Source organism: Coregonus lavaretus, assembly GCF_964263955.1.
Source record: "Coregonus lavaretus genome assembly, chromosome: 16".
Classification (NCBI taxonomy): domain Eukaryota; kingdom Metazoa; phylum Chordata; class Actinopteri; order Salmoniformes; family Salmonidae; genus Coregonus; species Coregonus lavaretus.
Genome location: NC_140003.1, coordinates 14,727,147 through 14,861,189, shown reverse-complemented (window position 1 = coordinate 14,861,189; position 134,043 = coordinate 14,727,147). Strand labels below are relative to the sequence as shown.

The 134,043-nt window shown below is 41.5% G+C and overlaps 4 protein-coding genes and 1 pseudogene across 5 annotated transcripts; 1 reads left to right on the top strand and 4 right to left on the bottom strand.

Moving 5' to 3' along the window:
- Positions 1–1,613: 1,613 nt before the first annotated feature.
- LOC311143690 (glucose-6-phosphatase 2-like) lies at positions 1,614–4,117 on the bottom strand (the record flags this gene model as incomplete). The annotated part of the gene is made up of 5 exons (XM_084179562.1): positions 1,614–2,554; positions 2,653–2,774; positions 2,883–2,994; positions 3,184–3,293; positions 3,825–4,117. 5 exons carry the CDS (start codon positions 4,115–4,117, stop codon positions 2,043–2,045), a joined length of 1,149 nt encoding a protein of 382 aa, XP_084035688.1. The 3' UTR covers positions 1,614–2,042.
- Positions 4,118–29,959: 25,842 nt separating this feature from the next.
- Positions 29,960–40,080, bottom strand: LOC311144165 (nostrin-like; annotated as a pseudogene). Its single transcript, XR_014615550.1, has 14 exons — positions 40,042–40,080; positions 39,763–39,918; positions 39,399–39,482; positions 39,220–39,282; positions 39,015–39,096; positions 38,822–38,884; positions 35,272–35,371; positions 35,041–35,166; positions 34,725–34,823; positions 34,516–34,641; positions 34,283–34,393; positions 32,302–32,550; positions 32,157–32,227; positions 29,960–30,475 (listed from the first exon to the last, which is right to left on the bottom strand). The product of XR_014615550.1 is annotated as a nostrin-like (transcript).
- Positions 40,081–41,348: 1,268 nt separating this feature from the next.
- LOC311143641 (ceramide synthase 6-like) lies at positions 41,349–65,298 on the bottom strand. Its single transcript, XM_084179509.1, has 11 exons — positions 64,960–65,298; positions 61,482–61,587; positions 60,784–60,914; positions 53,656–53,713; positions 50,800–50,850; positions 50,550–50,642; positions 47,374–47,502; positions 46,856–46,962; positions 44,474–44,630; positions 42,719–42,742; positions 41,349–42,463 (listed from the first exon to the last, which is right to left on the bottom strand). Exons 1-11 carry the CDS (start codon positions 65,127–65,129, stop codon positions 42,296–42,298), a joined length of 1,194 nt encoding a protein of 397 aa, XP_084035635.1. The 5' UTR covers positions 65,130–65,298; the 3' UTR covers positions 41,349–42,295.
- A 1,259-nt stretch (positions 65,299–66,557) lies between these two features.
- On the top strand, positions 66,558–93,351 carry LOC311143640 (STE20/SPS1-related proline-alanine-rich protein kinase-like; the record flags this gene model as incomplete). Its single annotated transcript, XM_084179508.1, has 18 exons — positions 66,558–66,667; positions 68,380–68,488; positions 68,845–68,953; positions 69,339–69,480; positions 70,022–70,077; positions 70,637–70,746; positions 70,839–70,940; positions 71,111–71,244; positions 71,544–71,592; positions 71,693–71,758; positions 75,046–75,168; positions 75,941–75,982; positions 76,536–76,592; positions 78,284–78,351; positions 90,272–90,324; positions 90,469–90,537; positions 90,932–90,996; positions 93,117–93,351. The coding sequence occupies 18 exons, from the start codon at positions 66,558–66,560 to the stop codon at positions 93,189–93,191; spliced, it is 1,539 nt and encodes a 512-aa protein (XP_084035634.1). The 3' UTR covers positions 93,192–93,351.
- A 4,637-nt stretch (positions 93,352–97,988) lies between these two features.
- On the bottom strand, positions 97,989–98,981 carry LOC311143689 (beta-1,3-galactosyltransferase 1-like; the record flags this gene model as incomplete). The annotated part of the gene is made up of 1 exon (XM_084179561.1): positions 97,989–98,981. The coding sequence occupies exon 1, from the start codon at positions 98,976–98,978 to the stop codon at positions 97,989–97,991; it is 990 nt and encodes a 329-aa protein (XP_084035687.1). The 5' UTR covers positions 98,979–98,981.
- Between the last annotated feature and the right edge of the window lie 35,062 nt (positions 98,982–134,043).

Here is a 134,043-nt window from a genome sequence, read left to right as displayed (position 1 = left end):
TGGGAGTAAGCTAAGGAGAGTACCCTGTTAGAAAATGTACATCATCTTGAAGAGTTACATGTAATATATAATATATGCCATTTAGCAGACGCTTTTATCCAAAACGACTTACAGTAATGCTGCATACATTTTACATATGGGTGGTCCTGGGATTTGAACCCATTACCCTGGTGTTACATGCTCTATCAACTGAGCTACAAAGGACCATGTGTACATCAGAGAATGTGTTATGCAGTACATTTTGGTATAGGCCTACATCCAAATTGGCTTGTATAGAGTGACTTTTAGATACATTCAAGTCATTACAGTAACAGACAATGACAATTTGTGATAAGGATGGGTATCAACTACAGTAGTAAAAAGCAGGGCTGTTCATAAATACAAGGTCACTTCTTTTGCTACATTATCATTAGTAGTAAAGTACATGCCAGAATAATATGGGTATGATGATAAGGTAAATTGTTATTGTCATGAATTCTATATTTTGGTCAAATGGCTCATGTTGCACAAAAAAAAAAACACTGATAGAACAATTCAAAACTTCTCAAGGGATTGGCTGTTATTTTTAAAGTTCAAATGCAGCTGTTTTTATCTCAACATCAAATCATTTCTGGGTAACAATTAAGTACCTTACTGTGTTTGTTTTCAATTAAAATTGTCAAAAATAAACAAAAATTTAGCAAAGAGGAATTTCTCAAGCAAGAATTTTGCTAGGACTGTCTGGGAGTGGTCTGAGTGGGAAGAACTGAAGATTATTGGTAGAGAGATTTGGAACTCTCTTTCTTATTAGTCTATTAACTAATTTAACGCCTGGTGATGTCACCAGGCTGGCCAAAACTCCACCCCACCTAATGCTGAGCGATTGAGTGCTTTTTGAGGTTGTTTCAGCTCCATTATTAAAAAATAATCACGGTTTTAGATTTCGGTTTAGATTATTTTTTTGACATTAAATGCACTATGCATTATGTGGGCAGAATGCTGTAACAACACAGCTTTCTTAATTTTTTATAAAAGTCCCATGATGCGATTTCAGTTGTTGTGTATATTACATTTGTTTTATTTGATGAGTTTATTATTTCATTCCAAGTCATCATCCCATCTCTATAGAGCTGCTGCCTATGCTGTCTGACAAAATCACTATTTTGTAGTTCTTCAAATTAAATAAGGCATACTTTTATGACTGCTGAATATCAACAAGTGTAGAGATACCTCACAACGCAACAGCTGCTCCGTATATCACCTCACGATCTCACCTTCTTCTCTCTTCCATTGCAGTCGTAAAATAAACACAGACTGGACAAGTAGCTGCGCAATGGATTATGGTCATGGTAGTTAAATACCACTTTATGCGCTAAACTAGGTCGAATATTGGCCTGTTGAAAACTACAAATCACTACTACATCACACAGTTCAGCCTGGCTCTGATTTATCTGTAGAGAAACGGTGTGATGTGTGCATTGAGCTCACAGAGAGAAAAACATAAGAAATGTAATTCAAATAATTGAATTGACTTCAGTCAATTAGTTGTTTAAAAAACGAAAAATAGCCGACATTTCGGTTAATCACACAGCAATAACCACCAAAACAGGCAGACATTTCAGGTCATCTTTTAAAACAGCTCTTACACTAAAATGGCATCATCATTTTCACAATTTCACAGTATTATTCCAATCTCATAGTATGGAAATATATATATAAAACACAGGAAAATCACGTTTTTAATAGTAACTCTTTCTCAAGGAAAAACATTAATCTACAGTAGAATCACAGTAGAATGAGAATATTTACAGTAAACTAAATTGATAAAAATCCACTTTATTTACAATTTACTTTAATTTCTTTGTCTTAAAAACACCAGCTCACTCTTGTTTCACACTGTACATGTAACATACAATTTAACATTGCAAAAACGATAATCCACAGCTAAATAGCTTAGCAAAATGCATCTACACTACAACATAAACAAATTGTCATATGAGTCAGGCAATCTATGTTCATTATAATGCAATTCATCATTGCGACAAGTGATCAAGTACAAACATTTAGTCTAATTTCCTCTCCTTGTCTCCTATCAACAAGTGAACACAGTAGGGGATGAGTGCCACCACACTGAGGGGGACTGCAGCACTCTTACAGAATGAGAGTGTGTAGAACAGGATCTCTGTGTGAGTGGGAATTTTGATGAAATCGTACAGCTGCAGAGAGGTCAGATTGGCTGCTACACACATGAGTTTAAACCTAGTCTTGTATCCGTTCTTCCCCTTGCAGCTCTGGATGAACATCTGAGAATTAATGGCCAGGCCAAGTCCAAACAATGCTCCCAGGTTCCTCACTAAACCAGCAAAAGGTGTAGTGTCCAGGTGGATCCAGTCTGGATTGGCACACCACTTCTTTGCTTTAGGTATCGACCACAATAGGTCAATGTCTATCATTTTAAGGAGGAAGTAAAGGCTGACGGCAAAGGAGAACAGAAAGAAGCTAGTTTGAAGGTAGACTTTTAAACTGGCTGTGTGGATCGAGGGAACATGCTCAAATGCTTCAGCAACTAGTATACCTGTTGAGAATTAAAAAATGTATATACTGTAGTGAAAATGTCTACCAAGTGATAACACACACCATGTAAACATTAATTGGTCATAATAGAAGTCTTACCAGCTAGAACACCAAGGATAACCTGGTGAGGGAAGTGTGTGGCGATGAAGATCCTAGAGATGCCAACACTAATCTGAATGATCCAAAATGCTGTCCACAAAAAGGACCACACAAGCCCAAACCTGAGAAGATTGAGGATAATTTAGGCCCTAATAGAGGCACACGTTATACAGGCACAAACGTTCTTTCACAAAGCAATATAGTAATAGCATGCTCATGGATGTGCCTACCTCTGGCACCCCTGAGTTGAGCTGTCACAAAGGCGTCTGGTAAAGTTGAGTGCTGATGTGATCATTACATACCAGACACACGAAGAGCCCATGGCATGACCGGATGGACTGCCTATACAAATTAACAGTGTTTATCTATTATACAAGCATGATGCACAATCAGATCTTCACAAAGATATATTTCAGTTCACACAACAATACATCAGACAGTTTTGCCATTTTGCAATAAATTACATGGAATAATCCTTCAATCTCCAGAATTTATGATCATAATGATTGTCAGACAGGAAATGACACTGACCTGGTCCTGTTTCACAGGTAATGTGGAACTGCTCAAGCTGGGGGAGTGAATTATTCTGGTAAAAGAGAGTTTCGTGCACCCACCAGTATGGCCGTTGACCAAACAGAATCCTAAAAACAAGAGAGAGTCAGACTTCAGCAATAATGCATGAGGGGGTGTGGTATATGGCCAATATACCACGGCTAAGGGCTGTTCTTACACACAACGCAACGCGGAGTGCCTGGATACAGCCCTTAGCTGTGGTATATTGGCCATATACCACACACCCCCGGGGTGCCTTATTGCTATTATAAACTGGTTACCAATGTAATTAGAGCAGTAAAAATAAATGTTTTGTCATACCCGTGGTATACGGTCTGATATACCACGGCTGTCAGCCAATCAGCATTCAGGGCTCGAACCAACCAGTTTATAATAACATTTATATAACAAGATGTGTTTCAATGACATTCAAATTCCGAATACTATGCCAAACAAACTATATCTGTCAAAATATGTATGCAATGTCGTACCGATCCCCTAAACAGCAAAAAGCATAATGTTACATAATTTTCACTCACTATCTCTCCCTGCCTTTACTAGTTATGGCAGCACAAGTGTAAATATTATTTTTTTAACACAGTGAGCAGATGGTGTCTTACCATTTGAAAATTAGGTTGAACCAGTCTCCGATAACTGCCACCCATATCATCTTGGTGCCAACAATTTGGCTAAGCTGAAACCACAGAGGGAAATAGAGAGAAAATATGTTACGAGGGTCGCCCACAGAGGACATGAAGTCAAGGATGTCATGGTAGTCCTTGTAGTTGCTCTGGAGGTGCTGGATCACCAGCACCCCACTGCTGTGGATGAGGTCCATCTGGGGTTCAGTCTGTCTGGCACGACTGGGACAGCTACTCCCTCGGCCACAACTACAACGCTGCACCAAGGACATCAGTCTCTCCCTTTTTAATAGAGAGAGAGAGAGAGAGAGAGAGAGAGAGAGAGAGAGAGAGAGAGAGAGAGAGAGAGAGAGAGAGAGAGAGAGAGAGAGAGAGAGAGAGAGAGAGAGAGAGAGAGAGAGAGAGAGAGAGAGAGAGAGAGAGAGAGAGAGAGAGAGAGAGAGAGAGAGAGAGAGAGAGAGAGAGAGAGAGAGAGAGAGAGAGAGAGAGAGAGAGAGAGAGAGAGAGAGGGGGGGAGAGAGAGAGGGAGAGGGAGAGGGAGAGGGAGAGCGAGAGCGAGAGGGAGAGCGAGAGCGAGAGAGAATGAGAGCTGTCTTCTTTATATGTAAATGTGCCATCATAAATCATTCAACAGCTATGGCAACAAGTGTATGGGTTGACATTGTTTGATTGTGTTGGTATAATGTGAAATCAGCATTTTAAGGCATGTTACACAAAGTTGTTTACAGGATGATAGTGTGGACATTAGATTTTCCACAGGCCATTACTTTTATTGGTTAAATATTAGCCATTCTATCCACCTCTGAGGACAGTGTTCTCACGCATATGCTCTGTTCAACCCCCGGGATCATTTACATAATTACATACTTTTCCCATTCAGTGATTCGCTGGTGGGTTGATTGGACATTGCAACAACAATTGGTTTCTAACTGTAAAGTAAAACATCACGATATGTATTATTATTATTATATTGTTTATTATTAAAAGTAATTTTGGATTCTAACCATTACCCTAAGATAAGTGAACATCCCCTACTGCAGTGGTTCTCAAACCTCTCCTCTGGGACACCCAGATATTTTACAATTTTGTTGTAGCTCTGAGCTACCACACCTGATTCACTTGTCAAGGGCTTTATGATTAGTTGACCAGTTGAATCAGGTGTGCTGTCTGGAATAGTTCAAATACATGGAATGGCTAAGGGCCCCAAGGGAGAAGTTTTGCTCTTATTTTTCACAACTGAAAAAATGTCAACCAGATGCTCCAGTAAGACCAATGGGATACCTAATGAAAATGAAGAAGAACAGTTAACGGACCCCTTTTCCAGACAACCTCCAGGGACTAAGCTGGTACTAAACCATGTTTTCTGAACATTCTGTATGTTGATGCAGATATAAACTTGACTAAAATGTTAACTTTTTTTTTCTTTCTAATGTTGATACAGGCTTTGCCTAGAGACATGTTTTATATCGCCACAGGGTGGCGCAAATTCACGAGCACAGACAAACACACTAAAAACTTTGCATTGTGAGAAACCAGGAAAAAACGTGTCTCATTCCCTTCTTATTCTAATATCTGCTTTTAGACGAGACATAAAGGATAAACATCGACTTTGATAAATACTGTGCATCATCAGTTGCAGGTGTTTATTCTTAAAGGACCAGCTACTTTGACTTTTGATAAAGGTAGTAGGAATCATGGGAACAACATGGCGGAATGTTTGAATGTCTGATGTTGTTCCAAAACAATTTGTCGACATCCCGAGAGGTTCGTGCTGATTGTACGGAGATTGTGACAGCCGGTTAAATGGCGTCCCTAGACAAGGCAAGAACTAGATGTATGTCAGGTGAAGTGCAGTACTATAATAAGGAGAGTTATACTTGGAATACGGAGGAGGAATGGAGGGAAAAAGAGAGGCAGAGGAGGTCTAAGAGAGAGAGGGAGGAAGAAGGTGAGCTTGAGTCAGTTAAAAATTGTGGAAAAAAGAGAGATGGTTTGCTAAAGAAGAATGGTAGAAAGTGTAAGCAGAGTGAGCTGAAGACAGGAGGAGAAATGGAAGTGAATGAGGGAGAAGTATCGGACGTGGTAGGTGTGGTGAAGTTCTCGGAGCCCGAGGTTTGCACCGAGGGTCAGGATAAAGATGAGTCTGTGACAGTAGGAGTGACGTTTTTGGAAAAAGTGGACCCTTGCCTTTTGGCTGATCCATTTGTGGTTTCAGGGTGGGTGAAAACAGAGTTGGGTGCTGTGGAATCGGTGAGTTAACCAGAAGTGGTCTAGTGATAATTGTTTGTGTTTCTGCTGGTCAGAGGGAGCAGGCGCTCCGTGTTAAACGAATGGGGATAAGAGATGTGAAGTGTTTTGCTCTCAAGAAAAGGGCGCCATTGAAAGGCGTGATTACTGGGGTAGCGGTAAATGTGAAAGCTGACCAACTGAAGGGGAAGATTCCCAGTGTGTGTGATGCTCGTCGTTTGGTGCGATGCAGACAGGGTGGCGTGAGTGGAGAAACAGAAGAGTCATTGTCTGTTCTTTTGAGTTTTGATGTTGAGTCTTTGCCTGACAAAGTGATATTAGGATATACAGTGGGGAGAACAAGTATTTGATACACTGCCGATTTTGCAGGTTTTCCTACTTACAAAGCATGTAGAGGTCTGTAATTTTTCTCATAGGTACACTTCAACTGTGAGAGACGGAATCTAAAACAAAAATCCAGAAAATCACATTGTATGATTTTTAAGTAATTAATTTGCTTTTTATTGCATGACATAAGTATTTGATACATCAGAAAAGCAGAACTTAATATTTGGTACAGAAACCTTTGTTTGCAATTACAGAGATCATACGTTTCCTGTAGGTCTTGACCAGGTTTACACACACTGCAGCAGGGATTTTGGCCCAGTCCTCCATACAGACCTTCTCCAGATCCTTCAGGTTTCGGGGCTGTCGTTGGGAAATACGGACTTTCAGCTCCCTCCAAAGATGTTCTATTGGGTTCAGGTCTGGAGACTGGCTAGGCCACTCCAGGACCTTGAGATGCTTCTTACGGAGCCACTCCTTAGTTGCCCTGGCTGTGTGTTTTCGGGTCGTTGTCATGCTGGAAGACCCAGCCACGACCCATCTTCAATGCTCTTACTGAGGGAAGGAGGTTGTTGGCCAAGATCTCACGATACATAGGGCGGCAGGTAGCTTAGTGGGTAAGAGCATTGTGCCAGTAACCGAAAGGTCGCTGGTTCTAATCCCCGAGCCGACTAGGTGAAAAATCTGTCGATGTGCCCTTGAGCAAGGCACTTAACCCTAATTGCTCCTGTAAGTCGCTCTGGATAAGAGCGTCTGCTAAATGACGTAAATGTGTTCTAAAATACATGGCCCCATCCTCCCCTCAATACGGTGCAGTCGTCCTGTCCCCTTTGCAGAAAAGCATCCCCAAAGAATGATGTTTCCACCTCCATGCTTCACGGTTGGGATGGTGTTCTTGGGGTTGTACTCATCCTTCTTCTTCCTCCAAACACGGCGAGTGGAGTTTAGACCAAAAAGCTCTATTTTTGTCTCATCAGACCACATGACCTTCTCCCATTCCTCCTCTGGATCATCCAGATGGTCATTGGCCTGGACATATGCTGGCTTGAGCAGGGGGACCTTGCGTGCGCTGCAGGATTTTAATCCATGACGGCGTAGTGTGTTACTAATGGTTTTCTTTGAGACTGTGGTCCCAGCTCTCCTCAGGTCATTGACCAGGTCCTGCCGTGTAGTGCTGGGCTGATCCCTCACCTTCCTCATGATCATTGATGCCCCACGAGGTGAGATCTTGCATGGAGCCCCAGACCGAGGGTGATTGACCGTCAATTTTATCCCTGATGTCCTTACACAGCGCTCTGGTCTTGGCCATTGTGGAGAGGTTGGAGTCTGTTTGATTGAGTGTGTGGACAGGTGTCTTTTATACAGGTAACGAGTTCAAACAGGTGCAGTTAATACAGGTAATGAGTGGAGAACAGGAGGGCTTCTTAAAGAAAAACTAACAGGTCTGTGAGAGCCGGAATTCTTACTGGTTGGTAGGTGATCAAATACTTATGTCATGCAATAAAATGCAAATTATTTACTTAAAAATCATACAATGTGATTTTCTGGATTTTTGTTTTAGATTCCGTCTCTCACAGTTGAAGTGTACCTATGATAAAAATTACAGACCTCTACATGCTTTGTAAGTAGGAAAACCTGTAAAATCTGCAGTGTATCAAATACTTGTTCTCCCCACTGTATAAGTTATCCGGTACGAGCTTTTGTGCCGAATACATTACGTTGCTACAGGTGTCAAGCTTATGGGCATGTGGCAGCAGTGTGTAGGAGGGAGGTTCCTAGGTGTGAGAAGTGTGCAGAAGGGCATGAGACAAAGGAATGTGTAGCATTGGGGAAAGTAGTGGTATGTGTTAATTGTAGGGATGCCCATGGGGCTGGTGATCCGAAATGTCCGGTGCGAGAGAGGCAGGTTGAGGTTTCCAGGGTTAGAGTAGTGCAGAAGTTGTCATATGCTAAGACAGTGAAGAAAGTAGAGGAAGATGGGTCAAGGGGGAGGGATCCTGAGAGTAATGGTGTGAGTAGTAGATCTGTACAAGTACAGAGGGATAAACCAACAAGTGATATACAGTTGACGTCGGAAGTTTACATACACCTTTGCCAAATACATTTAATCTCCGTTTTTCACAATTCCTGACATTTAATCCTAGTAAACATTCCCTGTCTCAGGTCAGTTAGGATCACCACTTTATTTTAAGAATGTGAAATGTCAGAATAATAGTAGAGAGTTTTATTTCAGCTTTTATTTCTTTCATCACATTCCCAGTGGGTCAGAAGTTTACATACACTCAATTAGTATTTGGTAGCGTTGCCTTTAAATTGTTTAACTTGGATCAAACGTTCCAGGTAGCCTTCCACAAGCTTCCCACAATAAATTGGGTGAATTTTGGCCCATTCCTCCTGACAGAGCTGGTGTAACTGAGTCAGGTTTGTAGGCCTCCTTGCTCACACACGCTTTTTCAGTTCTGCCCACACATTTTCCATAGGATTGAGGTCAGGGCTTTGTGATGGCCACTCCAATACCTTGACTTTGTTGTCCTTAAGTCATTTTGCCACAACTTTGGAAGTATGCCTGGGGTCAATGTCCATTTGGAAGACCCATTTCCGACCAAGCTTTAACTTCCTGACTGATGTCTTGAGATGTTGCTTCAATATATCCACATAATTTTCCTTCCTCATGATGCCATCTATTTTGTGAAGTGCACCAGTCCCTCCTGCAGCAAAGCACCCCCACAGCATGATGCTGCCACCCCTGTGCTTCACGGTTGGGATGGTGTTCTTCGACTTGCAACCCTTCCCCTTTTTTCTCCAAACATAACGATGGCCATTATGGCCAAACAGTTCTATTTTTGTTTCATCAGACCAGAGGACATTTCTCCAAAAAGTACGATCTTTGTCCCCATGTGCAGTTGTAAACCGTAGTCTGGCTTTTTTATGGCAGTTTTGGCGCAGTGGCTTCTTCCTTGCTGAGCGGCCTTTCAGGTTATGTTGATATAGGCTTGTTTTACTGTGGATATAGATACTTTGTACCTGTTTCTCCAGCATCTTCACAAGGTCCTTTGCTGTTGTTCTGGGATTGATTTGCACTTTTCGCACCAAAGTACGTTCATCTCAAGGAGACAGAACGCGTCTCCTTCCTGAGCGGTATGATGGCTGCGTGGTCCCATGGTGTTTATACTTGCGTACTATTGTTTGTACAGATGAACGTGGTACCTTCAGGCGTTTGGAAATTTCTCCCAAGGATGAACCAGACTTTTCTGAGGTCTTGGCTGATTTCTTTTGATTTTCCCATGATGTCGAGCAAAGAGGCACTGAGTTTGAAGGTAGGCCTTGAAATACATCCACAGGTACACCTCCAATTGACTCAAATGATGTCAATTAGCCTATCAGAAGCTTCTAAAGCCATGACATAATTTTCTGGAATTTTCCAAGCTGTTAAAAGGCACAGTCAATTTAGTGTATGTAAACTTCTGACCCACTGGAATTGTGATACAGGGAATTATAAGTGAAATAATCTGTCTGTAAACAATTGTTGGAAAAATGACTTGTGTCATGCACAAAGTAGATGTCCTAACCGACTTGCCAAAACTATAGTTTGTTAACAAGAAATGTGTGAAGTGGTTGAAAAATGAGTTTTAACGACTCCAACCTAAGTGTATGTAAACTTCCGACTTCAACTGTATGTTTCAGTAACATTGGATCTTTGGCATTTATAGCAATGGTTATCAACTGTACTGCAGGGATGGTACGTAAGTTGCAGAAAATAGTGGTTGTGGTGGCAGCTGCAGAGAGGTATTTGGATGTGTGAGAGTTGACATTTGAAGAGTTACAGGGTGTGTTACGTGGTTGTGTCCCATCCTTTCAGGCTGTTGGCCTGAAGTAGGAATACATATATTTCAATAGTGGAGTATGGTAGTTATTATTATTATTTTGTATTTTGTATTTTTTTGTGAGTGTAGTGTTTTATGGTAGGGTATTTGTTGTATTTTTTATTTTTAAAGCAAAGTATAAGGGAGTTATACTCCAGTCTAGTAGGTGGCGGTAATGCAACATTTATTAGATGCCAACTGCCATTAAACCTCATCGAAGAAGAAGAAGAAGAAGAAGAAGAAGAAGAAGAAGAAAAGAAAAAAAATAAGAAGACTTTTGATAAAAACTCAATTTCCGGTGTGCAGTCACAGTCAGTGTTGCCAACTTAGCGACTTTGTCGCTATATTTAGCGAGTATTCAGACCCCTCTAGCGACACATTTTCAAAAAATCGACTTGCGACAAATCCAGCAACTTTTTCTGGTGTTATTGGAGACTTTTGGAGACTCTGACGTGAAAGCACGTATCGTTCTTACTCTTATCAACGAGCAGCGGGTGCTGCCATGGGCCCCACCCCCGTCCCAAAGCACTCACAGGCGGCCCAGTTCTCGTGCAGCAGTCCCTCCCAGCTGCAGTCAGAGCAGGAGCTGTTCACCCCTCCGCGTCCAGACTGCAAATGAATTGTGCATGCGGGAAGCCGCCGCTGGCTGATCCCGCCCTGGCTTACATTCAGGGCGGGATGTAAATGTAAAATGTTCTTTGTCTAAAATAAATCACTGCACAAAAATAAATCACTGCATTTGACTCACACAGCCTCAGTCACTTACTCACCTTGTCCACTGTGTGTGTGCCTCTCTGTGACATAAGCTTAACATCTAGCTGGCTAGCTCATCATGTCTCAGTCTAAACTGTACACTCAAAAATACAGAAATGAGTGGGAATTGATAAGTTGCGTCAATTCAAATCTGGTATTGGAACAAAAGAGGTCAATACACGTCTTCTAAAATAGACTAGTATTTTAATTAATGGTAAATATGATGTTCGTATATACGGGTCCACTGAAATACCATGCAGGGCAGACAGAGAACTGGTCCATTGTTATAAGTTCTTCTTTAAATACTCTGACAGAGATAGTTCCCGCTCCCTGCTGGCCTATCAGAGTAGAGACTGAGCGTGGTTTAGACTTACTCAGCCTATCGTTAGCGCACAGGCTGGTCCCAGACCCTTGGCGCTTCACTGTTGCCAGGTGTTTAGTTGTTTTGCAACTTGTCCAGAGTGTCAGCACTTTTGCAGTACACATGTCCTTGGGCGTTCTAACAAAGAGGCTGTGTTTGTGTCTGTGAGACACAAGTTTTATCTCATCCTACTCCCTAATAGTTCCCCACATTAATCACAGCTTGTTATGTTAAACAGTCTATGTCAGTACAGCACAAACATATTATGTTTAATCATTAATGTATTATTTCTAAGCTAACAGCACATCTAAAATATAAGAGAATAATTTCCCACAATCCCCCTTTTCACACCCACTGGGTGTGAACCCAAAATAAGAATACCCAAAATAAGACATTTCAGGGAAATTTAGGATTCCCCCTTTTGACACCCTCTAGGGTGTCACTCATTAAAATACAATACAAACAAAAAGAATCACACTTTTATTAATAGGCAATAATGATAATAAAAAAGGCCTTCAGTCCTTCCATCTACACCCAACTTGTACTAGGTTGGCTACCAGCCACCCAGGAACGTTAAACCTTCACATAAGGAAAGACAAACATTCACAATGGTTAACTTGATTAATAAAGCATAAAACATAAACAGGGAAGTAAACTTTGGCCCCCTTTAGACACCCTCTAGGGTGTCACTCCACCACCTCACCAATAGCAAACCAAGGGTCATCCTTTGTCAACCCCATCTCAGTGTCTGCATCTCCTTCTTGAGCACCTAGGAGGGGAATCATACCAGCCGTATGCACGACATCTGTAACAGACTTTCTCAGACAAGGAATTACACAGGCAGTACAGCACATTAATATTAGAAACATAACTACTAGGGTCAGAAATCCAGTAACCACCAATGATGCGAACTTACCAAACCACTCCCCCAACCAGGAGAACAGTCCGTTTCCCTCAATTCCAGCCATGCTCTTCATTTCAGCTGATAGTTTATCTAAACCAACTAGGGCTTTAGAGATACTCCCGTCAGGACTGGTATTGTTAGGGATAAACGTACAACAATGGCTTACCATTCTATAGACACCACCCCTTTCTGCCTGATCTAGAGCCAACCTCTTTTTACTAAGTCATAAGAGTGAGATGGCGGATAATTGTTCAAAGATCCCTTCCGTTGCATCCCTAGTCCAGCCAACAAATCGTTGTTGGTCGTAACAGATATAATTAATCCAATCCACAATTTTGCCTGTCACCCACCAAAAGAACGTGGTAGTAAACCCTTCCCCTAATTGTTTCATAGCTCGGTATCCATCCGATACCCCCCTTGGTATCCCAATCGCATCCATCTAAATAGGGCTATTCTCTTTCTTGTTAAAACTCCTCCTACATCTGTTTAATCCTTGGTTCCTGGGGACTAATTCTAACTAGTTGAACCAGTATAACCAGGGCGCACGTATCTAGCCACCCTTTTGGAATTCTCTGCCTTACGCTGCCTTTACTGGCACATGCCCACCACACATCGGTTACAGGGGCTGTAAGGTTCAGAATTCTCTCCTGTGCTTCCGAACTTAAGTCTCCAATTAATAATTGGTGATGTCTTTATTTCTCTTTACCCCCCATCTGGATGTTCAGTCCCCCTCGGTCTCATATCCCCATCCCCAAGTGTGTTTAAACACTTGAGTCTAGGAACAATCCGCCGTGGGGGCCGAACACAAATATAATAGGATTTTACAATCCCAATTTGCTTATTGACATGTACCCCACCCATTGGCTACGTCCCTAACCCTTATTTTGAATCTGACAGTCTTCCCTTCTCTGACTCCCATTTTGTAGGCCACTCGTCCTTGACGGTCAGTATGTCGGGTCGCTTCTCTTCTCTTTTACTTCTTAACAATGGTAAGGGCATAGCATAATTGGTGGTGGATCTTGACATATCAAGACCATTACCGAGACTATGATGCAACTCAAGTTATCCATATTCCCAAAAACCGCCAACCCTCTCCTGTCCTCAGTCTTTCTGCTTGGTACTACCCCATACTCACACCCTGAGAACACACTACAGTGATGATAGGTCGGGGTAGGTGTCACGACTGTCTGTGAGATGCGGTAAACGAAGTCAGGCGCAGGACACAGAACTCTCAGATACGTACTTTTAATACGAAAAGGATCCAAAAGGACACAGAAAATAACTCCACGCAGGGAGGAAATAACCCGCTCACAAAATAGACAACCGTGAAGGGGAAAACAATCACACACAAAGTACAGATGAGAGACAGGGGTAATTATAAGGGAAACAATTAACATAATGACGAACAGGTGTAAACAATACAGACAAAACTAAACAAACACTGATAACATCGAACGGCAGTAGCTAGTACTCCGGGGATGACGAACGCCGAAGCCTGCCCGAGCAAGGAGGAGGAGCAGCCTCGGCAGAATCCGTGACAGTAGGAGATCTTCGCTAACAGAGTTTACCCCCGAACCCTAATGGGTCAGTTCTTCTCTTTAACTCTGTGTGTGTTCAACGGTGTTGGTATGTGGGCCTACCTTTTTGCAGTGGGTAACGTTGACCCAAGTGGCTCTCTCAGCTATTCTAATGGAAAAGGCAGTGACCAATATAACCTGATAGGGCCCTTCCCAACAGGCCTGCTTCCAGTTTTTCTTCTTTAGGGACTGGATGCTCACCAGTCACCTGGTTAGATAAGAGTGGGTCACCTTCTCCTTTAGTTCACCTGTGGGGCACAAAACCTCTGACATACGGGTGTGGTTAATAAACTATCTTCACACATGTTCAGCTCTCAATTTCTATTTCTGACTTTTTTTTAAAAAGTATTTTGTCCTCTCCTTCGTATATTTATTATTTAATCCTACCATCCCCCTTTTGACACATGTTTTGCCCATGTGTCAATATTACCACCTACCTAAACAATCACTTAGGTAATATTGGTAATTTATCATCCAATTGCTCCCCCTAGCCCTGGGCAACATACCAATGAGATAAGCTAATCACTTTCTCCTGGTTATACATTTTGTTAACCTTCAATTACCATCAGTAACCTAAAGATGGTAGTACACACAAAACATGATACAAATATCCCCAGTCCTAACCCATCAATAATTGTTTGTATCAATCCAATTCCTCATAACTAATCCATAAAACCACTCAAAATTCCTCGAGTATACAATGATTATTTAATTGATTACTCTAAATCTGCTACATGTGATCTCATCTCAAATGATCCATTATCAATTATTTGTTCAACCCCCTAGGAAAATTTGTCTCCCCTTCTATTGTTCCTGTCCCCCCTGTAAATGTCATATTTCAGTTTTTAGCCAATACAATCACGGTCACATCAAAAGTAATGCAATGTCTATATTAGGGTGTAAGGTAAATTATTCCTGCTGTCTTTTTCAGCTAAACGTTTTATATCCCTCAGTTAATGGTATTTTCTCCCTAATATATCTTCATACTCTTCTTCTTTCCCTAAATGAGATTTAATCCCTTGCCTTTCCTCTACTATCCTTCTATCATTACTGGATCAATGATAATAACTGTAATAACTATTAATAATAATTGTAATAACTATTTCACATTAAATTGTACCTTTTTCTGATAATGTTATAATTGTAGCCTATTGCATTACTTTAGTTTAAAATATAAGTTTGTTTATTTAACAAATCTAGAACCCACTATAGGTTGGTGCTATTCCCTCAGCATAATAGCTAAAGCTCCTTGCATCCCCTGGTCCCCGTAACGAAAATAAATTATTGTTCTAGAATTCACCAACTATTTGCATTCACCACTGTTCACTGGTGTTAAGAAACCTATCGAATAAAGTAATAACAATTAGAATTCATCAAAGCACTGCCTTTCAGTCAAGTATTCAGACCTCCACTTGAAATATTACAGCTCAATCTAACTCGCTTGACTGTCTCTATTTTTCCGCTAACCAGAGCCATAAATTATTCTCCTTTGTCCTCAACTCAATTTTCACAGCTCTATCGCCATTTCAGTTCGCTATTCAATTTCTTTAACTGTTCTCTCTGATTAGGCCCTAATTAATAAAACAAATACTTGCTATCGTTGATAAGCATACATTTAATTCATATCCCTATCACTTTTGAACTATGTACTGTCTCTCACCCGTCCCCTTGCTCCTTCCTACACAACGGGGGAGGCGCGAGGACATTGTAACATATTTTCATAGACCTTTCTAGAATACTTCTACTTAAGCTATCTAATTCAACCTTTCACATTTCTCAATCCACGTAGTAATCTAGGTCTATAGCCCCAATGCGAAAGCTTTACCCCCTGTCCCTACCTGGGTTCGAACCCGGGACCGTCTACATACATCGCCAGTCACTCCACACATTCCGCAATGTTTTCAAAGCACGCCAAACAACCACTTCCATGTCGCACAACCAGCCACGTCATCACTCCCGACTAGCCAGCCCTTTCATCTCAAACACTAAATCCCCTAGTAGCAAAAATAAAACACACTCTCAAACAGCGTTCTGCATTTACCTCTATCATCGGGTTTAAAAACTAACGTAACAACATTAACCATCCTCTATTGCTGTAGTAACGTCTTGTTTGGTTCAGTTTATTTATTACGGAGTGTCCATAATACTTCTCTATTCTCAGTAGTTTAACTCTCACCTCATTCAGTAACACAAAAACTCTCTCCCCGCACCTATTTCGGTTGAATAAGTGAGTCTTTCTATTTAACCCCAACCATGCTACAAATCTTCCATTCAACATCAACAAAGCAAATACTCAGTAGTATCCGGTCACCACCCATACCAGCCGTCGAATTCCACTCATACACACAGACTTCACCGAAATGCCACCGAAATGCCCAACAAAACATAATAGTTCAATGGAGCCCCCTATTGGCTCTCCACTGTTTATACATTACTTCCATACCCACATTAGTTATGGTCCGATTACCCATTAAACCTTATCACATGATCAAACAACGGCACAACCTTAAACTCATATTCTCTACTTTCTCACCCATTACGTACGTCTTCGTTCGGGTTAGCAAGTTCATACGTATATATCGTTAGAAATGTATAGGTACCTCTCAAATAATCGCTTCGTGGTGTTTTTAGCCAATTCTTAATCGACACAAATCACTTCTTAGTCTTTCCTGACTCTCCAAAAGCCATATTCTCGCTGTCTCTAGCCCCTCCCTCCTTTTGTTTCAAGGTTGGACTTCAGTACTTTCAGCACTCGTTCCGCCTTTGTGTGTCCTGCCATATTAATGTACACGACGCTTCCTTCTTTTGATTTATATTCTAAAAGTTTTAAAATTTTAGGTTCAAGTTTCTATTTCTCACTTTTAATACGTTTTATTTTAATTTCTCTACCTTAGTATATCTATTCCCAATTATCATTCACAAATTATACGGTTTAAACAACCACAAACCCAATAGTTATTCACAAATTATACAGTTTGGACAGCCACAGACGTCTTTAATTCCTAATTAGTTTTCTATCAAGGTATACAGGTTTATTAATTTTAGTAACCTGCATTCACTTACATTGATAGAAGATACAATCTATCTGCAATATTAAACTGATCCTTCCCCCCGAAGAAAAAAAAAAAAAAAAAAAAAAAAAAAAAAAAAAAAAAACCTGCATTCACTTTTTTATTTCGTCTGCAAACACTCTTTTATTACACTGGGATCATTCGCACTCTCATGCATACGACACCCTATACTTTAAAGTGCTCCTCCGATCTGGGTGTACCCCCAAGTACAACTCCCTGCCGAAGCGCAACACTATAGTGTACTTTAAAGTGCTCCTACGATCATAGCCGTACTAGTTACGGACCTTGCCGATAGCGCAACACTATCTAAAATTGTAAGTGTCCCTCTGATCCTAGCCGTACCCTCATAGATACGATCCTTGCCAGTAGCGCAACACTTTTAGACCAATAATTCCCTATATCCCACAGTTCCCACTTCTGGTGGTCCTAGCCTGGGGATTTCAGCATTTTCCCCGATCCTAGCCATACCTAGCCCTCTGGTACATGCCGGTGGAACAATACTCTATAATACCATGGTTTTAACACTCACATTTACCACAGGTTTGCATGTCACAATATGGTGCCTATCTTCTCATAATAGTTTCATAATTTAGTTCACTTACATCAGACAGGTGTTTCACAAAATTAATTTGGATAAAGCCAATGTGCAGAACTTTAGTTATATAACAATAGGTGTCTGCTTACCTGTTTTTAGTAGTCCGGACTCTTTGTGAAACACACCGTCCAATGACAGAGATGTCCAATGGGCCGGACAATACCCAGCGAAGTCCCTTTACCAGATCACAGTCGGAGGTCACCAATTGATAAGTTGCGTCAATTCAAATCTGGTATTGGAACAAAAGAGGTCAATACACGTCTTCTAAAATAGACTAGTATTTTCATTAATGCAAAACACTTCAATGGTAAATATGATGTTCGTATATACGGGTCCACTGAAATACCACGCAGGGCAGACAGAGAACTGGTCCATTGTTATAAATTCTTCTTTAAATACTCTGACAGAGATAGTTCCCGCTCCCTGCTGGCCTATCAGAGTAGAGACTGAGCGTGGTTTAGACTTACTCAGCCTATCTTTGGCGCACAGGCTGGTCCCATCCCCTTGGCGCTTCACTGTTGCCAGGTGTTTAGTTGTTTTGCAACTTGTCCAGAGAGTCAGCACTTTTGCAGTACACATGTCCTTGGGCGCTCTAACAAAGAGGCTGTGTTTGTGTCTGTGAGACACAAGTCTTATCTCATCCTACTCCCTAATAGTTCCCCACATTAATCACAGCTTGTTATGTTAAACAGTCTAAGTCAATACAGCACAAACCTATTATGGTTAATCATTAATATATTCTTTCTAAGCTAACAGCACATCTAAAATATAAGAGAATAATTTCCCACAGAATCAAACCCTGAATTCAAAGGCTGGTTGATGCCATTTATTGGAGATGATACACGGGCATACTGCCTGTATTGTAAGGCTGATTTCTACGCCAAACTTAGTGATGTAAAAAAAACACATGACAACTCAAAAACATACTCAAAAGGCAAAGCCTTATAACAGTTCCACCCAAAACAAGCTGCCATTTATGGTTAAAAAAAATTGACTCTGCAAAAAAGGCTGAGGCCACCATGGCATTAGCTATCGCTGAACACTGTTCCATGCTGGCATGTGATCACATTGGAGAAGCATGTAGAGCTGCTTTCTCAGACTCCACTGCTGCTACCCACTTCAAAATGCACAGGACAAAGAGCACAGAAATGATTAATGGTGTTCTAGCACCATACTTTCTGAAAAAGTTGGTCGTAGATGTGGGTGACCAGCGTTTCAGCCTCCTCCTCGATGAGTCCACGGATGTAATGTGTTTAAGTACCTGGGGGTTGTGATAAGGTACTTTAGTGACACCAAGCAGACAATTGTATCAACATTTCTGGGGCTTGTTGAGTTGGAGGGAGGAGATGCCATATCTATAGCCCGTGCTGTTGTGGCTTTCCTCGAGAAGTGTTGTCTTAAAAAAGAGAAACTCCTGGGGATAGGGACTGACAATGCCTCTGTTATGACAGGAATTAACAATGGGGTCCATAAAGTGCTGAAGGAGTAGTATGGCCTCAAAGATCTGGTTCTTATTCGCTGTGTGTGCCACTCTCTGCAGCTTGCTGTAAGTCATGCTTCCAATGACACCATCCCCCGTAGTGTGGAGTACTTGGTACGAGAGACTTATAACTGGTTTTCAGTGTCTCCAAAGCACAGGGAGGCCTACAAGGCCATATATGAGACCATCAACTGTGGGGAGAAACCTTTACAGATAACCAAGGTGTGTGCCACACGTTGGCTCTCCATTGAACCCCCGGTTTCACGCATTTTGGACCAGTGGGAGGAGCTTAGGCTGCATTTCGTAGTCACCAAGTCCAGTGAACACTGCTACATGGCTGAGGTTTTATACTCCATGTACAGTGATCCTCAAAACATATTGTATCTGACTTTTTTGAAGTCAGTGCTGGGTGAGGTACAGTTGGCCATCAAGGCTTTTGAGGGAGCAAGTAGATCCTCTTAAGCTACTTGACAGCTTGGTTAGCCTGGTCAAGTCTGTGAGCAGCAGGGTGCTGAATCCACTGGCAAATGTTGATGTACTCAAAGGGCCAATAGATGGATACATCAGTCCCAAACCGTACCTTGGTTACCTTTTTGAGTCAAAGGCAGCTGAGCTCCACCTTGCGCCTGAGGATGAAAACAATGTCTGAAAGCAGTGTGTGGCCTTCACCATCTCCCTCACTAATGAGTTGAAGGTGAGACTGCCGGACAACATCGAAGCATTGCAGTACATGTCAGTTTTCAATGTGGAGGAAACTCTAAAGCACAGTAAGAGCCCTGGAGAAATAGAAAAAATAGCCAAGCTCCTTGGCTACTCCCCTGCAGAGATAGACAAGATTGTCCAGCAATGGCGTGCCATCCATCTTAGTAATTGGAATGAGACAAAAAACACACTGGGCTTCTGGAGTGAGATTTGGAAGTTCAGGGATGCAGCTGATATCAACCCGTTTCAAGAACTTGCCATGGCTGCTGTGTCTGTGTTGTCCTTGCCACACTCGAATGCTGAAGTCGAGAGAGTATTCAGCCAGATGAGTGTGGTAAAAAGCAAACTTAGAAATCGGATGTCCTTGCAGACCCTTAACTCCATCCTGTACATTCGATATGGACTGAAGCTGTCTGGTGAGGCTTGCTATGAGCACCAGCTGCCTGATAATGTTTTGCAGCTTTTTGGCACATCAGCTGCTTACTCATTTAAGTCAGCTCCCTCAGTTGCTGAACCCGCCATAGAGAGCCTTGACCAAAATGACGATGACCCACTCTTTCTGTGAGCCAGCACAGCCTGTGTGTGTGGAGGGGGGTCTGAAAAAATAAAATAAAAATTACCTGAATTAGGGCCAGACTAGTTACCATCATTTTCTCACATTGCCATTGACAGTTTTTTCTATTGTCTCTTTTGGTCCATTTAGATTGTTAATGTAGATTGTATACAAAACATTTTTTAAAACGTTATGGTTAAAAATGTTCATGTTTTACTGTGACTTGTTGTAGGCTCCTAAGTGGACCATAAGGTTAAAAACCAAACCAAACTTAAGAAAACTAAAAATAAATAAAAAAAAAATAAATAAAAAAAATAAGTAACTCCGCCAGAGTGTCTCTTTTGGGTCACTTCTGCCGGTCCCAAGCCCGGATAAAGGAGGAGGGTTGGAATTGTGACATAAAAAAAAACAAGAATCGACAGAAGAAAGTTCATTTGTAGTTCTAAACATATTTAGGGTGTTTTTTACTCACTTTTTGCCTCTCCCACAACGTTATTCCTCTCTCCTACAGCTTCCATCACAATTACATGCACATGGCCAATTATGCAAATAGGGTGATGACGTCATTTAGCGACTTCTAGCAACTTTTAGGAAAGCCAACAGCTACTTTCCTTACTGAGGAGTTGGCAACACTGGCTCACAGTCCTTGTTTCCTTGAGCGCGGAATTTTGAAAACAACTGCGAAAAGCTGACAAAAGTTCTGGGTCGAGGAACATCCAAAAATTGTTACGGTAACGTTAGTTAACAAAGTTCACCATATTTGATAAGCAGTTGTTTGATAAAATGATAGCTAAAATGATTGTTACATAAATCGCGTCCGCCACGTTTGTTCATGAGCTGAGCTGTGTTGTGTTTTTAGCTAACTGGGCTTGCTCAACCATGAGTTCCTGTCTTTCAGTGTACAGCTACAACAATCTGGGATTAGCTGGTTTTTCAGCAAAATGCCAGCTCCGACACTTGATTTACGGATGCGGAAGTTGGGGAAATATGGCCTAACCTAGCCCAATATTGGACTAAAGGAGACTAACGTTACACCGTAGAACCTTACATGTTCTGTTTAAAAGGGCGAATTAGCTCTGGAAGCCCAAACAGCCAAATACTCTATGTAAACATGAATCTATTCTCAATTGCGGTACGGTCCAAAAAACATAAATACCTCTACTTTAAAATCACAATAATTTCACAAATACAAAATACACACTTACTATACCTGTTTTAACACAGTTGCAGCAGACAGTATTTTTCAGTGACAACACATTTGTGGCTTCTCTTCCATTTACACACAGGTGTTCGGAGACACAGATCAGGTAGTTCACTCGGTCTTCCATCTGTTTTCTGTTAACAGGCACTGTAACATGGAACTATGGCGGTGTGGAAAACCTGACCCTAACCCTATAATGTTGTGTATCAATGTAATCTTTTGTTTTTTGAAAATTAACAAAACTCCCCCCTACAGAAGATGCCTTCGTCCAATGACTTACAGTACATTCCCTTTTCCACATTTTGTTACTTCAGTCTTATTCTAAAATTGATTAAATATTTTTTTTTCCCTCAATCTACATGCAATAACCCATATTGACAAAGTAAAAACATGTTTTTAGAAATGTTTGCTAATTTATTAAAAATAAAAACAGAAATACCTTATTTACATAATTATTCAAACCCTTTGCTATGAAACTCGAAATTGATCATCCTTGAGATGTTTCTACAACTTGATTGAAGTCCACCTGTGGTAAATTCAATTGATTGGACATGATTTGGAAAGGCACACACCTGTCTATATAAGGTCCCACAGTTGACAGTGCATGTCAGAGCAAAAACCAAGCCATGAGGTCGAAATAATTGTCCGTAGAGCTCCGAGACAGGATTGTGTCGAGGCACAGATCTGGGGAAGGGTACCAAAATATTTCTGCAGCATTGAAGGTCCCCAAGTGGCCTCCTCCATCATTCTTCAATGGAAGAAGTTTGGAACCACCAAAACTCTTCCTAGAGCTGTCTGCCCGGCCAAACTGAGCAATCGGGGGAGAAGGGCCTTGGTCAGAGAGGTGACCAAGAACCCAATGGTTACTCTGACAGAGCTCCAGAGTTCCTCTGTGGAGATGGGAGAACCTTCCAGAAGGACAACCATCTCTGCAGCACTCCACCAATCAGGCCTTTATGGTAGTGTGGCCAGACGGAAGCCATTCCTCAGTAAAAGGCACATGATAGCCCACACCTAAAGGACTCTCAGACCATGAGAAACAAGATTATCTGGTCTGATGAAACCAAGATTGGTTGCCAAGCGACATGTCTGGAGGAAACCAGGCACCATCCCTACGATGAAGCATGGTGGTGGCAGCATTATGCTGTGGGGATGTTTTTCAGTGGCAAGGACTGGGAGACTAGTCAGGATCAAGGGAAAGATGAACGGAGCAAAGTACAGAGATCCTTGATGAAAACTTGCTCAGGACCTCAGACTGGGGTAAAGGTTCACCTTTCAAAAGGACAACAACCCTAAGCACACAGCCAAGACAACGCAGGAGTGGCTTCGGGACAAGTCTCTGAATGTCCTTGAGTGGTCCAGTCAGAGCCCAGACTTGAACATCTCTGGAGAGACCTGAAAATAGCTGTGCAGCAACGCTCCCCATCCAACCTGACAGAGCTTGAGAGGATCTACAGAAAGAAATGGGAGAAACTCCCCAAATACAGCTGTGCCAAGCTTGTAGCTTCATACCCAAGAAGACTCGAGGCTGTAATCACTGCCAAAGGTGCTTCAACAAAGTACTGAGTAAAGGGTCTGAATACTTATGTAAATGTGATATTTCTGTTTTTGCTTTGTCATTATGGGGTATTGTGTGTAGATTGATTAGGGGGAAAAAACAATTTAATCAATTTTAGAATAAGGCTGTAACGTAACAAAGTGGAAAAAGTCAAGAGGTCTGAATACTTTCCGAATGCACTGTATGTGTAATGGAATGGAACGGAGTCATGATCAAGGGCTAGGGCTAACCCCTGTAATACTCAGATACAGTTCATGACAGTCAAATGATTATGATTAGTTTTAAACATACATTGTTGTATGAAACAATGGAGTAATCAAACCTTAGCCTATTCTGGGTTATCATAGGGCAATAGTTGTTCTAAGCTCATGAGGCAAATATACTCTTGTTTTACGCTATTGTAAACAAACACTGTATAGCATCAAAACATGGTTAAAACTATCATTTTGATCATAGATGGTCAGTGCTTGTATCCATAGTTTTTTGTTTATTAATTTGACAGTCGTAGAAAATGTCCAGTCCCGGCCCTCAGCTGTTTACCAAAACAGTGGCTGGGCGGCCCCTTTGTTGTCGTTTGAACTGCAGATTGCCCATTTAACTGGCCATCTTGCATCTTGCCAAAATGTCGTCTAATCAGTGTTTTGAATTCCTGTCACCTAGATCATCATGGCATGCATTACAGATGCAAACCTGGTGAATTGGTTTAGTAGCACAATGGAAGACATATGCAACAAAATGCTTGTTCAGGCATCAGCAAGATGATGGAGACAGGCATGGATTGGGTTCAACCCCACTGACAGTTCGTCAAATCTGTTCTCGGTATGACATTGATGCGGTTATATTCAGTGCTATAATAATCTTCCTTATCTTTCTGCAGAAACATGTTCAAAGAAATGCAAGGATGATGAAATAATATTTGAAACGATACTGATAGATTAATTATTAATGACTAATTATTACACCCTGAAACTGTGTGAAATGTGTTAGAATGTGTGAGTGTAGGACCAGTAAAGACTATGACCTTGAGCTACTATTTAGCAATGTGAGTAAGAGTTAGACCAGACAACAAAGGACAAGGAGAACTGGCTACAGACAACTGAGAAACAAAGATAAAGGGGCCTCCCAATTTAGGGAGGAGAGAAACTGTTAGGCTTTTTAAGGAGTATGCAGGATATTGTGAGGACGGCGATAACTAAGGAATGCATGTGTGTGTATGTGTGTGTGTGTGTGTGTATGTATGTGTGTGTGTATGCATGTGTGTGTGTGTGTATGTGTGTGTGTGTGCGTGTACTGATGGTCAGGAGAGCAGTTTTAAAGTGGAAAACTACAGCCCGCCTAAAGATTTTTGTATGACGTGTGAGTATAAAAGATGGACTCTGAAATTGTGATGGCAGAATTCTCAATGAATAAATCTCTGACTATGCAGACCGGGACTCTGTCCGTTTCTTGATTTTGGGAGACGCACAGAGACACTGAAATAGTTCGTTAAATAATTCACATAACAGCTTGGTCCTTCTGAGCCGGAACCCAATACCTGCCTCTGTCATTCCAGGTAACTCTGAAAACCGTCGACGGGCGAATGATACATTCGTAAATAGAAAGTCCTGCCCTTTGACATTAAGGGTTAAGACAGGCCAGAGGACACCTGATTAATGACAGAGACGGTGACGGAATCCAAACCTACATTGAATCTCGGCTGCAAGGATAAGGTCAGTAGTCTTTATTCATTAATTGGGGCAGTCTGGGATTGCTCAGGGTGGATCCGTAACGATTCACGTTAATAGGCCATTACCAAAATAAACTACCCTGTATTCAGAGAACCTGGGGTTAAAGAAATACAGGGAAGAGAAGGGATTTTTGAGTAAATTTGGACGTTTAAGATCACTAGAGGAGGGAGAACCCATTCCTGTTGTATGAGACTGTCAGGAATTATCAAGATTACATTGTGGGGATGAATTCCTCCGTAGAGAAGGAGATCATTCTGGGGAATAGTACCTATACAGAAAGGAGTGATTCCAATTGTTGTGTGAAACTGTTTTGAATAACTTGTTATATAGAAGAGGTGGCTAAGGGATTTTTTAACAGTACCAACCATGGGGGGCAAATCCTCACAAGAGGTCCCAGAATTTACTGGGGACGAGAAATACATGGAAATGCGAGACAAACGAAATGTGTATTATGGACCTAATTGGAGAAAGAAATATGGCTTTACTGGGCGACTTGATGTAATTAAACTGGAATCCATGATTAAACAAATGCATGTACATTGTGGTACTGATCTAAATTAAACAGAAAAGAGAGTAATTAAACTAGAGTCCATGATTAAACAAATGCATGTAAATTGTGGTAATGATCTAAAGAAACAGAAAAGAGAGGAACAGGAGGTTTCAGAGCTAAACTCAGGAGGGAGTCAGTATGAGTCAGGAGATGAGAGAGTAGGAGGGGGCCAGTACCCACTGATAGCCTTACCTAATCTATTGGCGGGGAATGAAAGGGGCCCCAGCAACTTTAGATGTAGTGAGGCCAGAAACAAAGGGGCAGTGTCCTGGAAATCACAGTCTGTTTTTTTTTTTTTTAGTTCTGCTGGGAGTATATTTGATGATGGGGATTTGTGTTGGATGAGAGGCTAGAGACTTCATAAAATAGTGATTGGAATAGTGATTATATATTAACTTGCTCACCCAAACGTAGACATACGTCATGGGTGAGACATAGTTAATGTAGTGTTGTATGGGGCCAATTTAGGGTTTCATTGAGGAGCGTCAATCACTGCATTGGATGTTAGTACTGTGGAGATAAGTTCAATATGTGCTGGTCGGCTGCGGCATGTGTTTGGTGTTGTTTGTGGCCTGCTTGGAAAGGACAGTTGCCTATATCTGCTGTGTTCTGAACAATGACAGATTGGGGGTTTCATAAGAGGTGGCTATGGTTTTAGTTGATAACAGAGGTAATTAGATTTAAGAAATGTTGAGGAGTAGTGTTGGATGGAGAGTCAGCAATAGAGGATGGAGATTGTACAGGGTTTCCTGTGTGAAGAAAGTGATGGAGATTGGGTGACGAGAGATGTTGAGTTGCATTGTTTGAGCAAGAATGGCATTGAGTTCATGCTTTCTAGTTATGTGTATGCAAATCTGATTATTCGTTTTTGGTGGTGTGTGGATAGAATTTACTAATGCCAGGATTTAGTCAACGAAGCAGAGAGATGTAGTGAGAGCAGTGGAAGGGATACCCCACCCTAAGATGGGGGTACACCAGTTCAGAAGAGATATGGAAGGGCTGACCGCCAGCTTTAAGTGAATACAGTGGAACTAGAGAGGGCAGTCAGACAGATAGTGTTAAAGGACTGGGCGGCAGTGAGAGGAAACTGGGTTCCCGGAGATGGGAATGCGCCGGTTCTAGAGTGGGCAGAAGGAGGGGCTTATGGAGATAAATTGGCACAACTCTGTGGTAATCTGAGAGAATATTGTCACAGACATGCCGACTTCTCCAAAGTCCACGAGTGTAAGCAGGGAGACAGTGAGACTATTAGTCAATACCTAGAGAGACTGAGAGATGTGTTCAATGCAAACAGTGGATTTATTAAACAATAGGTTTATATTTTAAAAACATCAATGCAACAGTTTGCGATGATTAAATTAATAGAAAGGGGTTATAGGTTTATATTAGAAGGTGTAGTGAACTTAATGAAACGTGGTATTATATAGTGTCTTCCAGGATTGATGGAAGTCTCCTATAGCATTATGTTAAGGGGATTCCTGGGATAAAATATAATGTCTTACTTACACGGAGTATGTGATTGTATTGGCTAATGAATGAAATATGACATTTACAGGGGCGACAGGAACATTAAAAGGGGAGACAGATTTTCCTATGGTGTTGATCAAATAATTGATAATGGATCATTTGAGATGAGATCACATGGAGCAGATTTAGGGGTTCAATAATCATTGTGAGATTTAAAGAGGATATGATCTGAAGGGTAATCAATTAAACATAATCATTGTATACTCGAGGAATTTTGAGTGGTTTTATGGATTAGTTATGAGGAATTAGATTGATACAAACGATTATTGATGAGTTAGGACTGGGGATATTTGTATCATGTTTTGTGTGTATTTACCATCTTTAGATTACTGATGGTAATTGAAGGTTAACAAAATGAATAATTTCTCTTCCAGGAGAAAGAGATTCGCTTATCTCATTGGAATGTTGCCCAGGGATAGGGGGAGCAGTTTAGTGGAGTTAGGCAGTATTTAGGTCGTAAAAGTGAGCTACCAAATTAAGTGGGGCCTGGCTATTTTTGGTTGTTGTTTTTCAATTGGGTTTTTCTAATAAAAAACAACACACCTAGTATGATGTTTATAAAGGGTTGTTATTTTGATTTTAGGGGGTTTTCAACAGGTCAAAGGTGATAAGTCTTAAAGGAGCACACACAGTGAATTTTATGGAGTTTTTCGGTTTTGACTGAGTTTAGGGTATACATGATTTCTTATGAGAATAAATGTCATGAGGACTTAATGAACACTTGGGATAAGTAACATTTATGAAATATTTAGGATGAGGGTAATGTTTAGTATACTATGGGATGGAACAGTTCGTTGAATGATTTCAATGGCCTCTGAACTCTGTTTTGACTTTCTGGTGTGAATTGATCATCCACACTGGTAAATTCTAAAGGCATGAGAGGAGGACTTTAAGATAATTATTTTACCAAGTTGAGGGTAATTTATAGTACTGTGAAAAGTGTGAAGAACTTTATAATTTGGTAATAATATATATGATTCGAACCATAAAATAACAGAAGAGAGAGAGCTTTCCCTGAATGAGGGATACCTGTTGCTAGTAAATTGTACTAATCTTGGATTACTTTTACGGGATAGAAGTAAGTTGAGGTATTATCAAATGTTGTCAGCAGGGTTAAAACACTTCTCTGGTCCCAGTCAGCTGTCAAAAGAGGAAGTTTCGATAGATAGAGATCTACTTATAGAGAGCTACAGTAGGGCCCCAATTAAGGAAGTTCACAGATGGGTGAAGCAAGGCGCAGTAAATAAGGAAGGAATATGGGTCAAAGATTGCTTACCAATTCTCCCGAAATTACTGTTTAGATATGCTGCAATATTGACACACGGGCAGAGCCATGTGTCAACGGGAGGGATGGATGGTAGAGCAGATTAGACAACACTTTGTTGCATATGGGATTACTAATTATTTTACACAAAAAAAACTTTTGTTCAAGATGTGTTATCTGTGCTCAAAATAATCACCAGGGCAGACAAAGGGCACCTCAGGGTGAGTATCCTCCGGCTAAGTACCCCTTCCAGCAATTGGAAATGGATTTTATAGAGTTATCACGGAGTGAAGGGAAGAAATTTAGAGTAACCCCAGATAAAGATGGGTTATCCCCCTTTGAGAAAGTGTTTGGAAGACCTTACAGAATGCCACAGTTGGCAGGACCAGAACAGGCAGACATAGAACTAGAGAATACACTAGCAGAACACATGAGAAAATTGTTCGTTAACCATACCCGTATGTCTAAGAATTTGTGTCCTACAGGAGAATTAAAGGAGAAGGTGATTCATAGTATATAACCTGGAGACTGGGTGTGGATCCAATCGTTGAGGAAAAAGGATTGAAAGCAGCTACACTGGGAGGGACCATACCAAGTCCTATTGGTAACTGCCTTCGCTATAAGAATAGCTGAGAGAGCCACTTGGGTCCACGTTACCCACTGCAAAAAGGTAGGCCCACATACCAACACTGTTGAACACACACAGAGTTAAAGAGAAGAACTGGCCCACTAGGGTTCGGGGGTAAACTCTGTTAACGAAGAAACCCTACCCCGACCTTTCATCACTGTGGGGTGTTTATAGAGGTGTGGGTATGGGGAAGTACCAGGCAGGTGGGTCAGGGACAGGATTGGGATGGCGGTTTTGGGGATTTTGGGGGACTCTGAGCTGCATCATCATGTTAACCATATTATGGATTCATCCAGGTCAACCTAAACAGGGAAATTATGCACTGATTAGATCTCGTAGAAATACTGAAACCAAGAAAGACTATTGGGGGAATGATTATTTTAATAGTTAAAGTCAGTTTAGGACAAGATGGGGGATTCAAGATACCATTCGACTTCTCCCATGAAGAGATAGGAGGTTTTGGGGGCTTTGGTAAGAAGGGGGCGTGTACAAGAAAGTTAGGTCCTAGAAGGTATGGTAAATACATTTGCACTGGGGAACGCTCATGTCCTTGGGCAAGGGTGTTTAAACATACCTGGGGAACATACTATGAGAATGGAATGGACGCAGCACACCGATGGGGAATTAAACAAACCCATGATAAATGTAAAATGGAGCTGGTGATAACGGTAATGTCAATTATGCAAGATGATAAGCAAGGAACTATTGGGTCTGTGTTGATGATGTCGGGGCAAATACATGTGTGAGGCTAATTTTTCAGGAGAGAAATTAATCTTCCACCCCCGAGACAGAACAGCAGGTAGATCTAATGTTATCACCAGAGGTACCAAAAAACTAGTCTAATACCCCTTGGAAGGCCCTCAGAAGGAATCCTAAATAGCACTAAACCACCAAGGGTAGAATATTTCCTCTTGCATGAAATGAACCAAGGAGAAGTAGAAGGAATTTCAAATGAGAACTTCTGGGTAAGGTGGATGAACTACACAGCTAGGGTGTTGGGTCAAACTAATTGTTATGCCTGTTCAACAGGTAGGCCAACCCTTCTAACTGCACCTATGCCTCAGACCATGTTCTCTTGTGTGATAGATTTGGGATCAAACCAAACCTCGCCTAATTGTTCTGATATTAAAATAACCACTCTTAAAAAGGATAATACTAAGGCACCCCAATTCACCATGAACCCCGGAGATTATCAATGTTATAGACACCAAAGTAATGCGAATCACAGATCAAATTGGAGAAGAGTTTACAACAACGTTTTTCTGGTGGGTTACAATTGATAAAAATATTGACTGGATTAATTACATCTACAAAGGTTTGTTAATTAGACAAGGGATGCAGTGAAGAGAATCTCAGGCCAATTATCCGCCACCTCACTCATGACCTGTGTATGTAATACATGTTCATGTTTGTTATATGATGTAAATGTTAAATAGATGCAATTTGCAAGTTGGTGGGGTTCTTCAGTGGCCCCCACATTTTATCAGGCATTTTGGAATATGTATAAATAATACCAAAATACCTGCCACACAATAGATTGAAGTTTTAGTTTACACTTTGACATTTTAAGACTAAATGCTTTACCATGTGCATTTGTTCCAATACAGACTGTCATACATCTGAGGTTCCTACAACACTTAACATGGGCAGCTCCTCCACGTAGGTTGATGAAAAATACCCTATCGGTCCATTCAAAATCCCATACCACCAACCACTGTCTTCCTTTTGATAGATGTCAAGGTCTCCTGTAACAAATGATTTTGTTAGTATATACAGTGGCGAAAAAAAGTATTTAGTCAGCCACCAATTGTGCAAGTTCTCCCACTTAAAAAGATGAGAGAGGCCTGTAATTTTCATTATAGGTACACGTCAACTATGACAGACAAAATGAGAATTTTTTTCTCCAGAAAATCACATTGTATGATTTTTAATGAATTTATTTGCAAATTATGGTGGAAAATAAGTATTTGGTCAATAACAAAAGTTTCTCAATACTTTGTTATATACCCTTTGTTGGCAATGACACAGGTTAAACGTTTTCTGTAAGTCTTCACAAGGTTTTCACACACTGTTGCTGGTATTTTGGCCCATTTCTCCATGCAGATCTCCTCTAGAGCAGTGATGTTTTGGGGCTGTCACTGGGCAACACGGACTTTCAACTCCCTCCAAAGATTTTCTATGGGGTTGAGATCTGGAGACTGGCTAGGCCACTCCAGGACCTTGAAATGCTTCTTACGAAGCCACTCCTTCGTTGCCCGGGCGGTGTGTTTGGGATCATTGTCATGCTGAAAGACCCAGCCACGTTTCATCTTCAATGCCCTTGCTGATGGAAGGAGGTTTTCACTCAAAATCTCACGATACATGGCCCCATTCATTCTTTCCTTTACACGGATCAGTCGTCCTGGTCCCTTTGCAGAAAAACAGCCCCAAAGCATGATGTTTCCACCCCCATGCTTCACAGTAGGTATGGTGTTCTTTGGATACAACTCAGCATTCTTTGTCCTCAAAACACGACGAGTTGAGTTTTTACCAAAAAGTTATATTTTGGTTTCATCTAACCATATGACATTCTCCCAATCCTCTTCTGGATCATCCAAATGCACTCTAGCAAACTTCAGATGGGCCTGGACATGTACTGGCTTAAGCAGGGGGACACGTCTGGCACTGCAGGATTTGAGTCCCTGGCGGCGTAGTGTGTTACTGATGGTAGGCTTTGTTACTTTGGTCCCAGCTCTCTGCAGGTCATTCACTAGGTCCCCCCGTGTGGTTCTGGGATTTTTGCTCACCGTTCTTGTGATCATTTTGACCCCACGGGGTGAGATCTTGCGTGGAGCCCCAGATCGAGGGAGATTATCAGTGGTCTTGTAAGTCTTCCATTTCCTAATAATTGCTCCCACAGTTGATTTCTTCAAACCAAGCTGCTTACCTATTGCAGATTCAGTCTTCCCAGCCTGGTGCAGGTCTACAATTTTGTTTCTGGTGTCCTTTGACAGCTCTTTGGTCTTGGCCATAGTGGAGTTTGGAGTGTGACTGTTTGAGGTTGTGGACAGGTGTCTTTTATACTGATAACAAGTTCAAACAGGTGCCATTAATACAGGTAACGAGTGGAGGACAGAGGAGCCTCTTAAAGAAGAAGTTACAGGTCTGTGAGAGCCAGAAATCTTGCTTGTTTGTAGGTGACCAAATACTTATTTTCCACCATAATTTGCAAATAAATTCATAAAAAATCCTACAATGTGATTTTCTGGATTTTTTTTTCTCATTTTGTCTCTCATAGTTGACGTATACCTATGATGAAAATTACAGGCCTCTCTCATCTTTTTAAGTGGGAGTACTTGCACAATTGGTGGCTGACTAAATACTTTTTTCCCCCACTGTAATAAGGTTTTTCATCCATCCCTACAGTCTATTTTTAATGTTCCTTACCTTCTTTCATAATCAACTCATCTTCTCTGTCTGTGAAATCGAAAAGTGCTTTGCATTTCCCAATTCTGCACCTGAAGGAGACATTTCTATGTATTAGTGTTTCTTGTTAGGGCAAGATCGGAATGATAAATCTTTGTGATCGTACATGTGTATCGGTGTCACCTTCCTCGTCATCAGTCTTGGCCATGGCTCCATCAACACTGCAGCTCCAGGAGAGTGTGGCTCTATCTTGAATGACAGCAGTCAAGACATGGTTTGCTTTCACTGGGGCCTCTGCTGATGTCACACTCTGAGAGGGTCCTTTGTAAATGATGGAGCTCCTCAAACGCGATCTGAATGTTGTCTTTCTGATTTTGACTGGATGGGCCAATTGAATAATACTGTGCTCACAATCCTTTGAAAACAGAACATAATCTGGTTAGGATGTATTTTAACATGTTAAATTGCATATAGTCTTTTGTGTCATCAAAAAGGTTATGCCATGGTGTTTGTGCTGTCTAAATCTGAATGAACTGTATATGTTGTAAATTATATAATATAGGCTAGAATGAATTTGTACAATGCCCTGACAAACGCACTTTGATTATGAATCTACACTATATATACACAAAATTAATTGATTTGGCTATTTCAGCCACACCCGTTGCTGACAGGTGTATAAAATTGAGCACACAGCCATGCAATCTCCATAGACAAACATTGGTAGTAGAATAGCCTTACTGAAGAGCTCAGTGACTTTCAACGTGGCACCGTCATAGGATGCCACCTTTCCAACAAGTCAGTTCGCCAAATTTCTGCCCTCCTAGAGCTGCCCCGGTCAACTGTACAGTAAGTGCTGTTATTGTGAAGTGGAAATGTCTAGGAGCAACAACGGCTCAGCTGCGAAGTGTTAGGCCACACAAGCTCACGGAATGGGACCACTGAAGCGCGTAGTGCGTAAAAATCGTCTGTCCTCTGTTGCAACACTCACTAACGAGTTCCAAACTGCCTCTGGAAGCAACGTCAGCACAAGAACTGTTCGTCGGGAGCTTCATGAAATGTGTTTCCATGGCCGAACAGCAGCACACAAGATCACCATGCGCATCTGGCAGTCCGACGGACAAATCTTGGTTTGGCGGATGCCAGGAGAACGCTACCTACCCGAATGCATAGTACCAACTGTAAAGTTTGGTGGAGGAGGAATAAGGGCCTGGGGCTGTTTTTCATGGTTCGGCCTAGGCCCCTTAGTTCCAGTGAAGGGAAATCTTAACGCTACAGCATACAATGACATTCTAGACGATTCTGTGCTTCCAACTTTGTGGCAACAAAGGCCCTTTCCTGTTTCAGCATGACAATGCCCCCGTGCACAAAGCGAGGTCCATACAGAAATGGTTTGTCGAGATCGGTGTGGAAGTTGACTGGCCTGCACAGAGCCCTGACCTTAACCCCATCGAACGCCTTTGGGATGAATTGGAACGCCGACTGCGAGCCAGGCCTAATCGCCCAACATCAGTGCCCGACGTCACTAATGCTCTTGTGGCTGAATGGCAGCAAGTCCCTGCAGTAATGTTCCAACATCTAGTGGAAAGCCTTCCCAGAAGAGTGGAGGCTGTTATAGCAGCAAAGGGGGGACCAACTCCATATTAATGCACATGATTTTGAAAAGATGTTTGACGAGCAGGTGTCCACATACTTTTGGTCATGTAGTGTACCTTTTCTTTCCATTTTCTTATACTGTCACTGAATCGATGCAAAGTCTTATGTTCTCCCTCCAATTCAGCCAATGTGGTGGAGAGTTTGCAATTAATTGCCTCAAGAAGGTCCAGTTTTAGAGTGGTCTGTAGACATCCAATAGGAAATCACATTCAACAACACAATGATGGGAAATATATACAGGAAAAAGATGAACAAATATTTTTTTAAGCGTATATTGCAGTATGTAAATGTCCTCATCAAGCAACTGTTCCGTGTATTCCAGGTTCTTTTTGTTTGAGAACGATGGGTTTTCAGAGTAGGTCTTCACCAGTCTCTCAAGACCTATTATTCATTGGATATTGGAAGACATTTAAACACATGAAACAAAAAGGTTTCACTCAGAAATGTATTATTTCCAGTGGAATTCTTTGCTTTCATTTTTCAACACTTACCATCACAGTCTTAGTTTTTGTTTTCGTGATACTGTCCTCCAGCCGCTGGAGTCTGGATTTGATGGCATCTCTTCTTCTGTCTATTTCCATCAATGACTTACTGTCCTCCTCCTGATTAACATAAGTCATTTGGGGTCAGGCACTGTGTAATGTCAGGCAAAATCACACCAATCCCAGAACTATTTACAAGTACAAATCTACTGTACAATTATGTGAACAAAATTGACCCTTACAAAATTATCAGCCATCAGAAACTCAGCCTTGTTGTCCTCTGCTGTTACACTGGTTTCCTCCACCAGACGTTGGATATCCTTCTCCAAATCAACTCTCTGGATGGCTTGCTCTCTTTGTTTCTGGCTCTGTAAGTCATACAAGAGGATAATGAATGATACAGTTTTTGTCACAGGGTTGTAATTAGGGTCATTTTGGGAAGAACGCTCACATGTACGAAGGTCTGTCCGAAGCTTGCCATGTGGAGGTTATATTCATTCAGTATGTTGCACAGAACTTCTATCCGCTGTTTCTCAAGCTCCTGGATTATCTGAAATGATAAAGTTAGTCTAGCAGCCACACAATATGAATGCTGCAAAACTCAAAACCTGACTCTCTCTAACTTGGAGAGGAGCCGTACAATACAACTAAACTCTGCAAATCTAAACTTGTTGGGTGACCTGTATTGACCCCTTCTCTAGACCAGCAGTATATTTTCTCAATACAAATGGTTTTGGAACAAATGTACTGTAGTGATTGGTCAGAACCTGGTAGCAGTTTTTCAGCGTGTTTTCCCACTTTAGTCTGATTTGATGGCCATCCATGTTGATGTTGAAGTACTTCTCATCTGCTCTCGTTTGGGCCTCAGCAGACTTTGTCAGTCGGTTCATCATCTAGTCAACAACAGATCAAGTCATCTTTTTTAAACTTTTATTACATTGAGAATGTCCGTTTTCATTAACATACATACATCATACAATACATATTCAGTGCAGTACCTTCTGTTAGTTTTTTCTCTGTGCAAATGAGTGTATTCTTTTCAACAAAGTTGAACAGGGCCTCGTGGTCTTTTGTCATTCCAACCAATTTCTTCTTAATCTGTGAGGGAAAATGTATAAACAATATTCTTAACCAATAATTTTCTTTGATTTATGTAATCAACCAAATAATGTAACGTCTCAGAAATGTACAAGGAAGTAGAGTTCATTTAGAGTTAATTTAATTTAGACTTGATTGACTGATCAATACAGTACCCCCTGGATTTATCTTTATTTTGAACTGATATGCAGCCAGGACACTTCAATTGTAAATGACCTCAATATGAAACAATATTGTTGCTTTGATCACATCAGAAGATATCCTATATATCGTTTGCCCACTGACAAAGAAATGATCAGTCTATACTTTTAATGGTAGGTTTATTTGAACAGTGAGAGACAGAATAACAACAACAAAATCCAGAAAAACGCATGTCAAACATTTTATAAATTGATTTGCATTTTAATGAGGGAAATAAGTATTTGACCCCCTCTCAATCAGAAAGATTTCTGGCTCCCAGGTGTCTTTTATACTGGTAACGAGCTGAGATTAGGAGCACACTCTTAAAGGGAGTGCTCCTAATCTCAGCTTGTTACCTGTATAAAAGACACCTGTCCACAGAAGCAATCAATCAATCAGATTCCAAACTCTCCACCATGGCCAAGACCAAAGAGCTCTCCAAGGATGTCAGGGACAAGATTGTAGACCTACACAAGGCTGGAATGGGCCACAAGACCATCGCCAAGCAGCTTGGTGAGAAGGTGACAACAGTTGGTGCGATTATTCGCAAATGGAAGAAACACAAAATAACTATCAATCTCCCTCGGCCTGGGGCTCCATGCAAGATCTCACCTCGTGGAGTTGCAATGATCATGAGAACGGTGAGGAATCAGCCCAGAACTACACGGGAGGATCTTGTCAACGATCTCGTCAACGATCTCAAGGAAGCTGGGACCATAGTCACCAAGAAAACAATTGGTAACACACAACGCCATGAAGGACTGAAATCCTGCAGCGCCCGCAAGGTCCCCCTGCTCAAGAAAGCTCATATACATGCCCGTCTGAAGTTTTCCAATGAACATCTGAATGATTCAGAGGAGAACTGGGTGAAAGTGTTGTGGTCAGATGAGACCAAAATGGAGCTCTTTGGCATCAACTCAACTCGCCGTGTTTGGAGTAGGAGGAATGCTGCCTATGGGACAGGACAACTTCACCGCATCAAAGGGACGATGGACGGTGTCACGGTTTCGGCCGAGGCGGCTCCTTCTCCTTGTTCGGGCAGGCTTCGGCGGTCGTCGTCTCCGGAGTACTAGCTGCCACCGTTCGATGTTTCATGTTAGATTGGTTTTGTCTGTTTGTTACACCTGTTCATTGTTAAGTGTTCATTAGGCACCCTATTTAGTTCTCTTGTGTTTGGTCAGGTGTTGTGTGTAATTGTTTGATGTCACGTGTTGTTGTTGGTCTGCTGTTCTGTGCTCTCTGTATTTCGTTTTGTTTAAGAGAGTCCTGCATGTTGTGCACATTTACTTTGGACATTCCAGTGTGCGTATGTTTCGCCTGTGGCCTGTTGCCGTGTTGGCTTGTACTGTCGGACTTCACTAAAGACATCTGTTTTTTGAATCTCTGTGTCCTGCGTGTGATTCCACGTTCCCTCTACACTCAACCCTGACAGACGGGGCCATGTACCGTCAAATCTTGGGTGAGAACCTCCTTCCCTCAGCCAGGGCATTGAAAATGGGTCGTGGATGGGTATTCCAGCATGACAATGACCCAGAACACACGGCCAAGGCAACAAAGGAGTGGCTCAAGATGAAGCACATTAAGGTCCTGGAGTGGCCTAGCCAGTCTCCAGACCTTAATCCCATAGAAAATCTGTGGAGGGAGCTGAAGGTTTGAGTTGCCAAATATCAGGCTCGAAACCTTAATGACTTGGAGAAGATCTGCAAAGAGGAGTGGGACAAAATCCCTCCTGAGATGTGTGCAAACCTGGTGGCCAACTACAACAAACGTCTGACCTCTGTGATTGCCAAAAAGGGTTTTGCCACCAAGTACTAAGTCATGTTTTGCAGAGGGGTCAAATACTTATTTCCCTCATTAAAATGCAAATCAATTTATAACATTTTTGACATGCGTTTTTCTGGATTTTGTTGTTGTTATTCTGTCTCTCACTGTTCAAATAAATCTACCATAAAAATTATAGACTGATAATTTCTTTGTCAGTGGGCAAACGTACAAAATCAGCAGGGGATCAAATACTTTTTTCCCTCACTGTAGTCTTATACTCAGCTGGCCCCTCCCCGGATTTTGTGTTAAACGCTCTACAACAAAGCTTTGTTTGTGTCTAACAAGCTTTCTCTGCCCTTAACCTTGTTCTGAACATCTCCAAAACAAAGGTTATGTGGTTCGAAGAATGCCCCTCTCCCCACCGTTGTGATTACTACCTCTGAGGGTTTAGAGCTTGAGGTAGTCACCTCATACAGGTACTTGGGAGTATGGCTAGACGGTTCACTGTCCTTCTCTCAGCACATATCAAAGCTGCAGGCTAAGGTTAAATCTAGACTTGGTTTTCTCTATCATAATTGCTCCTCTTTCAACCCAGCTGCCAAACTAACCCTGATTCAGATGACCATCCTACCCATGCTAGATTACGGAGACGTAATTTATAGATCGGCGGGTAAGGGTGCTCTTGAGCGGCTAGATGTTCTTTACCATTCGGCCATCAGATTTGCCACCAATACTCCTTATAGGACACACCATTGCACTCTATACTCCTCTGTAAACTGGTCATCTCTGTATACCCGTCGCAAGACCCACTGGTTGATGTTTATTTATAAAGCCCTCTTAGGCTTCACTCCCCCCTATCTGAGATACCTACTGCAGCGTTCATCCTCCACAAACAACACCCGTTCTGCCAGTCACATTCTGTTAAAGGTCCCCAAAGCACACACATCCCTGGGTCGCTCCTCTTTTCAGTTCGCTGCAGCTAGCAACTGGAACGAGCTGCAAAAAACACTCAAACTGGACAGTTTTATGTCCATCTCTTCATTCAAAGACTCAATCATGGACACTCTTACTGACAGTTGTGGCTGCTTCACGTGATGTATTGTTGTCTCTACCTTCTTGCCTTTGTGCTGTTGTCTGTGCCCAATAATGTTTGTACCATGTTTTGTGCTGCTACCATGTTGTGCTGCTGCCATGTTGTGTTGCTACCATGTTGTTGTCATGTTGTGTTGCTACCATGCTGTGTTGTCATGTGTTGCTGCCATGCTATGTTGTTGTCTTAGGTCTCGCTTTATGTAGTGTTGTGGTGTCTCTCTTGTCATGATGTGTGTTTTGTCCTATATTTTTATTTTTAATCCCAGCCCCCGTCCCCGCAGGAGGCCTTTTGCCTTTTGGTAGGCAGTCATTGTAAATAAGAATTTGTTCTTAACTGACCTGCCTAGTTAAATAAAGGTTAAATAAAAAATAAAAATAAATAAAAGGTTTGCAAAAAATTTAAGGAAGGCTTACCTTGATTTGTTCACTCCAGTTAGTCACAACAAGTTTTCCGGTTTTCTCAACAACATTATCAAGCTATTCAAGAAAGGGATAAGAATAATATGTCTCAATGTAGAATGATGTAGAGTGATGTAGAGTGATGTAGAATGATGTAGAGTGATGTAGAGTGATGTGTTGGTAGGAATAAATGGTCCAAATTACTTACAGGTCTCTTCCTCTTGTTGTGCACCTCTATGACTTGTCGAATTTCTAAAATGGCTTCTTCCTGAAAAGCACTTCCTAGCGCTCTAAAACCAAAACATAATCTCAGACTACAAAATATCCAACAACATATTTACTACAGGAAAGGCTCATAATAATGTCATAATATGATATATTATGTTAAGGTCATAAGGTAATGCGTGTAATACCTGTGTGTGTCTGCTGTTGAGTACATTTCATCAGATACATGGCACCATGCTCGGTAGGTGGAACTTCATGGAAATGAAAACAACAACATGCAGATTAGAGAGAGAGATTAGAGCACTATTACATTGGCACATGACTTCCACTTACAGTTGATATTTTATCGAAAAGGTACCTAACTCACTTGTCATTCATCACCTTGGATGCCTTGAGGAGTTTCCCAGCAAACTTCTGCAGTCCCTTGGCATAACTGATTTCCAGCTCAGCCCTAGTCACAGAGAAATGTCATCAAGGCACGTTACTTTTTTCACACTGAGGTGAAACAGTGACTACAGGTAATCCAAATTCAATCCAGAAGTTAGGACTTCAGCATGCAGTTCTGAATGGATGTGTTGGTACGTAATAAAAAAAGAATATGTGCGGTCCAGCATCAAAAGTGTTTTACTTTTCCAATCTGAGATGGCATAATATGCTCAAATAAATGACCTCACTAAAGGATATTCTCAAGGAGTTGTGTATGCAAAGACATAACATTACATTGACCATACCTTTGCTGAAATACTGTCATGAGCTCCTTGCAGAAATGCTCCCCATTTTTGGAAAACCTCTTCAGATCTTGGTACAATAGGTTGTACTAAAACACATTCACCAAGTCGTGGTGTTGTCAAGCTGTGGCTATCTTGAGTAACCACTAATAAAAACAGCTATGAAGAAAATCCATTACATTTTGACTTATGGTACAAACATATAAAGGAGAAATAAGCTACATTTTTCTTTGTCCATTTGACTAAGTGTAGTCTTTGAAAAGAGGTAGAGTGAGTACTCACCGTACAGTTGCTCACAGGGTCCGGCATTTTCAGTCCAGGTGGTTTATTGACTTTGCACTTTGAACACTCTCCTCCTAAAGTCATTCATGCGGAAATCACCTGAGCAAATACACTGAGTATACAAAACATTAAGAACACTTGCTCTTTCCATGACATAGACTGACCAGGTGAATCCAGGTGTAAGCTATGATCCCTTATTGATGTCACTAGTTAAATTCACTTCAATCAGTGTAGATAAAGGGGAGGAGACAGGTTAAAGAAGGATTTTTAAGCCTTGAGACAATTGACACATGGATTGTGTTTGTGTGCCATGCAGAGGGTGAATGGGCAAGACAAAACATGTAAGCGCTTTTGAATGGGGTATGGTAGTAGGTGTCAGGCGCACCGGTTTGAGTGTGTCAAGAACTGCAACGCTGCTGGGTTTTTCACACTCAACAGTTTCCTGTGTGTATCAAGAATGGTCCACCACCCAAAGGAGATCCAGCCAACTTGACACAACTATGGGAAGCATTGGAGTCAACATGGACCAGTATCCCTGTGGAATGCTTTCGACACCTTGAAGGTGTTCCTAATGTTTTGTACACTCAGTATATAGCCAGTGCACAAAGGAAAATTCCATTGGAAGATTCAACCATTTATGTCCTCACCCACCCACTGTAACGTTGTGCACATGATAATTAATGTCAATACATTTCTTAATTTTCCCAAAGTTATTCAAAATTCATGAAAACCCTTTTCATTAGTACCTCCCCTTTCCCTTTCTTGCAGACAGAGTAAACCCAGGCCTTTATAATACTACCATTAAAGTATTATGTCATCTCTTAACATCAACAACAGGGATGATTGATACTGCATTAGAGACCTACACAATACACTTCCTATTCAATCCATGTGTCGTTGGATGATTCATATTTGCCAATACAAGTAAAAAGAGAAATTACATGGGTTTCTGGAGAGCTATTGTTTTTCTCTGAAATACAAATGCTACTTTAAGTTGAATATGCACTACATCTAGTTATATTTAAATGAGAATGTATGAGAATGGATTAGCAAGATGAAGGTCCCAAAAGTACTGTTGAATGAATATCAATGACAAGAATTCAGTCATGATTATGCAATCCCATTAATGATTAACTTGAGAGGACATCAGTTTCAAGAGGTTTTGTAACTAAAAAATAATCATTCATCATCAACTTGCCATGCCACAAAATTCAAATTCTGTAATCTACCAATATTACTCAGTTGCTTGTCACAAGAACAAGTATGCACAGTACCTGATAATTTAAATTAATCAGATAGACAAACATACTTTCTTACTTGCAATCTTTAATATTGTCAAGGGTTTTAAATGCATCATTGCTTAATAATACCTTAATCTGTCTTCCAAGAGGGCCATGAACAATTCATGAAATACTTACCAGAAATGTTGTAGAATACTTATAACAAAATGCTTTAATTTGAAATATAGCATGGCCCCATTTTTACACACACATACATAATACTGTTACTGATCTCTTTTACAGCTTATGGATGGATAATGTGTGTTTGTATTTCCCATAATAATGCATTGTTGTAAGAACACATTACTATTCATTTGTGAACAAAACAAATGCAAGCACGGTTTTAGCAAGTGGGGGGGGGGGGCATTGAAAACAAATCAAATTGTTTAGCATTTTGCCAATGACAAGACTCATGCTGTAATGTGTCTACCTGTTGATGGAATAGTGAAATGATACACATTATGGATTGGTTCATAATTAGCCAATCTTAACACTGACAATAACGTAGTTGAGACATGTTGACAATAATTTGCAAACATATATCTTTCAAAAATAAATAACATAAAGACACTAACATAATTAACCACCCCAAGTACGCCAGTCAGACTCCGTTTAAACATCATGCTTTCGCCATAATAGTGGAATGCTTTCATTCATTGGCTAAACAGAGAGAGTGGGCTGTACCGACAGGAATGCTTTCATTCATTGGCTAAACAGAGAGAGTGGGCTGTACCGACAGGAGTGCTTTGATATTTAATTGAATGCAGTTTGATGCAAATATAGAGAAAGATAATAAAATGAGAAGGGAAACATGGAAATAATCAAACTGAAAACTAAACTGCATTCATAGATTTCTATTAAGAACTTCCAGTACCAGACAGGCAATGTTGTTCATGTCGCATACGCACACATGTAGTATTTATGAATGGTGTCTGCAGCTTTGCTCCAGTGCTTATAATGTCTCATAGCGGCTGTTAGTGTTCCTCTGGACCAAGGGCCCCTGCTGACTGATACCCATTGGTCCTGTGTGCTTTATTGGTCCCGTTGGTGGTGCTGTTGTGGTGCTTCTGAACAGGAGCTGGCGGAGGACCGTTGTCCTCGTCAGAGCTGGACTCAATGTCACTGCGGTCGTCTTTCGACACCTGTGGAGATGTGCATGCGCTGTCAGAACAGCTCATATACCATCTGATGTCATGACAGAGGAAGTACAAGCAGTTGGCCATCGCTATTGGTTTCTTCATTTTACAACTGGTTTCCCCATTTTACAAATAAGATGAAAATGTAAATAAAAACACAAGGGATGTCGTGTCAGAACAATCTGTGATTGTGACTTGGTAGTGAGACGGCATGTGACAATACACAAATACGTTTATTCTCCTTCTGTTCCAACTACTTACATGTAAAGGATTCCACTTCCCTGTCTTGAAGGTTGAAAGGTTAGCATAAGGGATAGAGTAGTAAAATCAATTAAGGTTATTGACAACAAAACAGGCTCTTTAGTGAATAGCTCCTGTAATACAGTACATGTATGGTGAGCTTGAATGCTAAGATTCCCCAATGCTATGCTTTGCATTTACAATTACAAAAGGTAACATGGTGTTACTAAATTCTAACTACATACATAATGGGAATTATTTTCTAACTACACTACCGGTCAAACGTTTGGACACACCTACTCATTCAAGGGTTTTTCTTTATTTTTATATAATTGTAGCATAATAGTGAAGACATCAAAACTATGAAATAACACATATGGAATCATGTAGTAACCAGAAAAGTGTTAAACAAATCAAAATATATTTTATATTTGAGATTTTTCAAATAGCCACCCTTTGCCTTGATGACAGCTTTGCACACTCTTGGCATTCTCTCAACCAGCTTCATTAGGTAGTCACCTGGAATGTATTTCAATTAACAGGTGTGTCTTCTTAAAAGTGAATTTGTGGAATTTCTTTCCTTCTTAATGCATTTGAGCCAATCAGTTGTGTTGTGACAAGGTAGGGGTGGTATACAAAAGATAGCCCTATTTGGTAAAAGACCAAGTCCATGTTATGGCAAGAACAGCTCAAATAAGCAAAGAGAAACGACAGTCCATCATTACTTTAAGACATGACGTTAAGTCAATACGGAAAATTCGCAAAAACCATCAAGCGCTATGATGAAACTGGGTCTCATGAGGACCGCCACAGGAATGGAAGACCCAGAGTTACCTCTGCTGCAGAGGATAAGTTCATTAGAGTTACCAGCCTCAGAAATTGCAGGCCAAATAAATGATTCAGAGTTCAAGTAACAAACACATCTCAACATCAACTGTTCAGAGGAGACTGTGTGAATCAGGCCTTCATGGTCTAATTGCTGCAAAGAAACCACTACTAAAGGACACCAATAAGAAGAAGAGACTTGCTTTGGCCAAGAAACACGAGCAATGGACATTTGGAGTCCAAATTTGAGATTTTTGGTTCCAACTACTGTGTCTTTGTGAGACGCGGTGTGGGTGAACGGATGATCTCCGCATGTGTATTTCCCACCGTAAAGCATGGAGGAGGAGGTGTTATGGTGTGTGGGTGCTTTGCTGGTGACACTGTCTGTGATTTATTTAGAATTCAAGGCACAGTTAACCAGCATGGCTACTACAGCATTCTGCAGCGATACGCCATCCCATCTGGTTTGGGCTTAGTGGGACTATCATTTGTTTTTCAACAGGACAATGACCCAACACACCTCCAGGCTGTGTAAGGGCTATTTTACCAAGAAGGAGAGTGATGGAATGCTGCATAAGATGACCTGGCCTCCACAATCCCCCGACCTCAACCAAATTGAGATGGTTTGGGATGAGTCGGACCGCAGAGTGAAGGAAAAGCAGCCAAAAAGTGCTCAGCATATGAGGGAACTCCTTCAAGACTGTTGGAAAAGCATTCCAGGTGAAGCTGGTTGAGAGAATGCCAAGAGTGTGCAAAGCTGTCATCAATGCAAAGGGTGGCTATTTGAAGAATCTCAATTTGTTTAACACTTTTTTGGTTACTACATGATTCCATGTGTGTTATTTCATAGTTTTGATGTCTTCACTATTATTCTACAATGTATAAAATAGTAAAAATAAAGAAGAAAAAAAATAAAGAAAATGCAATTGAGATTCTCCCTTTGTCTCTCACCTTTCCTCTGGAGATTGCTCGACAGGCTATCTTCACTATGAGGTAGGACCAGAAGGAGTGCAGGAACTGCAGCAGGAATAGCAGCAGGTTGAACACCCACCAGGATGGGTACGGCCCCACGATCTCCCAGCTCTCAAACAAGGTAGTGTTTAAAATCCTACGAGAAAGAGAGAGAGAGATAGATAAAGAATTAGTTAACTAATTTGACAAGTAAACCACACTACACACACATTCAGTGCAGCTCATAGCGACAGGATGTAGTAATGAGACAACAACGTCTCTATTGGGAATTTGGTAACAGACTGGAAATACTTATTGGTTTTAATATGTCTCTCTCTTTGAAATAAAAAAAAACCTGTCAACTAAAGTACATGCCAGAAAAGCCCATCTGAGGCAGCTGTAACCAAATAAGCTACTTGTTAGACAACCCTTAGAATGCTAGGTGAACAGAAGAGAAGACAGTAAATGTTCTCGGTGCTCTAAGGTAGAGAGTAGGAATAGGCATGGCCAGGTGGTTGAGAGAGACCCTCAGGGACAACATAATAGGCTAACGTCCGGAGCCTTCAGCCCCTAGCTCAGGGTTTCTCAAACTCGGTCCTCGGGACCCCAAGGGGTGCACGTTTTGGTTTTTGCCCTAGCACTACACAGCTGATTCAAATAATCAACTAATCATCAAGCTTTGATAGTGCTAGGGCAAAAACCAAAACGTGCTCCTCTTGGGGTCCAGAGGACCGAGTTCGGGAAACGCTGCCCTAGCTTGCTCTCCATCCTCCACATCACACAGACAGACAGATAGACAGACAGACTCACTCTTAACAGCCAAGGATAATTATCACCCAGGAGACACAGACAGACAGACAGACAGACAGACAAATACCTTTATCCCTTCTCACAGCTACACTGTACTGTGTGGAAAAGCTCAAGCAGCGCTTGTACCTTTACTGTATGAAGTCAATCTGTCATATAATGCAGACACTATTAGACCTACTTTAAAGAACATGTTAAATCCTTCATTCACTTGTCTGATGGTGAATGGCTTGATAGCTATTTAGCTATTTCAGTGAAGGTAGAGATATAGCTGGACCAATAATTGTCCATGATATGAACCCTGCTGATACTGAAGCCATGGCAACAGCTATACAGTAATGCCACCTTTCTGGTTGCTGTGGTGCACTCTGCCTGCACTGTGATATACTGTATAACCCACGACAGTATACTAACAAGAGGAAATCTCTGAACAAGACATTTCTAAAGGATTTACATTTCTTTAGAGACAGTGCACTGTACTGTAGAGGTTTAATATCTTTAGAATAAATAATAATAATAATAATAATAATAATATGCCATTTAGCAGACGCTTTTATCCAAAGCGTGTGCATACATTTTTACGTATGGGTGGTCCCGGGGATCGAACCCACTACCCTGGCGATAAAGAGTTGTTTGTATATTTTGATCCGGTTCTAAAACAGCTCTGTCCTCAAGTGTGGTCTCAAAATAAAATATATTGTTGTTGATAAAGAAGGGGTGTCGTCTCAGAGCAGGATAGTAAATCACGTCCCTTTTCTCTTCTTACAGTGACGGTACTGCTGAGAGTGTGACAAGGACATGACACAGTAAGATGGTGCGCACGTATTCATGTACTATGACTGATTTGCTACTGCTTCTCTCTCATCAACGGCAGGATGCCTCGCTGATGACATATCAAATGCATTCCGGTGCAATCCAAATTCGTCATCTAATTGGAAGTCCAATATGTAAAAGACAACATTCTGGCATTGATACCAACTGACACAGGCACTGTGATAACATAATGAGTTAGTTAATTGAGATGTTCAAAGTGTAAATGAATGTGCCATTTTAGATCCAGTGTCAATTTGACCCTGGTTTACATCATTCAATTATCTCAAAATAATGGTCCGTATTCGTCTTTCATCTTATTCCCCTCTCTCTCTTTACTGGAGAAGATACGTACGTCCATATTGTTGCTGTAGTATCCATAGTAACTATTACTAAGCAACAAAACTCACCAAGACCTGTATAAAATGAAAACCTTCCTGGAAAAATTGCAAAGCCCATTTGGAAAGTGTCAATATTCTGAGATCTACAGTACATTCAAGCCTCCTGTATTCGGAGACAGATTATACACAGAAACAAACATTCTCCGATATACAGTATCATTGTTTGTCTCAACTGGCAGCACAAAAGTGCATCTAAAATGCACTCGAGCCCATTGTTTCAATTGAGCTGTAGTTTTCACAGAGAAGACATTGCGCTGCGTCCCAAATGCCACCCTATTCCCTACATAGTGCACTACTTTTGACCAGTGGCCATAGGGAGCCATTTGGGATGTACCCATTCTATGTAGAGACAAAGCATCCTTACCAGACAGGATAGACACCCAGCCTGGAGCTGATGAAGACCATTGCAAACATGACAAACAGGAGGTTGCAAAGTCTCTGAAACTTGGCATAGTTGGCCATTTTGGCAGCCTGCAACAGATGACACAGACACACGTTCACATGCAAAATGGTTACAAGAACAAAGATGGATGTTGTATCTATCTTTTTCATACACTGAAATTGTTTTTGGCAGTACATAATTGAAATCTACAGATGGCCGATTTCCCCGATAGCTACTGTGCTAATTGACCTCACTGTGTGATGGCTTGGTTGTGATTCTAAAACAATTACAAAAGGAACACAGGACCCTCCCACATGTCCATGAGGTGTGAAGAACACACATCAGGGCCACATTCAGTAGGCAAAGGTTGTGGAACGTTGCAGAGAGAAATGTTATTCATTGAAATGAGAAAATTCATGTTTCTACATACCAGAGAGGCAGGTTTGTTCTACATGACATCTGAACGTGCCTCGCTCTACGAGTCCCATGTCTCTACTCACCTCCATCAGGATGTCGGCGGAGTCGTGGAGACACATGACCAGTGTGCCCACTCTAGCCATGTTGTTGACATAGGAAAAGGTGATGAGGGAGATTGTCGCCAAGTGGTGCAGGAACATGATCAGGAAGTCCTGGGGGACACAGGCATCATAGTCATGTCACACAATGGCAGAGGGAGAAAGCATTAACAGCTCTCTATCATTTGACTCACAGCAAGGGGACATGTACAGCATATGGGTTTTATGAAAGCTTCTGCGTCATGCAGAGAACATGACTGCTGCTGTATTCTTTGTGCTCACAGTAGATAAGTGGACTCTTCAGCCCCTTGTACACTTGCTGGCTGCACACTATGCAGAACATCTATGGTGACATGGTGCGGGTGACATTCTGACAAGGAAATTGCCTATTGTAAACACTAAACTCTATAAATGACCATATATGCTGTCAATTCAACTTCCCTCCCCATCTGCTTTTGCTTTGTGCTGACAATTCTGTTGTTTCTCTGAATGCAGGACTCAAGGGCAGCTAACACATTCCTTTCTCATCTACTTTGGTGGCTTGGCAGTTATTATTTTCACAAATGAATTAATGAAGTCTAGTAAAAAATGTACTAAAAAGAGAGGAGAGTCTACATGTACTACAGCTAAAGTGTAGTCTGGTCAGATGAGTCTAGCCTGGTTAATATCTCTTGATGAGTGAGGCTGTGGCTGTGGGTGGATATGGATGGCATGCTAGAGCCCTCTTGTGCCCCACAGGGTTGAAGAGGCTCAGTACAGCAGGACAGCAGCGGAGCAGCCGGCCCAGAGCAAGAGGAGGTGGAAGAGCATAGGTGCAAATACAGAATGGAAGCATTGCAATAGAGTGCAGGGAACATACTGGAATTGGCAGGGGGTGCAGAGGACCTCCTCAGTGCGTGGCTTTGTGCATGAAAAAACTGAAAGGAGAAACAAAAACAGACAACATGCCAACAGTCAACACGGAGATGAGAGGTGAGGGCATAAACACCATGGCATCATGGGACAGCTGTGAGTGATGGAGTGAGTGTTCGGTGTGCAGTGGAGTGGACAGGGTGGGGCAGAGAGAGAAGGAAGAGATGGGAGGCATGCAAAATGACATTCTGTGAACTCAACTGGGGAGCTGGTTATAAAGAAAAGGAAATACCATGGCCAAGGTGGGCCCTCCATAAACAATAACAGCCCCCTATATTCTACCCTTTGTTCTTAACACCGCTCAACAGTGCTAAAGAAGATAGCCTAGCATAGCTCTTTGAAAAGAACAGAAGCAGAGGCAATATTTACAGCTCAAACATGGAGAAGCCCTGACCTGTAAAATCAATCTGACAACCCGACTATGGGATGTATTAGAACGAGTGCATGTGTGCGTGTGTGTATCAAATGTGTGAACAGACACATGTCTGTCTGCACATGAGCAGTTCTGCAGCAGTCTTTTCCATAGTGGCTGTGCGTGCATGTTCCATGTATTATTTATCTTTAGTCTGGGGATTAAGTGTGAGTGGGTCACAAAACTGGGCCTGATGTCATCACAGCTGTTTGTTTGACCCTCAATTACTGTGTTTAAACATCATTCAGGATGAAGTGGAGCGATAGGCTAGGTTACGAAGGTGATATAACCACCATGTGCTACTAACAAAATCGCCTCAGATAAAACACACTCACAGATATCAACACTAACTTGAAACCATATATTGTGTCTCAATTCGTATTCAATATGAAATATTTCAATGAATCTTTTTAATTCTTAAAATGACAGTTTTCATCAGTGGGGACAAGGAATGACATTACGCTGAAAAAAATTAAATGGAGAAAGGTAATCTCCAGATTCTAGGAACTGAACACTGAAATAAGACTCAATCCAAAACAAATATGAGGGGAAAACGGTTTAGAATGCCTGCCAGAAAATTCCACTCATAAAAGTTATGAGCAAACACTAATCCATCTCCTCCTCTCAGAGGCCTGTGATTACACAGAGCAGAGACTAAACACCACACCAAGGCACAGGCAAAAAAATAGGGACATAGATCAAATAAAACCAAATCATGGAACAGACAATAGGAGGAGGCCTGAATGCAGACAAACAATAATTAAGGCTTCACTCTGAGATGACTACTGTGTAAATCAAAGCTGGAGCTGCACAATAGTACTGACTACGAAGGAAAAAAACGAACACATTTGGTTTCAGAATGTTCTACACCAGTTATGAGGCCTTTCCCTTTGACTTAAAGGGATAATCCACCCCATAAATAAAAATCATGACACTCCTGTCAATTTGGTGAAAGCTTATGTTCTATCAGTGGGTAAAATAAAAATGTTCCCCATGATTTAACTTCTAAGTGGTCCGTCTGTGAAATCAGGAAATCGTCATAGCTACATGGTTCTCGTCACTGGTGATAGGGGATAACACACTATCACATTTCATAACGCTTTTCAAACAATTACCTGCACTCCAGATTGCCAAATCAGCTAATAGATTGTATGAGCATTCTCGTCTAGAACACATCCATCTGTTTATATCGTCATGACAATGTATATATTTTGCTTAGATGTGCTCAATCTAAACAGCGTACCAAATTATTCAACTCAGTTTTTCCTTCAAGTACCATCTCGCAATGCGCCCTGTGTGTCTGTGGGAAACGGCTGTTGTTGCCATAGCAACGTACTCTACTCGCTCTGGGCAGAGAATTGCAAGTTGAACTCGGTGAGATAGACTCCTAAATTGATAGTGCAGTTTGTTTAGCTACTTCACATGCTAATATTGACTTTGGCATTATTGTGTGTAGCCAGCCAGCCCAGAGAAGGCATTGCATTGTGGGTTTTGTCGTCGACTTGAGCTGCAACAGATCTCCACAATGATTTTCACGTTGCTACCAACCTTGTTATAAAGACAAAATGAAACATTTGTTCACAAATAAATATTGATCACATATGTGTTATTTAACACTGTTTAACACTGTTAATGGTTTGGAGTGGATTATCCCTTTAATAATGGCTTTATTATAAATAATAATTATTAGTAGTTTTATTTTGTATTATTATTAACAGAATTACCTTGAAATGGGTGTGTAATCATATGCAAACAAATATCTATGGCGCAAGCAATGTGATAAACAAACATTGATCAACTATATTATATGAATTAATTGACTAAATTGGTATCCTACCTTCCTCCTGATATCTGTGAACTGGGAGAAGAGTAGGGACAGGTAGAAAGACAGCTCCAGTATATAGTAATAGTGGATGTCCACTGTCAGTGGCTGTGAAAATACACACACACACACACACACACACACACACACACAAATCAATAAAAAGTTAGATCAAAACTAGGTGTAACAGACCTTTCAAATACAATAACTGTTATAGCTAGGTGTAAAGAATTAACAGAGACTTTTCTCATGATCAAAACATTACCTGATAAGGATAGTCGTACCAGCACTCTCTTGTGTTCCATAGCCATGGGGTCTCCAGAGCAAAAAAAATGAAGAGAATATTAATGTATTGTTATTGTCACGACTTCTTCAGAAGCTGCCTCCTCTCCTTGTTCGGGCAGGCTTCGGTGTTCGTCGTCACCGGCCTTCTAGCCACTGCCACTCCTCATATATTATTACACACACCTGGTTCATATCCTCTCATCAATACCTGTACAAGTGTTCCCTCTGCCTCCTGGACTTTGTGTGTGATTATTTATTGTAAGAGGAGATTATAGCTCGGTGGAGCTCGATTATATTGTGTATCGCTAGGTTGTTCACCCGTGTGCCTTATTTTCCCCAGTGCGCCGTTTGTCCGCACTGGTGTGTATTACGCATTGCTGCGTACCTCTGTTTATTGATTAAACCAGTTATTCTGTGATTTAGTCTCCTGCGTCTGACTCCGTCCAACATCACCCGCTACAGTTATGCTGTTTCCAAAAGTGTATTACATTCATAAAGTGCTATTGATCGCCACACCTGAATGCTATGCTGCCTCTGGCTCAATACTAAATGTTTACTTAAGCTCCAGCACATCAAGAAACTTGCGACTGTAACCATGTCGGATTGTATTTTCATTAAGGGAAACTTAACTGAATCAAAGCAAACTTTTGCTGTATGCTAGTAGTGCAAATTAATCATGAACGTGTTTTACCCTGGGGACCAGACTGAGAATGTTCATTCTGGTCCCAGGCTACATGATGAATGCTGTAGTGACCTGGGGGATGTGGTTAAGACTGTCTTATGTCTTGACACAAGAGGGACCTAGACTACAAAGGCAGGGTAATGAGTTGCTTATCATCATCATCATGTCTCACAGGGTGCTTGCCTTCAAAGACAGATGATTCTGGACCAAAACAAATGTAACCTACTTAAAAATGCTAACTCTGCTTTAGTTGACATGCAAACTCAGACTCTTACATGAGGGAGTTGAATGTATTTTGTAGGTCTATAGTGTAGATTTTTAATAAATACAGGGCCCTTTTTCTACCAGAAAGCACGTTGGGCCTAGTGAGTCTCCACCCCCGCTCCCCGGCCCAACTGCAGGGAATGAACTCATTCCACAATGTGCGTCGTCATGCAAGTTGTTGCAATAAGAAATTCTCCTCGCCGCAACATCTCCTATTCACCCCTAATAATGATTCCTGATCAACGGCAGCATCAGCAACATTCAATTACGACAGACACAAAAGGCTTCTGGCCTCAATATATTACACAATATTAGTGAGCACAGAGTCAGAGAAACACACATAAAAGTCAAGAGATACCATCGAAGTAATGAGGATGTGATTTTCAGTTATTTCCTCCCATCCATCCATTCATCCACGTACAGTGGCTTGCGAAAGTATTCACCCCCTTGGCATTTTTCCTATTTTGTTGCCTTACAACCTGGAATTAAAATGGATTTTTGGGGGGTTTGTATCATGTGATTTACACAACATGCCTACCACTTTGAAGATGCAAAATATTTTTTTTCAAGAAATAAGACAGCAAAAACAGAAAACTTGAGCGTGCATAACTATTCACCCCCCCCAAAGTCAATACTTTGTAGAGCCACCTTTTGCTTCACTGTGGGGATGGAGTTCTCGGGGTGATGAGAGGTGTTGGGTTTGCGGCAGACATAGCGTTTTCCTTGATGGCCAAAAAGCTCAATTTTAGTCTCATCTGACCAGAGTACCTTCTTCTATATGTTCGGGGAGTCTCCCACATGGCTTTTGGCAAACACCAAACGTGTTTGCTTATTTTTTTGGAGTGTACGGCTTACAGTGGTCCTATGGACAGATACTCAAATCTCCACTGTGGAGTTTGCAGCTCCTTCAGGGTTATCTTTGGTTTCTTTGTTGCCTCTCTGATTAATGTCCTCCTTGCCTGGTCTGTGAGTTTTGGTGGGCGGCCCTGTCTTGACAGGTTTGTTGTGGTGCCATATTCGTTCCATTTTTCTTTATAATGGATTGAAATGGTGCTCCGTGGGATGTTCAAAGTTTATGATATTTTTTTTATAACCCACCCAACCCTGATCTGTACTTCTCCACAACTTTGTCCCTGACCTGTTTAGAGAGCTCCTTGGTCTTCATGGTGCCGCTTGGTTGGTGGTGCCCCTTGCTTTGTGGTGTTGCAGACTCTGGGGCCTTTCAGAACAGGTGTATATATACTGTACTGAGATCATGTGACAGATCATGTGACACTTAGATTGCACACAGGTGGACTTGATTTAACTAATTATGTGACTTCTGAAGGTAATTTGTTGCACCAGATCTTATTTAGGGGCTTCATAGCAAAGGGGGTGAATACATATGCACGCACCACTTTTCCGTTATTTAAGTAATTTTGGGACTATTTTGTGTATGTCCATTACATGAAATCCAAATAAAAATTCATTTAAATTACAGGTTGTAATGCAACAAAATAGGAAAAACGCCAAGGGGGATGAATACTTTTGCAAGGCACTGTATCTATCTCAACATAGAGTAACAATAGCGTTAGACTGAAGGTGATAGTTGACAGGGAACTAGTTTCTCAACTGTGTATGTCTCAACTGTGTATGTGCTCGAAGACAGTAATATCTGCATAATGGATGCTGTGCTGAGAGCAAATCTATCCATTATTTATCAGTGAGAACTGGTTGGAGTGTTTGAGAGGTGCATTATTTGTCACTTGGTCCCCCTTGCACAGCAAGATCCATCAAGAGTGCAAGCCTCTGTTACAGCTCCTCCTTGAAGAATGTGTCCTCAATACAAAAAGTGCTGAAATAACTTTTTATACTATTCAATTAAATAAATGTCAAATGTAGCACACTCACCTTTTTAAGGAAACGCACTCCATAGGTAAATACATAGAGGTAAAATGTAAATCTCCACCTGTGAAAAAAAACAAAGAGAACAGAACATCAGTCAGTAACACAGTTTTGGGGTTTGGATGCATCCTCTGTGGAATGTCAAAGAGAGGCCATGTCTGAGCTGCTGTGAGGGAGGCCAATCCAAGGACAGCCAAGAAAGCCACTGGCTAGGTCCGAATACCCATACTTAAGTTCTAAATAGTAGGCTTTTTGGGTATGCGAAAATAGAAATGTCAAGTATGCTTTAAATGCCAGGATGTCATACTCATTTCGGCTTTTCATCAGGTAGAATTTGCTGCACACTTTTGAGGAAGTGTGTTTGACAACAGCTGATAATCAGACATTTACAAAATGGCACATGTACAGTGAGGGAAAAAAGTATTTGATCCCCTGCTGATTTTGTACGTTTGCCCACTGACAAAGAAATTATCAGTCTATAATTTTAATGGTAGGTTTATTTGAACAGTGAGACAGAATAACAACAACAAAATCCAGAAAAACGCATGTCAAAAATGTTATAAATTGATTTGCATTTTAATGAGGGAAATAAGTATTTGACCCCCTCTCAATCAGAAAGATTTCTGGCTCCCAGGTGTCTTTTATACAGGTAACGAGCTGAGATTAGGAGCACACTCTTAAAGGGAGTGCTCCTAATCTCAGCTTGTTACCTGTATAAAAGACAAATGTCCACAGAAGCAATCAATCAATCAGATTCCAAAATCTCCACCATGGCCAAGACCAAAGAGCTCTCCAAGGATGTCAGGGACAAGATTGTAGACCTACACAAGGCTGGAATGGGCTACAAGACCATCGCCAAGCAGCTTGGTGAGAAGGTGACAACAGTTGGTGCGATTATTCGCAAATGGAAGAAACACAAAAGAACTGTCAATCTCCCTCGGCCTGGGGCTCCATGCAAGATCTCACCTCGTGGAGTTGCAATGATTATGAGAACGGTGAGGAATCAGCCCAGAACTACACGGGATGATCTTGTCAATGATCAAGGCAGCTGGGACCATAGTCACCAAGAAAACAATTGGTAACACACTACGCCGTGAAGGACTGAAATCCTGCAGCGCCCGCAAGGTCCCCCTGCTCAAGAAAGCACATATACAGGCCCGTCTGAAGTTTGCCAATGAACATCTGAATGATTCAGAGGAGAACTGGGTGAAAGTGTTGTGGTCAGATGAGACCAAAATCGAGCTCTTTGGCATCAACTCAACTCGCCGTGTTTGGAGGAGGAGGAATGCTGCCTATGACCCCAAGAACACCATCCCCACCGTCAAACATGGAGGTGGAAACATTATGCTTTGGGGGTGTTTTTCTGCTAAGGGGACAGGAAAACTTCACCGCATCAAAGGGATGATGGACGGGGCCATGTACCGTCAAATCTTGGGTGAGAACCTCCTTCCCTCAGCCAGGGCATTGAAAATGGGTCGTGGATGGGTATTCCAGCATGACAATGACACAAAACAAACGGCCAAGGCAACAAAGGAGTGGCTCAAGATGAAGCACATTAAGGTCCTGGAGTGGCCTAGCCAGTCTCCAGACCTTAATTCCATAGAAAATCTGTGGAGGGAGCTGAAGGTTCGAGTTGCCAAATGTCAGGCTCGAAACCTTAATGACTTGGAGAAGATCTGCAAAGAGGAGTGGGACAAAATCCCTCCTGAGATGTGTGCAAACCTGGTGGCCAACTACAAGAAATGTCTGACCTCTGTGATTGCCAACAAAGGCTTTGCCACCAAGTACTAAGTCATGTTTTGCAGAGGGGTCAAATACTTATTTCCCTCATTAAAATGCAAATCAATTTCTAACATTTTTGATATGCGTTTTTCTGGAAGTCTTTGTTGTTATTCTGTCTCTCACTGTTCAAATAAACCTACCATTAAAATTATAGACTGATCATGTCTTTGTCAGTGGGCAAACGTACAAAATCAGCAGGGGATCAAATACTTTTTTCCCTCACTGTACCTCCATATTGCTTAGGACCCTTCTCTTTTCTTCGTTATATATATATATATATATATATATATATATATATATACACACAGTGGGGAAAATAAGTATTTGATACACTGCCGATTTTGCAGGTTTTCCTACTTACAAAGCATGTAGAGGTCTGTAATTTCACATTGTAGGATTTTTAAGTAATTAATTTGCATTTTATTGCATGACATAAGTATTTGATACATCAGAAAAGCAGAACTTAATATTTGGTAAAGAAACCTTTGTTTGCAATTACAGAGATCATACGTTTCCTGTAGGTCTTGACCAGGTTTTCACACACTGCAGCAGGGATTTTGGCCCACTCCTCCATACAGACCTCCAGATCCTTCAGGTTTCGGGTCTGTCGCTGGGCAATACGGACTTTCAGCTCCCTCCAAAGATTTTCTATTGGGTTCAGGTCTGGAGACTGGCTAGGCCACTCCAGGACCTTTAGATGCTTCTTACGGAGCCACTCCTTAGTTGCCCTGGCTGTGTGTTTCGGGTCGTTGTCATGCTGGAAGACCCAGCCACGACCCATCTTCAATGCTCTTACTGAGGGAAGGAGGTTGTTGGCCAGGATCTCGCGATACATGGCCCCATCCATCCTCCCCTCAATAGGGTACAGTCGTCCTGTCCCCTTTGCAGAAAAGCATCCCCAAAGAATGATGTTTCCACCTCCATGCTTCACGGTTGGGATGGTGTTCTTGGGGTTGTACTCATCCTTCTTCTTCCTCCAAACACGGCGAGTGGAGTTTAGACCAAAAAGCTCTATTTTTGTCTCATCAGACCACATGACCTTCTCCCATTCCTCCTGTGGATCATCCAGATGGTCATTGGCAAACTTCAGATGGGCCTGGACATGCGCTGGCTTGAGCAGGGGGACCTTGCGTGTGCTGCAGGATTTTAATCCATGACAGCGTAGTGTGTTACTAATGGTTTTCTTTGAGACTGTGGTCCCAGCTCTCTTCAGGTCATTGACCAGGTCCTGCCGTGTAGTTCTGGGCTGATCCCTCACCTTCCTCATGATCATTGATACCCCACGAGGTGAGATCTTGCATGGAGCCCCAGACCGAGGGTGATTGACCGTCATCTTGAACTTCTTCCATTTTCTAATAATTACGCCAACAGTTGTTGCCTTCTCACCAAGCTGCTTGCCTATTGTCCTGTAGCCCATCCCAGCCTTATGCAGGTCTACAATTTTATCCCTGATGTCCTTACACAGCTCTCTGGTCTTGGCCATTGTGGTGAGGTTGGAGTCTGTTTGATTGAGTGTGTGGACAGGTGTCTTTTATACAGGTAACGAGTTCAAACAGGTGCAGTTAATACAGGTAATGAGTGGAGAACAGGAGGGCTTCTTAAAGAAAAACTAACAGGTCTGTGAGAGCCGGAATTCTTACTGGTTGGTAGGTGATCAAATACTTATGTTATGCAATAAAATGCAAATTAATTACTTAAAAATCATACAATGTGACTTTCTGGATTTTTGTTTTAGATTCCGTCTCTCACAGTGGAAGTGTACCTATGATAAAAATTACAGACCTCGACATGCTTTGTAAGTAGGAAAACCTGCAAAATCGGCAGTGTATCAAATACTTGTTCTCCCCACTGTATATACACACAGTTGAAGTCAGAAGTTTACATACACTTAGGTTGGAGTCATTAAAACTGGTTTTTCAACTACTCCACAAATTTCTTGTTAACAAACTATAGTTTTGGCAAGTCGGTTAGGACATCTACTTGTGCATGACAGAAGTAATTTTTCCAACAATTGTTTAGAGACAGATTATTTCACTGTATCACAATTCCAGTGGGTCAGAAATTTACATACACTAAGTTGACTGTGCCTTTAAACAGCTTGGAAAATTCCAGAAAAGGATGTCATGGCTTTAGAAGCTTCTGATAGGCTAATTGACATCATTTGAGTCAATTGGAGGTGTACCTGTGGATATATTTTAAGGCCTACCTTCAAACTCAGTGCCTCTTTGCTTGACATCATGGGAAAATCAAAACAAATCAGCCAAGACCTCAGAAAAATAATTGTAGACCTCCACAAGTCTGGTTCATCCTTGGGAGCAATTTCCACGTTCAACTGTACAAACAATAGTATGCAAGTATAAACACCATGGGACCATGCAGCCGTCATACCGCTCATACCGCTCAGGAAGGAGACTTGTTCTGTCTCCTAGAGATGAACGTACACTGGTGCGAAAAGTGCAAATCAATCCCAGAACAACAGCAAAGGACCTTGTGAAGATGCTGGAGGAAACAGGTACAAAAGTATCTATATCCACAGTAAAACGAGTCCTATGTCGATATAACCTGAAAGGCCGCTCAGCAAGGAAGAAGCCACTGCTCCAAAACCGCCATAGAAAAGCCAGACTACGGTTTGCAACTGCACATGGGGACAAAGATCGTACCTTTTGGAGAAATGTCCTCTGGTCTGATTAAACAAAAATAGAACTGTTTGGCCATAATGACCATCGTTATGTTTGGAGGAAAAAGGGGGTGGCTTGCAAGCCGAAGAACACCATCCCAACCGTGAAGCACGGGGGTGGCAGCATCATGCTGTGGGGGTGCTTTGCTGCAGGAGGGACTGGTGCACTTCACAAAATAGATGGCATCATGAGGAAGGAAAATTATGTGGATATATTGAAGCAACCTCAAGACATCAGTCAGGAAGTTAAAGCTTGGTCGCAAATGGGTCTTCCAAATGGACAATGACCCCAAACATACTTCCAAAGTTGTGGCAAAATGGCTTAAGGACAACAAAGTCAAGGTTTTGGAGTGGCAATCACAAAGCCCTGACCTCAATCCAATTGAGAATCTGTGGTATGACTTAAAGATTGCTGTACACCAGCGGAACCCATCCAACTTGAAGGAGCTGGAGCAGTTTTGCCTTGAAGAATGGGCAAAAATCCCAGTAGCTAGATGTGCCAAGCTTATAGAGACATACCCAAAGAGACTTGCAGCTGTAATTGCTGCAAAAGGTGGCTCTACAGGGGGGGTGAATAGTTATGCACGCTCAAGTTCTGATTTTTTGTCTTATTTCTCTTGTTTGTTTCACAATAAAAAGTATTTTGCATCTTCAAAGTGGTAGGCATGTTGTGTAAATCAAATGATTCAAAAAAACAATTTTAATTCCAGGTTGTAAGGCAACAAACTAGGAAAAATGCCAAGGGGGGTGAATACTTTTGCAAGCCACTGTATGTAAGCCCAGAGCAGAGCAGAGGTTGGGACTAGGCGTGCCTGCCTCCCTCTCTGCCATGAGGTAGTGCAGTGCAGTGGTGTCCAGGCTCCAGTGCCAGTGACTCACCCTGGAATGCAGACGCTAGGATGTGAGAGCCCTGGCACTCCGGCCACTTCTCTGACAGGGTAGCAGGCCTCAGGGCAGACTAGCGTACTGTAGCATTGGTCTAGAATACCCAGGTCTCTGCCACTGGTTGAATTCACACTTGTGCTGCTTTTCGACTAACACCAGTGTTAAACTAGTGTATACACCCTTGTGTTGTTGTAGGGAAATTGTTTTTAGGGAAATTGTGATTATGCAGAATCTGCATAATCAAAACAGTTGCATTGTGAGAAGGTGTTAAACATGTGAATGAAAAGAAAGGCCATCGGTCACGGAATTCAAATAATCAAGCCACAAGTAATTTAGCTCTCTGTGCTTGATTAATTTTAAAAACAAATGAGCTGGATGCATTGACCTGATGTGATAGGTCAAGAAGATGGTTGCTTGGCAACTGGTTAGTCAAACACTGTCAAACAGTGTGCTTCAAGTGCTGGGGAATCAATGCTATTTATGTACAATTACTATGACTCACAACTACTTTCGCTGAATATACTTTTGCTGGTGACCGTGTACCAAATACATGGTCCTGTTAAATACCATGTTGCAATCAAAGCCATGAAAGCATGATACTGAAGTCATCACTCACCATACAGTTCCATGGTATTCTATGGTCATCATAGAGCAGAAAGCAGCAGAAACAGAGTTTACATAATGTTGTTTGCTTCTTTATCATACATAAGTTATTGCAAATATTTTTGTCCGTTCCAGACTTTCTATTTTACAAAACACAAATCTGAGTTTTGTCTTTTAAGGCTCAGTGGAATATATCATCTGCTGCCTTTGGTTATTTTCTTCCTTATAGAATTGAACCACAGAGGAATGGAGGGATGGGGGCAGAACAGTTCAGAAAACCAGCACTGTGGTAGAAAACAAAGCACGTGCCCCACTGGGGACTGGGGACCAGAAGGTGAAACAGGCTGCAAAATAAATAACTGCATGTAGCTTCTTTGGGATCTACTGTCTCCAGTCTAAATGTGACTCTCTTTCTTAGCATTATGAAAAAGGGAACAGTGGCCTCAGCTTGGCCATCCTCAAGTGTCTGAGACAACAGCGTCCTCTCAAACCCAAACAGCTGTATACAAGGCACTAATTACAGTAGGATTACTGCTGAGACGAGTGTGCCTGGGTCGGTTTACAAAATTGCATTTTAAGCAAATGAGACAACAGAAAAACCAATCAGGCATCCAATCCATTCTGAGTCCGTCCAATCCATTCTGCCTACAGACACGACACTGCATATATTTAAAATGTAGGGACATCAGTTGTGACAGTCTCTTCCTCTATTACATTTTATCTTAAAATATTGAGAAAACTGGCAGAGATTTTCTCTAGTTACATAGAGGCTATGCTTTTGTGAGACGTTTGTGAGACGTTATTCCACTAAAGTAACTGAATCCAGTTGCTGAACCATGGCACTTTTCACACCGACAAACTGAATCTGGTATTTCTCTTTGAAGATCAAATAATGACCGCGCCAGTCATCTAAGCAGCGAATCCCTTCAACAGTGAGCCCCTGAGTGAGCAGAGCCCCAGGGCATCAGAGACCCACTCTGTGCCTCACTGCCTCTCCCACTGCCAGCCTGCCAGCGTGCTCCACTAGTGTCAGACATGAGCCCACTCTGACAGGCCTGCTCAACTAGTAAAGGCAACGACTGGAAAGTCTATGTATCCACACCTAAAATCGGTTTCCACTGAACAAATGCACACGTGTTTATATTAGTGATAATACGTGGCATTCTGAAGCTGTCGAAATCTCTTACATGCTCTCACAAAAGCGAGCCAGCGTGCTGGGCTTCTCCTGGTTCCTGCGCTGTCGGAACCAGCGCTGGATGGTCCGCACATCCCAGTCCAGCTGTTTGGACAGGCCCTCCAACCTCTTCTCATCTGGATGCTAGGAAACACAAGATCCAGATACCAGACTGTTAACAAGGCTGCCCATTATTGTGGGAAAGGTGTGACATGCCAGAAGTTAAAACAGTCTTGATATTCACAGAGATTATAGGCAATCAGTGTCTGAACGTTTCATCAGCATTTACATTTACATTTAAGTCATTTAGCAGACGCTCTTATCCAGAGCGACTTACATCATGCACTATTGGTAGTAAAATTATGTTATCTCCTGAAAAGAAGAAGCCCTAAAGGGCCTTTGTTTCCACCTCTGAGAATGTCTACACTGTGTGGAGGTAGTCTGCTAAATTGCTCAGTATGTGAATCTGAGCATTTGTTAAAGAATCTCACTTCCTTTCTGCGTGAATAATAACCATGGTGCGTCAATAGAACAAGGCACAAATATTTTCAAACATGAGGTCTTGCTTTCTGGACTCAAACTGAATCCAATGCCTTTTGCAAAGAGATTGCTTTTAATCTACAGTTATCAGTACTAAAATGCAAACAAAGATATCAGTACTAATATGCAAACAAAGATATGACATAGTGGAAACACAGGCACTACTTTTACCTTGGTGATAGCAGTGAACACCTTCTCCAAAATGGCATTGGGCTGGGCTTTCTGTGGTCCATTGGCTTGTATCTTGAGACCCAAGGCACATGGTCTGGCAATAAACCTACAAAGAATAACACAACAATGTCAGAATATTCTCACAGTGGGTACAGTGGCCTCAGCTTGGCCATCCTGAAGTGTCCTGAAGTGTCTGAGACAACAGCGTCCTCTCAAACCCAAACATCTAATTGTTGTTAATCATAAAAGTGATTTTATTTGTGGCAAACTGGGACAATCGTGGCAGGAACATTGACAATACTGACAACCAGTTGTTAAAAATACATCTCAAAGCTTAAAAATCTTATCCAACTATAAGTACAATGTGTGAATTGCTGAATCCGTATTTCTGTATACATTGTCAGCAATTCACAATGTAAGAATTTGGCTCAATTTGACAACTGTATAAATGAAAGATGGCATCATGAAGTTATATGATTGAGTAACAGTCACATTAATGGACAAAGGGTTATCGAAGATTAAACTGCTGGAAGTGTATGCCAAGATCAAGATGAAATGTCCATGTGCAGACAGCTGTGAGAGAGAGAGACAGCTGAGAGAGAGAGAGAGAGAGAGAGAGAGAGAGAGGGAGGGAGAGAGAGAGAGAGAGAGAGAGAGAGAGAGAGAGAGAGAGAGAGAGAGAGAGAGAGAGAGAGAGAGAGAGAGCGAGAGAGAGAGAGAGAGAGAGATTAGCGGTCTAGTAGTCTATTCTTCAAAAAGTCCTTACTCTGCAAATGAAGTGAGTCGTCAGCAATCAGAAAATCTAATCTCTGAGGGACCAGCCTAAACAGACCTTTCAAGGGGAAATGTTATGCCTCACAATGTTTCAGTTTTAGCTATAAAAACCTAATGTGTTAAACGCGTGAGTGAATTGTGAACACTGACTCAGTATAAATATAGTTTCTAATTATAGCTGCCTAGCTGCCATTGACAGAGTTACTGTGCTCAGTGAGAGGCAACACAAGGGCAACAGCAGTTGTTGGCAGATTCAATGGATACTAATCCAGTACTACTGTATGTTTTAGCAAATAGTATCATAGATGCCCTTGTACAATAATAGTAAATGTGAGGCTTGTGTATGCATAAGCAAGCTGTGTGTATAATCTACAATTAAAAAGCACACATCTTGGTCTTGGAACACTCTTCACAGCAGGAACCTCAGTCTTCACTCCTTTGTTTGGCCTACATATTTTATAGGTCATATCATCAGTAAAAATGTCCATTTAACAACAAGCCGCAACTGTCCCATGAAGACTTATACAGCACACATACAGTACCAGTCAAAAGTTTGGACACACCTACTCATTCAAGGGTTTTTCTTTATTTTTTACTATTTTCTACATTGTAGAATAATAGTGAAGACATCAAAACTATGAAATAACACATACGGAATCATATAGTAACCAAACAAGTATTAAACAAATCAAAATTATTTTATATTTGAGATTCTTCAAAGTAGCCACCCTTTGCCTTTGATAGCTTTGCACAATCTTAGCATTCTCTCAACCAGCTTCATGAGGTAGTCACCTGTAATGCATTTCAATTAACAGGTGTGCCTTGTTAAAAGTTAATTTGTGGAATTTCTTTCATTCTTAATGCGTTTGAGCCAATCAGTTGTGTTGTGACAAGGTAGGGTTTGTGTACAGAAGATAGCCCTATTTGGTAAAAGACCAAGTCCATATTATGGCAAGAACAGCTCAAATAAGCAAAGAGAAACAACAGTCCATCATTACTTTAAGATACGAAGGTCAGTCAATCCAGAAAATGTCAAGAACTTCGAAAGTTTCTTCAAGTGCAGTCGCAAAAACCATCAAGCGCTATGATGAAACTGGCTCTCATGAGGACCGCCACAAAAAAGAACTGTTCAGAGAAGACCACTACTAAAGGACAACAATAACAAGAAGTGACTTGCTTGGGCCAAGAAACACGAGCAATGGACATAAGACCGGTGGCAATCTGTCCTTCGGTCTGATGAGTCCAAATTTGAGATTTTTGGTTCCAACCGCCGTGTCTTTGTGAGACACAGAGTAGGTGACGGATGATCTCTTTATGTGTGGTTCCCACCATGAAGCATGGAGGAGGAGGTGTGATGGTGCTTTGCTGGTGACACTGTCTGTGATTTATTTAGAATTCAAGGCACACTTAACCAGCATGGCTACCACAGCATTCTGCAGCGATTCCCCATCCCATCTGGTTTGCGCTTAGTGGGACTATCATTTGTTTTTCAACAGGACAATGACCCATAACATACATCCAGGCTGTGTAAGGGCTTTTTGACCAAGAAGGAGAGTGATGGAGTGCTGCATAAGATGACCTGGCCTCCACAATCACCCGACCTCAACCCAATTGAGATGGTTTGGGATGAGTTGGACCGCAGCGTGAAGGAAAAGCAGCCAACAAGTGCTGAGCATATGTGGGAACTCCTTAAAGACTGTTGGAAAAGCATTCCAGGTGGAGCTGGTTGAGAGAATGCCAAGAGTGTGCAAAGCTGTCATCAAGGCAAAGGGTGGCTACTTTTAAGAATCTAAAATCTAAAATATATTTTGATTTGTTTAACACTTTTTTGGTTACTACATGATTCCATATGTTATTTCATAGTTGATCTCTTCACTATTATTCTACAATATAGAAAATAGTAAAAATATAGAAAAACCCTTGAATGAGTAGGTGTGTCCAAACTTTTGACTGGTACTGTATTTCAATGAAAAGTCAAATTTCCATTGTGACGGTTTACAGTATGTGAGGTGGGCTGGATGTGTTGGGCTGGTGAGTGAGGTGTCATGGTGATGGTGGTGACAGCAGGATGACCTTATGACATGCATCCAATCAGTGACATCATGTATGTAGCCTACAGTAAGATATATTTCAACTGTAGTCTACTGACGCATGCACACCTATATGCCACATCATGAGCCTTTATAAAAAAGTATCATGATGCACAGAGCATCCCATGTGTCTGAGTGGTGTACCAGGCTAGCATCAACACTTTTGGGATAGGCAGGCTTACAACAAATAGGCTACATGACGCTAAACACACTCATCACCATTAAGACATAAACAGCACAGACCCTTCCGAGGTCAATAGAAGCCTAGGCTAAATGAGATGAGCATGACTCGAATAATGCCCTCGACTCCTACTGACAGCTGCAACTTGCAGCTTGGATGCTAGGTCGACATGTATCTCATTATGGAAAATAATTCATATTCAAATGAGGTCTACTGATCTGACACATATCGAAAAAGCATTGTGACAATACAGACAGGCATATAGAGAAACTACAACGTTACCTTCCTTATTGGATACATCGCATCACCATGTGCAAGTCATTGTCTAGACATTCCGTGTGAGCTAAACAGGCTTTCTTTAGGCTACATGTAAATATAACGAACCCAACATTATCTTCAGTTATACCAATATATAACTTATAAATGCACTCACCTTTCGAAAACCAGTCGAATCATAAAGATGCAGAAGGCTAAAGGACAAGCCAGATACAAATCCTCAGATTGCGGGAAGGTTGCCTCATCTGTGTTTTTTAGGTCAGCCCAGGTTACATTGTGAGGGAGCCAAAATCTCTCGTTCCAAAACCATGCCAAAATACCTGCCATTTCCTTGTATTATGGACCCTTTGTCCCCCTTACTAATTGACCAGAAATGAATGCGATATCAATGGCCTATAGCGTAGTTGCAACAGTCTCTCACAGGCGATCTTTGCAGGTTTGTAGTGTGATGGATCAGTGAATGCGCCGCCAGTCGATTTACCCCCTCGCTCTTTCCATTGTAGGGAAGTAGGCATCTGCTCCTCCGCAAGTGATTGGTGCATTGACATGTCAAACATGCAGTCGCAATCCAAAGGTATCACGTTTAAAGGTATATGGTTTCAAGTGGTGTAGCCTATGGCACTAGCAAGGTATTTAGTTTAATTTATGGAATAGGCTGGCTGTCCATTGACTGTGGATTAGGTCATTCTTTCTCCAATCCCATGCAGAATAATACGGTTAGGCTATTGTTGATAGGCTAGCCAACTCATAATATATTCGTATCCTGACTGTTCCTACCACGTTTTGGTTAGGCAAATGTCCCATTTATGAAATATCAGGCATACGCACTGTATCATCATGAATACTTGGTAAATCATGCCACCTACTGACCAGCTCACTCATAGCAGAAGAGAAGCTATAATGTCCATGTCGAGGTAATTATAGGATAAATTAATAGATAAGTGTAAATACATAGACTAATTTACATTTAATAATTATTTTAATTTTATTCATATTTATTTAAAAGGCCAACATTATTTTATGGCCACCACGAATTTAGGTATGTGATTGAAGGTATAATAATGCCATCTAGTGGACATATTTGATTAGTGGTCACTGTGATACTTTGTAGCAACTTTCATGATCCAGGATACAATGTCACATCTTCATCACTACGTTGACACAAAATAGAACATACACTGCAACAAATGTAACATCCAGGCTAAACTTTTATCAAAGACGAAATGCCGTAGGTTTAATACAACTAAATTGGTTTAAATTAAGTTATTATCAAGTTACTAACAAATAATAGGCAATTTATTTGATTTATTAATTATTTGATTTGGCGATTACAAAAACAAAAAGTTCAGTTTTGGAATTGAAAATTGTTCTAAAACGAGCAACTTTGATAGGCCTATCACAAATTGAAGTGCACATTCTTCAACATGATTAGGCGTTATAATTTAATTCAGCCTTTTTAACAAATAATGTAGAGAAATCAAGTAGGCCAGCTCAAATCTTAACAACACTTATTTTCATATTTAGCCAATTGGTTGTGGTTCAAAACCCATAGGTTGGCCTTTGTATTATTTATTATAGGCTATAATAAATTAAGTCAAATGACATATTCTCGTTGCGGTGAAAGTTGCACGGTTATTTTCTGGATGTTTTAATCGCAGGCCGTAGTAGTTCGCTGCAGCAGCTGACACTTCTGTAGTCAGGAGGTGAAGGTCTGAGGTCGCTAAATAGCTCGGTAGCAGCAGCAGCAGCAGCATCATGGCGGAGCAAGGCGGATCTCCGGCTTCTGTCCAGAATCCGCAACCAGTGCTGACAACGAGCTGGCCAATTACCAGGGAGTCTTACGAGTTACAGGAAGTCATAGGTTAGTAGGCTACCTCTTGATATGATATAGTGTTTATATATATGTTTTATCATGGAAATGGCTCGGGCGGTTATCAGTGGTGAATGACGACGAGGGCCTACCGGCTTTTTCATATTCAACAGCGACTCTGTAATGCTTTGCAATGCGGATGTTAACAACCGCAATTTGCTTGCTCTTGTAAGAGGAAACACCACTTATTTAATCATATAGAGAGATATTTATAGTCACGGTAAAGTTGTATTTATATGGGTAGGAATGCCATTTCATGTAAATGCGTTTTTATGCAGTCGATTTCTTCTATGCCGAACGATGCTCATTTATGGCACGTGTCCAGTAGGCTATATTGAAATAGATGTAACTATGTATGGATGGAGAATCTGGATGAAAATCGCAGGTAATGTCTTCATCATGCACCTGCAGTCCTCACGGGAATGGCATGGTGTCGTTCTGTAGAGCAGGGATATTCAATTGCATGCCACTTTGAAGTTAGACAGAGGGTCTACTCTTACAACAAAATACATTTTATTATTAATATTATTACTATTTTAGGACTATTGTGATGATGATTATGATGAGTATTGTTATTTGGTTAGGCCACATTCTTGCCTACTTATAAGACAAAATAGTTGTCACAGATTAGAGAATGCTCTGGAAAATAAATCACAAATAGCCCATAGACCTATAGGCCATCTCATGTCAATTTTATTATGATAGTTGCAAAAATAATTATACATTTTAATATATTGCCTTGCCTCACCAGGCACCGTTATAAATGTTAGTGAGCCTATAGGAGAAGGAAGCAATATTGTATTTATTTATTCTATAATCCGTAGCTAAAGCATTACAGTGGAAAGGAATGTTTCGTTTATTGTTTCAGCACATCTAGGTCATCAAGGTTTATTTGCACTTCTATTAGGTTACATCAAGGAGTTATAGGACCGGTTACATTGTTATAATACTGAGCTCACTTGCTGCTGGTCAGCATTACTCTCCACACCCTCTCTCTACAGGTGATAACATCAGACTTCATTTGGTAGGCCTATAATGCAGTTATTCACTGTAATTCCCCAAATGCTTAAGATTTCTTGCTCATTTACGAATTTCGTCACGTGGGAACTGTGGGAGACATTTGGATCTGTCTAATTGGCTTTTGTCCAGAGGGATGAATATCAATTTTGCATATAGATGAGCTGACACTGACAGCTAAAGAAAACCATATCAGTGCTGATAAGGGATAGCATTACTACAGCCAAGAGCTGCCGTAGCTAGTTAGTCATCTGTCCTGTGCTTATAATCAACTGTTGAGCAGTCCAATCTCCTCTTATCCTTATCTGTCACCAGCAGTTGGCATGGTATGTACTGTGTCACATTCTTAGTACAACATAAGAATGTGACACTAAACCCCTCTTCTCAAATTTGTCTTTGGATACACTGACTGTTATGCATAGGAATTAGCGTATGATTGGAAAATATGTTTGTACATACTGTATTGGTTCAATGGTGTTCTGAACTCTTGTTGCAGTCACATGAATGATCATTTATTAATTATCATTTAAATGTCACAAAAAGCACTAAATATTCCAAACAGACAAACAATGATCCTGCATGTGTCAATATGCTTTTCACCTTGGTCACATTTGATGTTACTGTGCTGTCCTGTCCTGTCTCCTGTCCTGTTTCATAATTGCACCTCTATTTGTCTGTGATTCCAGGCAGTGGGGCCACAGCCGTAGTGCAGGCTGCCCTCTGCACCCCCAGACAGGAACGCGTGGCCATAAAGAGAATAAACCTGGAGAAATGCCAGACCAGCATGGATGAGCTATTGGTGAGAGCAACAATAAATAAAGGCTATATTTTCATTGTGTGTGTCCACAGTGCCTCTGGCCCTCTCTGGCCCACACTTTTCCTCTTGTGTGTGTGTACTAGAGGCTGAGTAGGGCTGTTACACTTGAGTGTCCATTTGAATAAGAAATTAGCCACAAGCAGAGTTACAGTATTTGTTGACATTATTAAGTATTTGCTAAACTATTACTTTGCATATTTGGAAAATCATTTGCAGTAATTTATTTGACATCTTTAGCGAAGTAAATTACATATGAACAATCCTCGTTATAAGAAAGGTGGTCAAAAGTTGTTGACTTTACTTTGTCTCATGTGAGCCTCTTTCCTCTCATACAATAGAAAGAAATTCAAGCCATGAGCCAATGCAACCATCCAAATGTTGTCACCTACTACACCTCATTTGTGGTAAAGGATGAACTTTGGTTAGTCATGAAACTTCTGAGTGGAGGTAAGCTTTTACCTTCAACATCTTAGCAAAATATAGCTGCCATCTCTTTTATACTTCCACACTAAACATTGAAAGTGGCCATAATAACATAACACATTAAATACTGTTATAGACTCAATTGTGAGTCCTTTCATATGTCGTGACATTGATCTCATCAAATGTCAACAAGCAATTGTCCATCCTTTGGTAGAGTTTACTGTAGACCTATGTGCAGTGGCATTACAAGTTAAGTGTTATCACACCATGTAAATGGCTGGAATGAATATCGAACATTGTAACAAACTTGCTTAAGGCAGGATGAGTAAATGGAATAGTTGACATGGAATGACATATCAGCATTGGGCATTGTGGGCACTCTGTTTTTCTGTCTGCTTCCTCCTTTTAGGATCCATGTTGGATATAATAAAGCATACCTTTAGCAAAGGAGAGCACAAAAATGGAGTCCTTGATGAGCTCATCATTGCAACCATACTAAAAGAGGTCCTTGAGGGTCTGGACTATCTGCACAGAAACGGACAGATTCACAGGTAAGATACCCTGGAGTTTAAAACATTCATATATATATATATATATATATATATATTTTTTTTTAAAGTAAGATTGAATATAAAAGTTCCATAATATGAATCTATAAAATGTAATCTAGGAGTTACATGGTGTTAGATAAATTGTGTTGACTATTCTGTTTCAATGTAATTTATTGACATGGATTGTGTTGTTTGAACTTCCCTTTGATCACACAAAGGTTGTGTTTTTTTAAACTTGCCTGGATGTCAAGGTCATAAAAAACTAAACCACTATTACCCCCTTGGTCAGTGTTCCAAATGACAGCAGGCTGCAAAACTACTTTACACACATGGATGCAGCCCCACTTACATATTAGTCATTTAGCAGACGCTCTTATCCAGAGCGACTTACATGAGCAATTCTTCACCTAGTCGGCTCGGGGATTAGAACCAGCGACCTTTCGTTACTGGCACAACGCTCTTACCCACTAAACTACCTGCCGCCCTAGTTAAATACTGTTTGGGCATGACTGGGGTGTTTTTGCTGTGTGTGTGACTTCAGGGATGTGAAGGCTGGGAACATCCTGTTGGGAGAGGACGGCTCAGTTCAGATTGCAGGTGTGTGAGTAATGTCACTCTCTCACCCCATCTTCACCTGTCACATTCTGTTCTCACAGCTCGCTCACTGCCACAGTTATATATTACTTTTTTATGATGTTTCCACACATTCAGTAATTCATCAGCATAATACACAGAACGCCAGATTTCACCAATCAAAAGAAGGAGTAGACTTGTAAAATGGCAAAGATTAATATAGTTTTTAAGCTAGCGAAATCATGGTAGTTTATAATATTTACTGAATAACATTAACATAAAGGTAGTCAAACAGGTCCCCCATCATAAATCACTGGGGGCCTACGGTCTCTGTCATATAGTTGGATGACATTTAGCCTACAAACACTCGGAAGAAAATCTTTCTAACATGAATGCAACGGAAGATCTTGGGTGTGCAGTTTGTATTAGGTGTATAACATGAAATAGTTGTGAAAACTCCTAATAGTTTGAGCATATTTTAGCAAATACTGCATAGCATTAATATATTCCTTTCTATAAGATGTTAATGAGGTATAACATTACATCCATACATTTAATCTGAATTATACATATTTCCCCATAGATTTTGGAGTTAGTGCCTTTTTGGCCACTGGAGGAGATATGACCAGAAACAAAGTACGGAAGACCTTTGTGGGCACACCATGTTGGATGGCTCCTGAAGTAATGGAACAGGTGAGACCATATTGTGGCCAGTTTTAGTAACATCTACTAGCTGTGTTCACATACACTGTACAATACTAACAGTAGTGATGCTATGCCCACAGGTACGAGGCTATGACTTTAAAGCAGACATTTGGAGTTTTGGAATCACTGCCATAGAGTTGGCCACAGGGTCTGCACCTTACCACCGATACCCACCCATGAAGGTGAGCCTGATCACTGTATACCCAGTTGCCAGACAGAGAGTGGAATATGCCTACATCTTAACTAATTGTAGTTCAACTAATGAACCATGAAAGGCAGATTTCTACCCTGTGTCTATGTAACTGCTGAGAGACCACATGCATGCTTTTGACCCTTCCTTTTCTCTTCCCAGGTCTTAATGCTAACCTTACAGAATGATCCCCCCACCCTAGACACGGGTGTGGAGGACAAAGAGATGCTGAAAAAATATGGGAAATCATTTAGGAAGCTAATAACCCTGTGCCTTCAGAAGGAGCCCGCCAAGAGGTTTGTACTTGTCTTCCATTCAGTGATCTGCGTTAGACCTACACTGTAAATCTGTAGAGTCTGTCACTGGTTGATGATAAAGTAACTCTGATGGCCTTGGGTGGTGATCGAGTCTCTGTAGAGCTTCATCCACTTCTACAAGAGAGTCCTGAAATACAGTTGTCATGTTTAGTGGTCTCACCCATACCCACACAAGAAGATATATTCTCACACAGACAGATTGTAGGATTGTACATTCAGTTCCAGGCCAATAATTGGAACGTGTTCTTATAGCTCCGTGTATTTTTGTTTCTCTTTAGGCCTACAGCAGCAGAGCTTTTGAAATGTAAATTTTTCCAGAAGGCCAAGGTATGATTTTACCTCCAGAATTGTACCTGTTCTATTTGTTTGAGGCTTAAAGAATTGGTATGTTGATGTTTTTAATGCGGGTTGTGATTTACATTTGCAGAACAGAGAGTATCTGATTGAAAAGCTGCTATGCAGAGCACCGAACATAACCCAGAGAGCCAAAAGGGTAACGTCTAAACTAACATCATTCCCATTAAAGCAGTCCCAATATTGACTAAACATTATGAACAAAGTATGCTAAGGTTTTAGGGGTTGGCAGCACACTCTCCCCCAGTCAACACACATCGAGTGTCCTCTCTGTCTCTCTCTTCAACACTTCATTCACTTTGTGCTCAAACTGTTCTGTGGGGGTGGCTGCAAATATGGGCCACTGCTGGAACAATATCAGTCAGGCAGAATGGATGTGCTGACAACTCATGCATTAGTGGTCCGTAATGTCGCTCAGACGCTCACTGCAAGTGGCAGACAAAGACAAATGGGATTGAATGTGAGTGATTAGGTAACAGAGAGGTGCACTTAAACACACCATTTGCATGCTCAGTTGCCTTGTGGTCACAGCTAACTGGGTGCAGCAGTGTAGCAGGCAAGGCTGATATTGGTACACCATCATCCTCCTATTCCTAGAAGGCAAAAAGATCAGGGTGAACAGATTGGATGGAAATTCACTGACATGGCATGGGTGACTGGAGGACATGGGGGACTGTGGAGGTGTCGCGTGAACCAATCATTTAGCAGAGCATAATGTCAATAGAGAGGGAAGTGACTCGTGACAGAGTCGTCAGACGGAGGGGTGGACAGTTGCTGGTCAGAACAACAGTCCCAATCATTCAGATCGTGTGTGTGTGGGTTGGTTGGTTAATTTGGGAACATAGTTTAATGTGAGATTATGGTTGATTGTAGCATGACAATACAATGATTAGTATTCTATTCTGAGGCTGTAATGTAATCATGATGCCCTCTTCAGCCAACCCTGATCCTGCGAGCACATCACAGTTTTGTCTTCTGCTGGAAATGCACAGCTCGTACATACAGTAATGGAGCTGTGTTGAGTCTGTCTCACTTGATTGCAGATGAGGAGTGCGAGTCAAAGAGTAGTGTCCTCTGTGTTGCCTCTGTGATAATAGAATGGTTTGTTTGTGTGCTGTTCTGACCTATGGAGAGTCACCCACATTATCCACTCAGCAGACACAGGCCAGCCTGCACAGAGAAGAAACCTAGCAGAAACATTGTCATCTCAGGACGCTGTGACCTGTCCACATCCTGGACCAGATCAGACTCTCTCCCCTTTGCCCCCCTCCCTCAGTCTGTATCTCACTGAGGTATAATAAGAACTTGAGACTGCGTCCAAGATGTCCGACCATTGTTTTCAAGATAATCTACTCACGATTTGCATATGCCGATTCATGGACCGTCTATATCCGAGTTGTATCAAGAATGCGGACCAACATCACATGCGCACTAGCACTCAGTGCACACAGGGTGTGACGGCAAGCAGCGACGACATCATCGTGTCATCCAAAAACATGGCAGACATCGGATGAATATAAAATGTTAATATCTTCGGCTGTGAGTGAAGGAAAAAAATTGGCCTCAGCGACAATTATTTTAGTAATTCAATGAATGTTTTGTGCACAAAAGTGATGACTAAAGAGTATTATTAGGAATTTCCTAATCTGACTTCTCTATGTGGCCGTGTATGGAAATTCCGTGCCGGGCGTCAGTTATGCTGCAGTACCGAAGCAAAACTGTAGGAGAAGTCAAAACCGTGCTTCTAGACCGGAACCCTTGGTCTATCTCCTGCCCCCTCCCACATACTCACTTCCTCCCTTCATCCCTCCCTTAGCCTCCCTTCTCCCCTGCCCCCTCCCTGAGTCTCCCTCCTCCCCTGCCCCCTCCCTGAGTCTCCCTCCTCCCCTGCCCCCTCCCTTAGCCTCCCTCCTCCCCTGCCCCCTCCCTTAGCCTCCCTTCTCCCCTGCCCCCTCCCTTAGTCTCCCTCCTCCCTTGCCCCCTCCCTTAGCCTCCCTCCTCCCCTGCCCCCTCCCTTAGCCTCCCTTCCTCCCCTGCCCCTCCCTTAGCCTCCCTTCCTCCCCTGCCCCCTCCCTGAATCTCCCTCCACTCTTGCCCTCCTCCCTCAGCCTCTTCCCCTTGCCCCTCCCTCATTCTCTCCTCTCCTGCCCTATCTGTCTCTCTCCTGTCCTCCTTTTTCTGCTCTAAGAATCCCATGAGCTATAGGCTTGTTAAACATTGGAGTCGCTCCCCAGAGAAGTAAGGAAAGGTAGATTTTGCAATAGAAATGCAGGGAGCTTATTGTGTAGGGTACCTATTTTTACATCAGTAGTGAAGTTCTACACTTGGGAAGACTATGATATAGCAATCAAAGAGAAGTACATATTGGACCATGGGCAGTCGAGCTGTATTAATTAAACGAGAGTTAATACAAAATAGTAATTTTCAAGACATGTATTGTATCTCTAGCAGTTGTTCATTGGCCAGAAGAGGGCACCCCTGCTCCTTAGTTGATCACATAGGGAGGCCTGCAGGAGATATTGATCAAAGATTATTTCTAGAGGCTGACACCAAGGGCGGTGGGCTGCAGCAGTCATTGATGTGTTACGTAATTGAAAGTTGGAAAATAATACTGATATAATACTGAGACTGATTTTCCACACTAGTACACAGATGATACAGTTTAGATTCAGATCATCTATAGATGGCTCTTGTAATTTGCCTGTATGTACACCTTAATCCCATATTTTCCCTTTGTGTGTTTCTCTAAGTGTGCATGCTCATAAATATAGTAGTAAATGTAGTTGTTCACATGCTTTGGCATAGACAGCTTGATGGTACCGTATGTGTGTGTGTATAGAGACATACAGGCCACTGAACTGTCACATGCATCCACACACAGTGTGCAGGTGATGATGATCAGAGTGGACTGATGCTTTTTTGTTTTGCTCAAGGAGCCAGAGCAGAATTCCAGGAGCATGGGCTCTGTGTCAGGTTCGGAGAAAGAACTTGATGCCATCAGAAGGGTACATGTTCTTTGACTTAGCCCTAGAATGCTGGGTGCTTCCACTTAGATTAATCCAGAGTTAGCTTCTTAAGGAGTTTTTGTGTTTTGTTTTCTCTGTGTTTCGCTTTGGTGTTCTCTGTTCTTTTGTTCTCTGCTAGCTTATAGCAGCTGTTTTGTAGACATTAAAAACTCCCAGAGAGTAATCCAAGCCCAAGCTAGTGTTTGTGCAATGTTTGATCAATTCATCTGCACTCATATAGGAACAGTGTATATTTCTAAAATCCTATAAACTCATATAAGACAGATGAATAACATTTGATGTTGTGTTGGTTTTGACCTTAGTGAGAGAACCTTAGAAGGGGTATGCAACTAAATGTGTTTTGTCTCTCAGCCCTACAGTTTGATGGTGTGTGTTAACAGTTGTGCTGTGTTTGGCTCAGGTGAGGAGAGTTCCAGGGTCCAGTGGCCATCTGCACAAGACGGAGGACGGAGACTGGGAGTGGAGCGATGATGAGCTGGATGAGGGGAGCGAGGAGGGCAAGGCTGCTGTCAATCAAGGCAGGGTAGGTGAGACCATGACAAGAGACGCACATCCAAACTTGACCACAGGGGCTGGAGAAAAAAGGGACAACTACACTCTTAGAAAGAAAGGTGCTATCTAGAACCTTAAAGGGTTCTTCGGCTGTCCCCATAGGATAATCCTTTGAAGAACCCTTTTTGGTTGCAGGTAGAACCCTTTTGGTTCCAGATAGAACCCTTTTGGGTTCCATGTAGAACCCTTTATACAGAGGGTTCTACATGGAACGCAAAAGGGTTCTACATGGAACCCAAAAGGGTTCTCCTATGGGGACAGCCAAAGAACCCTTTTGGAACCCTTTTTTCGAAGAGTGTAATGTTGAGGACATGATACTCTCCTTTTGTTTTAGCCTTTGTACAGTCCTAGATCCTGCATGGATCTCTGTGAGAGCAGTGAGCTAGCTGTCACATGTCACTAGAGGTAGTTGGTAAGGGTTTGAAGATGGCTGTAGGGGGCTGGGGAGGGAGCGGGAAAGACAGCCATGATCAAAGATCAAAAAGTTATTTGATATAGATGCATAACCTGAACGTCTCTTACACTGAATAATTACACAAAGCAAAGATGTGACAAATGAAATGCTGATAATGATATTCAATCTTTGTCAGCTTTGAATTTTCGGTTGCCTCCTGTAAACTACATTATGCTAATTATTCTGCAGATATGGGTTCTACGGTGATTGCACTCTACATATGCCAGTCATATTTAGATTTGTCAAGACTGAGAAGATCATTGTGTTTGTGTTTGATATTGCCTTCCAGTCGCGAAGGGTCAGAGAGGAGAACCAAGATGAAAACCAAGACGTAAGTTAGCTGTTTTCGGTTCTATAAACAAATGTGCAGTACATGGTTTATCATCGTTAGTGTCTTTTTGATATCAGAGACCCTCAGATGGAATGTGGTTGAAGATTGATTTTCGTAAGTGTGTAAACCTGCACATTGACAAGGTTAATATACTTACTTTGTCCCTGTTTCTTCCTGTATAATTTGATTACTTTACAAAGGGCATCATTGGAAAATCCAATTGCCTGCCTCAACAGGGAGCAGGTTGTGTATAAATGATTACATCTGAAATAAACCTAGTACGTCTCACCTGCCACAATTTCTCGGACTCATTGATTTTAGCAAGGGTGAACGTATATACATGCTTTCTCTATTTGATTGTTCCTAAACAAAAACAACAAAATGTTTTACATATTGATTGTTTTGTATTGACTTTTCTCTATTTGGTGACTGAGATGAGCAATGTCTAATCTTGGGCAAAGATTTGTTATTGCTAACAATGTTCCTCCATAGCACAGAAAAATGACTAGTATATGTTATATCTTTACTATATGCCTTTCGTTTTGTGCCACAGGATGAGGAGAACGCCAACATTGTTCCCATTGAAGGGCTATCCATTCAGCATCCACAGGTGAGGGTTTCAGGAGCAGCATCACCAGCAGCAGAGGCAGACGTTATTTGTCATGATTCAGTGACCTTGATGCACCACTGAGTGTGTTTGAGTGAGTATGTGCCAGGCTCCATGTGGCACATGGATGGGCCCTTGCAGCAGTAATAAGTCAAGAGTAAATGGCCGTCCTGCTCCACTCCGTTGATCTACTTGCGTGCGCGTGGGTGGAGTGGGATTTTTGGAGTAGCGGACACCTTTTGGTAACATGATATCCTCGCTGGTCCCACTCCCGTTCACAAGGTGGTGATAGCAAAGTATTTTCTTTTTATCTTTTCGTTTTGTGAAAACAAGTAAGAGTCACCTTCCCTTGCTACTAGTAGCTAGCTGGCAGCCTGGCTAGCGGGTTTAGCCTGGCTAAAAACATAGCAAGCTAGCTAGCCTTTTAGCTTCCCACATCTCCATGTGAAACAATCAGATTTATATATTTTTAAAATATGTCCAGTAAATATTCTATACTTGCCGGTGTAACCTAAAACATGATCTCAGTTTGATATGCTGCTTGTGTATTCTTTCCAAGATCAACTAAAAATAAAACGTCATGTTTTGGTCATTGTGAAAAAGGCACATGGCTAGCTAGTTGGCTACAGCAGGTTCTATCATTTCACAATAGCCTGTATATCGTTAGTTATTACTTCTAAAGAAAATAAATGTTTTGGGTGAATTCTTGTTGTCTTCTTATTTGTTGTGAAAGCAAAAAATAGTATATTGTCTTGTTGTCCCTTGCTCGCAAGTTGGCTAAACACTGCAAGCTAGCTAGCCTTTTAGCTTCCCACATCTTCATGTGAAATAATCAGATTTATAATTAAATAATATGCCCTGACAAATATTCTTATACTTGCCGGTGTAACCTACAACGTTATCCTAGTTTGATATGCTGCTTGAATGTATACACTCCCATATCAGCTAAAAATAGAATGGCGTCATGTTTTGGTCCAGTAGCCTGGAATCACTAGTTATTACATTTTGGGAGTGGATTCTAATAAGGCTACAATGTTGTTTGGTTTTTTGTTTGAACAGCCGCTGAGATTATATTTTCTTATCAATGCAAAATAGACTACTCTGATGCATAGCCTATAGATCATATTCAACGTACTCCCGTGCCTACACAACACTTCCCCCATGGCTACGGAAGGGATGATTCGGCTCGTTACAATTTTTATGTGGCACGGGAGTACGTCGAATATCGGAGGGCACTACGGCGAGCCGCCCTTTCGTGACGAAAAACGACTTTGCGACACTGCGCTACGCTCAGTCGGCTCCGTTTGCGTATTCTGTGTAGTCCCCTCTAGTCATCTAAAAGGCCCTGTGCCATTCTCTCACTGGCCATTGTAATTTCAGAAATGAGGCAGTGTTGTTTGAGTTTCACCCCCGCGTCTGGCAGTGATGGAGGCCATAAGTGCTACTGTGGTTCTTACTTTGTTGAGTCAAGGTCTAGTCAAAGGATTGTGCCTCCTCAAAAACAGAACTTAATGATCTTGTCAGAATACATCAATACAATACACTGTATATATTGAATGCATTTTTGTGTGATATAACTTATGTATTCTTCTGTTGCTTTTGTAGTTTAATCAGTGTATATACAGTTATATATTTTTATACTCCAGGAGATATTGAGTACTTACTGGCTTTATTGACTCACTCTTTACTTACAGGTTCAACCATTTGAGAAGAACACAGGGCCCTATATTCAAGGTGCTCTAAATATGGTTCTAAGGCTAAGGTAAGCAGTCTCAATTTGGCCTCATCCTCCTTACATCCGTTACACCCAAACAGAGGTCTGAGAATCTCTCGTTATGTACCCTGCTGCTAATAGACCTAATGATGACCAAATGATGTCTTGGCCCTCTAAAGAGATGATCTGACTTAAACAAGGATCTGGTCTCTCTAATCTGGCTGAGAGGTTGTGTGGGAAGAGGAGAGTGTTACACTCGATTGACTTTCCATTGGCCCCGCTCCACATTACTGTGTTCGCAGGGACTGAATTAGAGGGCTGTTAAGGACCTGCTCTGCCACCAGACTTACCAACACTGACCTGATCTGACTTCACCTTCATTTCAGCTAGTCCAGACACTTTTAGCCACTGGGACATAGCTGCCAGGTTAAAGACCTATTGCTAAAAGCCAATTCAAGGCTGTAGCAAGACTTTTGACCAATATGGAATAGGTTTAGGAGTAGATTTAGGCTCCGATTTATCACTGTTTTATATATTCTGTCCTTTTATGATACATGTATGATAACTAGTGTCGTTTAGGCTTCAGACTCCTCTAAGCAGTCAAATCCTTTCCCAAGAGGAAGGCGGTTTATATTTATTGCATTGAATTTAAATCAGTTTTACTTCCCCTGCAGCAAAATGGAAGCAGATTTAAACACCATGTCTGAAAGCAGGATAAGCAAGGCAAATGTACAGAACTGTGACACACGCACACACACATACACATACACACACACAGATGTCTGCCACAGACATAGACATGGAACAAGCTCCCTCACGACGCCAGGACAGCGGAGTCACTCACCACCTTCCGGAGACATTTGAAACCCCACCTCTTTAAGGAATACCTGGGATAGGATAAAGTAATCCTTCTACCCCCCCCTTACCCCACCCCACCCCCCCCCCCCAAAAAAAACAAAAAAAACATTGTAAAGTGGTTATCCCACTGGCTATAAGGTGAATGCACCAATTTGTAAGTCGATCTGGATAAGAGCGTCTGCTAAATGACATAAATGTAAATGTAATAGACAATGGAGTATTTCTAGACAGTTTGAAGTCTGCCTCCTGCCCCCTGAAGAGCTAAATGCAGTACTGGGTGCAGTGTAGCAGAGTAGGCTCTGGGTCGATGAGATAGCAGGCAGCATCTGAAGGGCCCTCTGCAGGCCCACTGCGCAACATACAAAGCCATTCCCTCCACTGCATTCCAACAGCAGGCCAACTGGAGGGCTGGCTACTGGAGAAGTGTAATTATTCTAACCTTGACATGTAAATAAATGGACAGTTCTGTGAGCAGTGGGGCTGTAGTTATGTCTCAGTGCCTTTGGTTCCATTCATTGCAGCTGTTTCAGCCTGCTTTCCTTGGCAGTGTATGAGGAGCGATGTATCATTTGCTAATAAGTGGCTTGCTGTATGTGCTATGTATTAAACCAATCCTGCTCTGCGCGGAGGGCAGTCTCGCCACAGCAAAAGGATTTCAGTGATGTGTGTCAAATCAAATCAAATGTTATTTGTAACATGCGCCGATAACAACAGGTGTAGACCTTACAGTGAAATGCTTACTTACCAGCCCTTAACCATCAATGCAGTTTAATAAAGAATACCAAAAACAATCACAAAAAATACAATATAAAATAATAAGAAATAAAAGTAACATAATTAAAGAGCAGCAGTAAAAATATCAATAGCGAGGCTATATACAGGGGGTACCAGTACCGAGTCAATGTGCGGGGCACCGGTTAGTCGAGGTAATTGAGGTAATATGTACATGTAGGTAGAGTTATTAAAGTGACTATGCACAGATAATAAACAGAGAGTAGCAGCAGCATAAAATAGGAGGGTGGGGAAATGCAAATAGTCTGGGTAGCCATTTGATTAGATGTTCATGAGTCTTATGGCTTGGGGGTAGAAGCTGTTAAGAAGCCTTTTGGACATAGACTTGGCGCTCCGGTACCGCTTGCCGTGCGTTAACAGAGAGAACAGTCAATAACTAGGGTGGCTGGAGTCTTTGACAATTTTTAGGGCCTTCCTCTGACACCGCCTGGTATAGAGGTCCTGGATGGCAGGAAGCTTGGCTCCAGTGATGTACTGGGCCGTACGCACTACCCTCTTTAGGCCGAGCAGTTGCCATAACAGGCAGTGATGCAACCAGTCAGGATGCTCTCGATGGTGCAGCCGTAGAACCTTTTGAGGATCTGAGGACCCATGCCAAATCTTTTCAGTCTCCTCGTTCTATCCTGCCAAGACAGTGTATAACCCTGTCTTGGTAGATTTAAGTAAAAAGTCAACTGACAAGATCCACACCTCTGATCTGTGCTGAAACAGTCAGTCCCTATCACGCAGCATCCAAAGGAGAGCAGTACATTTATCAGGCCTCTCAAGGACTTGTTCAGAAAAACTCAAATGGCTTTAGCTTAGCCCTGTCAACTCCCAATCTCCCATAAAGCAATAATGGGGCTTTGTTGCAATCGGTTTTGACACGTTATGTAGAATTATGATGTGGATTTATTTGCATAGAGATTTCTGTATAACCCTATTTAGTCCATGAACTGTAAAAGCAGTTCTGGAAGCACTTGAAAGAGCATTACATTACATTTGATTCGCTGGGCGAAGATACCTTTATACAGGAGTGAATTACATTGGTGACATTTCACAGCTTTTGAATATGTTGTAAACTGGTTTAACGCAATACTGTATTTTCTTCACAGTCCAAAGTCAGTGCAGTAAAACAACAGTGTTACATTATAACACCATCATCTACACTCATCATCTCTTTTCGTATGACAAAAAATATGTTTGCCTAAAGAGGTATACTGTACCCAGTACCCAGAGGATCAGGAGATGACATGGTCACTGGTCAGACTTGCAGGCTTTATATGAGTGACAAACAGGTCCTTAAGCAGATACAGTAAAGGGAGAATACTTTTGAAGCGTGGCATTTGGATGCAACCATACTTTCAAGGACAGATGCGGAGAACGACAGACCTCGTTGTCTGAGCGGAGGGGTGGAACAGATGTTAGAAATTCAGCAACGTGGCTTTAAGTCTGGATTGTCAACCGAGGGGTTGACATGTTTTTAGTGAGAGCATGACAACAGGATTAAGGCTAAGCTGAATAAAAGTCTGAGTTGGAGATTGGAAGAAATACAGAGGGATAGGAGGTCCCTGTAGAAAACATACTGAGGGTACTAAGGATGCATGTTAGGTGAAAGGATTCACAGAAATTAATGTTATTTTGAATATTTCATAGGGCATCCCCAGGAAGCTTAGGAAATGTTCTCATACAATTCTTACATTGTTTATTTGCTGACTAGCAAGTTAACATACAGTAAGGGGAAAAAGTATTTGATCCCCTGCTGATTTTGTACGTTTGCCCACTGACAAAGAAATGATCAGTCTATAATTTTAATGGTAGGTTTATTTGAACAGTGAGAGACAGAATAACAACAACAAAAAAACAGAAAAACGCATGTCAAAAATGTAATAAATTGATTTGCATTTTAATGAGGGAAATAAGTATTTGACCCCCTCTCAATCAGAAAGATTTCTGGTTCCCAGGTGCTTTTATACAGGTAACGAGCTAAGATTAGGAGCACACTCTTAAAGGGAGTGCTCCTAATCTCAGCTTGTTACCTGTATAAAAGACACCTGTCCACAGAAGCAATCAATCAATCAGATTCCAAACTCTCCACCATGGCCAAGACCAAAGAGCTCTCCAAGGATGTTAGGGACAAGATTGTAGACCTACACAAGGCTGGAATGGGCTACAAGACCATCACCAAGCAGCTTGGTGAGAAGGTGACAACAGTTGGTGCGATTATTCGCAAATGGAAGAAACACAAAATAACTGTCAATCTCCCTCGACCTGGGGCTCCATGCAAGATCTCACCTCGTGGAGTTGCAATGATCATGAGAACGGTGAGGAATCAGCCCAGAACTACACGGGAGGATCTTGTCAATGATCTCAAGGCAGCTGGGACCATAGTCACCAAGAAAACAATTGGTAACACACTACGCCGTGAAGGACTGAAATCCTGCAGTGCCCGCAAGGTCCCCCTGCTCAAGAAAGCACATATACAGGGCCGTCTGAAGTTTGCGAATGAACATCTGAATGATTCAGAGGAGAACTGGGTGAAAGTGTTGTGGTCAGATGAGACCAAAATCAAGCTCTTTGGCATCAACTCAACTCGCCGTGTTTGGAGGAGGAGGAATGCTGCCTATGACCCCAAGAACACCATCCCCACCGTCAAACCTAGAGGTGGAAACATTATGCTTTGGGGGTGTTTTTCTGCTAAGGGGACAGGACAACTTCACCGCATCAAAGGGACGATGGACGGTCCATGTACCGTCAAATCTTGGGTGAGAACCTCCTTCCCTCAGCCAAGTCATTGAAAATGGGTCGTGGATGGGTATTCCAGCATGACAATGACCCAAACACACGGCCAAGGCAACAAAGGAGTGGCTCAAGAAGAAGCACATTAAGGGCCTAGCCAGTCTCCAGACTTTAATCCCATAGAAAATCTGTGGAGGGAGCTGAAGGTTCGAGTTGCCAAACGTCAGCCTCAAACTTAATGACTTGGAGAAGATCTGCAAAGAGGAGTGGAACAAAATCCCTCCTGAGATGTGTGCAAACCTGGTGGCCAACTACAAGAAATGTCTGACCTCTGTAACCCACTAAGTAATGTTTTGCAGAGAGGTCAAATACTTATTTCCCTAATTAAAATGCAAATCAATTTATAACATTTTTGGAATGCTTGTTTCTGGATTTTTTTGTTGTTATTCTGTCTCTCACTGTTCAAATAAACCTACCATTAAAATTATAGACTGATCATGTCTTTGTCAGTGGGCAAACGTACAAAATCAGCAGGGGATTAAATACTTTTTTCCCTCACTGTAATGGTTGGACAAGTGAGATAACTGTAGTTTATTTCCATTCAAAGCTAATTTATGTTGTGGAAAACAGATGGGGAAGGTGTTGGAGTTATCTAACCTGATTCAACCTGAAACCTATAGCATTATTAAAGCCCATATTGAATAGTTCCAGCTTTGTCTCTTTCCAGTCACAATGGCATTACAGTAATCATGATGCTCTTCTAGTTACATCTTTATATTTTAATAGGTGATTGATCTGCAATCAGCAGATGGGACACTCCACGTTCTACCAATCATAATATTATGTTATTATACTCCTCCATACAATAGTAGCTAGATGTATCTAGTTGTATTTACAAAAGACTTGCGTTGACAAGTTTCTTAGGCTTCAGTTTTGTAATCACGAAAATCGATGCAGATTAAAATGTAATTATAGTTTAATCCAATTCCTTCATGAAGAGTAAAACCATGAACAGAGCTCTGGTGGTATAAGAGCTGTATCGTGTGGTGGGGGTTCTCTTGGGAAAAATACCAAACTAATTGGAAAAACATAATTGCATCTGAAAGAACAAACACTATACAGTGGGGAAAAAAAGTATTTAGTCAGCCACCAATTGTGCAAGTTCTCCCACTTAAAAAGATGAGAGAGGCCTGTAATTTTCATCATAGGTACACGTCAACTATGACAGACAAAATGAGATTTTTTTCTCTCCAGAAAATCACATTGTAGGATTTTTAATGAATTTATTTGCAAATTATGGTGGAAAATAAGTATTTGGTCAATAACAAAAGTTTCTCAATACTTTGTTATATACCCTTTGTTGGCAATGACACGGGTCAAACGTTTTCTGTAAGTCTTCACAAGGTTTTCACACACTGTTGCTGGTATTTTGGCCCATTCCTCCATGCAGATCTCCTCTAGAGCAGTGATGTTTTGGGGCTGTCGCTGGGCAACACGGACTTTCAACTCCCTCCAAAGATTTTCTATGGGGTTGAGATCTGGAGACTGGCTAGGCCACTCCAGGACCTTGAAATGCTTCTTACGAAGCCACTCCTTTGTTGCCCGGGCGGTGTGTTTGGGATCATTGTCATGCTGAAAGACCCAGCCACGTTTCATCTTCAATGCCCTTGCTGATGGAAGGAGGTTTTCACTCAAAATCTCACGATACATGGCCCCATTAATTATTTCCTTTACACGGATCAGTCGTCCTGGTCCCTTTGCAGAAAAACAGCCCCAAAGCATGATGTTTCCACCCCCATGCTTCACAGTAGGTATGGTGTTCTTTGGATGCAACGCAGCATTATTTGTCCTCCAAACACGACGAGTTGAGTTTTTACCAAAAAGTTATATTTTGGTTTCATCTGACCATATGACATTCTCCCAATCCTCTTCTGGATCATCCAAATGCACTCTAGCAAACTTCAGACGTGTCTGGACATGTACTGGCTTAAGCAGGGGGACACGTCTGGCACTGCAGGATTTGAGTCCCTGGCGGCGTAGTGTGTTACTAATGGTAGGCTTTGTTACTTTGGTCCCAGCTCTCTGCAGGTCATTCACTAGGTCCCCCCGTGTGGTTCTGGGATTTTTGCTCACCGATCTTGTGATCATTTTGACCCCACGGGGTGAGATATTGCGTGGAGCCCCAGATCGAGGGAGATTATCAGTGGTCTTGTATGTCTTCCATTTCCTAATAATTGCTCCCACAGTTGATTTCTTCAAACCAAGCTGCTTACCTATTGCAGATTCAGTCTTCCCAGCCTGGTGCAGGTCTACAATTTTGTTTCTGGTGTCCTTTGACAGCTCTTTGGTCTTGGCCATAGTGGAGTTTGGAGTGTGACTGTTTGAGGTTGTAGACAGGTGTCTTTTATACTGATAACAAGTTCAAACAGGTGCCATTAAAAACAGGTAACGAGTGGAGGACAGAGGAGCCTTCTGTGAGTTACAGGTCTGTGAGAGCCAGAAATCTTGCTTGTTTGTAGGTGACCAAATACTTATTTTCCACCATAATTTGCAAATAAATTCATGAAAAATCCTACAATGTGATTTTCTGGAGAAAAAAAATCTCAATTTGTCTGTCATAGTTGACGTGTACCTATGATGAAAATTACAGGCCTCTCTCATCTTTTTAAGTGGGAGAACTTGCACAATTGGTGGCTGACTAAATACTTTTTTTCCCCACAGTATAAATTCTCCTCCCAAAATTGATAAGGATGTTAAGGTTGATTAGAAAATAATTTATGCTAGCGTGAACCCATCAATTAAGGTCCTTTAGAGAATTGTATTCAGATGGGATGTTATGGTTAGTTGACCATGATTAGGGTTGCAAAGGCAGGGTATATTACTGGAAACTTTTGAAATGTACCAGTAAACTACCAGAACCTTGGTATCTTTCAAGAATTTTATGTAATCTATCACAAGATATCTAGTGGCCTTTATGGGTACTTCAGATTATCAAAGGTATCTGTAATTATGTCTGGCCCTATGTGTGGCCTTATCAAATGTAAAATATATGACATAATTAAATAAGATGATTTAAAAATTAAACATAGAATGACAAAGCTGTAAACCATTATCCTAAATATAAACCATGAACTTAGTGAATACCATTGGTGTTTAATATGAGGGTTTCAGCATAATATCAATTTTTTTTTACACTTATTTATTTATTAAGTCAATATGTATTTGTTGTCAATGTTTTGGCGGCAAACTGGTGGCAGTTGTGAAGTCAATAGTTGAAAGAGTTGCAGAGTTAATTGAAAATAATGCCATTGTTGATTAGATGCTTTTTTCATTAATTAGGCTATTTTCTCTTCAACCATATGGTCTATCCACTAGAAACTCATGGACAATATGGACACAGATATAAAAAATGAATAGTATATATTAATACATGTTTTAAGTTATTTAAGTATAAATTATCAAAGTTAAAATAGATTGCTATAGGTTTTCTTTTAATTACCCAAATTACTGAAGATTTTGGTTACTTTACTAAATTACCGGTAGCTTTGCAACCCTAACCATAATGCCTGGGAGTGGTTGATGTATGTCTGAAACAGAGAAGGGATCTCAGAGACACACTGGGGGACTTGGAACCATCAGGAAACTTCAATTAAAAGACAATAAGAACAACAGGAAAAGTTTGAATGACCTGGGAGTTGACATTTTTTATTTTGTACAGAAGAAATTGATCATTTGATCTGCTCCATGAAAGAAAGAAAGAGCACTTTGGCACAGATATTGACGTGTCATCCTCACTGGCAGTTGATTGCTGATTAATAGGGTATGTAATCATGGGAGGATAGAAGTCAGCCAATTAACCAATAGAGCTCCAGGCAGATGTGGCACATTTATTCCGTCTGTCCATGGGCTGGTGTTATCATGCCCACGCAGCCCACCCTGCCTTGTGTAGACTCAGACAAAAAGTTTAGATTATTGTGCGTTGCAGTGTGCAAACTCATTAATTTAAACCCACGAGAAAGCCAAATTACTCTCCTTTATTTTGCCAGCACAATCCATCCCAAATTAATTACCAGCACATTAATACTATCTCCTCTCACACAATGGGCCCATTCATGTAGGCTTTCCCAAGGCTGGAGCTCTGAAGTACTTTCCCTCTGCTGACTCCAAACACTCCCCAGATGTGTGTATTGATTGTGTTTGTTGGTGTTTTAAGAAATTACTTCCCTGTCAATGCCAAACAGGATTTAGAGTTCTCCTTTGTAGTCAGGGGCGGACTGACCATCTGACATTTCGGGCAAATGCCAGATAGGCTGGTCCATTTTTAGCCTGGTGGGCCTGTCCAACTTTCTTTTTGTGTGTGTGTGTGTGGGGGAATTATAATTAACTGGCTAGCAATGGGGGTCTCAACTAATAAAATGGGCCGGTGTGGGGGCCTTGAGGGGAAAAAAAGGTCAGTTGTGGGGGCCTTAAGGAAAGAAATGGGCCGGTGTGTTAAAAATGTCAGAGCCGATTTCTGGTCACAGTCAGTCCCTGTGTGTAGTCTATACACAATAGACCATCTGTTTACCAGGCTTTGGCCTTGAACTGCAGTGAACGCTCTCAGTGCTAGAGAGCTTTACAGCTAACTTTCCCCAACATACCAATCATAAGTCTGGACAGGACACAATGTAAACAGCTTCAGTGGCAGAGTGCAATTCAGAAGTATTAATGTGTTCTATAGACAAACATTACCTGAGTTACTCTGGGGACCTGGGAGTGATGACATTCTGTCATGTTTTATAGCAGAGATTCTCCCCTCCTTGAATGGCACTCTCTGAGTGTTTGCCAGTCAAGTGTTTGCCTGACTGCCCATTGCCTACCAGGGGAAATCTATTTTAGTAGATAGAACACCTCTCTATACAAATGATTTCAGCTCATGCTTTACCTGGTGAAATCTTAACATTCCCAGTAAGACTGGAAGATTGACGTTTTAAAAGAAGCACATAAAATCCCAAAAACTCCTAAACGGTTTCTCAATCTGTGTGTGTGGCTTAGCTCCGACTGTCCTTTGCAATCTATTTACCTCCCACAATGTAATCTGACAGAGACTTTCCAGGCATCTGCTGCCGATCTCTCTGGAGGAGGACTTAGTAGGTAGATGGAAACGCCGGGCTCAGGCCCGCTGACACAGATGTGGCTGCAGAAGCACTTACAGCATGCTCTCCCACTGTCCGTGGATGAACTGGAGAGATCTTAGTCATCCTACATCCATCTGCTAAACTCAAGTTTCACCCCTGACTTCTCTCTAGCTGTGAATCTGCAGAATTGGACAAGTAAAGTTGACACAGGCAGCTGATGGAAATCCACTCCCACTTCTCTTCCTACTGCCTCTCTCTCTCTCTTGCTCTCTCTCGTAAAACTAAGTTAGCCCTCACAGAGGTGTCGAAGCATGTTCCGTACATGCAGAATCTCCTGTAAAATGTAGGTCAGGGGCTAGCAGGTGGGCAGAGATTGATGTGATTTATGCATCTTAATTACAGCTCAAATTAATCCCACTCCCACAACGCTGTGTACAGTAGCCAGCCCAGCCGCTCCCCTCCTTTTGAAGCTATCAGTCATTGATATATTTTATATTTTTCAAAGTAGCTACCTTTTGCCTTGATGACATCTTTGCACACTTGGCATTCTCTCAACCAGCTTCATGAGGAATGCTTTTCCAACAGTCTTGAAGGAGTTCCCACATATGCTGAGCACTTGTTGCTTGCTTTTCCTTCACTCTGCGGTCCAACTCATCCCAAACCATCTCAATTGGGTTGAGGTCGGGTGATTGTGGAGACTAGGTCATCTGATGCAGCACTCCATCACTCTCATTCTTGGTCAAATAGCCCTTACACAGCCTGGAGGTGTGTTTTGGGTCATTCTCCTGTTGAAAAACAAATGATAGTCCCACTAAGTGCAAACCAGATGGGATGGCGTATCGCTGCAGAATGCTCTGGTAGTTAAGTGTGCCTTGAATTCTAAATAGATCACCAACAGTGTCACCAGCAAAGCACCCCCACAACATCAAACCTCCTCCATGCTTCACAGTGGGAACCACACATGCAGAGATCATCCGTTCACCTACTCTGCGTCTCACAAAGACACGGCAGTTGGAACCAAAAATCTCACATTTTGGACTCATCAAACCAAAGGACAGATTTCCACCGGTCTAATGTCCATTGCTCGTGTTTCTTGGCCCAAGCAAGTCTCTTCTTCTTATTGGTGTCCTTTAGTAGGGGTTTCTTTGCAGCAATTCGACCATGAATGCCTGATTCACGCAATCTCCTCTGAACAGTTGATGTTGAGATGTGTCTGTTACTTGAACTCTGTGAAGCATTTATTTGGGCTGCAATCTGAGGTGCAGTTAACTCTAATGAACTTATCCTCTGCAGCAGAGGTAACTCTGGGTCTTCCATTCCTGTGGCGGTCCTCATGAGAGCAAGTTTCATCATAGCGCTTGATGGTTTTTGCGACTGCACTTGAAGAAACTTTCAAAGTTCTTGAAATTTTCCGGATTGACTGACCTTCATGTCTTAAAGTAATGGACTGTCATTTTTCTTTGCTTATTTGAGCTGTTCTTGCCATAATATAGACTTGGTCTTTTACCAAATAGGGCTATCTTCTGTATACCAACCCTACCTTGTCAAAACACAACTGATTGGCTCAAACGCATTAAGGAAATAAATTCCACAAATTAACTTTTAACAAGGCACACCTGTTAATTGAAATGCATTCCAGGTGACTACCTCATGAAGCTGGTTGAGAGTGCCAAGAGTGTGCAAAGCTGTCATCAAGGCAAAGGGTGGCTACTTTGAAGAATCACAAATATAAAATATATTTTGATTTGTTTAACACTTTTTTGGTTATTACATGGTTCCATGTGTTATTTCATAGTTTTGATGTCTTCACTATTATTCTACAATGTAGAAAATAGTAAAAAATAAAGAAAAACCGTGGAATGAGTAGGTGTGTCCAAACTTTTGACTGGTAGTGTATGTTAGTTTTGCCCAACCTGTATGCATGTTCCCCACTGGTACACAGGCCAGAGTGAGGGTTTATTTTCATGGCAACTCAAAACAATCAATTTTATTGAGCTTTACAGTGCAGCCTATTTAATATGCAAGGATTCAAATTTGAGTACTAATGCTACACCAACTGTGTTGTCCATAAAAACAGGATGATATTACATTAGCTAATAGTAACACTAACTTAAGCAGTTAGTAAGGAAAACAATATGCTTAACATGGCCCATTGTGTTAAGCCTAGAGACGCGTAGTGTTTAATAGTGGATGTGGCAGCCAGGCTGTCTCTTTCTACTCCTCCATTCCTGGGGGTCTGCTTGTCAGGATACTCTTCAGACAGTCTGAATCAAATAGAACACACGGGGACTCTTGGCCTGGTCCCAGATCTGAATTGTAGCCAACTCCTCTGACTATTGTTGTCATGCCATGGAGTTGTAAACCCAAAGAGTCTAACCAGGTCCTGGACCCCCTGTCTGTTCCTATGGAGGATAGACTGGTGGGTTCCATGTTCACATGTAACACATCTTAAATACTTATCACCTTCCCATCTCTCTCTTCAGGAACTCCAGGAAGGAGCTGAATGACATCCGGTTTGAGTTCACTCCTGGCCGAGGTAAGAGCTGCACACAATGAAGAAGCTAATGTTAGAATGTGGTTATTAGCACCATTTGATATTGTATTTTGTATTGAAGTGTAGTACCGTATGTCACGTTAACTTCTCACCTGGTTCTAATGTTGTATGTTGTTCTCTCCATAGACACTGCCGATGGGGTTTCCCAGGAGCTATTCTCAGCTGGCCTTGTCAATGGACACGATGTTGTTGTCGGTAAATGTTTCATCCTTGTTTTCTGATGTAATGCAGGGCTTATTTAAACCCACATGCTTAGCGTGTATTTTCCAGACCTAGGTCAAATACATGTGTCAAATACTTGAAAGTATTTGAGGTGCGCTTGATTTAGCTTGGAGTTTGTACATTTGGAACTATTTTACTGGGCAAACTAAATCATGCGCAGTTCAAGTATTTAAACATATTTTACATGTATTTGACCTAGGTCTGGTATTTTCAAAAGAATCACATCCCTCTCAGTCAATGAGAGGTATAAGAGCAGCGAGGTACAGTCTTGATTTATTCATCATATGATCTATGATAGATAATCTGATGTGACTGTGCAATAACACTATTAACACTTGCGTACTCTATATATAACATTACTTTTCAGTTGCAGCTAACCTGCAGAAGATTGTAGATGACCCGACTACCTACAAAGTGTTGACCTTTAAACTGGTGAGTACCCAGATGATAAATGTCACACCACCTCATGTCTCAAGATAGCTACATGAAATAAGAGGGATGCTTCCAAAAACCAGAACGTTACATCACACAGATTGATTGACTTCCATAACGCTCAACATACATAGAAAATATAATGTCTCACTTACACCAATTAAATGACAATGCTTTAGGGTTGTGGTGTCTGGAGATACTGACACTTCATTCAAATCCCAAATGAGCAGTGGTGCTAGAGAATGGGAGAAATCTGTGATGACAGGCGTGTCGCAGCACTGACTTTGTCGTGTAAGTGGAATAACTGATGGTTGACACTCCTAATCTGCACATGCTTCCCTCCGAGCACGACACTATGTGATTTACATTGATCGACACCGAGCGGAACAATGCAAATTCTCTACAGAGAAGAATGAAGGAAGCAATGAATGCCGATCCCAGTGGATTTGCCGTAATATTGGGCTATTTTTTAGCACCCTTTTGGAAGGTGTGGGTGAGGTAAACAACATCTGTGCGGTTGGTCACAGTATATCACTCTTCGACCTTTCTGCCATGTACGTCTTATCAGCAGCTGGTGAATGTCGCTGGAGACACTCTGGTGTGCAGAACTGCATCAGAGGGGTTAGCAGCAGCAGCATCCAGACTGTGCTGCTGGCTGGGGCCTGGCTGGGTAAATATATTGGCCAGAGCACTTTCCCATTTCTATTAGTTAACACACTGCTCCAGTTCCAGGCGGCACGAAATCGCACACAGCCACTCAACTCCAAATATCGACCAAAAACACTGAATTATGTTTGCGGTTTCACTACACATGCCGACAGTGAGAATAATGATCTTCGCTCTGAGAACAATTCAGAACATTTTACCAAGAGGGTTTATACCACAGGATAGACCCACCAGTCTATCCGGGGAGAGACAGAACCTTTCTCCATTCTCCACTCTAAATTGCTGGAGGCGGGCAGACATTGCACTGACTCATGCTGTACCACATCCAGGGGGATAGCGATGTGAAAAAGATATATCGATTGCCTCTCAGAGACTGCACTCAAACCAATCTGAATGCATGTTGCCAGTAATAAGGCCTCCTTGTGGGTCAGCATAGGAGCATAACTAGTTTAGAATTTTGCCGCACTCACTCTCTAATGAACTTTCAATAAAATACAACTTATATTTTAGCAAAAGCTCCTCTAGTTTTGAGAGGGCTTTTGTGGAGTTAGCCATGCCAATGACTCAAGTGCAGACAAAATAATTATCTGTTTCTTGTATTTTCTTTTCAAACGGCATGTCTTATTTAAAAAAACCTTGAACATGATAGGGAGGTTTGTGAGACTACTGGGACACTTTTAGATTTCACTGCCAGGGAAACTCCCCAGGTCTCAGGATAGCTATATCATCCTGATTTAAATGCAACACAGACCTGTACAACATAGTCATAGAGCTTTTAACATGAAACATATCCAATCTTTCTCAGTGCAAAGCACAGGAGAGTTCTGTAGATTGCACTGCAACCCTTCACAGTAGAAGCTGTTGCATCACAATATTATTAGTTATTAGATTAAATGAAAACCTGAAGGGAAATTACAATTGTCTTTGTGCATTTTGCATTGCTTGTGTCACAGGATGTCTAGTAACAGGTTCTAGTCACATCAGTAATGAAAAATACTTTGATGTAGTAATTAATAGAGCTGCTAAGACGCCGTCTCGGATGATATGAAGCATGTTCTATTATTAAATGGAGGAATTACATTGTTCTACCACCTTGGCTGTAGGGAAATACTGTAGAATTTTAAAAGCTCTCCATAAATGTTTAATTGGCAAATTATCTTTTGAAGGACTGTAATTCCTCCACTCTGCTCTCATGTCTTCATGGCCCTGTAACAAGGGGACAAATCTCTCCTGTGCTTCAAGTTTTCTTAGTTTATAGGATTTAAGAGCGAAGAGGTCAAAGTAATATTAATCCGTTAAACAGTGGCTTACTACATAAAGTAGGATCAGTGCCAAAACCAATCCTAATTGTTAGGGTACAGCTGTTCATTGGGTGTTGGATTATGGTAATGTTGTTGTTGTACGCAAATGTTAGGATTTTATGGCCCCCACCTATTGATCTGTTCCTCCATCAGGTCTCTGGCTGTGATGACACTGAGATCCCAGACAACGTGAAGCTGATTGGCTTCGCCCAGCTGAGTGTTAGCTGATGCGCTCCTCATCATGGCCAAAGCAAGTGAGATGGAGGAGTCAGGTCAGAGCAGACAGACAGACAGACAGACCGAGAAGCACCACATACACCCCTTGCTTGCTTCCATTCTCCCCTGCCCCGATGCCCAGCTCTGTCACAGATCCTCTCCGCTAACCCCCCCCCCCCCCCCCAGGCTAGGTCAGCGCACGGAACAGGATTCAGCTAAGAAAACTAAAGATGTTCTCAGGTGGTAATAGCTGGGGATAAAACAAAGTGGCTTAGGACTTGTTGTGTGTTTTTTAAATTATGTTACCTCTGCTTTCAGCGAAGATCTTACTATTATTTATTGAAATGAGAAACTTTTATTTGTTTCTCACCGTTACGTTTTCACAGTGAAAAATATTTGCTTCTTCAACTTCCATTTCACAGACTACTCATTTGAGATAAAGAAATGTTTCCCATAGCTCTGTGTTGTAGTCCTTGTTCAGAATGTAAGATTTACTTTATTTTATGGAAGAAGCACATTTTCATGATAACATTATAAATGTTTTAAAAGGAATGAACTGTACTGTGTATAGATGAGCGTAAACCAACAAATTTAAGGGACCCATTATTGGTGAAAGTGAAGGAAAGGTGAAACCTGAATGCTGCCGTGTGTAATGTGCTGCTTATTCATGACAGTGTTGATGCTTAAAAATGCTAGAGGTGCCTTGTTCATTAATCTGTGCCTAAGAACGTAGGTAATGAGTGAGACCGCGAAAAGCAGAACTTGTTTATGTTGGTTGGTTTAAGACCATTTCACAAACATACATCCGTATATTCCAGCAGTGATACAACTCAATGGTAGTATTTTCTCAAGTCAATAGTTATACTCTAAGGACAAGCTACAATGCAATTTTGGGCAGAGTATATGCACCTGATAAAACAATGCTTAGCCCTGGGAGACTCACGTTATGAATTGTAATGAGAATTTAACCTGTATGCTTTGTTATCAGACAACAATGGTCATTTGAACCATAACACAAACCATAATCCTGTAATATGCTTCAGTTTATGTGTTTTCGGAAGCCAAATTAATTGATAAATGGCTCTATTCAATCAGATCCGCTTTAGCCGGGATCTGCATAGCGGTTGCTTTGTTGGTGTCGGAGGTGGCTCCTGGCATTATACCTAAAGCGGACATTGCCATTGGTGATACGGCATCGCAATAAGAGAAAACCCATGCAGCCTCGTTTACAATTTCGAACACTGGAATGTGAGATGTCATCTACATCTCGATTAGGCTGGTAGAAATTAATCGTTTAATGATTTTCAATTTGAGCGTCATTATTTCTATATAGCCTACACTTTCTCATTCTGAACTTCTAACGTGAGTGGGATGGGTGTGGCTTCGTGACAATGATCAAGAGCAGCTGCTCACCGATTTGACAGCTCCAACATAGCTACACTTACGACACCGCCAAAAACATCAGCTATGCGGGTGTCGGCTGTCGCCGGTTAATGCTTGATCTGATTAAATGTAGGCCAAAATCTTGAAAAATTAAGTTTCTTGCTCTTTCTTACTGCACTACAAGATGTTTTTTCCTAAATATATTAGTCTGAAATGTACTGTATAACAATGCATCTGCAAACGAAACCCAAAGGCAACTATTGAAAGGTTGATGAGCCATTTGTTTGTCCAAACAAGTACAGTAGCTCTAAATTATAATTATTTTCTAAATTAAAGTGGTAAATAAATATTAACTTGTACTAAATACGTTATTTGAATAGGTAAATTGTTTTTGTTTTTTATGTACAGTATGTGTACCATTTCCGCATATTATCTTTGTTCCCTTTCTGTAATCGGCCAATAAAAAATTCTGCAGAGGAGCAACAAATAAAAATTAATTGCTATTATTAAAACTAATGTTGTGTTGAGTTGATTTTGTATTCATTTAGCTGCAATAGATGTTGATTTACTTAAAAGTTAACTGACTGAAGTAATCCTGTCCAGATTGTAAAACATTACAATCTCCTAATGGAAATGAATTATAACAGGTTGGACAACTTTGTGAAGGTCACTCCTCCCACATCCCAAGTACATACGGAAGAGGCAATGAAACGGTGAGGAATCCTTTCAGCCAAATAGTGCCTCCATTTATTATAAACAAGTTACAGAATTTGGCAATGTCACCATCTGGCAGATACACTGCTGTCGGAACAGTCTGCCAAGTGACACTATGTGGCATGTGGATGTTTGGCAGATCCCCAAGGTAAGTTGTACTGGCTAGAGCCACTGAAAATTCAAACTATTACAAATGCACACATTTACATGGAACTATAAAAAATATATATTTGTGGCTGGAAGTAATTTGTGGATGGTACTCGAGTTTGTTGACAAATAGAAAGGAATTTGATGAACATGAAAATCCATACAAGTAGCTGTATTTCAACAAATCTAAACCCCAAAAACAAATGTAATCGACATGAATGCATGATAAGGGTCAACAAGTATACAAGGCATTGAATAGGTTTTATTATTTTCAAGTATGTATATTTTTTATGTAAAAAAACAAAACATACTGTATATCACAACAACCCCCTTCAGGATCTTTAAACTTTCACAGTCAAGTGTCACAATAGCTTATACACTGAACAAAAATATAAACGTAAAAGGTAAAGTGTTGGTCCCATGTTTCCATATGCACAAAAAGCTTATTTCTCTCATTTTTTTGCACAAATGTGTTTACATTCCTGTTAGTGAGCATTTATCCTTTACCAAGATAATCCATCCACCTGACAGGTGTGGGATATCAAGAAACTGATTAAACAGCATGATCATTACACAGGTGGACCTTGTGCTGGGGACAATAAAATATCACTAAAATGTGCAGTTTTGTCACACAACACAATGCCACAGATGTCTCATTTTGAGGAGCGTGCAATTGGCATGCTGACTGCAGGCCAATTTTTTTGAGAATTTGGCAGTACGTCCAAACGGCCTCAACCACAGACCACGTGTATGGTGTCGTGTAGGCAAGCGGTTTGCTGATGTCAGCGATGTGAACAGAGTACCCCATGGTGGCGGTGGGGTTATGGTATGGGCAGGCATAAGCTACAGACAATGAACACAATTGCATTTTATCGATGGCAATTTGAATGCACAGAAATACCGTGATGAGATCCTGAGGCCCATTGTCGTGCCATTCATCCGCCGCCATCACCTCATGTTTCATTATGATAAAGCACGGCCACATGTCGCAAGGATCTGTACACAATTCCTGAAAGCTGAAAATGTCCGGTTCTTCCATGGCCTGCACACTCACCTAGATATGTCACTCATTGAGCATGTTTGGGATGCTCTGGATCGACGTGTACGACAGCGTGTTCCAGTTCCTGCCAATATCCAGCAACTCCGCACAGCCATTGAAGAGGAGTGGACAACATTCCACAGGCCACAGTCAACAGCCTGATCAACTCTATGCGAAGGAGATGTGTCACGCTGCATGAGGCAAATGGTGGTCACACCAGATACTGACTGGTTTTCTGATCCACGCCCCTACCTTTTAAAAAAAACGATCTGTGACCAACAGATGCATATCTGTATTCCCAGTCATGTGAAATCCGTAGATTAGGGCCTAATGAATTTATTTAAATTGACTGATTTCCTTATATGAACTGTAACTCAGTAAAATCTTGGAAATTGTTGAATGTTGCGTTTATATTTTTGTTCAGTATAATACTAGACTTAAAAAAACACTTAAATTACATTTGGACCATTACAGCCATCCAAGTTCTAGAAAATATCATTTCCCATTACTTCAATAGCAGTGCTTCAGTGAAGATATGCCAAATACACATGCTAATACATTCATTTGTGAATGTAGATAGTTGTTACTATGTAAATTGTCACTTGGACAAAATTATATTTATGTCTGTTGATACTTGGTAGTGGTAATGAATTGTTAATTAATCAGCTCTCTATGTACAGTATAAAGTAATAGAAGCTAGTTTTATCAGAAGCATGTAGCATGACACCATTAATTACTTAAAGTACACTGTAAGAATAGGGTAAAAAAATAAATAAATAACATCTAAATGTAAAAAGCATTTTTTCTGTTTCTTTCCAGAAGAAGTGGCAGTTAGCCTACATTTGCACCAATATTTAAACATAAAGACCCAGTCAAATTAAAATGTATAGCATCTGTTTGACCCACACATGTAGTTTTGAACACTGTGTACATCACTACCAATAGTGGTGACGTACATCCAGCAGAATTGTATTCATTTCTTAAAAAATGGCAGAAATATGAAAATAACCAACAACATTCACACGTTTGCAGAATATAGATATTGTTGTTGTCATTGTTGCAGCATTATTTGCTATTTCAAATTGTATGTATATTGTGTGTACAGTAGTTGACCAGCCATAAGATTGGTAGGAGGGATGAGGGATGAGACATGGTGTGGGTAACGGCATCCCCCAAAACAGCATGAGAACTTGGCAGAAAGTAGATAGATTTACACTGACAAATAAATCGTTTTTTCTTTCAATAATAACTCTGGTTTCACTTGTAAATGTTACTTTCAAAAATGTATACTGGAGAGTAAATGTTCATCAAAATGAGTTTGTGAAGTCTATAGTTGGAATTCTAGACAGATTATAAAATGACTAGCAACAAGACTATTTTACTGTGTTTGAATGAGAACATGCGCTTTACAAGCTTCATGCACCCAACAGCTACAGAGTGGATTCAGTAGTATACTAGTAGCCTATAGAGAACTAATGCTGTCAGAAAATTAAGAAGAGTCCAAGCTGAGTTGTCCTCAGGTGCCGCTAGCATCTGAGGTGTTTCTTGCTGGACATGTCGTTCCAGATTCGGTGCATTTCTTCCGGTGAGATCTGATGGACAGTGATAACACGACGGTACCTGCACAGGCTGTAGGCCATTTTCCAGTGATTGAAGCCACTGTTCTGATAGGGGTGGATGCCCAGCTTCCTCAGACACAGTCCCACGTACACATCCTCCAGGTGGAGCAGTCTGGTGTGCAGCGAGGTCTTATAGATCAGCTCAGCCACGTCCACTGAGAACACGTACCCCGTGCCCGAGCAGAACGGGGGGTACTTAGCCTCTGGGTACAGGTCTCTGGGCATGTACCACTTACTGCGCATGTCTCTGATGGGACCTCCGTTGATGACGTAGCCCGTGAAGTACCTCCTCTTGGGCTTGGTGGTGGGCTTCAGAAGCTTATAGACCAGATTGTCCATGTTGACAAAGATGTCGCTGTCTGTCTTCATGACGTACTGGGCCTGGGAGCAGAAGGTGGCCACCCAGCGCATGCCCATCAGGGTCTTGAGGGTGAGGTTGTGGTATGAGTCTATGAAGTCCTCCACCACAATGTCGTGGAAGATCTGGCTCTCCTGTTCCACCATCTGGTTGAGGACGGCGTCCGTGTTGCGGCCCAGCAGGAAGAGGGTGATGATGCGGATGTCGCTGTAGGTGCTCTCATCGCCCCAGGTCTCCCGGATGGCCTGACGGGCATCAAAGTCTTTGTGTGTGGTGCTGATCAGGATGACCAGGAAGGGCGTGTTCGTCTCACATTTCTTAGGCTCGTTGATGACAAAGTCAAAGGTGTGTGGGTTCAGCGTTCGCGTCCGCATGTTGCTGAACGTAGTGTTCTTAAGGGTTTTCACAGTCTTCCGAATAGGCAAAGACATCTGCCCACTGACATATGAGGATGTCGGGCGGGATATACCCAAGTACCAAAGAGCACTTGCCCAGCAAACGACTGTCAACACGTACAAGCATGAGACTTTTGAAGGCATTCTGCTGCATTTATATGTATTTAATGCATTGAATCTTATGTTTTCTTTCCATTAGCAGCGTTTCTTCCAGCAAGGCAGCATAATGCTGCACCGATGTGCTGCTTGACATTAATTGTCAGTACTGGATTGTATTAGAGGAAAGTGATGGGATGTTGTTGTTTGCCTTTTAATGCAAATCCGTTTTGCAACTGTGCAGATGTCCTGTTTTTCTTCTTGACACTTCTGCTTCTCCATTTACATCTGAAAAAAAGAGAAAGAATATGTTAACGCCAGAACAAACAGATAGGTCTTAATAGCTTCAGAAAGTACACTCTTCTGCTAAATAAAATATTACAAAGTTTTATCAAAAAGCAGTGTTAGAGTTTCTCTAAAATCAGTACTCAGCAGTTATAACAACAGCTTTTGATAAGAGTTATGTATTTTTACTGCATCTAGACTAAATGTAGCTTTAACACAGTGGGTTGCACTTTCAAATAAAATGCTAATACAGAATTCAATGAGTTCTCAGCTGCTCAAAAACCAACTCAGGGACATTGAACAAGTCTATTGATCTTTTGGATAGCTAATTGAAAAGTCTATACATTTCAGTTTCTAGAATGAAGTACCTGTATCAGAAGTCCTGAGAGTGAGATTACAAGAATGCAGTCTGATTTAATCAGTATCTCACACAGAAGGCCTTACACTCAGACTAATGCATTAAGGAAATTGTTAAATGCGGCCAACCGTAAAGTGTCATAATCCTCCCGAGGTCCTTCACTAAACACAGATAAACTGACACTACATATTGATTTGGTGCAGTAATATAGCTTACCTTCTTATTAATAAGTGGTAGTGATGGAGCAAGTTTAGAAATATCTGGAGTTAATTGGGCAATTACTGTCTTAGCCACAACAGACTAAAACAAAGTACATGTTGCTAGTGTTTTGGCTACACTCGGGATACTTGGCATAGAGCTACCCACTTTACAGGCATGCCCTTATGCTTTACAAAACACTTTAATGATGGGCCACAGGTAGTAAATGGTTATAAGACTCTACTGTACACATTTCCAATTTCATTTCAAAGATTGCAGTTTTGAAACTGTAGTAAAAGTGCAGTAACTGCAGTCGACTGTGGTATTTTGGACGCAGTAATTACAGAATAACTGCAGTGTACTGCATTCTAACTACAGTTATACTGCACTCTAACTGCAGTTACACTGCAAAATGACTGCAGTAAAAAACGTATTTTTGCATAATGCAGTTTAACTGTAGTTATACTGCAGTGCACTGCAGTTATACTGCACTCTGACTGCAATCTTTTTTCGTAAGGGTATTAACAGAATGGACTGTATTTATTAAACAAGACCACATAAAAATACTTAATGTGCAATAATCACTGAGATGCTCATTTTGACATTAAATCTGTAGTACAAAAGCGTATTAAAGTAGTAACATTGAAAGTGGCACATTAAAGGACTTTCAAATGTACATCTTATGAAACCCATATCATTATTAGAACACTGTACTATACTGGGAACACGCAAGCAACAAAAGAAAACACAAAATCAACATGATTGACCTGACTTGATCTTTTTGTCCATCTGTCACTAAAAAGCATTTTACAAGCAACATTTCTCCAAACCAGTAGGCATATATTGCAAACGATTTACTTTTAATCCATCAAAGAGAGAGGGAGAGAGATGGAGAGAAAGAGCGAGAGAGAGAAAAGAACCAGAACAAATATCTTCTGACCTAACCGTTATTATTATTATTACAGAGCTGCACTGAGGCAGTATAAGGAAGGTGTTCACTTCAAAATGCTTGTCTGTTTAATTCTTGCTTTAAATCTTTGCCTCAGACAGAGACATTACAGGCACTTTGTTATGCTCCTGCATATGATAAGTGACCTTGGCAAGCACCTGTTTAATGACACTACAGTGAGCTGAGGACACATCCCTGCATGCTATTTATGAGAGGATCTTGGGCTATTCTCCATGGAAACAAAACCTGGGGTTAAAGAGCCCCCTTGGTATCAAACTGATTAAATGACTACAGTGTAAGTCAACAGTATAGTATGTGTGCGTCTCAAATGGCACCCTATTCTCTATATAGCACACTGCTTTCGAACAGGGCCTATAGGGCTCTGGTCAAAAGTAGTGCACTAGATAGGGTGCCTCTGGTTAAAAGTAGTGCACTATATAGGGAATAGGGTGCCATTTGGTGTTTACAGCTGTGTGCAAATAATAATCAATTTAGATGTATCTAGCCTATATTTTATGTTAAAGAACAGATTTATTTCAGTCGACTCATGTGTTTGCAGTTATGTATTATCCTCTGCATTAAACTTGCATGGAGAAATGTCCCTTTAAAGCTAAAACAGGAAAGGAAGAATATGACTGGTAGAATAGAGGTACTGATGGTGTGAGCTCTGTCTCCCTGGCCCAGGGCAGCTCTGGCTTTGGCAATGCTCTGTCCGCCTGGTCTCTATGACAGAGTGATATGCTGGTGAAGGGAAACATGGCTCCCTGCAGTGAAAATGGTAGCATCTATGGGGAAAACAAAGAACTGCTATCATGCTGCTATTACTGAGACAACTGAAATCTCACACTCATATACTGTATAAAATCTTCATATTTTCAGCCATTCAAAGATGTCAGACAGTATGGAGGTACTAGACTGTGGTGTCCTTTTGTGTCTATGCATTAGAAAACATGTATTCTGATAAAATCTCAACATATATCTCTGCCTTTAAACAGTCCCGCCACCAGACAGACACATTAACCTGACTAAATTAAAGTCTCAGATACCACCTGGATAAAATCTGTCTGTAGGCCTTATGATATATAGCTAAAACCATAAGTGGAAGATGGTGAGATTGTGATGTGCTCGCTTACAATAGTTGGTGTGCTGCACAGCAGCGCAGTATTCTAGCGCAGGCACTGCATTGAACAGCTTATCACACAATGAGAAACACATGTTTTCTATTAAAGCTAGTCTGGGATTCGAAAACTGGTTTCAACTGGCTTCAAACTGTAAGAGAACCGATTCCATGTAGAAAGTACACAAGCTTTAGGAACAACTTTTGTTTTACATAATGATCAAGTACTGTAGAAACTTATTTTAGAATTAGCATCAAAATGATGGTAAACTTCTGCATCTTGTAAAAATAAAGCTGATTCATATCAGTAGATAGTGATGATGATAAAACCAGTGGATAGAGTGTGTTCACATACAGTGAGGGAAAAAATCCAGAAAAACGCATGTCAAAAATGTTATAAATTGATTTGCATTTTAATGAGGGAAATAAGTATTTGACCCCTCTGCAAAACATGACTTAGTACTTGGTGGCAAAACCCTTGTTGGCAATCACAGAGGTCAGCCGTTTCTTGTAGTTGGCCATCAGGTTTGCACACATCTCAGGAGGGATTTTGTTCCACTCCTCTTTGCAGATCTTCTCCAAGTCATTAAGGTTTCGAGGCTGACGTTTGGCAACTCGAACCTTCAGCTCCCTCCACAGATTTTCTATGGGATTAAAGTCTGGAGACTGGCTAGGCCACTCCAGGACCTTAATGTGCTTCTTCTTGAGCCACTCCTTTGTTGCCTTGGCCGTGTGTTTTTGGTCATTGCCATGCTGGAATACCATCCACGACCCATTTTCAATGCCCTGGCTGAGGGAAGGAGGTTCTCACCCAAGATTTGACGGTACATGGCCCCATCCATCGTCCCTTTGATGCGGTGAAGTTGTCTTGTCCCCTTAGCAGAAAAACACCCCTAAAGCATAATGTTTCCACCTCCATGTTTGACGGTGGGGATGGTGTTCTTGGGGTCATAGGCAGCATTCCTCCTCCAAACTCGGCGAGTTGAGTTGATGCCAAAGAGCTCGATTTTGGTCTCATCTGACCACAACACTTTCACCCAGTTCTCCTCTGAATCATTCAGATGTTCATTGGCAAACTTCAGACGGCCCTGTATATGTGTTTTCTTGAGCAGGGGGACCTTGTGGGCGCTGCAGGATTTCAGTCCTTCATGGCGTAGTGTGTTACCAATTGTTTTCTTGGTGACTATGGTCCCAGCTGCCTTGAGATCATTGACAAGATCCTCCCGTGTAGTTTTGGGCTGATTCCTCACCGTTCTCATGATCATTGGAACTCCACGAGGTGAGATCTTGCATGGAGCCCCAGGCCGAGGGAGATTGACAGTTATTTTGTGTTTCTTCCATTTGCGAAATATCGCACCAACTGTTGTCACCTTCTCACCAAGCTGCTTGGCGATGGTCTTGTAGCCCATTCCAGCCTTGTGTAGGTCTACAATCTTGTCCCTGACTCCCTTGGAGAGCTCTTTGGTCTTGGCCATGGTGGAGAGTTTGGAATCTGATTGATTGATTGCTTCTCTGGACAGGTTTATTTTATACAGGTAACAAGCTGAGATTAAGAGCACTACCTTTAAGAGTGTGCTCCTAATCTCAGCTCGATTGAGAGGGGGTCAAATACTTATTTCCCTCATTAAAATGCAAATCAATTTATAACATTTTTGACAATGCGTTTTTCTGGATTTTGTTGTTGTTATTCTGTCTTTCACTGTTCAAATAAACCTACCATTAAAATTATAGACTGATCATGTCTTTGTCAGTGGGCAAACGTACAAAATCAGCAGGGGATCAAATACTTCTTTCCCTCACTGTATAATGCCCGCTTGACCCTATCCCCTCCTCTTTTCTCCAGACCATTTCCGGAGACCTCTTCCCTCACCTCGCTCATCAACTCATCCTTGTCCGCTGGCTATGTCCCTTCCATCTTCAAGAAAGCGAGAGTTGCACCCCTCCTCAAAAAACCTACACTCGATCCCTCCAATGTCAACAACTACAGACCAGTATCCCTTCTTTCTTTTCTCTCCAAAACTCTTGAGCGTGCCGTCTATAGCCAGTTCCCCTGCTATCTCTCTCAGAATGACCTTGTTGATCCAAACCAGTCAGGTTTCAAGACTGGTCATTCAACTGAGACTGCTCTTCTCTGTGTCACGGAGGCTCTCCGCACTGCTAAAGCTAACTCTCTCTCCTCTGCTTTCATCCTTCTAGACCTATCTGCTGCCTTTGATACTGTAAACCATCAGATCCTCCTCTCCACCCTCTCCGAGTTGGGCATCTCCGGCGCGGCTCACTCTTGGATTGCGTCCTACCTGACAGGTCGCTCCTACCAGGTGGCGTGGCGAGAATCTGTCTCCGCACCACGTGCTCTCACCACTGGTGTCCCCCAAGGCTCAGTTCTAGGCCCTCTCCTATTCTCTCTATACACCAAGTCACTTGGCTCTGTCATATCCTCACATGGTCTGTCCTATCATTGCTACGCAGACAACACACAATTAATCTTCTCCTTTCCCCCTTCTGATAACCAGGTGGCGAATCGCATCTCTGCATGTCTGGCAGACATATCAGTGTGGATGTCGGATCACCACCTCAAGCTGAACCTCGGCAAGACGGAGCTGCTCTTCCTCCCGGGGAAGGACTGCCCGCTCCATGATCTCGCCATCACGGTTGACAACTCCGTTGTGTCCTCCTCCCAGAGTGCAAAGAGCCTTGGCGTGACCCTGGACAACACCCTGTCGTTCTCCGCTAACATCAAAGTGGTGACCCGATCCTGTAGGTTCATGCTCTACAACATTCGCAGAGTACGACCCTACCTTACACAGGAAGTGGCACAGGTCCTAATCCAGGCACTTGTCATCTGCCGTCTGGATTACTGCAACTCGCTGTTGGCTGGGCTCCCTGCCTGTGCCATTAATCCCCTACAACTCATCCAGAATGCTGCAGCCCGTCTGGTGTTCAACCTTCCCAAGTTCTCTCACATCACCCCGCTCCTCCGCACACTCCACTGGCTTCCAGTTGAAGCTCGCATCTGCTACAAGACCATGGTGCTTGCCTACGGAGCTGTGAGGGGAACGGCACCTCCTTACCTTCAGGCTCTGATCAGTCCCTACACCCAAACGAGGGCATTGCGTTCTTCCACCTCTGGCCTGCTGGTCCCCTTACTTCTGCGGAAGCACAGTTCCCGCTCAGCCCAGTCAAAACTGTTCGCTGCTCTGGCACCCCAATGGTGGAACAAGCTCCCTCACGATGCCAGGACAGCGGAGTCACTGACCACCTTCCGGAGACACTTGAAACCCTACCTCTTTAAGGAATACCTGGGATAGTATAAAAGTAATCCTTCTACCCCCCCCAAAAATAAAATAAATTAGAATAAAAAAATTAGAAAAATATAAAAAAATTAATCATAAGGTGAATGCACCAATTTGTAAGTCGCTCTGGATAAGAGCGTCTGCTAAATGACGTAAATGTAAATGTAAATATAGTGTACTGTTCATGCTGAACTCTTCAATATCCTACCTGTCCTCCCTGTCTGTTTAAAAGAAAAATAGTTTTTCATTTGATAGAATCTCAGACAGTATATATTGTTCCTTTTTGACAGTGATTACCATCAGAAACCCCTCTCAATCTCAATCTTTCTATTCTATATCTGCCTTATCCTCACTCTCCCTCTATCATACAGTCATTACTGTACTTCCATTCTCCCCCTAAATCCTTCCCTTATTCTCTCCTTTCACTGTAAAAAATGCACTCTGCTCTCCCTCTTGCCCCCTGTTTTCCTATTGTCTAGTTGTCTTTTGTCACAATTTTCTTGACATTGAGAAAGCTAGCAGTAGCAAAGCATCAGTCTAAGACACTCAGTGTGTTGTAAATGTCTTATTTATCTGTGAAAGCACACTATATTCCATTCACTGAGTTCTTCAGCTTGTTTGCATTCCATATACAGTATCTCCTCTATTGAATAAACTGACCTAAGAATGTCTTTGAGACGAAAGGTTACTATTGCTCTCTGTTGGAACTTTCCACTCAAAACACCACAAGTCAACCTGGAAAGCCCATTATTTCTTGTATAAAACATAGGACAAGTACACTTCATCTCTCGTCAACCTGAAAAGTTAACACTAAAGAGTGGCTTTCTTTCAGCAGTGGAGTTCAAAGACATCACAGTAGCACAAGGTCTGCCAGCAATGCTGCCACACCCACATACACACACACACACACACACACACACACACACACACACACACACACACACACACACACACACACACACACACACACCAATCCATTTCTTTCCTGACTTCAGCACAAATTTGATTAGGGAGGACTTTATTATGTGACAGCATATTTAGCTGGCAATACGTAAAACATAAAGCCCTCTAGTGGCTATTTAGACTGAACCATTTCTAAGGTTATGTCTCATGAATTCTCAGCTACATTATGCCCCGGTGCATTAAAATCTTACATTACATTTGTCCCTGATTCTGCAGTGAGTGACAGTGCCTTATTTTTTCTACAATGTGCAGTGCTAGACCTAATTCAATGAGAATCATATGCAATGCATCTAAGCCTGAACTATACAGAATAGCATTAGTAGTTCAGCCATGAAAGAGTCCCTTCCCTGTAGATGTAGAGAGCCTGAGTGACTACAACCAATACTCAGGGAAACTTCCAAGAACCATGCAGGTGACTCAACAGCCAAATTCCATTGTGTTAATAATATTTCTCATGATAGAGTGTTTTTTGAATACATACATCATTTCTGCAATTGAAGGCATTTAACATTTCCAAAATCAAATCCAACTTGATTGATAGATGGGGGCTTTTAGTTGCCATGGATGCGGGCTGAAGTCAACAGCAAAAAGGGGGGTGAGCTAGGGAGCATGAAGCTGAGAGAGAGAGTGAGAGAGAGAGTGAGAGAGTGAGAGAGAGAGACCAGAGAGAGAGCGAGAGAGAGAGAGAACGAGAGAGAAACAGAGAGAGCGCGAGAGAGAGAGAGCGAGAGAGAGAGTACCCAGCAGCAGTCAGAAAGTATGGTCTGAACAGCTCTTACAGACCCACTTTAACAGTACTACTGTGTAATTATGTGTTCCAGTGCCACTGCACTTCATTAAGCAATGCCTACAGGTGACACATTGCCATTTTAAATTGATTAAGTAAAGTGGCAATAAAAGGTTACTCTTTTACAGTCATAGCTAAGTCATTGACTCGCCTAAGTGTTTGGAGACTGGGGGCCATAACAGAATGTGCCATCATTCTTAAAAGTCTAAGCCGTTGGAATTGGAATTGTTTTAAGTTGGTTAATACTATGAATAATTTAGCTATTTGATTTAGAATTTTAGGATCCCTTTAGGTATAAAAAAAAGTCATATATATTTTTTTAATAAAATATTTAATTTGGCCTTTACAACTATAGCCCAGAGAAATGCATTGAATAACACATTCATAACGGCAAAAAAGACAGTCAAAAAATTAATAATAAGAAACAAGGTTTAGAAGTATTTGTCCTATATCTAGGAGATATAAAAAAGCTCAGGAAATATATATATTTTTTTCTCTCACATATTTAACCCCTTTTTTGGGTAGGCGCAAAACTACCTTCATACTGTACTTCCATTCATTTTTTTAAACCGGTGACACTTTTTTAAACTGGTGACACAAACCGGTTTGGATGCTAGAAACAGAAGTTGGCACATCGACGGTACCGACTTCAGACGAGTCCCCTGACACTTGTGGGGCCATAGCGTAAAATGTGAGAGTCTCCCCTTTCCATAGCGTGGTCATAATAGTTTATAGGTCAAACCGTTCGGACGCTACAGACGTTTTTGTGAGAAGACCGATTTTTCGGGATGTCTCATGGTCTGACAAACACCGCTCTAGCTCTGCCACCTTTCACCACAGATGCGGAAGTGCGACATTGGCGGATGCGGTGGATTGAGAGGCATCCAATGCAAAACAGATATCTCTAGCTTAAATTGACGGATTGTGATGGGGATTTTTTGTTACTTAGATTGACTATAGTGGGTTAACAGCATTTTCAGAATTGACCATGGAAGAACTTACTGTACTGTGACAACATAGCAAGACTCATGCCAATTCCAGTGGCAATAGTAGTTTTTCAACCAAACCTGGGCCAGACAGATCTACTGGTGGATCAGAGTCTGTGTCATCTCATTCTAGATTTCTTAACAGGGTTTTTTCATCATTTACATTTTAGTCATTTAGCAGACGCTCTTATCCAGAGCGACTTACAGTTAGTGAGTGCATACATTTTTTCATACTGGCCCCCCGTGGGAATCGAACCCACAACCCTGGCGTTGCAAACGCCATGCTCTACCAACTGAACTACACAGGGCCATAGCATTTCAAGTCATCCAATAAAACCTGGACAATTTGACTTCCATCACCATTACAGGTATCAATACGACTTTGCAGGGAGTTAAATATTTTCAAATAACAGAACGACTTGTACAGCGCCATGCAAAAGTATTCATCCCCCTTGGCGTTTTTCCTATTTTGTTGCATTACAACCAGTAATTTAAATTTATTTTAATTTTAATTTCATGTAATGGACATACACAAAATAGTCCAAATTGGTGAAGTGAAATGAAAAAAATAACTTGTTTCAAAAATTCTAAAAAATAAATAATGGAAAAGTGGTGTGTGCATATGTATTCACCCCCTTTGCTATGAAGTCCCTAAATAAGATCTGATGCAACCAATTACCTTCAGAAGTCACATAATTAGTTAAATAAAGTCCACCTGTGTGCAATCTAAGTGTCACATGATCTGTCACATGATCTCAGTATATATACACCTGTTCTGAAAGGCCCCAGAGTCTGCAACACCACTAAGCAAGGGGAACCACCAAGCAAGCAGCACCATGAAGACCAAGGAGCTCTCCAAACAGGTCAGGGATAAAGTTGTGGAGAAGTACAGATCAGGGTTGGGTTATAAAAAAATATCATAAACTTTGAACATCCCACAGAGCCCCATTAAATCTATTATTTAAACATGGAAAGAATATGGCACCACAACAAACCTGCCAAGAGAGGGCCGCCCACCAAAACTCACGGACCAGGCAAGGAGGGCATTAATCAGAGAGGCAACAAAGAGACCAAAGATAACCCTGAAGGAGCTGCAAAGCTCCACAGCGGAGATTGGAGTATCTGTCCATGGGACCACTTTAAGCCGTACACTCCACAGAGCTGGGCTTTACGGAAGAGTGGGCAGAAAAAAGCCATTGCTTAAAGAAAAAAATAAGCTAACACGTTTGGTGTTCTCCAAAAGGTATGTGGGAGACTCCCCAAACATATGGAAGAAGGTACTCTGGTCAAATGAGACAAAAATTGAGCTTTTTGGCCATCAAGGAAAACGCTATGTCTGGCGCAAACCCAACACCTCTCATCACCCCGAGAACACCATCCCCACAGCGAAACGTGGTGGCAGCATCATGCTGTGGGGATGTTTTTCATTGGCAGGGACTGGGAAACTGGTCAGAATCGAAGGAATGATGGATGCCGCTAAATACAGGGAAATTCTTGAGGGAAACCTGTTGCAGTCTTCCAGAGATTTGAGACTGGGACGGAGGTTCACCTTCCAGCAGTACAATGACCCTAAGCATACTGCTAAAGCAACACTCGAGTGGTTTAAGGGGAAACATTTAAATGTCTTGGAATGGCCTAGTCAAAGCCCAGACCTCAATCCAATTGAGAATCTGTGGTATGACTTAAAGATTGCTGTACACCAGCGGAACCCATCCAACTTGAAGGAGCTGGAGCAGTTTTGCCTTGAAGAATGAGCAAAAAACCCAGTGGCTAGATGTGCCAAGCTTATAGAGACATACCCCAAGAGACTTGCAGCTGTAATTGCTGCAAAAGGTGGCTCTACAACGTATTGACTTTGGGGGAATGAATAGTTATGCACGCTCAAGTTTTCTGTTTTTTTGTCTTATTTCTTGTTTGTTACACAAATGTTTTTATTTTGCATCTTCAAAGTGGTAGGTATGTTGTGTAAATCAAATGATACAAACCCCCCAAAAATCAATTTTAATTCCAGGTTGTAAGGCAACAAAATAGGAAAAATGCCAAGGGGGGTGAATACTTTCGCAAGCCACTGTATAGTAGATTCTCTGGCATTGTATATTTTCCTGTTTGTGTGCATTTGTATGTTTTCTGCTGCTGTATGTTTGTCAGGTCTGTGTCGGTGTATTAGGCTCTGTTTAGATTACTGTAGTGTGTTGCAGCCCTGTGGGCAGCCAGCCAGACCTTTGTAGGGCTATTGTTCCAATCCATCTCCATAATGCTGGATGTCATGCAGAGAGCCAATCATAATGTCTGCTATATGACTGGACTAGGCTGCTGACTGTCTGTCAGAGAGGACACTATAATAAAAAGACCACTGACCTTATCTCTCTCCTGTTTAGAGTCAGACACACATTGCTGCAGGCGCTTTAATCATATTGAACTGAACTTTGGTTTGGAATGCATATGGTAGGCTTCATCTCACAGCCTCATATAAAAACAGAGGGAAAGCAACCCAACAAACCTTGTGGACTGTCGAGAAATGGTCAAATAATTATTCAAAGCAACGAAAAGAGACCCAATTTGTCATGATTGATTGTATGGCAAGGGGCAAACCTGTGGTAGGAGCACAATACAAAGACAACCATTCATCACCAAGTTACATGCCTTTCTCCCTGGCTGCAAGTGGAGCATTTTGAACACTGGTTTGTAAAAAGGGCTATTATACAGTCCTCTATACACAACAAGAAATTACTTGATTTATAGCCCCATGCCTATCTATGGAAACAACTTTCAAATATTTTTCCAATAACCACGTCTAATAGGTGCCAGATTCTGTTAACAGATCAACACATTACAGGGAAAGGTTACACCCAAATCATACTTGACCATCTTTCTTTTCACAATCACCTTTTTCAATGGACCTACAGAAACAATTTTTCCTTAACCTGAAAGACCAGTCCAAGTACTTTGTCGATTGAACAAGACTGTCAATTATATACAGGACCTGTTTTCATGAGTATGTTTTTCAGTTATTCCCCTTTCTAATATTATGTTTAATAATTATCTGTGAGCCTGGTTGTTGCCTTCCATTTTCAAAACATTATACAGCCCCCCTGATGTTTAATGTTGTATGGTCTTTTTTGCAGATAGATTGTGGCTTCCATCAATGTAAATGTCTACATAATTTCCAATACCCCATATCTTTTTTTGTAAATATATAGTATATATATAAAAATATATACAGTACCAGTCAAAAGTTTGGACACACCTACTCATTCATGGGTCTTTCTTTATTTTTTACTAATTTCTACATTGTAGAATAACAAGGTAGGGTTGGTATACAGAAGATATCCCTATTTGGTAAAACACCAAGTCCATATTATGGCAAGAACAGCTCAAATTTGCAAAGAGAAACGACAGTCCATCATTACTTTAAGACATGAAAGTCAGTCAGTCTGGAATATATACAGTGAGGGAAAAAAGTATTTGATCCTCTGCTGATTTTGTACGTTTGCCCACTGACAAAGAAATGATCAGTCTATAATTTGAATGGTAGGTTTATTTGAACAGTGAGAGACAGAATAACAACAAAAAAATCCAGAAAAACGCATGTCAAAAATGTTATAAATTGATTTGCATTTTAATGAGGGAAATAAGTATTTGACCCCCTCTCAATCAGAAAGATTTCTGGCTCCCAGGTGTCTTTTATACAGGTAACGAGCTGAGATTAGGAGCACACTCTTAAAGGGAGTGCTCCTAATCTCAGCGTGTTACCTGTATAAAAGACACCTGTCCACAGAAGCAATCAATCAATCAGATTCCAAACTCTCCACCATGGCCAAGACCAAAGAGCTCTCCAAGGATGTCAGGGACAAGATTGTAGACCTACACAAGGCTGGAATGGGCTACAAGACCATCGCCAAGCAGCTTGGTGAGAAGGTGACAACAGTTGGTGCGATTATTCGCAAATGGTAGAAACACAAAAGAACTGTCAATCTCCCTCTGCCTTGTGCTCCATGCAAGATCTCACCTCGTGGAGTTGCAATGATCATGAGAACGGTGAGGAATCAGCCCAGAACTACGCGGGAGGATCTTGTCAATGATCTCAAGGCAGCTGGGACCATAGTCACCAAGAAAACAATTGGTAACACATTAAGCCGTGAAGGACTGAAATCCTGCAGCGCCCGCAAGGTCCCCCTGCTCAAGAAAGCACATATACAGGCCCGTCTGAAGTTTGCCAATGAACATCTGAATGATTCAGAGGAGTACTGGGTGAAAGTGTTGTGGTCAGATGAGACCAAAATCGAGCTCTTTGGCATCAACTCAACTCGCTGTGTTTGGAGGAGGAGGAATGCTGCCTATGACCCCAAGAACATCATCCCCACCGTCAAACATGGAGGTGGAAACATTGTGTTTTGGGGGTGTTTTTCTGCTAAGGGGACAGGACAACTTCACCACATCAAAGGGATGATGGACAGGGCCATGTACCTTCACATTTTGGGTGAGAACCTCCTTCCCTCAGCCAAGGCATTGAAAATGGGTCGTGGATGTGTATTCCAGCATGACAATGACCCAAAACACACGGCCAAGGCAACAAAGGAGTGGCTGAAGAAGAAGCACATTAAGGTCCTGGAGTGGCCTAGCCAGTCTCCAGACCTTAATCCCATAGAAAATCTGTGGAGGGAGCTGAAGGTTCGAGTTGCCAAACGTCAGCCTCGAAACCTTAATGACTTGGAGAAGATCAGCAAAGAGGAGTGGAACAAAATCCCTCCTGAGATGTGTGCAAACCTGGTGGCCAACTACAAGAAACGTCTGACCTCTATGATTGCCAACAAGGGTTTTGCCACCAAGTACTAAGTCATGTTTTGCAGAGGGGTCAAATACTTATTTCCCTCATTAAAATGCAAATCAATTTATAACATTTTTGACATGCGTTTTTCTGGATTTTTTTGTTGTTATTCTGTCTCTCACTGTTCAAATAAACCTACCATTAAAATTATAGACTGATCATGTCTTTGTCAATGGGCAAACGTACAAAATCAGCAGGGTATCAAATACTTTTTTCCCTCACTGTATATGTTCCTTTATTATTTTCCCCTAACCTTACCATCCCTCCCCTAATTGGAGTAAACTAATGGACAACAACTCTTAGGCTTCTACTTCCAGCTTATACATGCTATATACATTTTACGTTTTGTTTTTAGTCCCTTCCTTCAGCTCCACTCAACCCCTCCCATCTGTCTCTGAACACCATCCAGTTTTGATTTCTATTTGCCATATAGTTTTCAACTGTGCTGTGATGTTTTCACAAAAGTTCTGAACCTTTCTATTCTCATAGATTCTACATATGTCACGTTCATTGAGAGACGGGTCAGACCAAGGTGCAGCGTGGTATGCGTACATGTTTATTAGAACTAATAAACACTAGACAAAACAACAAACGTAACGTGACGCTCAACAGTGGCTACACACAACAAGCCAAACACAAGTCAAGATCCCACAACTAAGGTAGGCAACCAGGCTACCTAAGTATGATCCCCAATCAGAGACAACGAGCGACAGCTGTCTCTGATTGGGAATCACACCCGGCCAAACCTAGACATACACATACTAGATCTCCAACATAGAATATCATCACATAGATCTCAAACTGAAACTCACACCCTGACCCAACCAACAAGAGTTCTCTAGGTCAGGGTGTGACAACATATTGTAAATTAAAGATAAACATTTTTGCTAAGAGTATTATTATATTATTAATTGATTGACTATGACTTTTAAAATCACCCAGCAGTGCTATTTGCAGAGTTAGCTCCAGGTAAATGTTGCAATTCTTCAGCCATTCCTGAACCTGCGACCAAAAACAAGCTACATATGTACCAAAAAATGATCTAATGATTCGGTGTCTTCGCAGCAAAATCTGCAGAGCTGGGATGGTTGCATCCCCCATATATATAACATTCTATTGGTTGCAAGAATTTTGTATAATAATTTAAATTGAAAAACTCTAAGTTTTGAATCCAGCGTTGTTTTGTATATCAGTTCATAAACAATGTGCCATGGGATCGGTACATTGAAAATCTCTTCCCAACTATTTTACAATCTATATGGCACAGCTGTCAATTTTTGGTCCTTAAATTAAGCTGGTATCAACATTTTTGGGGGGCAATTTTGGTCTTTAATGCAGGGCCGACAGACAAGTTCCTTACTTTCTCCCCCTTCCACTTGCCTCTTCCATTTCTGCGGTAATGCTGCAATTAGTTGGTTGCAATTTTGAGTAGAGCAGACATTTCCATATATTTGTGTTAGCTGCATGTGTTACATAACTCCACCAGTCCTATTTACGCTATCATTTACAAAGATTATATATATACAGTGGGGAGAACAAGTATTTGATACACTGCCGATTTTGCAGGTTTTCCTACTTACAAAGCATGTAGAGGTCTGTAATTTTTATCATAGGTACACTTCAACTGTGAGAGACGGAATCTAAAACAAAAATCTAGAAAATCACATTGTATGATTTTTAAGTAGTTAATTTGCATTTTATTGCATTACATAAGTATTTGATACATCAGAAAACCACAACTTAATATTTGGTACAGAAACCTTTGTTTGCAATTACAGAGATCATACGTTTCCTGTTGGTCTTGACCAGGTTTGCACACACTGCAGCAGGGATTTTGGCCCACTCCTCCATACAGACCTTCTCCAGATCCTTCAGGTTTCGGGGCTGTCACTGGGCAATACGGACTTTCAGCTCCCTCCAAAGATTTTCTATTAGGTTCAGGTCTGGAGACTGGCTAGGCCACTCCAGGACCATGAGATGCTTCTTACGGAGCCACTCCTTAGTTGCCCTGGCTGTGTGTTTCGGGTCGTTGTCATGCTGGAAGACCCAGCCACGACCCATCTTCAATGCTCTTACTGAGGGAAGGAGGTTGTTGGCCAAGATCTCGCGATACATGGCCCCATCCAGCCTCCCCTCAATACGGTGCAGTCGTCCTGTCCCCTTTGCAGAAAAGCATCCCAAAGAATGATGTTTCCACCCCCATGCTTCACGGTTGGGATGGTGTTCTTGGGGTTGTACTCATCCTTCTTCTTCCTCCAAACACGGCGAGTGGAGTTTAGACCAAAAAGCTGTATTTTTGTCTCATCAGACCACATGACCTTCTCCCATTCCTCCTCTGGATCATCCAGATGGTCATTGGCAAACTTCAGACGGGCCTGGACATGCGCTGGCTTGAGCAGGGGGACCTTGCGTGTGCTGCAGGATTTTAATCTATGACGGCGTAGTGTGTTACTAATGGTTTTCTTTGAGACTGTGGTCCCAGCTCTTTTCAGGTCATTGACCAGGTCCTGCCATGTAGTTCTGGGCTGAACCCTCACCTTCCTCATGATCATTGATGCCCCACGAGGTGAAATCTTGCATGGAGCCCCAGACCGAGGGTGATTGACCGTCATCTTGAACTTCTTCCATTTTCTAATAATTGCGCCAACAGTTGTTGCCTTCTCACCAAGCTGCTTGCCTATTGTCCTGTAGCCCATCCCAGCCTTGTGCAGGTCTACAATTTTATCCCTGATGTCCTTACACAGCTCTCTGGTCTTGGCCATTGTGGAGAGGTTGGAGTCTGTTTGATTGAGTGTGTGGACAGGTGTCTTTTATACAGGTAACGAGTTCAAACAGGTGCAGTTAATACAGGTAATGAGTGGAGAACAGGAGGGCTTCTTAAAGAAAAACTAACAGGTCTGTGAGAGCCGGAATTCTTACTGGTTGGTAGGTGATCAAATACTTTTGTCATGCAATAAAATGCAAATTATTTACTTAAAAATCATGCAATGTGACTTTCTGGATTTTTGTTTTAGATTCCGTCTCTCACAGTTGAAGTGTACCTATGATAAAAATTACAGACCTCTACATGCTTTGTAAGTAGGAAAACCTGCAAAATCGGCAGTGTATCAAATACTTGTTCTCCCCACTGTATATATATTTTTTATTTTTAGTATATTTTAGTTTAACCATAATATTTGCTGTAATAATTGTTCTGTCTTTTTTGGTGGATTAAACTGAAATTGCAAACAACTTTCTATGGTTTGTTTAGAAAATAGCAATATTTTGGATTTGATTTCATTTTCAAATAACCAAAACCTGAATAAAGGGAAAAAGGCCATTCTTGAACATGGGGTGAGACAATGTTGTATGGTCTTTCTCAAGGTTGGATTGCTACTTATTTTCTTCAGAATTTATAATATCAATTTTGTTGATAAGACTACTGGCAAAGCTCTGTGTTTTCTCATGATACAACATAATTGAATGATTACTGGAATGAAATACTGATGGCGAGACAGCCAGGCAGAGAAGAGATGTGTGAAAAATTATATGGAAGTTGACAGGATGCAGCACAGAATGTGGTGTGTTTTAACTTAGATGTAAAGTCCCCTGCTTAGGGGACCTGTGTGGTTCTGGTACCGGTTCAGACCGACATTTTCGCTTATAAATCGATCCGTGGACACCATAGATTGAAATGGCTTGCATTGGGCGATAGCCCTGGTTCCCACAGACACAGTAGTATATTTTCTGAGCCGGTGTGATGTAGGATGTGAAATGGGAGCGTGCAATTGGCATGCTGACTGCAGGAATGTCCACCAGAGCTGTTGCCAGAGAATTGAATGTTAATTTTTCTACCATAAGCCGCCTCCAACGTCGTTTTAGAGAATTTGGCAGTATGTCCAACCGGCCTCACAACCGCAGACCATGTGTAACCACACCAGCCCAGGATCTCCACAGCCGGCTTTTTCACCTGCGGGAACGTCTGAGACCAGCCACCCGGACATCTGATGAAACTGTGGGTTTGCACAACCGAAGAATTTCTGCACAAACTTTCAGAAACCGTCTCAGGGAAGCTCATCTTGTGTGCTCGTCGTCCTCACCAGGGTCTTGACCTGACTGCAGTTTGGCGTCGTAACTGACTTCAGTGGGCAAATGCTCACTTTCGATGGCCGCTGGCACGCTCTTTATGGATGAATACCAGTTTCAACTGTACCGGGCAGATGGCAGACAGAGTGTATGGCGTGGTGTGGGCGAGCAGTTGGCTGATGTCAATGTTGTGAACAGAGTGCCCCATGGTGGCGGCGGGGTCATGGTATGGGCAGGCATAAGCTACGGACAACGAACACAATTGCGTTTTAGCGATTGCAATTTGAATGCACAGAGATACCATGACGAGATCCTGAGGCCCATTTTCGTGCCATTAATTCGCCGACATCACCTCATGTTCTCATGTTTCAGCATGATAATGCATGGCTCCATGTCACAAGGATCTGTACACAATTCCTGGAAGCTGAAAATGTCTCAGTTCCTCATGGCCTGCATACTCACCAGACATGTCATCCATTGAGCATGTTTGGGATGCTCTGGATCGACGTGTATGCTGTTTGGTTATAGTAACAGATTAAAGACCAAAGCTCGATATCTTAGCTTGGACATTAGAGGAAAGGTTACATCCGACAAGACCATGGTTGCAGACAGTCAGAATATCTCTTTTATAAATATAGCTAATACATCAGTTAGCAAGTTACCTTATCAATCAGGTTGCTATGGGGAGAGTCAAGTCCAGCAGTTTTACTCACAGCAGGGGATTCAAGTAGATGCTTTTTCATTTGAAAAAGTGTCTGAGTCAACTGTGCTAAAGAAGCTGAAAGAACTTGACCATTCCAAAGCAACTGGCCTTGACAACATTCCTGCCAGATTTCTAAGGGATGCTGTGGTAATTATCACCCCCTGCGTAACTCACATTGTGAATCTGTCTATTGAGATAGGTTTTTTTTCCCAGTGAACTAAAACTTGCAAGGGTCATTCCTCTATATAAAAAACGGAATAAATTAGATCATGGAAACTATCGGCCTGTCTCAATCATGTGTATTTTATTGAAGGTCAGAGCAGATTGTTATATTTCCTTACATAACCTACTATATGAGCTCTAATCTGGCTTTAGGATCCCATTCCACGGACACTTGCCTACTATATCTATCTGACCACATCACGAAGGAAGTAGATGGAGGGACATTTTGTGGTATGGTTATGTTAGATCTCCAAAAGGCATTTGATACAGTGGATCATGAGATTCTGTTAATCAAATTAAGAGCCATGGGCTTTAACAACTTAGCCGTAAAATGGGTTAGCTCTTATCTGCAAGGACGAAAACAGATGGTGGATGGGACCCTGTCTAAACCCAAATTCTTGAACTGCGGGGTACCCCAAGGGAGTGTGCTGTGTCCACTTTTCTTTCTGTTGTATATAAATGATCTGAAATCTGCCTGTACATGTGACCTTTTCCACTATGCAGATGATTCTGCACTGTTGGTTTCCCACAAAGACAAAAATGTGGTTGAGAAAGCCCTCAGTGCTGAACTTCTGAATGTCAGTAAATGGCTATATGACAATAAGCTGTCACTTCACCTTGGAAAAATCTTGTTCGGGGCCAAAGTGAAACTGAGGAAATCCCCTGATTTTAAGGTGGTAGTAGGTGACATAGTAGTCACAACGAAATACTCAGTTAATTATCTTGGCTGTGTGCTAGATAACCATCTGACAGGGGAGAGCATGGCACAAAAAGTTATCTCCAAAGTGAACCATAAAATTAGGTTTCTGGCAAGAACCTCCAAATATCTGGATAAGAATGCAATGGTGTCATTGGCAGGGGCTCTTGTTCATTGCTTCTTTGACTATGTGTGCTCTTCCTGGTACAATAGTGCCCCCAAGATAATAAAAAATTAATTGCAGACATCTCAGAACAAATTAGTCAGGATTATTCTTAAACTTCCAGCACATACTCATCTTGACCATTCCCACTTTGAAAGCCTCAGATGGTTGAAAGTGGAGGAGAGAGTCTCTCAGATTAAATTGTGTCTTGTACACAAGATTGTCCACAGTATGGTCCCAAGGTACCTATGTAACTACTTTAACTTGGTCCGGGATAACCATAATTATTCCACTAGAAGCAGTGAAACTGACGTTGTTCCTTTTAGATTTAATAGTGGTATGGGGAAATAAACTTTTTTGTACTCAGCTGCCATTCTTTGGAATAGTCTTCCAAAGAATTTGAAATTTATAACCTCCATAGGTAGTTTCAAGTTCTCACTGAAAAAAATGGCTAAATAGTAGCATGTCTCAAAAGTGAGTCGTAAGTTTATAGTACGTGGTTGAGAAGGAAATGCCCGGGATTGCATATGGTCTGCCTTTCGGTGTCTATTGTGTATCATATTGTGATTGTCTTGTATTTATTAGGAATTTATTGTTTTATATAGTAAGGGTATGTGAGACAAGGGAGATGTACCTGTCCATAGTTGTTTATTAGGAAATGGAACTGTACTAATTAGCTCATTTTATGAATCAAACAACAATTTTGTCTGTCATTGTTTCTTGCCACTGCAGTTGCCGCCTAACCTTGCTGCATACCCGTTCCCTCCAAAAGGACCACAATGGCAATACGCTTTTAAGCTTTATTGTGTTATCCTTGATGATTTTCTTAAATTGTATGTGGAGACGTCACTGGCTGGAGCAACCTTATATACAGTGGGGAGAACAAGTATTTGATACACTGCCAATTTTGCAGGTTTTTCTACTTACAAAGCATGTAGAGGTCTGTAATTTTTATCATAGGTACACTTCAACTGTGAGAGACAGAATCTAAAACAAAAATCCAGAAAATCACATTGTATGATTTTTAAGTAATGAATTTGCATTTTATTGCATGACATAAGTATTTGATCACCTACCAACCAGTAAGAATTCCGGCTCCCACAGACCTGTTAGTTTTTCTTTAAGAAGCCCTCCTGTTCTCCACTCATTACCTGTATTAACTGCACCTTTTTGAACTCGTTACCTGTATAAAAGACACCTGTCCACACACTCAATCAAACAGACTCCAACCTCTCCACAATGGCCAAGACCAGAGAGCTGTGTAAGGACATCAGGGATAAAATTGTAGACCTGCACAAGGCTGGGATGGGCTACAGGACAATAGGCAAGCAGCTTGGTGAGAAGGCAACAACTGTTGGCGCAATGATTAGAAAATGGAAGAAGTTCAAGATGACGGTCAATCACCCTCGGTCTGGGGCTCCATGCAAGATCTCACCTCGTGGGGCATCAATGATCATGAGGAAGGTGAGGGATCAGCCCAGAACTACACAGCAGGACCTGGTCAATGACCTGAAGAGAGCTGGGACCACAGTCTCAAAGAAAACCATTAGTAACACACTATGCCGTCATGGATTAAAATCCTGCAGCGCACGCAAGGTCCCCCTGCTCAAGCCAGCGCATGTCCAGGCCCGTCTGAAGTTTGCCAATGACCATCTGGATGATCCAGAGGAGGAATGGGAGAAGGTCATGTGGTCTGATGAGACAAAAATACAGCTTTTTGGTCTAAACTCCACTCGCCGTGTTTGGAGGAAGAAGAAGGATGAGTACAACCCCAAGAACACCATCCCAACCGTGAAGCATGGAGGTGGAAACATCATTCTTTGGGGATGCTTTTCTGCAAAGGGGACAGGACGACTGCACCGTATTGAGGGGAGGATGGATGAGGCCATGTATCGCGAGATCTTGGCCAACAACCTCCTTCCCTCAGTAAGAGCATTGAAGATGGGTCGTGGCTGGGTCTTCCAGCATGACAACGACCCGAAACACACAGCCAGGGCAACTAAGGAGTGGCTCCGTAAGAAGCATCTCAAGGTCCTGGAGTGGCCTAGCCAGTCTCCAGACCTGAACCCAATAGAACATCTTTGGAGGGAGCTGAAAGTCCCGAAACCTGAAGGATCTGGAGAAGATCTGTATGGAGGAGTGGGCCAAAATCCCTGCTGCAGTGTGTGCAAACCTGGTCAAGACCTACAGGAAACGTATGATCTCTGTAATTGCAAACAAAGGTTTCTGTACCAAATATTAAGTTCTGCTTTTCTGATGTATCAAATACTTATGTCATGCAATAAAATGCAAATTAATTACTTAAAAATCATACAATATGATTTTCTGGATTTTTTAGATTCCGTCTCTCACAGTTGAAGTGTACCTATGATAAAAAATTACAGACCTCTACATGCTTTGTAAGTAGGAAAACCTGCAAAATCGGCAGTGTATCAAACACTTGTTCTCCCCACTGTATGTATTTAAAAAAATTGTTTAATAAATTCAATCAAATTCAATCAATCAACGAATCAACTCTATGCGAAGGAGATGTGTCACGCTGGATGAGGCAAATGGTGGTCACACCAGATACTGACTGGTTTTCTGATCCATGCCCCTACCTTTTTTTTAAGGCATCTGTGACCAACAGATGCATATCTGTATTCCATAGATTAGGGCCTAATTTATTTATTTAAATTGACTGATTTCCTTATATGAACTGTAACTCAGCAAAATCTTTGAAAATGTTGCATTCATATTTTTGTTCAGTGCATATTTAGAAAGCATATATGTCATTTCAAGCCTTATCCATACAGTTTTGTTGAATAGGAAATACATCATATAAAATATTTCAATACTTCAGCTTGTGTCCTCAAAAGTGACTACACCTCAGCAATTTATAACTATTTTGACCAGAAAGGTGAGATTTTAATCTTTATTGGAGTTCGCATGATAAATAATTACTTTGGGGGATTACGTAGATTACATTTTCGATCACATTTAGTTACATTTAACTGGTTTTAAGTGTGCTTTCCCCCACAATGGTGCAGTCATTTGTTATCTTAGTCAAGATTCTACCATTGAAGAATATGCACAGTTTACGGGCTATAACAAAGTTTTCATGCAACTGTCATTAAAAACTAACCACAGTACTAGAAGCTTTTTTTTTTGGCACTGGTCAGCCGGGCTAATAGACCACCATTTTTTGAGTCCGTGCCACAAATCTGTGCCATATGATAATTGAAAAGAGGCCAGCAGGCTAGTTGACCACATTTTCTACTGACCCGGTCTAAAAAGTACTAGCCTTAGGCTAGCGGACTAGCTTAACGTCCATCCCTGAGAGATGCATTCCAAATGAATTTAGCTTAATAGAAAAACAGGGTCCTAAACTTTGCAGCCATACTATCAAATCACCAACATCTGCTTGTAGAACTAATTCCACAGCCTATTTCATCAACATCTATAAATATAGATAGACCTTGTCAAATATATTGTTCCTGGTGAGATAAATGGCTTTGGTGTGGAATACATTTAGGCAATGTCAGTGAGGAGGAAAGGTCCGTGTAGCTCAGTTGGAAGAGCATGGCGCTTGCAATGCCAGGGTTGTGGTTTCGATTCCCACGGGGGGCCAGTATGAAAAAATGTATGCCCTCACTAACTGTAAGTCGCTCTGGATAAGAGCGTCTGCTAAATGACTAAAATGTAAATGAAAGGGACATAGCTGACAGTATTTGTGGTGCGTTGAGCTACAATTTGAATTTTTAACAAAGTCTTGAAACGACGACAGTATTGTAGCTTTATCTTTGTCTATCTGCCAGTTCACTGTACGTTCTGACAATGGACTGGTACGTTATAATTCTGTCATCATAAAACTTCTGAAACGTGAAGATTATTAAGGGGATCAATAGAGCATGTAGTGGTTTACAGTGGGGGAAAAAGTATTTAGTCAGCCACCAATTGTGCAAGTTCTCCCATTTAAAAAGATGAGAGAGGCCTGTAATTTTCATCATAGGTACACGTCAACTATGACAGACAAAATGAGGGGAAAAAATCCAGAAAATCACATTGTAGGATTTTTTATGAATTTATTTGCAAATTATGGTGGAAAATAAGTATTTGGTCAATAACAAAAGTTTCTCAATACTTTGTTATATACCCTTTGTTGGCAATGACACAGGTCAAACGTTTTCTGTAAGTCTTCACAAGGTTTTCACACACTGTTGCTGGTATTTTGGCCCATTCCTCCATGCAGATCTCCTCTAGAGCAGTGATGTTTTGGGGCTGTCGCTGGGCAACACGGACTTTCAACTCCCTCCAAAGATTTCCTATGGGGTTGAGATCTGAAGACTGGCTAGGCCACTCCAGGACCTTGAAATGCTTCTTACGAAGCCACTCCTTCGTTGCCCGGGCGGTGTGTTTGGGATCATTGTCATGCTGAAAGACCCAGCCACGTTTCATCTTCAATGCCCTTGCTGATGGAAGGAGGTTTTCACTCAAAATCTCACGATACATGGCCCCATTCATTCTTTCCTTTACACAGATCAGTCGTCCTGGTCCCTTTGCAGAAAACAGCCCCAAAGCATGATGTTTTCACCCCCATGTTTCACAGTAGGTATGGTGTTCTTTGGATGCAACTCAGCATTCTTTGTCCTCCAAACACGACGAGTTGAGTTTTTACCAAAAAGTTATATTTTGGTTTCATCTGACCATATGACATTCTCCCAATCCTTTTCTGGATCATCCAAATGCACTCTAGCAAACTTCAGACGGGCCTGGACATGTACTGGCTTAAGCAGGGGGACACGTCTGGCACTGCAGGATTTGAGTCCCTGGCGGCGTAGTGTGTTACTGATGGTAGGCTTTGTTACTTTGGTCCCAGCTCTCTGCAGATCATTCACTAGGTCCCCCCGTGTGGTTCTGGGATTTTTGCTCACCGTTCTTGTGATCATTTTGACCCCACGGGGTGAGATCTTGCGTGGAGCCCCAGATCGAGGGAGATTATCAGTGGTCTTGAATGTCTTCCATTTCCTAATAATTGCTCCCACAGTTGATTTCTTCAAACCAAGCTGCTTACCTATTACAGATTCAGTCTTCCCAGCCTGGTGCAGGTCTACAATTTTGTTTCTGGTGTCCTTTGACAGCTCTTTGGTCTTGGCCATAGTGGAGTTTGGAGTGTGACTGTTTGAGGTTGTGGACAGGTGTCTTTTATACTGATAACAAGTTCAAACAGGTGCCATTAATACAGGTAACGGGTGGAGGACAGAGGAGCCTCTTAAAGAAGAAGTTACAGGTCTGTGAGAGCCAGAAATCTTGCTTGTTTGTAGGTGACCAAATACTTATTTTCCACCATAATTTGCAAATAAATTAATAAAAAATCCTACAATGTGATTTTCTCGAATTTTTTTTCTCAATTTGTCTGTCATAGTTGATGTGTACCTATGATGAAAATTACAGGCCTCTCTCATCTTTTTAAGTGGGAGAACTTGCACAATTGGTGGCTGACTAAATACTTTTTTCCCCCACTGTATGTTTTCTTGAGTGTACATGGAAATACAATAAATACGTATAATAAATGACATCTAGCACTATATTCCACTGTTTCATATTCCACTACACCTCTGGGTAACATGATCTCTCTGTTTACCCCCTGCATGCACTCAGAGGAAGAGAGTAATGACATGCAGATATGGTGTGAATCAAATAATCAATATCACTGCCTTCAAAAAATTAACCCTCCTATCTTATTTGTTGCTCTATCACTGAAACATTAGGGAAATGTTGTCATTTACATATTTTATGCTTAGGGTTTGATTAACATTTTGTTCCACTACAAAGCAAGGGAAACAAGAGGGAAAAGCTATCAGACAATTAAATGAGCTAAGCCACATTAAGCTGAATATAAACTTAGGAAAAGACTGAAAAAGACAAACAAGCTCATAAAATTGGCATCACTGTCACATTATCCCATACAGAGAGAGTTCAAGTCTCAGAGGAAATATTATATTATATACACAGTGCCTTCAGAAAGTATTCATAACCATTGACTTATTCCACATTTTGTTCTTTTAGAGCCTGAATTCAAAATGGATTAAATATATGTTTTGTCTCACCTATACCCCATAATGACAGTAAAAACATGTTTTTAGAAATGTTTGCAAATTAATTGAAAATGAAATACAGAAATATCTCATTTACATAAGTATTCACACCCCTGAGTCAATACATGTTAGAATCACCTTTGGCAGTGATTACAGCTGTGAGTCTTTATGGGTAAGTCTCTAAGAGCTTTGCACAACTGGATTGTACAATATTTGCCCATTATTCTTTTAAAAATTCTTCAAGCTCTGTCAAATTGGTTGTTATTAATTGCTAGACAACCATTATCAAGTATTGCCATAGATTTTCAAGCAGATTTAGGTCAAAACTGTAACTCGGCCACTCAGGAACATTCACTGTCTTCTTTGTAAGCAACTCCAGTGTAGATTTGGCCTTGTGTTTTAGGTTATTGTCCTGCTGAAAGGTGAATAGGTTGTCCCAGTGTCTGGTGGAAAGCAGACTAAACCAGGTTTTCCTCTATGATTTTTCCTCTCCTCTCTATTCCAGTTATTTTTTATCCAGAATAACTCCCCACCCCTTAACGATTACAAGCATACACATAGCATGATGTGAATGCTTGAAAATATGGAGAGTGGTACTCTTGTATTGTATTGTATTTTCCCCAAACATTATACTTTGTTTCAGGACAAAAAGTTAATTGCTTTGCTACATTCTTTTGCAGTATTACTTTAGTGCTTTGTTGCAAACAGGATGCATGTTTTGGAGTAGTTTTATTCTGTACAGGCTTCCTTCTTTTCACTCAATGTTGTTGATCCATCCTCAGTTTTCTCCTATCACAGCCATTAAACTTTGTAACTGTTTTAAAGTCACCATTGGCCTCATGGTGAAATCCTTGAGCGGTTTCCTTCCTCTCCGGCAACTGAGTTAGGAAGAACGCCTGAATTTTTGTAGTGACTGGGTGTATTGATACACCATCCAAAGTGTGATTCATATCTTCACCATGCTCAAAGGGATATTCAATTTCAGCTTTTTTGTATTTTTACCCAACTACCAATAGGTGCCCTTCTTTGCGAGTCTTTGGAAACCGTCCTGGTTTTTGTGGTTGAATATGTGTTTGAAATTCACTGCTCGACTGAGCGACCTTACAAATAATTGTAAGTGTGGGGTACATAGATGAGGTAGTCATTCATCATGTTAAACACTATTATTTCACACAGAGTAAGTCCATGCAACTTATTATGTGACTTGTTAAGCAAATGTTTACTCCTGATCATATTTAGGCTTGCCATAACAAAGGGGTTGAATAATTATTGACTCAAGAAAATGTCATCTTTTCATTTTTTATTAATTTGTAAACATTTCTAAAAACATAATTCCACTTTGACATAATGGGGTATTGTATGTAAGCCAGGGACAAAAACATCTCAATTTAATCAATTTTAAATTCAGGCTATAACACAAAATATGGAAAAGTCAAGGGGTGTGAAAACCTTCTGAAGGCACAGTATTTTGGAGGAGAGTTTATAACAGTTTAAAAGCTTGGCACTCCGCTGTGCTGCATCTCTATCACACCTAAAGCCCTGAGGTAAATTAGTCAGCAGCGTTTCAGTTGAGGCTGCTATACTTTCTGTTTCTAGAATCCAGGGGTTGGAACCTAAATGAATGTCCATTTACAGAACCATAATTTTTTCTGTTCCGTTCCACTATTCTGACCAGCAAAATGAAGTTCTGAACCGGTTCAAACCCCCAAAAAGTAACAATTTATATAATTCCTTTCTGTTCCTTTTTAAACCTCTGAAATCATTTTTTTTTTTTACATTTAGCTCGACATTAAATTACTCCACCAATCAGTGCGGAAAGAGCAGCTTGCTATGGAGCAGGCAGCCGATAGTTGTTTACAAATGCATTGGACCGACGTCAGACAAGTGTAGGGCATTTCACAACTGAAGTTTTGTGGGTGGGGAGAGAGCGAGAGAGGGTGGAAGCAAGGAGGCTTGGCTTTAAGTGCTGGGCATCTTGTTATGACATGCATTATCTGAATTAGGCCCACACAATTATGGAGGAAGAAACTTTGAATGTCTTTGAACTTCAGTTGGCTTATCGTTGGACCAAAGCTACAGTGGGGAAAAAAAGTATTTAGTCAGCCACCAATTGTGCAAGTTCTCCCACTTAAAAAGATGAGAGAGGCCTGTAATTTTCATCATAGGTACACGTCAACTATGACAGTCAAATTGAGAAATTATTTTCCAGAAAATCACATTGTAGGATTTTTAATGAATTTATTTGCAAATTATGGTGGAAAATAAGTATTTGGTCACCTACAAACAAGCAAGATGTCTGGCTCTCACAGACCTGTAACTTCTTCTTTAAGAGGCTCCTCTGTCCTCCACTCGTTACCTGTATTAATGGCACCTGTTTGAACTTGTTATCAGTATAAAAGACACCTCTCCACAACCTCAAACAGTCACACTCCAAACTCCACTATGGCCAAGACCAAAGAGCTGTCAAAGGACACCAGAAACAAAATTGTAGCCCTGCACCAGGCTGGGAAGACTGAATCTGCAATAGGTAAGCAGCTTGGTTTGAAGAAATCAACTGTGGGAGCAATTATTAGGAAATGGAAGACATACAATACCACTGATAATCTCCCTCGATCTGGGGCTCCACGCAAGATCTCACCCGTGGGGTCAAAATGATCACAAGAACGGTGAGCAAAAATCCCAGAACCACACGGGGGGACCTAGTGAATGACCTGCAGAGAGCTGGGACCAAAGTAACAAAGCCTACCATCAGTAACACACTACGCCGCCAGGGACTCAAATTCTGCAGTGCCAGACGTGTCCCCCTGCTTAAGCCAGTACATGTCCAGGCCCGTCTGAAGTTTGCTAGAGTGCATTTGGATGATCCAGAAGAGGATTGGGAGAATGTCATATGGTCAGATGAAACCAAAATATAACTTTTTGGTAAAAACTCAACTCGTCGTGTTTGGAGGACAAAGAATGCTGAGTTGCATCCAAAGAACATCATACCTACTGTGAAGCATGGGGGTGGAAACATCATGCTTTGGGGCTGTTTTTCTGCAAAGGGACCAGGACGACTGATCCGTGTAAAGGAAAGAATGAATGGGGCCATGTATCGTGAGATTTTGAGTGAAAACCTTCTTCCATCAGCAAGGGCATTGAAGATGAAACGTGGCTGGGTCTTTCAGCATGACAATGATCCCAAACACACCGCCCGGGCAACGAAGGAGTGGCTTCGTAAGAAGCATTTCAAGGTCCTGGAGTGGCCTAGCCAGTCTTCAGATCTCAACCCCATAGAAAATCTTTGGAGGGAGTTGAAAGTCCGTGTTGCCAGCGACAGCCCCAAAACATCACTGCTCTAGAGGAGATCTGCATGGAGGAATGGGCCAAAATACCAGCAACAGTGTGTGAAAACCTTGTGAAGACTTACAGAAAACGTTTGACCTGTGTCATTGCCAACAAAGGGTATATAACAAAGTATTGAGAAACTTTTGTTATTGACCAAATACTTATTTTCCACCATAATTTGCAAATAAAATCATTAAAAATCCTACAATGTGATTTTCTGGATTTTTTTTCTTCTCATTTTGTCTGTCATAGTTGACGTGTACCTATGATGAAAATTACAGGCCTCTCTCATCTTTTTAAGTGGGAGAACTTGCACAATTGGTGGCTGACTAAATACTTTTTTCCCCCACTGTAGCTAGCTAACAAGCTTGTGTGTGCAGAGTGGCACCAGAATTAAAATAAAAACACGTGTTACCTTTTTGTAGTTAATAAATTCAATGTGAAACTATAGTATCCTTAACTAGCATTGAAAAGGTTAATCCATTCTTCTCTAATTCTTCCCTAATTTCTGAATCACGCTTGTAACGTCAGCAGCCTGTGCTTTGGAAGGGGAGGGGCAGGTAGCCTACACACGCACACACACAAAAAACGAATGTAAAAAAAAAGAGGGCTTTGCATAGGCGCTTTGTCGCGTTCTTTGTGGGACTGGACATGTAAAAATAACGTTATTAACCGGTTCCCATGCTTTGAAAAGAACAGTTCACTTTCATTCCTGGTTCTGATTCTGTTCCTACATTTTGTTCGTTATTTTCCGGTTTTCGATTATTTACCCTGAACCGGTTCCAACCCTTGCCAGAATCTTTATGGTGCAATATTCATGCTAAAAGGCCTGTCATAACAAGGGCCATTAGTCTGAACTAATAGCAAACACATCAACATGCTTGTAATGTTTCACATTTCTAGTTTTATTAGTCGTATGTACGGGATACACATGGTATACACCGTCCAACTAAATGTTTACTGGGACTTGTAAGCAGTGATTGAAGCGGAATTGAAAAGGTGCCAGTACTCACTGTGATTGTACCCATCCAGGGTTCCTATTTTAGAGCCAGTATTCTATAAAAAGTGAAAGTATTATAGCCACTATAGTACGTTTCTGTATAACGTGAGTATAAAAACAGGACAACAATATCAATCAGCAAGTGGAAGGTTAACCTTGCTAGAATCTCAGAATGGAAAAGGAAACTATGCGGGGAAATGTCCTGGTTTCAAATATTTCCACAACACTTCCACTCCTGTCAGTGACCTTCTCCCTCTGCAGGTACCCCAACTGCTGATACACACCAACCTAACCGTCTGCAACGACTCAAGACCAGGTTATCCCACTGAGCTAAAGCCTATGTCGCAGGCAAGGTTACTCATCTTCAGGTCTCAGATTACTCACATAGAACCACCTCCTCTACACAAGCTGACAAGCAGCCTGAGGCTGAGACCACCCACACAAAAGAATACCATATGTCCACTTGAGAGCCCTGTACAGTAGCAAATTCACAGCCTGACCAATTCAATAGTTGGACATAACATCTGGAGAGGATTTAATTGGCTGAGCATGCCCACGAACACACCTATCAGAAGGGCTGTTCTTTAGAAGCACCTTGCGCAAGGCAGGTCTTCCATGAAAACAAGACATTCAACACATCTGAACAGTTTGAGGATCAGGTACTGATTGCAGTGCACAACAGATCAGTTTACAGTAGTTACACATACTTATTCATACTTGCCGTATTTATTAATGTATACCAAAGCACACACAGAGCAGGGGCATGGCTTAATTCACAAAGTTTGTCGGTTAGTTCTTTGACGCCACACTGGGAATAAATCTTAATCCTCTTAAATAAGCCTCTACACACAACTACAAAGGACCGGCAGATAGAATCCTCTTTAAGTAGAATGAGTAGAGCAATTACATTCCTCCCCAGCAGAATCACTGATTTATCCCAGAAGCCAGGCAGAAAATGCAGCTCTCTAGGAGATCCTATCTAGACCCACTTGGTGGGAAAGCTGTTGCTGCTAATTTTAAGCATGACACAGCAGAGGCTGTAAATAAATCATTAGGCATGTCTAAAACAATAAGGCTCATCTCTCAGGCTGCACAGTGAGACGGCAGGTGGTACCGAGCTGTCGGCTGGGGGAGTAATGATGAGGACAGGGGAGAGAGGGGGGAGAGAGGGGGGAGAGAGGGGGGAGAGAGGGGGATCTGTCTGTCTGGAGAGATGAGTCAAAGATCCTAACTCCCAGTACTGTGGGGAACCTATCAACCCCTTATCAACCCCCTAAACCCTCTGGTAACAGATGCCTGAGACATACTGTATCTCCACCAGTATTGAGATGCTCTGTGCAGAGCTGCTCCCAAACACAGAGCTGGATCCCTGCTGGGATGAGGCAAACAGCACTGTGCACAGATGATGCTGCCCACTGATATTTGCTCTCCTTCCCAAGGGCCTGCCCTACAGTGTCCAAAAATGCACCAAACCAAAGAAGGACATGTCATGGACATCCTATTTATCAAAAGTAGAGCACACCTTGACAGTACAGTGTGCCATTGTCTTACAAAACACTTCTCCACTCCATTCCTCTCTCTTCTGAATGGTCTTACAACAAGGGAACATTTATGTGGCACAAATATTACTTTATTTTGACTTTAATTTCTAACTACAGGGTTCAAGTGAAGGCTTTGTGTAGCTGTGTAGGCCAATGTACAGTAATGTGTCAGTGTTATGCACCACTGGTCTGAAAATAGGGAGCCCAGACCACTGCAGGGAGCTGTGACACATTACTGCAGGGGAAAACAAAAACATGCTGGAAAAATTAATAGCTAACTTTTACATCATTACTAGTGCCCTGTGCAATTACCCACCATGCACTGCTCAACCTAATGAAGCGACAAGTATAATACCTATGGACACCATGATACCTACATTTTTGGTATTATGGTGTCCATGGCAGATGGTTATACACTACAAAAGTATGTGGACAACCCTTCAAATTGATGACAGGTGTATAAAACTGAGCCCACCGCCATGCAATCTCCATAGATAACATTGGCAGTAGAATGGCCTTACTGAAGAGCTCAGTGAATTTCAACGTGGCATCGTCATAGGATGCCACCTTTCCAACAAGTCAGTTCGTCAAATTTCTGAACAGGACCCCCGAATGCTGAAGCACGTTGCTCGTAAAGATCGTCTGTCCTCGGTTGCAATGCTCACTACCGAGTTCTAAACTGCCTCTGGAAACAATGTCAGCACTAACTGTTCGTCGGGAGCTTCATGAAATGGGTTTCCATGGCCGAGTAGCTGCACACAAGCCTAAGATCACCATGTGCAATGTCAAGCATCGGCTAGAGTGGTGTAAAGCTCGCCGCCATTGAACTCTGGAGCAGTGGAAACGCCTTCTCTGGAGTGTTGAATCACGCTTCACCATCTGGCAGTCCAACGGATGAATCTGGGTTTAGCAGATGCCAGGAGAACGCTACCTGCCTGAATGCATAGTGCCAACTGTAGAGTTTGGTGGAGGAGGAATAATGGTCTGGGGCTGTTTTTCATGGTTCAGGCTAGGCCCCTTAGTTCCAGTGAAAGGAAATCTTAACGCTAGAGCATACAATGACATTCTAGACGATTCTGTGCCTCCAACTTTGTGGCAACAGTTTGGGGAAGGCCCTTTTCTGTTTCAGCATGACAATGCCCCCGTGCACAAAGCAAGGTCCATACAGAAATGGTTTGTCGAGATCGGTGTGGAAAAACTTGACTGGCCTGCACAGAGCCCTGACCTCAACCCCATCGAACACCTTTGGGATGAATTGGAACGCCGACTGCGAGCCAGGCCTACTCGCCCAACATCAGTGCCCGACCTCACTAATGCTCTTGTGGCTGAAGGGAAGCAAGTCTCCGCAGCAATCTTCCAACATCTAGTGGAAAGCCTTTCCAGAAAAGTGGAAGCTGTTATAGCAGCAAAGGGGGGGCCAACTCCATATTAATGCCCATGATATTGGAATGAGATGTTTGAGTGTATGTCAAGACATTATGCTGTTTAAAGCACTTTCTTGAATATATTTATATAAATAATAAAGCTCAGATCTAAATAAGATGGCTAAGATAAGCAATATGCTCATTTAAAAAGCATACTAAAATCATATCAACATGAATGAATTGATATGACTTCTAAAGAGTAACCTACTAGGGCTACTACAGTTGTACGTTTAACAGAAACTTTACATTTCACTTTATGGAACAATTTACTTTACCATCCTCTGACACCCTGCCTCTAGCCCCATGGTGAAACCATTACCTCTATAGAAAAAGTATGCAATTTGGGCAATGGAAGGTATATCCCATCACACACGATGGATGTCTAAATGAGGCAAGACTGACATCTTCTTTGTGGTGGAGGCAAAGTTATTCACATCTCTCTAGCCAAGCCTTTCAAGTCTGAGCCATGCTGCTGACACGCTGATATAATGGTAATCAATGGTTAGGAGGTGTTAGTTTTACAAAGAAGACTGTGTGGTTCCTTATGAATCAGCTTAATAGAGACTTTCCTTTCTACTTTCAGTGAATCTGCTCTCAGGTTCTCCCGCTGTCCCCATAATTGCTATTTCTGAAAAGAGGGAATGGATCAAATTTAAATAAAGAGTTTTCTGCAAGCGTAGCCACCAGCTTCACAAATTATTCCTAAAACACAGTTATGCCATGCCGAGTTAAGAGGCTCTGAGGTGTCAGCCCAGGTGACGCCGGCCAAAGTTGTTACTTGTTATCTAAAATATGGAAAATCATATGAGACAAACGCTGGTTTCAGAACTCCATCAAACTATGCTAATCAGTGAACATACCATGACAGGAATTTATTGACCCTGGTGTCTGGGAGACGGAAGCTGCTGTGGTAAATGCTGATGAACCACGTCTGAGAACGGTGAAGGTTCATGAAAAACAACCCTATTCTGGGGAGGGGAAATACATCCCACCGTAAACAAACATCTACAGATGCCGTTGTAAATGAGCGCAATAAATTCTCTTTTGAAATGTAATTGGCGTAAAAAACATCTGCCAGAAGCTGACAGCTTTCGGGTTGAGGAGAGAACGGAATCCCTGGTTCTCTCTCTTCCAGCACATTGATTGCTCTGTTAGCTTCAGGGACAGTACTGCCAAAGTGAAACTAAACTCATTATTGGTATTCTATTACAGATGGCTGGCTCACTAGGGGTGAAGATGAGTGTTGGACATGAGTAAGAGCAGGGACAGAGCTTCTTAAAAGGCATTGGACACAACATGCATTGGACACAACATGCATTGGACACAACATGCATTGGACACAATACAACTGTCTGAATACAGGGAAGTGAACATAACCTATTCTAGACACATCATACAGAATGCGTTCACAGAAGGCTAATAAAAAATTCTGTACTTTCCATTCATTCTCCAGGTTTGTGGTGTGACATTGGTATTCATGAGTGGCATTTTATAGAACCCTTTGTTCATTGTCTTTTCAAGCTCAATTTCACTAATTTGAATTAGCCTACCCACGGACACAAATCAAAATATCATGAGCTTGATGTTTGTCTAAATCAGCATGGCTAAAATGTGAGCAGGGAAATGTACATCATGGCCAAACTATTTTCTGTGCAATAACACATCACAGCTAGAATGTTGTTGACAAATGTACCCTATCAAGATATTATGCAAATAGTCATCTTTGTGAAAATGTCAATGAGAATCAGTCCTGAAATGCCAAGCAAACACACTTTCTGCTCGGAGTGATATTACAACCTAATCTGAAGAATATTGCTTTCCTGCAAAGGAAATCATGCAAAAATCACTCTTTACAAACATTTCTGATTTTAGTATGCCAGCCTTGACTTTAGGGCTCAACTCTGAAGTTTCAAGAAATGCGACAAAATACTTATTTTATGTACTTAAAATAGTAAAATGTTTGCCTTCCATTGGAAATCAATTTAAGTGTTTGACAGTTCAAACGAATAGCCATTACCACAAAACATAGAAATGATGGAGAGATTTGCATACTGCTGCACACTATAAACACGGTACACTGTCACAGTGCAAAGTAAAAACCCCTTGTCTCTTCAGTGAGAGGTCAACGAG

What these genes read in the sequence shown, in the direction of transcription:
- LOC311143641 (XM_084179509.1), bottom strand. Translation starts at nt 65,129, where the DNA reads ATGGCAGGTATTTTGGCATGGTTTTGGAACGAGAGATTTTGGCTCCCT. An exon ending in ATTCGACTGGTTTTCGAAAG is followed by an intron (nt 61,588 to 64,959) that starts GTGAGTGCATTT and finishes TATTCTTTGTAG; the next exon opens with GTTTATTGCCAGACCATGTG. An exon ending in TCACAGATATCAGGAGGAAG is followed by an intron (nt 47,503 to 50,549) that starts GTAGGATACCAA and finishes TGTGTCCCCCAG; the next exon opens with GACTTCCTGATCATGTTCCT.